The sequence below is a fragment of the Tachypleus tridentatus genome, chromosome 9, assembly GCF_004210375.1.
Source record: "Tachypleus tridentatus isolate NWPU-2018 chromosome 9, ASM421037v1, whole genome shotgun sequence".
NCBI classification, from domain to species: domain Eukaryota; kingdom Metazoa; phylum Arthropoda; class Merostomata; order Xiphosura; family Limulidae; genus Tachypleus; species Tachypleus tridentatus.
The window spans coordinates 132,430,441-132,548,710 of record NC_134833.1 but is presented as its reverse complement, the minus strand read 5'-3'; the positions used below and the strand labels follow the sequence as shown (position 1 = coordinate 132,548,710).

Sequence of the window (118,270 nt, the reverse complement as noted above, 5' to 3'; positions counted from 1 at the left end):
GTATTTGTAAGTTATTCTACTAACTATTATGTCCCCAAGTGGGTCAGCAGTAAGTTTACGGACTTAACAACGCTAAGGTCCGGGGTTCGATTAGCAGCAGCGAACAGAAGACAGATTGTCTATTCTGTAGTTCTGGGCTAAAACAAACAAGGTAACCTACTAAGTAGTCTCTAAACTTGAAGGTTCATTTATTGCTCTTGGAATAATCTTAATTTATGTTAAATAGTGTTTGTAAGTAATTAAACAAAAATATAGTCGTGCTGTTATCTGTTTCGTAAAACATATAAAATGTTTTCCTCATAACAATTATTTATATATAAAGATATAAGTGATGAGCAAGATATCAGTAATTTTTATGTAAAAGGTCAGTTTTTATACAAAGCACGCCATCTACAAAAGCATTCAAAGAACTACTAAAATATAATTTTTTTTGTTTATGTAAAAGGTCAGTTTTTATACAAAGCACGCCACCTACAAAAGCATTCAAAGAACTACTAAAAGACCTATCCCACGTAGCTCAGCGAAAATTCTAAGAACTTATAACACCAAAAATATGGTTTTGATACCTGCAGTGGGCAGAGTACTGATAACCCATTGTGTAGTTTTGCACTTAACAACGAAACAAACTAATAAAACATCTTAAAAACACCTTCTGTGTAGACCCACTACATCAGAAAACAATATTCGTTGAATAAGTCTTAACATTTCGTGAAAAGTGTTAGTTGAAAATACGTGATTTGAATGTTTTGACTAATTATTTATCTGCAATTTACCAAAGTAGTGTAATTGTGAATAACTGAAAAAGACTTGATGGTTGATACGTTCAACCAAAAAAAAATTTTTTTTCACTTTTGTACAAACCTTTAAAATGTGCGTGTGCATGTGTTCGTTTTTACATTTCAAATAGCCAGTTGGATTCATGTTTTAGCTGCGATTGCTCCCCTGTTACAGACACGTTAACATTATTACATAATGTAAAAATTTGAACACATTGTAATGAATGTGCACTCGATGTAACAAGTTCGAGATGAAGAGAAACCCACTTGAAGTAAAAATGTATCTCAAGACGGCTGGCATGGGTATTAAAACTTTTATTAAAATAGAGAACAACGTTTTGAGTGTGTGTGTTTTCTTACAACAAAGCCACATCGGGCTATCTGCTCAATTCACCGCAACGTTTCGACCTTAGATTAACCTGAAGATGACCTAAGACGGTCGAAACGTTGTTCTCTATTTTATTCTGATTTTAATACCCATACTAGTCGAGGTAAGAAGATTCCAGTATGTGGATGTGTTTTGTTATACCAAAGCTACAGCTATCTGCTGTGTCCACCGAGAGGAATCAAACCTCTGATTTTAACATTGTAAATCCAAAGACACACACAAGCGTATAAAGTTGCTGAATAATCCTTCCAAGCTGTCAATTTTATTGCTTTACAATACATGATAAACAAATAATAAGTGTACTACACTTTAATAAATATGATCCTGCTACTTAGGCATACTGAATACAGGAGGCTTTGTACGAACTTATAACTTTAACAGTATTTTTTGTCGTTTGACTTAAGCTTGGAGACAAACCAACTGCATCGTCCAATATTTTTTTCAACAAAACCTTGGTGGGAACAAAAGTCACAGAAGACCAACCTAGAACAAAGGTGGTGGTTGATTATCACTACCCAAATCTTGTTACTCACTGACTTTATGTTCCTTTGATTCTTTCCGCGTTGTTTTTTAATGTCTGAGTTTCCCACACCACCGGTAGGCCCACAATCATGGAGAATCGGGTATCTAACCATGAGCTAAATACCTGTGAACTGTCATTCTTCTAGTCTTTGTCACAGGCTATAAAAGGACACGCTATTCTATCAATTTATACGTATATAGATTTTAGGTTGAAATAATTGTTATCAACTGTCTAAGTTCTGTCATGTGTGTGTTGATTAAAACCAGACTTTGATATCTGTTTACTTTAGAATGAGTTAAGGTTCGTGAATGCATTCATAGCCACATCGCGTAAGCCAAATAACACATTTACCTGAAAGTTACTAATTACACCGCATCATGTGTTGAATTTGAATACGTTGTATTATCACACGGCAATGTCATAATTCTTTACGGCGACTTTCTCTGTGTACTGAAGATCATGAATCACTTGTGTGATCAACACGAAGCATGTGAAATAATGTGTAAAACTTCACACCAGGTGTCAATCCATATTAAAATATCTATCGAAACTACTATTCTTTATATAATAAAGAATAAAGAGAAGGACAAAACTCTTCATCCAGTTAGTATAGGAAAGAGGCAAAAGAAGTGATTACGCGTCCCGTGTATTTAGGATAAAGATGTAAAATTAGTACCAACCCTTTAAAAACAGACGCACAAATTAGCACTAATCTTTCAATTTGTTCGTTAGAGACAGAGGCAAAAAATAAACAACAACGTTTCATTCTGTTCATCAAGGAAAACAGACATAACATCAACCAGTAAATCCGGTTCATCAGGAACAGAAGCAAAAAACAAACAGTAACCCTTCACCTAATTCATTAAGGAAACAAATAAAAAATAAGCAAGAATCATTCATCACCTTTGTGTCTCTGGTCTCTTCGCCGTAGCTGAAAGTTTCGTTAGGTGGTGAAAGAAAACAAAAAAATATTTTCTGTTCGACCATTTTTCCGGTCCTGGCATGGCCAGGTGGTTACGGCAAATCCTCGTCTCTCCAAACATGCTTGCCCTTTCAGCCGCGTGGACATTATATGAGACGTTCAATCCGATTAAACTAAGAGTTGGTGATGGGGTGGTGATTATTAGTTGTCTTTCCTTTAGACTTACGCTGCTAAATTAGGGACGGCTAACATAAAAAGCCTTGTGTAGCTTTGCGCGAAATTAAAATCAAACCAATCAATTTTCTGATTACATAAAAAATGTCATATAGAGTGTAAACACATTCTGTATAGGAAAGAAATATAGATTTATTTTTTCTCCTGAGGCTTCCGTATCCGTATTAACTTCAGGAATTCATCTGTAACCCGCCATTTTATATATATATATATATTTTTTTAGTTAGTCCTAGCCACGGATTACCCAGTCAAACATACAGAGTCACAACATGTTACTTACTTCGACAGACAGACAGTTTGAGAAAGATCTGAAAACATTATATGTATAGACTAAAACTTACAAGGATGCGTTAGTTTTCTGTAACGGTAGTGTGAAAAACAAAGCAATTGTTCTTCACGCGTGTCTATGCGCGTTTGTGAATACTAAGAAAATAATAGTATTCTAGTTTGATATGATTTCAGGACAACACTCCTAGATCTCAGAAAAACACTGGTCAAGTACGGTAGTTTTAGAGCAATATTCTAAGAGGTTATAGCAATCATTCCAAGTTATCGCCCTTTATGTCGCGTAAGGTATTTTTGAACTTCGGATATCTTTGATATATATGTAACTTTGCATGAACTTCGGATCTGTTGCGTATCGCGTGAGTTTGCGAGTTTTTTTCACATTTTAGACACTGTTTAACATTGTTGCGATGCATTCCTTAAATACAATAGAAGTGACAGACGATTACTCCCAGTACATATATATATATATATATATATATATATATCACATTATTATTATTCTTTCAATTATTGGAGTAAAGTATTTTTGTTTCACATTCATATACATTTAAATACAGTATTTTACAGAAAGATAAATAGGTTATATTAAGACGAAACTAAATATGTCAGCTAGTAATTATATGGAAAACATAGCCGGTTTAAAGTAGCAGTGGAACGGAATGTATCATAATTATATTTTAACACTGTTTAGTGTTACTCAGGGAGTGCTTTTGGAGAGGTCATGTTAACATTTTTCCGTTATATAAATATTCTAAAATAATAAAAATGTATTCGGATCGGACATTTAGAAATTCCAAGACGGCGATATTTGTTGTACTTAATAATATTGGGAAGCAATGAGTATGGATCAACCTGGGTGCCAGGATCATCTAAAGAGATCTAAAACAAGTAGTACTCCAGCTTAGAATGGCAGTAGTAAAAGCCGTCGACATATAACAAGTAACATTGAGCAACGTAATCAGGAGAAATCGCTATCTGGAAAAGCAATAAAAATCATGTGCTTTCACGAGATATCTTTTCAACCATTCCATACTTCAAGGTGCAGGAGAACAAAACTGGTAGTCCTGCTATTTCATACGAATACATAAAGGTGAAGTCGTTACACGTAGTGCCTATGGATTTCTGTGCCTTCGGACTACAGGAACGCCTCCTAGAAAGCCATTTTTTCTCGTACACTGGATAGCTTGTGTAACTAACAAGAAGTTATGGTGTTCTTTACACAAAACAACCTTACTATCGATAGAGCCCTTTGCAATGGAAAGTAAACTGCATGGCTATTATCAAGATGCACGGTCGTCAGATAGAAAATGACAAGACGTGGCGACATGGTCTGTAATAACGGGGTGACACTCCAATATCATTTTAATATAACAGATCTTGTATTTTCAAACAAGTGTACGACATGATGCGAGAATTAAAGTAACCAACTAATATGGCTGGTAGTCCTCGCAAGGAACTTATCAGTATATGAAACTTACCAGTACAATTATCAGCTTAGATAGGAACGTGTGTTGGTTTTATATGCTTGAATCAACTGCGCGTGTACATCAATTCTCTTTTAACTCTTAAAATACTTGCCTGTTTTTTAAACCTTCCATTATCACTGGGATGTATATGTGGCATTATACTGGGTAATTTTGTTTGTGCCTGTTACAGCAACACCTAGTGAAACAAGTAACGAAAGTAAAAGCGAGTGACATATCATATAATAACACAAGGGGGCCCCTCCCCCATCAGTAATTAGTTGCGATATTGATGCTACTTTAGTGAGACTCGCATTTGATTTGGAAACCTAGTAACAATGGAGTCATGAACTACAAGCGGTTTGGCGCATAAACAGATTAAAAATAAAAGTTTTTCTTAAACCGATAACCACAAGCCGGATAATATCATGACTTCTTATATCCCATTTGAAGCGGACCGATAACAGTCCAGCTGCTAGCGTGCCGGACTGTGAATCTAAAGTATCCATGATGTCTCAAAATCATTTTCCGCAATTTACACCGTGGGTGTGTTATAGGGGTGATAGTCAAATCCCACAATTCGATTAGAGCACGTCTGAAGTTCACGGTGAATACTGTTGAATAATCTTACAATCCTTCTGTTGTTCTGCGCAAATATCTGAAACAAAGAAACACAACTATAATCTGTTAAACAAGCTGTGAAGTTTGCGATGGTTTCATGTAACATAATCTTAAATGTATATATATATATATATGTACTGCACTTATATCAATTTAAAACTATGACGTGCATGTGAAGAATATACAAGTTTCTGTCGTAACACAAACTTGTCAAACGTTTATAACCCCCCGTTAGTACCACGGTAAATCTCCGAATTTAAAAAGCTAAAATCAGGGGTTCGATTCCCGTCGATGGGCTCAGCAGATAGCCCGATGTGGCTTTGCTTTAAGAAAAACACACAAACACACTCAAACGTTTACATTATTTAGACGAATGATTAAGAATACTGCGTGTATTTTTTAAGAACGAACAGTAAGTTGCTATTTATAAGTTTAATTTCTTCAACTGATTATGAAAACAACTCTCAAGCAACAAATCAAATTTATATCAAAATATCTTGATCTTATTTCTTTCACTGCTTAAACATAATCCTGAGAAAATATTTAAACTGCGCACGTGCTAAACGTAAATGACTTTTTTGACGAATCTTCATCGACTGTAAAGACAAGTTTTTGTGAAAGAAATAAATTATTCCGTCAACTTTGCGCATTAAAAATAACCTCTTTACAATTAAATAAAAGCACACATAAGTCTAGGAAAACTGGCCAGACGATGTTATTATGCGTAGGAAAGAGGATTAATTTTAAAAATGAAAATACTATAATAAATGAGGTTTACACAGAGACAACAAAAACATATTTTATTGAAGCTTTAAAATGTTTATTACCTTAAAATGCATTTCAACATTTTCCCTTTTAATGGCAAAGCTATATTTCGTTACATTCCATCACATTGTTTAATTAGTTTGTTTTGAATTTCGCGCAAAGCTACAAGAGGGCTATCTGTGCTCGCCGTCCCTAATTTAGCAACGTAAGACAAGAGGGAAGGCGGTAAGTCACCTCCACCGCCAACTCTTGGACTACTCTTTAACTTACGTAACAATATAAGGCCCCCACAGCTGAAAGAGCGGGCATGTTTGGTGTGACGGGAATTCGAACCCGCGACCCTTGGATTACGAGCCAAGCGCCTTAACCATGTGGTCATGCAGGGTCCACATTGTTTAAACTGAATAAATAAAATATATTTATTGAAACGAAAAGTTGATATGAACTAGACTGCATCATGTGGTACCTGTTTCTTAAACAAAATCTAAATAACCACATACTGTAACTCCTTAGTAAATTTTTCTTTTAAATATTTCTCTAGATATAAAGTCTTTACTTTGCTTCCGTAAACCAATTTGAATATTTTTCAGATTCCCCACAACACTGAAAATATACCAGCCGCTGAGACCTGATTCTTACTGCTCTAAACGTGCACCAGTCCTTCGAACCTGATCCTCTTCGCTTCTTTGAGACTTCATAATTTTTACAACTTCAAAACCACTTTCATCGCACATATTACTCTATCTTCTACTCTTCAGGGATGTTTTCTTGCCGAGTCATTTACTATATCCCGACATGCAGCTGGCGTTATCATTTCTTGAAGCGCGGTGGCATAAGAAATACGAAGTAAAATGCCTCGAGCAGACTTTGCATCAAATCAACAGACCAGTTATAAACGCCTCAGTGCTGTTTTATTAACGCCGTATTCACAGTCATGGTTGCTACTGAACATAAATGTTGTTGATGGTTGATGTTATTTGCATCTCATAACACGCTGCGCTAAAATTACGTTCCAGGCACCTGTTATGCTAAAATTACAACACCGTCCTAAGTAAAAATGACTTTATATATACATTGACACTTTAAGCTACTTTTTAAAACACTAGCGCAAATGATTACATCTGATGAAGTAATAGTTTTTCTTGTTAAGCTCGAATTCCAGTGACTGGAAAGAAACAAGCTAAATATGGAAAGCGTCACATGTAGTATTCCCGTAAAGTATCATCTTCTGTCAAATACGTATCCTTACATATTCGATACTTAATGATTACATATATATATACATATATACGAGTCCTAATATCCGTGTTTCTTATTTTATATCCTTTAATGTCAAACACTTGAAACTGCCACTTACAAAAGTGTTAAATATCAAAATACTATAAATAGTATTAAATAATAAATCAAATAGATAGTAGAATTAGTATATAAAAGAGAACAGTTAACGTACTCCATTCTCTCCGACCTACTGTTATATACGATGTCGAGCACAGATTTGTGTCCGCGTCCCATTGTCCCAAAGAAAGAAACTAAATCGAACCCTGAATTTCGGGACCGAAAGTAGATTTATCAAAGTGACTGTCAAATTAAATTATTTCGCAAGACAAGGTTAGCACAACAGCTGGTGGAGGGTGATGTAGACTGGTTGCCTTTTCTCTATTATAGTAGAGTAAAATTAGGAACAGCTAACACCGATAACCCTTAAGGCGCTTTGAGCGAAAATCCGAAATCAATTATTAGAAACAAATAATTACAAGAATTCTAAAATAGCTTCCGCTTAAGTGTTGGCTCAGCATGGCCAGGTGGTTGAAGCACTCGACTCGTAATCCGGGGCCGCGGGTTCGAATCCCAGTCACACAAAAAATGCTCGCCCTTTCAGCCATTGGGAAGTTATAGTGTGACAGTCAATCCCACTATTTGTTGGTAAAAGAGTAGCCCAACAGTTGGCGGGTGGGTGGCGATGATTAGCTGCCTTCGTTCTAGTTTTACACTGCCAAATTAGGGGCGGCTAGCGCAGATAACCCTCATGTAGCTTTGCGCGAAATTCAAAACAAATAAACAAGCTTAAGTATTGTTGTTTATTTGTTAGTACGCAACACCACACACACTGGGCTATATCTGTATTGTACCCGCCTCGGGGATCAAATCCCAAATTTTAAAATTATAAGCCCTGAAGCTGACCGCTGAACCACTTGGGGACATAGATGTAATAAACAAAAACTAAAAAGAATTTCTTTTTCAAGCAGTTGGTATATTTTTACACGAGATCAAATATTTGAATAATGTTATAAAATTTGGAAACAAACTCAAGTTTGACTCGTAAAACAAAAACAAATCTTAAATTTCATTATTATAACATTTCACAAAATGATTAAATTTAAAACGCAGCTTTTGAAAATTTCAATGCAGAAATAACTGTATGTATAAAATTAAAAATAACTGTTCGTTAGGTTAATTTTGATTTCTATGTACAGGCTCAACATTACAACACAATGCTCACAACGCGTTTTCCAACAAATATGGAAATTTAGACAGGGTTTATTGCCACAACTTTATATACCCAAAACTGTCTCAATATCTGTCTTTCATGGATTGTCCCCCCCAGTGGCCCAGTAGTATGTCTCCGGACTAACACCACTAGAAACCGGGTTTTGATACCCCTTGAGGGCAGAGCACACAGATAGCTCATTGTGTAGCTTTTTGTTTTCAAAACAAACAAACTTTTATGAATTTGACCTTTTTCTGTGGTTCATATTTTAATCGTTTAGAATCATGTCCATAGCTTATTATATTAGTTTATGAAAAGAAAAAAACGGATCCCGAGGGAAAAACTAGATTCTGTGTGTGTATGTGACAATCTAGCTTGTTGCTGGTTGTACATGTATGGTAAAAATAACAGTGTAACATATTCTAATTTATTAGACTGTGATAATGACAACCGTAAAAATCATTAGTGTATACTTAACTTTATTTCGTTCGTTTAGTTTTAATATGAGGTTTGGTTACATAATTTTTTATTGAATTACAAGTGACGTCTCACATTTCAGTGCAATAGTAAATGTGAAACAAAGTTGTCAACTGTCAGTGCCACTCTCGCGGATACAATACGTAAATTGAACGGTACGAATAACAATAAATAAATACCTCATACCGACTCAGGTAAAGCGAAAGAACTGATGTTGGTTAATGAGTTTAATTTGTAGTTGTTACATATGTAAATATATTTCGAACATGTTAAGAAAAGGGCAATAAACTAGGCCTTATAACAGATCGCGGTAACAGATCATAAAAACTAGTAACAAGCACGTGCACAGAACAACCTTCATCACTAACAATCTTCGCAGTTATATTTCATATTCGAAAAACTAAAATAAAAAATTGCTTTAAAGACTATTAATTTTCTCATAGTTGTCATTTACAATAAATTATCACCCGCGACAGATTTAATAGAATGTTTGAAATGACGCCCCTCTCGAGGCAGGTGTGAATTTACGAATACGAGAGATAAGCTTAGAATGGTAAAAGTCCACACTCTCCATATGGATTCCTTGCTTATAGTCTTAGAGGCTTATACTTTCAAATCTTTGTCACCAAGAAGTATTAATAGTAATAAAAAAGTTACACGTTTTGTTCTTATTGTTTAGGAGATTTGACGTCACTTCCTCGTATCAATTAAACATTTTACTTCATGTCAATTACACGTCTGAATTTATGTGATAAATACCAACCCAAATGTCTTGTCACCTAATTAGTAACACGTGTGTGTGAATTTAAGAGGTTCCCTCCATTTCTATTTATTATCTAGCGGAAATATAAACAAAGGAATGAACGGACTTGTTGGTTTAGCGCAAAGCCAAACAATAAACTGCACTGCGCCCGTTACGGGTATCGAATCTCGAATTTTAGTGTATATGTTCTAACGCTTTTACTACTGAGGCATTAGACTGCCCATGTGTTATTATTCTAATGTCAGTTTTAGTTCCATCAAACAACAGTCACGTGTTACTTGTTAGTTTAACAATACGGCTAACAATCAAAAGCCCATGAAATGACCGGATTTGCAAAATTAGTGCGGTTGTATAAAACGTTCCAGTATTTACACTATTTGAATAATTGAATTGAGTAATAAATACAACTTGAAACAAAAATAATGACAAACTCAAGCTAGTCAATCCCTTTGTTTGTTTTTTAACACTGAGTCTCTGTAGAGCTTAGCTAATTAAAACTTATCGAAACAGAAACCGTTACCATATAAATGAAACTCGCGTGGCTTAACAACAGCATTATTTTCGTCAACAGAATTTTCAGTATCCAACAGTTCAATACGGTTTTAGGTGCTCATAAATATGTAAATAAACGTAACGCAGTTATTTCTTCACTAGAGTATTATTTATTAAAACACGTTCTCTTGGATCAAATAAAACTTACTACACAAAACACATCTGATATGCGTGAAATAATCATATAGCAACTGCACTAAACGTAATACCTACTGCGGCTACTAATTGGCTGTACGAGCTGCACTGCGGGTTTTCAAACAACCAGTAATACTATTCAGTTTACCAAACGTTTAAATCCGACAATCTGATTGGGTAGTGGATCAATCGATTAGAAAGAAGCACACGACGGAAGCAGAATTTTCCTGGAAGTAACTCATTACTGAAACATAAATTAATCTGGCACTCTTCTGGTGAATAAAAGTATCAAACAGACGACGTAAATTAATCGGTCCATCAGAAATTATTGATAAAACTCGATATTAAAGTCAAGATTAGCTTGTATATAATCGTAATGTATATATATGTAAATAATATGTAAGCAAAACGCGTACCTCAATTTATTTTGATATGTTATCTTTCCGTTTTATCTTTATCAGTGAATATTTTTTAAGGAGAATATAAAACGTATTTCCAAACAAACTTTATAATTGTTATATCTTAAAATTATATTAAATTTTGTTACCGCAACGTGCTGGTTTAAGGGGAACCTCTTGTAGAAGACTGTGTTAGCAGAACATCATCAAGTGTTGGGCGTGTCAACATAATACCTGTCTGTATCAGTTAGATACCACATAACATTTGTGAATGGTTTACAGCGCTAACGATTTCTCGCGAAAGGAAACTAAACTGTAATTCAAAGTCATTACAGTAACAACTATGTTCATAATGAGGTTTTCCATCTTTACGCATTGAAGTGACTTTTTCCTAGTATCTCCCCGGAAAAAAAAAATCCTCGAAATATACCAATAATCTTAAAATAATTTGGATAACGCCTACACGATAATCCACACGACTCACTAAAATGACGTATTAGTATTAAATCGATTTGACTGATAATAATAAGTTCTGTCAAAAACCAAACAAGATACTCGTATACTGAGACAACTGTCTTGCTTAAAAAATACATTGGTGTGGGTATCACAAAATCGTCGTCAACAGCCAATGAGAAGTAAGAGTTCAAAGGTTCGATCCTCTACCAGAACTGTATTACCTTATTAATACACGTTGTCTGTGCTTCAGAGGTAAACGCGGTTTGACAAGTGAAACATGTCTAAATGTTAAATAATTAAGACACGTTTAAGTTTGCTAGCCTGCTGTTCCACTGGTGATCGTCAACAGTAAACAGCAACTATAGCTTCACTAAAATATCTTGGACTTTTGGAGAAACAGACTACATCTAGTAGAACTCGGCCCTCTTTGAAGCACGTCTTCCTGTTGTTCTAGAAGCCTTGCTTCTGTAGAAAGTTACATCCCTTAACTTTTGCAAGATTGTGCAAAACGTATATAGGTGGATGTGGAATATGTTTAAGTAACAATTAAAGATAGAAACATATTATAGAAATATTTAATGTAAGTAAGCAAGTCTAAGTGAGGTAAATACTTGTTTGTTTTGGAATTTCGCACAAAGCTACTCGAGGGCTATCTGTGCTAGCCGTCCCTAATTTAGCAGTGTAAGACTAGAGGGAAGGCAGCTAGTCATCACCACCCACCGCCAACTCTTGGGCTACTCTTTTACCAACGAATAGTGGGATTGACCGTCACATTGTAACGCTCCCACGGCTGGGAGGGCGAGCATGTTTTGGCGCGACTCGGGCGCGAACCCGCGACCCTCAGATTACGAAGCGCACGCCTTAACGCGCTAGGCCATGCCAGGCCCATAAATACTTGTATAATTGTTTAATACATTAAGTAATACACGCAATATAGTTCAATTGTTTGCAGTCGCTATAAGTGTTCTATAATACACGCAGTGTGGGTATAATTGTTTGTAGTCGATATAAGTGTTCTATAACACACGCAGTGGTGTTTAACTGCTTGTAGTCGATATAAGTGTTCTGCAATACACGCAGAGTCGTTTAACTGTTTGTAGTCGATATGAGTGTTCTGTAATACATGCAGAGTGGTTTAACTGTTTGTAGTCGATATGAGTGTTCTGTAATACATGCAGTGAGGTTTAATATAAGTGTTCCTTTCGAGTGAAGTAGTAAGCATTCATCCAAGTAGTTCTTCATTAAACACTCGTAGAGAAAGCATGAGGCAATTACATAGAATATATTATATATAATTTGAATATAAACATAAAAAACGGAAAAAATAATAAATTCTAAGGGTTCGAATACCGATAACTATAGCCTTTTTAACTTCAAACTCCAGCACCAAAAAAAACGAATATAAGACAAGAAAACACATCAACGAACCACCGGAATTATCTGCTTTGCCAACATTCACATCCTAAGCTATTTTGTAATAAATCCAAGCCATTCTAGAACACTCTCGAATATCTGATATCTAGTGGAAAAATTAAATATACAAATAAGAATGGCTTAATATAACGAGATTGAATCTCAAACGTATTTCTAAACTTTCCGTTCCAGTTATAACACAGTCAGTATGATAAACTTTCAGAGTGACAAATTTCAATCACTAATATCTGACACACACAACTTGTGAATCATACTGGACAACATTATAATGATGACTAGTTGCCTTCCCTCTAGTCTTATACTGCTAAATTAGGGAAGGCAACTAGTCATCATCACCCGCCACCAACTCTTAGGCTACTCTTTTACCAACGAATAGCGAGATTTACCGTCACTTATAACGCCTCCGTGACTGAAATGACGAGCATGTTTGGTGCGACGGGGACTCGGATCTGCGACCCTCAAATCACAAGTGAGCGCCCTAACCACCTGTCCATGTTAGGTCCCGGTATACAGAGCTAATGAAACGTGTATTAATCTTCAAATTATTGACTTGTTTTTACATTCTTTACTATTGGTGCATGAGATTCTTGGCGCCAATATTACATCATGTTGAGTAAACTTCTTTGTTTTACTTATCCCAACATTCAGTGTAAAGAACTGACCAAACGAAAAATGTTTGGATGAAACCACACACTTTCTATACATAATACATAGGCGCCTGAAGCTGTGGCTTGTGAGATTAATTGGAATATTCCGGAAGGCTTTTACTGTCGTTCATCTGGTCTTGAATATTACGTTATGATGAGGCATTTTTGTTTTAAAATGTACGCATGTATGTGTATAATTCATATGTTATGAGTGACTATGTAACTGACAAAATCAAGGGCCCATAAGTAATATGGTGCTCAGATAATTTTAAAAAACGTGTTTAAAAAGCTCATTCGGTTAACGTTCCATTTGTAATTCTGGAATTAAAAGTTCTTTAAAATAGTTATACAGGTAATTAAAGACTTTTTATGTCTTCTGATAACTCATATAATAAGCCCAGCAGGGTTTTCAGAAAGCAACAACAAATCGTCAGTGTAGGCATATGAGAACGTTTGCTAGTCACGCGCGTGTAGCTTTTCTTATTATTAGATCTTCTCAATCAGTTTTAAAGTTTCAATACGAAAAATCACGGGTTAAACCTTGAACACTTTTTTCAATATACAGCTTGGCTAATTACATGGCCACGCCTGGCCCAGTTGATGTTAACTTTCTGAAGTGTAGAGTATCAAAATAACATAATTTCGACTGTTTTGCTCTTAAAGAGGTTTATAAAATAGTTGATTAAAATTCTGTATTATAATGTTTATTATAGCTCAGTATAATCAAAAGCTTTTCAATATAAAGAATGTTGCATTTCAATTTTTAGCCTTCAACCTGGCCAGGCATGGCAAGGTTGGGTTCAGGCGTTCGACTCGTAATCTGAGGATCGCGGGTTCGAATCCCGGTCGCACCAAACATGCTCGTCCTTTCAGACGTTGGGGCGTTATAATGTTACGGTCAATCCCACTATTCTTTGGTAAAAGAGTAGCCCAAGAGTTGGCAGTGGGTGGTGATTACTAGCTGCCTTCCCTATAATTTTACACTGCTAAATTAAGGACAGCTAGCGCAGACAGCCCTCGGGTAGCTTTGCGCGAAATTAAAACAAACAAAACAATATACAACCTCATTTGTAGTGTCGCTGAAAAACATGTAAAAAGCGACAAAAATAAACGAATTTACCGAATAAAACATTAGTATATTTCTTACCATTAGACAAATGGTAATCTTCTAGGCCATGTATCCATATATTAGACTGTTGTATATATTTAATGACCTCAACTACCACTAGTTCAAGTGAATTTTGTATTTATCTTTTCTCTAGGTAACCACCTATTCATGTTAGCAAAAATAGGAAAACATATAAGTGTTATTTTTTTTTAATTCACCTTTTTCAAGTCAAATTAACAAACTCTTTCATAACAACAAACATATAAAACAGTAGCTGTTTTAAACATTGCGCATTTTTGAGTTTTTCCAAAGTCGGGTAACCTCCTGGGAAAAGTTCACAACATTACATTGACTTTAGGGATTTGTCAAATATCTAAGCCTAATTTATCTTCCAGAGCGGCAGGAAGATAATGGCGTCGAGTAGTGGGAAAACCTGGTGTTACGTGACGAGAGAACGGAAGGGTGTGGCTCCAAAAGCAATGAAAATGAAGCCGACCATGAAGAACAGGAGAATATCACAGAAAACATGGAAAAGTGACGTATCAAGTACATTAACACACACGGGTGTTGGCTTGCGCATGCACAGTTATTAACAATTTATCATCTTTAAAATACTGATCAAAATTATTTTCGGAATTACTGCGAAATGTCTTATGACTCGACCTCGAATTACACCTTGAACGATATAATATATTTTTATTTTCTCATGGAACTAATATGTTTGATATATTATATACTCAGATAATTTATAAAAATATATACAAATTACAAAGCAAAACACATCTGCAAAGCTCATTGTTTTTGTAGCAGTGAAATTCCATATTGGTTATGTTGCTAAGTGTTTTTATTTAAGTTAAACTTACGATGCATGTATAATCTTGGTTGGATTTACATTTTTATATGAACAGCAGAGTAAATCGCATTAAGGTCCATATTACGTGTCTAATATTTATCACAATAATCTCTCTTTAAAACGTTACAAAAACAGCAACAACAAGTTTCGATTAAGGTCACTACGATTAATAATTCAAAGGGCGCAACAGTAACACCCAAATTAGATTTAATGAATTTTGTATTACTTCTCTACGAATATTTACATTTTAATGGCTTTATTTCAAGCATCACACGGGTATACAGATAACATGTTATCACTACAGTGTTTAGAAAGTGTAACTTTCAAAGGTTTCCAAAAACAAAGGTATAATTTATCTTTACTTTTATGGATAAAGCGATAAGGATTAGAGAGGGACTTCGCTATCCCCAGGGTTATCTGGAATATTTGTTTGTTTATTTGTTTTAAATTTCGCACAAAGCTACACCAGGACTATCTGTGCTAGAGACAAGGCAGCTAGTCATCACCACCCACTGCCAACTCTTGGGCTACTCTTTTTGCCAACAAAAAGCAAGATTGACCGTAACATTATAAAGCCCCCACGGCTGAAGGAGCAAGCATATTTGGTGCGAAGGGGATTCGAACCAATGACTCTTAAATTACGAGTCGAGAATGATAAAGTATGCACAGTGATTTTGAATTCACTTAATGGCAGATAAACACAAAACAAAGCAATTTTTATTCACTGATATGAATACGTTAACTTGCTCGGTTCGTGCTTTTAATATTTCTTACGCACATCAATTTCAACTGTTATCAAAAGTTGTAGTTCTTTGTCTTTGTACAGAAAAGGAACTAAAAACCTCCATCTAATTCTTTGTACAGTACAGAGGGCGCAACTCGATTCAGTCTCTTTTTCTTTCTTTTTTTAACAATTAAAGCTGAATGAGTACGATGGCCCCCTCAATTCATTATCACTGTATAAAAGTCAAATGGTGAATAGAATAGCGTTTTTCTCCCTATAGAACATACAGCAATGATGCTTTGTAAAAACGCTGCCAGTAGTTATAAGATATAATAATTAAATACAGCTAAATAATATACTGTATACATAGATTATGATCTTCTTCTGGTCGCCATAGGCTGTTCGACTGTTAACAAGCAACAAATATGATCTGGTTTTATGAGTCATTTTCCCTCAGTGAAACCTGACCAACGATTTAGTGTTCCATCGCAGAATCATAATATGTTTAATAAGCGCTAAAGAGCTACGTGAGAGCTATCTGCGCAAGCAGTCCCTAATTTAGCAGCGTAATACAGTCATCACCATCCTCCGCCAACTCTTGGGCTACTCTTTTACCAACGAATAGTGGGATTAACCGTATTATTATAATGCCCCATGAGTGAATGGGGAAGCATATTTGGTGCGAAGGGGACTGAAAATCGCGACCCTCAAATTACGAGTACGGCACCCTCATCACCTGGTCACGCCAGGCCATAATCTACTGCAATGCATTGTATCAAGGTGAATATTTATATATACGTATTTTAGGTGGTGAAATGCAGGAAGGGACAATGTAGATTTTTCCTCCCATTCCAAATGTTCTCTAGTTTTTAATATTTTTTTCATCCTAATGATTATAGAATAATGTTTTTTCCGTGTTTTTTTTTGTTACTTATAAAATGTAATTTTTAGTGGTAGAATTTTAGTTTATTAAACGTAAATAACAGAATAACAAACAAACAATTTTATTGAGAGCGACATATGAATGAGTAGGCTAATATTTAGTTTCCCTTAAACGCATAGATCGAAGCTTTTACAATCTATTCTTAGAAATAATGCGTTTTCTGTATAAAAATAACGAAAACTGAGAATGTTTTATTTCTTAACATTCCTGTGCACTTGACAAAAAGAACCAAAACTAAAAACGAATACAATAAATACTGTTACCACAAATACCAAAGTAAGGTTGAAAACCGTAGAAACCTTACAGTAATAACTTCATCAGTTAGTTTTATCAGTAAACAAACACTTTAAAACAATAAAATCCAATATGCACACTGAAAACTAGAGGACGTAAGTGCATACTGAAGACTTCTATTGTATATATATGTTGGTAAACGAGTAATGTAATAGCTTTCTATTGTACCTTTTTTACACTCTTAAGGGCTTACAATGTAACGTAATAGGAATTGTAGAAAAATGAGCCCATATGGAAAACTGCAGAGCATGTTCAGTGGCTACATAGCCCGAAACTGGGATATTTCGATTCGCAGCTCAGCCCACTAACTATTAGGACACGCTGAGTCTTAAACATAAAATCTGAAACTGTCATTGCGTACAAAAGGAAGTAGTGTATGCAAATTAACTGACAGTAAAATATTCCAATTATAAAATCTGGATACGCCCATTTGCATCCTCACTTAATGGAAATAAAAAGAAGTAGAAATTCGTCCTTTGTAATGTCTCTGGCGTTTCCAAACAGTAATAAACTGGGCAATCTATCTTACCTATTTCCTTACAGAATTAATAATTGTGTGATAATACGTTAAAAGTTATGTTACTTCCGTCACTAGATGGCGCAATCTAATAGTTTGTTTTTTGGGTTTGTTTTTTTTTTTACTTTCGCGCAAAGCTACACGAAGGCTACCTGCTCTAGCCGTCCCTAATTTTGCAGCGTAATATTAGAGGGAAGGCAGCTGGTCAAAACCACTCACCGCCAACTCTTGGGCTACTCTTTTACCAAAGAATAGTGGGATTGACCATATAATGCCCCATGACTGAAAGGGAAAGCATGTTTGGTGCAACGAGGATTCGAATCCGCGACCCTCAGATTACGAGCCGAATGCCTTATCTACCTGGCCATGTCGGACCGTACATTAATGGGTGTGTGTGTTATTATTCGCAAAACTGCACAATGGGCTACCTAAACTGTGTCCACTATGGGGTATCACGCCGCCTCCGAATTTCAGCGTTACAAGCCTTTAGATTTGCCGTTACGTCACAGTGTGACAAAATTAACGGAATGGGGTCTTAGTACTCAGTAAAACACAGTTAAAAAACAACAGGAAGTAAACTGAATGTAAAAAATTAAAAAAGGCTTTGTATTCTGTAATATACCTAATGTCAGCTAATTGTCTCACTAAGATCTCGAAAAAATGTGCGTTTTTCTTATAGCAAAGCCACATCGGGCTATCTGCTGAGCCCACCGATGGGAATCGAACCCCTGATTTTAGCGTTGTAAATCCATAGACATACCGCCGTACTAGAGGGGGGGGACAAGATCTCGAAGAAACTATATAGCCTGAGGCATATTTAAAGGAATAGATACATATGCATAAATATAATGGTCACAAATATTAAACGAAAAACTAGCTTAGGTCTCACGATATTCTTCAAGTTTATCAATGTGGATACTTTGAAAATACTCGAAATCAGTAAAATACGTGTAAATAACAAGCTCTCGAGACACTGTCAATACAGTGTCTCGTACTCCCTTATTTCCACAGTCCCGTCCTTGTTTTGCAGTCATCCAGTAGAATATTATTTAACAGGTCAGTCTTCATGAATCACTCAAGGTTTCTTTAGTTTCTTTTCCTTTCTCCATTTTGCTTTAAACCTGCGTGATATGTAAATTACTTGCTTTTTGTACACTTGTTCAGCTTCGTCCAGAATTGCAGGCTATTAAATAAAACAATGGGTTGTTTCAAAATATTTCTTGATAGGTAATACAAATTCGGAAGATAGCAAAACTGGTTTTTCATTCACGTGAACATACCAAACTCACAAATCTTTTTTTTTTCCGGAAAAAAATAATTAAACAAAAATATTTTAATAATTTTACATATATATGTGGAAGCCCTCTGCTGGTCAATAGGCACAGCAGCATATCCCAGTAAAAACATTTAAAGTGGAGATTCTATTGACCCGTGAATTTTGCAGACGATTTGAAATAAAAATATACATTTTAAATGTGATTTTTTTTCAACAAGTAATTTAAAAATAACGTAACAAACCGTTTTAATTAACTATTTTTTATACAAATATAATTAAATTCAAACCACTTTTTTATTCGGTTCGAGCGTATTCGAGTGTACACCAAACAATATAAGGAACACACATCGAAACTACATTTTTGAATTTTATACCTACGTGGTCTTTAAATTTAATTTTTGATTAGTTAGTAATTATTCTTTCCTTTACATTAAAAAAAAGGCAAAAAAAATAAAAGGAAAACGCCTGATCCAAAGGTTTATTTGTTATTAAGCCCAAGTTTACAAATGGGTTATTTATGCTTTGCCCACTGTGGATATCGATACCCGATTTTCAGCGTTATAAGCCCTCAGACTTACTTGTTAGCTACCATAAGATTTTATTAGAAAGCAGACCTGTTGAGTCACCAAGAAATATTCAAAACCTGACCATCCGAACTGAAGCAGTTAGTGACTGTTATTTCTTGTTTTGTCACTATTCAACAATATACTATAACGTATTATTTGCTTATATGCTACACAAATAGGTCTTTGCTGATAAAAGACGGTACGGAAGGCAAATAGTCAACAGCACGAATCATAAAATCTTCGGCGACTTTCTTCTAACCGAATAGTGGGATTTGACCGTCAACCTAATAGCACACCCTGGGTTCCAAAATAGGAAGCGTGTGTTTGTAGCAACAAGTCACAAACTATGAACCCTCTGATTCACAAACCGAACATGCTAACCATTAGGTCACACCTGGCTCTAAATGCATATTCACTTACAGAACTTAGAAACGAACGGTCACGTTTTTGTAAGCTGATTTGTTTAAGTGCACGTATACACACTAATTTCATATATTTTTTTATTTAAAATAACCTATATTTCGGATAATAACTTGTATCTATTTCAGTGTATGTTTAATGTAAATTATAAGCCCATTATGATGATCCGGTATTTTATAAACACCACGTGACACTGAAATGTCATAAACAGTTTTAAAACCAATGAGGTTGAAATTAACAAGATGGGTGTTTTAACTCCTATCCATTTCATTTTATTTTTCCGTAACAACCAATTAAAGATAATAGATGTTTTATATTAACTTTATTTAAACCAATAGATCAAAATAAGACAATAACTAACTTTTTTCTAGAAATATTAAGTGAAAAGGTCGGATGCGTCTGGTGAGTAGGCTGCCCAATATGTGAAACGGTCGGATGTGTCTGGTGAGTAGGCTGCCCAATATGTGAAACGGTCGGATGTGTCTGGTGAGTAGGCTGCCCAATATGTGAAAGGGTCGGATGTGTCTGGTGAGTAGGCTGCCCAATATGTGAAACGGTCGGATGAGTCTGGTGAGTAGGCTGCCCAATATGTGAAAGGGTCGGATGTGTCTGGTGAGTAGGCTGCCCAATATGTGAAAGGGTCGGATGTGTCTGGTGAGTAGGGTACCAATATGTGAAAGGGTCGGATGTGTCTGGTGAGTAGGCTGCCCAATATGTGAAAGGGTCGGATATGACTGGTGAGTAGGCTGCCCAACATGTGAAAGGGTCGGATGTGTCTGGTGAGTAGGGTACCGATATGTGAAAGGGTCGGATGTGTTTGGTGAGTAGGGTCCCGATATGTGAAAGGGTCGGATGTGTTTGGTGAGTAGGGTCCCGATATGTGAAAGGGTCGGATATGTCTGATGAGTAGGGTGCCGATTTGTGAAAGGGTGTGATGTGTCTGGTGAGTAGGGGGTGCCCGAACTGTGAATTCAAGAACTGTGTCCCGTTGCCACAGAAACGCATCCCGTACTATGGAGTGACGAGCACAATATAATAGTGATGGTAAACCTCACTATTCAGTCAGACACGAGTAATTCAAGAGTTGTCTCCTTCTATTCCTATCAGTTGAGAATTAGGAACGGCTACACTTCTCTCTAGCTTTAAACGACAACGTTAGAAGAAAAATAGCAAAAAGAGATATTTTAGGGCACTAAAATTTGAAAGACTTAACAGAATACTGTGTAGATTTTGTATACACTTGTGTGTATAAATACAGAGTGATATATAGGTAGTACAATAATCCATCCGATACAGTGTGGTTGTGATAGCATCCAAATCTATAAATTTTCTTAATAACAAAAGAACTGACTTCATTGTGACGAGAAAGACGCGAAACTTCTAAAAGCGCTCACGCTAAACTTATTAAGAGCTGATATTGATTGAAAACTACGGCTTTCATTTGTTCATGGTAGGGGTCTTATAACCTAATGGAACTTCTATATTTCTCGTGTTAGTTCACTCTAAAGTAACGAGCACGGTTTACTTTCACTAAATTTGATTTATCACTTGATGTCATATCAGAACAACTTTCAGTAATACTGAACATTCTAGAGGATCGTCAATACTTCGTTACTTTATATTCCAAAATATATTTTAATAAAATAAAATAATAAAACAATTAGTCCCTCCCATCCGACTGAATTCAAGGACGAATCTGTACATTTTGTTCCTTTTGGTTAACGCTGTTTTTTCACATGAGAAACTGAATACCTCTGGTGATGAAGTTTAATAATAATGGTTGAACATATACCTTCATTCTGAAATAGTGCAAGATATATATATATATGTATATGTGGAACCAGTTATTCTTTCATACATAATGAAAGGCCGGATGTGGTTCCAAAATTCCAACCTAATCTACATGTGCCTTCCTTTCACTAAAAAATATCATATTGTCATAAGAGGGTGGAGAAACCTGTCAAAACGGAAAGCCGTATTTTAACGAAGGATCCGTTTGAAGTCCAATATCCACGTACAAAAACAACCATGTAAAGGCGCTTTTGTGCAGAAACGCATTTACCAGTTTTACAACTCAGGTTCAGAGTGGGTTAAACACGACCTGTGACAAAAAGATAATGATGTCGGGTGATGTGGTGACTTCAGACTCCAACTCAATGGAATATGTCTTTTAAACAGAATAAACCTGCAAGTAGTGTAAAAAAAAAGTTAAAAAACAAACAAACAGGATAGCTTTACCCATCCATGCTGAATTGAATGATAGATAGCATTGGGTTGTCTAATATGTAAATGTTTGGTTGTATGAGGGCAGTGTTTGTTTAATTATTCACCATCGCGTACGACCCTATATTAGGGAGGGTGCATAACGAATAATTACTACTTGTAGTAGGCCATGCTTTATTGTTGGTGTAGTTGTTTTTTTAATTACAACCACGTGTAACGAATCATTACTACTTGTAGTAAAGTCCATGCTTCATTGTTGGTGTAGTTGTTTTTTTAATTACAACCACGTGTAACGAATCATTACTACTTGTAGTAAAGTCCATGCTCCATTGTTGGTGGCCCACCATTAATACAGCGGGATGTTTACGAACTCACATTGCTAAAAACCGGGTTTCGATACCTGTGGTGGGCAGAACACAGAGAGTCCAATTTGTAACTTTGTGCTTAATTTAAAAAAAAAAAAAACAATCATTGTTGTTGATTCATTTTATTACAACAACGTGTAAAGAACAATTACTACTTGCAGCAAAGGCAGAGTCCGAGTTTTATTGGTTGATTTCTCTCGTTTTATTCGAACCACGTGTAATGAGCCACTACTACTTGTAGTGCAGTCCATATTTCGTGGCCTGGCATGGCCAGGTGTGTTAAGGCGTTCGACTCGTACTTTGAGGGTCGCAGGTTCGAATTCCCGTAGCACCAAACATGCTCGCCCTTTCAGCCATGGGGGCGTTATAATGTGACGGTCAATCTCACTATTCGTTGGTAAAAGAGTAGCCCAAGAGTCGGCGGTAGGTGGTGATGACTAGCTGTCGGCCCTCTTGTCTTACACTACTAAATTAGAGACGGCTAGCGCAGATAGTCCTCGTGTAACTTTGAGCGAAATTCAAGAAGCAAACAAACAAATAAACAAACAATACTTCGTTCTTGGCTTTTTTTATTACAATCACGTGTAACGAGCAACGAGCAATTACAACTTGTAGCAAAGTCCGAGCTTCATTGGTTGTTTTCTATTGTTTTATTAGAATTACGTTTAACCAATCATTACTATTTTAAGCAGAGTGAATATTTGATTGGTTGAGACATAGTGTTAACATCATTTCCAAGTCTAAAAGCTGTAATATTTAGGAGAGTCAAAACAGGGATTTGTAACTCAAACCGTAAATTTGTTTGTTTGCCTTTTTTGTGATTGGTATTTTTATTTTGCGTTTGGTGTCTTGTTTCTGTAATTTTTTGAAGATCCCTAATAAACTAACAATTTGTAACCATCTTGTTTTTATATCCATCATGGAGATCATTCTGTATAATGACAGTAATGTCCTACTTGAAACAGTTTAATGAAATACGTAATTAGTATATAATGCATTCTCGGAAACAATGACAACCTTTGGATTGGCTTCATGCAGATTGGATGACTATTGTTCCTGATGTAATTGTCACAATGTTATCATTAACAGCAGTACTGCATGTATGATCACCATGATGCATAGTAGTCAATACAGCACGTGTTAAGTATGTGCTTGTAAAATATATATACCTACTATATTTATACCTTGTGTATGAGGAGTCTGTAAACACTGGATTGGAAGGACTAATGAACTCTACTAGAATGGTGCATGGACTGGATTTTGTAACCGCATGAGTTTTAAACATGTATGAACAGGCAGTGTGTGTGTGTGTGTATTATAAACAAAAAAAAAACCGCTGCGTTAATCGAAAGAATCCCTAGGATACAGACTATAATGTGGGATATAAAATGTACCGTAGGTTTAGGAGGTAACTGGAAAAGTAGGACCCACATCGCGGTGGGAATACACTGTCTATTAGATGGTCGTCAGTCTCACATGAAAAATAATCATATAATAAAATAATCAAAGGAATAGAAATATTTAAGCCTTATACGTTTTATAAAGTTGTAAAGCCATATATATATATGTGCATGTTAATTTTTTAAGTTGTATAGATGCATGCATACATATGAAATGCAAATATGAGACTATGTAATAATATAATGGTATATATGTACAAACAAGCACTTATAGAACTTCTTACAGTTGTTATATTCCCCCCCCTTCTCTCCGCTGGTCACAGCAGGACCAGTCATGGTTTTGCTATAGTTGACCAGATTTACTCTTAAGAGTAATAATTATGAAATTATGTTAAAATAACCCCCCCTCTTCATTTCTGATGGAATATGGGTCGTGACACTTATACAACCCTAAATTCTAATGGGTCATCGCTGCTGTATACATTATCTGAAACTAATTATTTTCTAAATGAAATATGTAAGTACAAAAGTTTTGCCTTCTCTTCGCCATCTCCTGCTTGCACGATTCTTACCACTCTTCACAGTCAGCTTCTAGGATGGCTACTATATCTGTAGTATCTATAACATTAGACACTTACCATCAGGTACTACTGTGACTGCCGATTCGATGCTTGAAGCTGAGTTTGGTAGTATCTTTTAAACTACGGCTTACATATTTCTGTTGCGGAGGACAGTACGGATGTTTGTATAAACGCTTAGAGGTTTGTGTAACGTGACTGAAGTCAATCACGCAGTGGTAAAACAACTGTGATCCTGTTAGCAGCATCGTTGATCAAAAATGCAGAAACTTTATGCAAACACAAATGTTGTGCAACATTAATTCAGTTACAACAGTAAGGTAATGATCGCTACAGTACGTGTATAATATCTGCTACATAAACATTAAAATATATCCACGGCTTGCACACAGCTATATACGTATGTATATAGTATATTGTGAGACTCCACATAAATCACAGACTACATTAAAACAATTGAGCGTCAACGATTATACAACAGCTGTTATTTACTAGGTAATCAAATAAACTAAAAAAAGTAACCTACAGAACGCTCAATGATGCATCAAATAATACTGTTAAGGTTTTATTACAATACTCAAAGCCGTGTTTGCTGTAGGCTGGCGCAATAATATTAAATACTAATGAAGAACGAATGGACGATCCGTATTATGAACCACTGCCTTGTTCTATGATTAAGCAGAATCTACACTTGACATCTTTGTAACGAATCATTACAGCTTGAAGCATTGTTCGTGTTCAGATGTCTTCTTTTTTTTTAATTAGGGCTATTTTTGATCAATAATTATCACTTGAAGCAGTGTCCTATGTTTCATTGGATGTTTTCTCATGTTTAATACAAACGGTATTTAACGATTAATTACTACTTGAAGTATAGTCCTTGATTTTTAGTGGCTTTCATACTTTCATAGGACAGTTTCATTGTTGATTTTAATAATATGTTGAATAATCATATATAAATTAAAGAATGGCTAACCCTAAAGTCACCCACAGGCTCGAAGTGCGAAGCACTTTGTTACGACAAAATGTCGTAAACAATAAACCTTTGAATCATAGTCTGAGCATGTTAAACAATATCACGTCCTTGCCGTTTAGATATATTCTGATTAAGACTTTTGCTTCGTAAAGAAAGTAACAGAGAATATAAGCATTAAAATGAATAAAGAAAAATAAAAAAACTTTACTGATATGTTCCTTTTTTTTTACTTCAGTTGGTCATTTAGACACAAAATTGAAAGGCAGCATGAAGAACTATTCGAATCTCACAAAATAATTATCGTAAACGGTAAATTTCCACATAAAAGTGGCATTCAAATTTACGTTGTAGTTATAAGTAGCTAAAACATTTTCAAAATTATTAATTGCATAATAACAATAAACTTTCACGATAATGTGAAAGTATTGTTTAAATAACACAACAATGTTGCTTTTCTTCATTCACAACCTAGATATTAATACATTTATACTAAATGCATTAGCTTTTGTGAACGTTAATTGCTCCTAGTTATTTTGAGGTATTACTCCTCACTGATACCACTCGCCAAGGTTAGTTTTATGTTATTTTTAAAATATGGATGAATTTGTTTGTTTCTGTGAAAAGCTACACCAGAGCTATCTACGCTTGCCATTTCAAAATTGGAAGTAACAGAGAAATGTTGAGTGCAGCTGGTCAACAGCACCTACCATTTACTCTTGGTTTGCTCGTGTCTGATCATGTAGTGGGATTTGACTGTCACTTTTATAACGCATTGTCGACTCCAAACTGCATAGCTCGAATCTACCGCAACGGAACTCCAACCATGGACCCTCATATTCACAGAACAGGTACGTTACTTACTAAATTACGTCTGGTCCTTCTGAGTGGAACAGATTCATAGTACAGGTATGCTACTCACTAAACTACGTCCGATCCTTCTGAGTGGAACATAAATATTGAGCTAAGTCTTCCTGATGTTGTATTGTACGTATTGGCGATGTTTGATCATATACGGATACCCTAGCGGGAAGTGCTATTACTAATCAGTTATTGTAATAGATATCAGATTGGTGCCTTTCATTAAATTTCAAACAGTTCTAAAGCATGATTACAATTTTAATGTAAGTTATTAAATTTAGAGGGAATTTATTAATATCGTTTTGGATATGTTATTTTTTACCTTTAACAGTCTCAAGCATGTAAAAAATTAACATACACTTTAAATAAAGAATTTTAAAAGGTTGATGACAGTTAGTAATTTATTTAAAATATCCTTAATATATAAAAATTCATAAAAATCTCTATTTTCAGTATTTTATTGTTTATACTTTAAAGTCTCAAAAGTATTTAAATTACCGTATATGAGCTTACTCCCAGAAAAAGTTTTGTCTTGCGTGAAACTTATGCTGGCGATGAGTTTCTTTTCAATCGCAGCGATTCTTGTACCAAACGACCTTTCTTGACTAATGATGAAATTGTTATGAAAGATACACTCGCTAATATCGCTGTTTCTCGTCGTCCTCGGAATATTTCATGAGATATAGAAACTGCGTTTGCGCCTTTCAACTATCATGTGACTATCGCACGAAAAGGACAGAATGCTCGTTACATCTGTATAGTTATATATTAGCCATTTTGTATGAATTTCGCGCAAAGTTACACGAGGGCTATCTGCGCTTATATTAACCATTTGCTTGGTGGACTTTGAATTTTTTTTTAGCGTCATTAAAACTGTAGTAAAATTGATTAATGATAACAGAATTATAAGTAAGAACAATGGTCGCTAACAATCTTGTAGTTGTATTTATTCCTTTTTGTCCTACAAATTAATAGTTTGCAGTATAGCAATCAATTTGTTTTTAAAACGAAGGAACGAAGAATCTCTTGCGTCACCTATCTGCCATTTTTACTGTATGGAGTATGGATAATAAACATTCAAACGTTAAGTTTAGGACGCCATTCACTGTATTCGAATGAAATAACAACAAACAAAATGCATAACACAAATCTGAAGAAAAAAATGTCAAGGCTGTATAACTTACTTACAGTATATTGAAATACATGTTCAGAGTACTTTTGATGCAGTTGTCTGTTGACATTCTCGTGCCTGCTTGTGATTGGTGTTAGTTTTTCATTATCGATCCACACTGACCATCGAGAGGCGGAGTCTTTAGTACCCATGGCAACCTATAGACAGAGATTTTTAACTGATATATTTTTGAAGGTCACGAATATAGACGTTAAAATCACGTGCCAACAATGGTACAATTTCATCCGTGGCAGCTATTAGTTCATACATATATAAATAACTTTTTAATACTGGGAATAAGTTTTGTGAACTATATTCATACACTTATATAAAGCCTTTAAAACGTTCAACCAAAATTGTTTCAAACAACATTTTAAATTACACTAGCACAGAATGAAGAACATCACTTCTTTCAAACTTAAACACACACAATGTGTAATAATTTAATGTAAAGTTGGATTGTAAAACTCAGAGCTACAGGGTTCAAATCCACAGAAAATACTGGTAGAAACCATACATAAAACATTATATTACAGATCATTATTCGCATTTGCTCTGGAGTTTTTATTAGCAATTACAAAATCATCTTTCCCATTGACTCTGTGAAAGCTTGGCCCATCTCGAGGTCAAGAAGACTAATTTGATGGTTAGCCTATTCTGAAGTATGACAAACAGGTTAACTTAATAATATGATAATTAATATTAAATGTTAGAAAAATATATAATAACATTTTGATACTCCTTGCCCCAATTCTAACTCTTTGTGACGTACGTAATAATGATGAAATTTATTATTCGTCAACTTAATCTAGTTGAGAAAACAGTTGTTTCCAGGCTCTTTGCTTATAAGGATAACGCATCAACACTACTATAACTGACATTTCCAGTTGGCCTCAAGTACTCTAGCATTAGCAGAACTCGACGTAGCAAATACAGCGAGATTGGCATATCATAACACTTTTCTTTTTTTTTACTTTCGCTTAAGAGCTATTATTGACAATTTAGCGGTAGTACACTCGAAGCATTGTTCTAAGTGTTTTATTAAGAAAATTTGATACAGCATGAATCCAGACAAATTAAAAAGCAAATGATGAAAGATTTTCCTTTAAAATAGGCCCGGCATGGCCAGGTGGGTTAAGGCGTTTGACTCGTAATCTGGGGGTCGCGGGTTCGAATCCCGGTCGCACTAGACATGCTCGCCCTTTCAGCCGTAGGGGCATTATAAAGTTACGGTCAATCCCACTATTCGTTGGTAAAAGAGTAGCTCAAGAGTTGACGGCGGGTGGTGATGACTAGCTGCCTTCTCTTTAGTCTTACACTGCTAAATTAGGGACGGCTAGCACAGATAGCCCTCGAGTAGTTTTGTGCTAAATTAAAAACACAAAAACAAACAAACCTTTAAAATAGAAACAATAATTTGGTTTAGCAATGTGAATAGGTCCGGTATGGCCATGTAGTTAGGGCACTCGACTTGTAATCTGAGGGTCGTGGGTTCGAATCCTTTGCACACCAAACATAGTCACCCTTTCAGCCGTGGTGAGCATTATAATGTGACAGTCTCACTATTCGTTGGTAAAAGAGTACCCCAAGAGTTGGCGGTGGGTAGTGATGACTAGCTGCCTTCCCTCTAGTCTTACACTGCTAAATTAGGGATGGCTAGCGCATATAGCCCTCTTGTAGCTTTGCATGAAATTCTAAAAAGGAACAAACAAGCAAGCAAGCAATGCGGATACTTCGAGAAATGTTTTATCAGTACAACGTTCTTTGTTAGAAAGGGTTTGTTTACCTGTACTGTTCGGTATAAAGCACAAAGCTACACAAAGGGCTATCTGCACTCTTCCCACCACGAGTATCGAAACCCAGTTTTTATACAGTAAAAGTCCTCAAACATTCCACTGCGCAATTGAGGGGGGGTTACTAGTATGTTGTTAAGCGCAAAACGGCATATTGAACTAGCTGTGATGTGGCCACCACAGATATTAAAACCCGGATGATTCATATGACAACGTAACCGCTTGCCCTAAAAATTAAGGTTTAATAGAGAGAAAAAAAAAAGTTTCAATATTGTAAGTAAAACCAACCCTTGATTTGTTCAGTCAATAATGTGCAACCCAAAGCAACAATAAATAATATAACGATAAAAGTGCTATTCAATTTTGTTTCCTATGTTTGCTGAATATGTCAGATACTTTCTGTTTTGCCTTGTCAACACAGCCTATCAAGGTAATTAAAATCATCATGAGAAGACATTATAACATAATCACGTAAAAGTGAATAAAAATTCAGTAGTTCAGATTAATATAAACTTAAAAGATATATATATATATATATAATGGTTCATTATATTTGGCTTTTCCGTAAACTTTCTCTCTCTCAAACACAACATTCTTCTCCATACCCAGAAATGGGAGTGATTAATACCCGTTCATCTTCAAGCTTTCAATGTGCTTATGTTAGTAGTACCTTTCGTAAATTAAGGACAGTTTGACGTAAAATAAAATTTGTGTAGGTGATCACTCATTTAAATGTAATGCATATATATTGTCAGGCTCCCTTTGGATGGTTTGTTTCTTTTCTTTATAGTAAAGCTATATTAGGATATCTGTTGTGTCTACCGCGAGAATCAAATCCCGGATTTTAGAGCTATAAAGTCCGTAGACTTCCCGCTATCCTATTGTACGATAGATGACTTATATTGAAGTATATTAATTATATAGAAATGAATAAAATAAGATATTTTGTTGAAGCTTCCATGCTCATTCTTGTTGAACTTTGATGTTCATTTGTTACCACTATTGTAATGCTTGCGTCTGATAAATATTCAAGTGATTTAGAATAGAACATTTTATTGCGTTTTCCCATATTCCTTTTTTGCATTTACTGTAATACTTACGCAAATAAGCAAGCGTTAGTAATTCAAAATGGGTGTGTGTTTTCTTTAGCAAAGTCACATCAGGTTATCTGTTGAGCCCACCGAGGGGAATCGAACCCCTGATTTTAGCGTTGTAAATCCGTAGACTTACCGCTATACTAGCGGGGGGCTAAAATATAGGATAGTGAGAGGATATTGTTGTTTTGAATTAATCACAAAGCTACTCAATGGGCTATCTGTGCTCTGCTCACCACGGGTATCGAAACCCGGTTTTTAGCGTTGTAAGTCCGCAGACATAACGCTGATCCACTGGGGGGCAGTATTCAAAATGGAATACGTTACTGGATTTTCCATTATCTTTTCTACATCTACTGCGATAGTTACATCAGATAACAAATAAAGGTTATTTAAAATAGATCGTGTTGGTGGATTTTCCATGTCTCTTTTCTACATCTACTGCGATAGTTACATCAGATAACAAATAAAAGTTATTTAAAATAAATCGTGTTGGTGGATTTTCAATGTCTCTTTTCTACATCTACTGCGATAGGTACATCAGATAAGGACAGAATTAAAAATTTTTCTTATGTGTTTGAGAATACCAAAATAAAATTTACTTTAGTACAATTAATTATAATTATGTGACGTTCTTTCATGATGATTCAAAAGTGTGAAGTGAAGGTGGTGCTCTGTCTATCATCAATCTTTTGGTAAACCAAGGCTTGAAGAAAGGTAACAACGGCTTGTGATTCTAACTCATAATTTTGACATCACATTCACGAAAACCATCAGTTAAATACTTTTAATCTTGATTGTTAAATGACTAAGAAGTAATTGTTTCACTAAATCTTAATGATTTACTAATGCCCTTAGTAACTCAGCGGTAACTTTGAAAACTTCTAAAGCTAAAAACCAGGGTTTGATACCCGTGGTAGACACAGAATAGATAGCCCACTGTCTGGCTTTGCGCTTGACTTGAAGCAAACAAAATGAAGTAAGAAGAAATATACAAGAAATATCGAAGTTGTGAAAATGTATTTCGTGTTTAGCACATTAAAAGATTTTTGCAACACAATTCGTTAAATTTACTTCCAAGTTACATTGTTTGGTAAAGCAATGAAAAAAAAACCAGAGAACACAATATGTAAATGACAACGTAAACATTAAAATGCAGTGTGTCAATATTGATATTTGAAATATAATACGATGTCAGTAGAACTACAAAAATAAAAGAGTGCCAATAGGAATGTAAAATTATGGAGTACAATATCGATAATGTAAAAATTAATAGAGTATGAATGACAATGTAAAAAAAGGAGAATACAATACCAATAGCAACCTAAAAATAAAAGAAACGTGAATCCTAAAACTGATCAACTCAACCCGAAAATATTTTAAAACACATATAACATCGATGATTCATTACATAAAAAACTTACATTCACTTTTATTTCTATAATTCATCAAGCAGTGTTTCTACAAAGTAGGTAAGATCAGGGTTTATCTTCCAGAATTAGTGCTTGGGTGGATGAGGTTATTTGATGACTGGTGTGGTGTGGGCATTACAGTGTCAAAGATACAGCGTTCCTATAAAATGGATAAGTCTAGTTGTATCCCTCAAAGACACCCTTACAAATATGTTTAAAATGGTAGAGTTTTAAAGGTGCCTAGCCCCTTTATCCCAAAGGATAAATCACTTAAATTTACAAAACATCTAGTGGAGAGATTTAGTTTATGAGTGAAAGCGTTCTACCCACCCATACAGACATATACTGCACTATGAAAAAATTTTAAAAAATAAAACGTCCTTGGATTTTTCTGTAATACGTTGTATAAAGGTAATTAAGACTTTTGTTTCATCAGGCATTTTATCTTGCATCCCAAAGTTCGTCAACTGGCAATCACTTGCCAGGTTTTAGTACGCAGGCGCAGATGGTTTCTGAAACCTATCGCTTTATATTGGCTATTTAATACACCGATTACATTGAAATATTGATTTCTGCCATTTCTAGAGGTCGCCACAGTGTAAATTAAATATAAACATCAAGCTGCGGTTAATTTATGAGAGTAATGATTTCCGATGACAGGTTTAATATCATTTAAATGTTGTAATGGAAAATGAAATTACTAATAACAGTTAGAGATATCATAATTACACGTCTCCCGGTGCAAAAAGTTTTGCTTAAAAGTTAGTTTGATTTCTCGTCATATCTTTCCAATTAATCGTAGAAGAGATGTTGAAAGAGACAGCTCATTACGCTAACAATCAGACAACGTCTGAGTTTCTTTTGGAACGTTTTACACAGAAAGCACTCCTAATAGCCAAAGTTGACATAATTAAACATTTCACTGTAATGTAGATCTTTAAGGGAGGGATTCTACCTACTAATAAGTGAGCGATGTTATCGTGGACGTAGGACTGTAAATCAAATGAGTAGATTGTTAACATGATTTTCACAATGAGAAAATGGTGGTTATGTTGTATTCAGCTATATCAAAACAAAACCCTAACCTAACCTTTACTAAAAAACGCTGTATTTTCTTGGTGTTTGTAAATGTTAGAGAACATAAGGATCCGAGAAAAAACAACAACAACAAAAACGTGTGGATTATAGTACGTTATTATTACCACACAAAACTTATTAGTGGATATAAAATAATAAAACTTTTTTCAGATACAGGATTTAGATTTTGAACTATGTCAGTTCTCATAAATTCAGCAAAATCATTGGTTAGAAATGCCACCCAATAAGACTCTATGCTCTGTTAAAGAGTTAATCCTGTAAGTTAGAGGACCAGGCATGGTTTAGTTTATAGTGTACTCGAGCTGTTAATATGAGAGTTCGGGCCGGCATGGCCAGATGGTTAAGGCACTCGATTCGTAATCCGAGGCTCACGAGTTCGAATCCTCGTCACACCAAACATGTTCGCCCTTTCAGTTGTGGGGCGTTGTATTGTTTCGGTCAAGCCGACTATTCGTTGGTAAAAGAGTAACCCAAGAGTTGGTGGTGGGTGGTGATGACTAGCTGCCTTCCCTCTAGTCTTACACTGCTAAATTAGGGATGGCTCTTGTAGCTTTGCGCGAAATTCAAAAATAAACTAATCAGCCAAGGAGACGATTTATATCAGATGGCCACCACCTTAATGTAACAGTCTAAACACTCAGAAACGAATTATCTATATTCTGCTTATTGCTTGTATCGAAAAATGATTTTTAGAGTTATAGTCCCTCTAACCTACCACTGAGCCCACTTGTAAAAACAAACGAAAGAAAACAGTGGATTTTCAAACGTAAACGGGTTTTGCGTTGTTTTAAATTTAGCACAAAGCCCCATGAGAGCTATCTGCGCTAGCTGTCCCTAATTTAGCAGTGAAAGACACGTAGTCGTCACCACCCACCGCCAATTCTTGGGCTACCCTGCTAGTAACGAATAGCTGAATTGACCGTGGCATTATAACACCGTATGGCTGTAAGGAGTAAGCATGTTTGGTGACAAAGGATTATAACTCGCAGATTGCGAGTCAGCACCATAAAACACCTGGCCAAATGTAATCGTATTAACGCAATAATATAAGCTATTAGGTATGTTACTGTCATTAAACACTACAATTTGTATTTACGTAGCCTAAGTACATTCATACTACAAACTGTATGGGCTTCGCCTACGTAATATGATCTTACATCAATTCCCTTGTAACAGTTACACCTCATACATCAACAACTTTCTTAGAAAAATACGTCCAAATCAGTTATTAATATGCAATTAAAATTTTATTGGGAAGTGATTGTAACAAACTTCATAACATGGTTGTCACTCTTCAGATACACACAAGTTTAACAGAAACTTAAAAACACTAGCTTTCTTCGCTATGGTCTACAATTTTTGAAAACTATATATATCTATACATATAAAACTATGCGCGCAGGTAATTAATTTAATGATAATTCTAGAATCGACACACAAACAGCGGAAGTTAAGTTAAAATAGTGCAACAGAGAGGAATTAACCGGTAACCATATGAGAACATTACAGGTTAGGCTTAACTGGGTAAAAGTAACAGAAATTTGTTATGTAGTTGGAACAAAAGAATAACATTGTTGAAAGTATATACGAAATGTCACTTATTCTTCGACGTGTTTCTTTTTTTTTTATGAATTTTACACCTCTGGTAATATAATTAGATATTACGTGATTTGTCGTTATACACGATGGCCCGCAAGTCCCTACCCATCCATATGTTATTATGTTATGTTTAATTACACATGTATTATAAATGTGTTTCTTTTTTTTCAGATAAATATGGCCGATGTAAGCCCATTTACACTTGAAGAGCGTAGTTTGACAAGTACGTAGGTATATTATGCAGCGAGAATGAGGGATAGCACACAGATACACTGGATACATAAGATATATGGATGGGTAGGGTCTTACGGGCTACCCTGTATAACCGATGTGGCAAAATATTGGTTAAATAGTGAATAAAATAATAACAGTAATAACTGGAATATGTGCTATTCTCACATCTGATGGAAATGAATTATGTCGCGCCAAGTGCAAGGGCGAATTTAAGCCTAAATACCCGGTCAGCTAAAAACAAAAGAGGGGGGGGGGGAAGAGGTTGGCGGGCTCTATTCATACCAGTATTATGTATGAAGTGAAAGTAAATAGGGGCTCCACCTAAAGGGGTCCATTTACCTTTAGATGGCCGTTAGATACGCCCCTGGCCGAGTGCATCATTACGACTGTAATGAAAAACATGTTTTCCGTACAATTCCACGAATGAAATTTGCTTTATTGTAATAAGAAACATAACTATGCCTTGCACGAGCATACACGGCATGTTTTACAAAAATAATCACTAGAAATGAATGATATGTAGAGCACTACAAGAGGATATTTTATTATTATAGGTGGGGTTGGGTTTTTATTATCAGTTCTAACAACAAGTCGTAAGAATATCAATTTGTTTGTCGGATTCAAAATTTCGTGCTAAGGCAGAACATATGTATACCTATTCGTACCTAATTCTTAACTGAAAACCTAGAGAGTACATAAATTGGCAACAGTTTTTTATCCAATCATTTTCTTTTATCTGGGACTGGCCCATAAATGTGTGGTTTTGTGAATGATAAAAATAGATGTTTTAATACCCCACAGGTGTACCGCTGACTATCGACAGTGTTTTTGGCAATGGTGATATTTTCCACTTTACTTGTGTTTTTTAAGTTTATTAAGGGCTATAAGGCTTTTTAATTCTATTTAAGGTTTTACCAGCTTTTTAAAGTTTCTTTAGTTTTAATGTTCACATTTTACAACGAATTTTACTTTTCTTTAACCGTTTGTTTGGTGCAATACACCAATACACCAATAAACGGTAAACGAAACCAAAACAACTAGGCAACAGCACCCACTTGTCTGACTGAATAGCCTGGCACGGCCAGGTGGGTTAAGGCATTCGACTCGTAATCTAAGGATCGCGGGTTCGAATCCTCGTCGCACCTACTCGCCCTTTCAGCCATAGGGGCGTTATAAAGTGACGGTCAGTCCCACTATTCGCTGATAAAAGAGTAGCCCAAGAGTTGGCGGTGGATGGTGATGACTAGCTGCCTTCTCTCTCGTCTTACATTGCTAAATTAGCGACTGCTAGCGCAGATAGCCCTCGTGTATCTTTGCGCAAATTCAAAAACAAAACAAACAAACTAATCGAATAAGGGTTTATGATTGCTACTCTTATATCGCACCCACGACACGGAAAGTGTAGAGCGGAAGTAGGCAATAATTTTTCACAGGGGGCAGCACTCCACGAATTTTGGTAAGTCATCGCGAGCAGCACATTTCTACTTCATTAATTAAATAACCTGACACCGATTGTATAAAGGCCCCATTATGTTCTTTCTGCAATTATCTGGAGTCATGGACTGGTTTTAATGGAACAGTTAGGTTGACAATACAGAACCAGCGTTCGTAATGGTGAGAATGAACGAGTTAAATTTATTGTTAAGTCGTAAACACAGCTTTACACGTGGTTGGTTATGCTAATCAAATCTGGGAAAATTAGACTTTATTATGTTATGTTAGGGCACAAGGCGTTTCAGCAAAAATCTCACCCTGTTATTGAAAAACAAATAAATCTATGATAAGCCTGTACGCAGAATGTTTTAAAGGGTAGTTCTAATTTGTGAGATTAAGAGCCAACACACATATTTTGCTGAGCACAGTCAGTATTCAACACGTGTTAATGTTACCGTGGACTGGGGACATGCCCTCTCAGAAAATTTGTAAAAATCAGATGCTATGAGATTAAATCTCAAAGCAATTTTGCATGAAATATAAGTTATACAATTGCACGGATGTTCACATATAATCCACAAACATTTAACACATGAAATACCATAAGCATCAGCGCTATAATTCACCTATAACTACAACTTGTTACATCACACGTACGTGTGTGATGATGACGTTGTGGTTGTTAAACAGCTATCATAGTAGCAGAAACACTATAAAAGAAACAAACGAAAGACACAAGTGTTATTTTAGAATGAAAAAAATCATAAAAAAATTAAATTATGACACAGCAATGAGATAAAACAACGGCAAAACATAGCTACATTACTTTGTTACTTGTGCACATGTATACTTTTTAACGGTCCTTTATTCGGACCTGTACGCTTTACAACAAAAAATGATGATTAGTAAGTTCTTCTTCTCCGTATCCGATAATCAAATTATAGGGGGCACCACTGACTAATTTTTTCAAAACTTAAGCGTCATCTATCATTTAACTTATCTCACACGTGATGCCGTATCCATGATTAGAACACTCTGGCACCCAATTATCATTATAATTATTCGCAGTCACTGTTTGGTTGTTATGATTAATGTTTATTTTCCTTTTCTTTTGTTGGATTTCGAGGCTTACGTATTTAGTTTACCATACTGACAACAAAATACACATGAGCCGCCATCCCAACATTGGTATTCTTGCAACTTAATAAGCACTACTGACGTACCTTCAATTTGAAAGTACGTTAATCTGCAATCATCAAATACACACCGAGACACGTGCTGGATTAGTCATCTTATCTGCTACTTCGTGCTAACCAGTATAGTAAATGATGCACTTTGTGTTTCTACAAGGTTTCATTCTATCACAGTTAGGCTTAACTGCTGATCCGCATCACGACAGAATTGAATGCAGTTTGCTGCCAGCGGCTAAACGTGCCATTCTTTTCTCTTTTGATGGTTTGAGTAACTTTGTATAAAAGTCTTTGTTCATAGCGTATAATAATCACAAGAGCTAAAAGACATTAAGCCCAAAAAATGTTAAAATAAAATTAGTTACCTGACTAAAATCTCTTATACTTTCTAGGCAAAAAGGACTAAGCAATTTGGCATCTGTCTTTGCGTGTGTTGACCACGTTATAAATTATGCGTAGTCGTTTTGTAATTTTAAACTAGATAAAAGTCTTAATTTATGTATATTTTGACCTACGTAAAGAGATTATCTTCATTTCGATACTTCAGCATTCTCTGCTCGGAGGAAGCAGTCTCAGATAAACACACATTTTTTTCTCTAAATACTGCGTAAAGAATGTTATTTAAATAATTTGGCTTATAAGTACATAATAATAGACAAACTATCTGAAACAAACCATTCATCTCACAAACATGTCTAATTATACACTGCACAACAAAGTTTTTGCTTCTTGAACACTGTTGGGTGTTCTTTATAGATTTTTGGCTGCTGATCACGAAAATCACATCCAAATTTGCCCATCACGTACCGTTTCATCGAAATCTTCAGTTTTACCAGGACATTGTTACAATGGAAAAACGATATCAGGGCAACTGAAATCCGTCAATGCTTGCTGAATACTGTTAGAAACTGCAACATGATGCACCGGACATTGAATACAAACGAAAATCAGGAGCAAAACACGTTTAATTATGTTGAACTTAATAGCGTATTAGAAACATAAACGCAATTAAATACGTTATTGCCGGTAAACAGTTAACTGTCTATTTCTCAGAGTTCCTACGTGATGAAGCAAAACCAAAACTATATTTGTGCATACCCACCAAGTCCCTGTCACAATCAGCAAAAACTTTTCAAAACAATTGTTGTGCAGTGTTATCACTTGAAGCAGCGTCCTATGCTTCACTGGATGTCTTCTCATGCTCAATAAAAACAGTATTTAACGATTAATTACTACTTGAAGTATAGTCCTTGACAGGGGCGTAGAATTTTTACACCCGATGGGGGGGGGGATAATTTTTGCAACCACTTATGTAAACTGTTCAATTTGCAAATTGGTAATCTCTGATTACATGAGCCTGAAAGCTGTAAACATGCAGTCACAGAGTAATCTTGTTGCCATAATACTTGGATGTATACTTAGGCCTACTGACTGATACTTACGAACTATCGCTTAGACCGAAAAGCTTAGAAGCACGCCTATATTAAAGATGTACATTACCAAACTGTAGTGGGAAATGATTGTATGCACCATACCCCCCAACTAAAATGAAGGGGGGATGTATACCCCCATCCCTCCAGGATCTACACCCCTGCTCCTTGATTTTTAGTGGCTTTCATACTTTCATAGGAGAGTTTCATTGTTGATTTTAATAAGATGTTGAATAATCATATATAAATTAAAGAATGGCTAACCCTAAAGTCACCCACAGGCTCGAAGTGCGAAGCACTTTGTTACGACAAAATGTCGTAAACCATAAACCTTTGAATCATAGTCTGGGCATGTTAAACAATATCACGTCCTTGGCGTTTAGATATATTCTGATTAAGACTTTTGCTTCGTAAAGAAATACAAAAAGAATATAAGCATTAAAATGAATAAAGAAAATTAGAAAAACTCTACTGATATGTTCCTTTTTTACTATTTTTTTATTTGGTCATTTAGACACGAAATTAGCAGATTTGATGGTTTAATTAGTCTCGACTAAAAACAGTTTGTTTTTTAATTTCGCGCAAAGCTACTCGGGGGCTATCTGCGCCAGCCGTCCCTAATTTAGCAGTGTAAGACTAGAAGGAAAGCAGCTAGTCAACACCACCCACTGCCAACTCTTGGGCTACTCTTTTACTAACGAATAGTGGGATTGACCGTCACATTATAGCGTCCCTACGGTTGAAGGAGCGAGCATGTGACGGGGATTTGAACCTGCGACCTTCAGATTACGAGTCGAGTGCCTTAACCACCTGGCCATGCCGAGCCTCCTTGTACATGCAGTAGATATAATGGGTGAAACATCTTTTCGTATAATCTCGACTCGGGATCAAGTAGTCCAACTAACACAGAAATAAATGTATTCAAGTACCTTTGCGAAAAAAAATGTTGTATTTGGTAAAGTTCGTAAGTTCAACACCGTCAACAATAAGAAAAGGTTTGAGCAAAACTGAACCAGTTTTTTTCAGAGATATGACACTGGTTAAGTCCACGCAAAAACAAAGTTTAAAATGCCTTAAAAGAATAACGAAGACAACTCTATTAGCAGTTTAACACAATAACAAACACGCGATGTTTCAACAAGGATCTGTGACCGTTAGAAACGAATAGCAAACATCAGTATATCGTCGTAAAGAAGCACAAGCAGGAATCAAGACTTGTCAATATCGTGGTAACAAAGACACACACACATACAAACAGAAATCGACGTTTTTGCCATACACTATTATGACTGATTCGCTTAAATAAGTTGTTACAGTTGCAAGTAACTTACCGTACCGCATACAAGCACCGCCTATACGTGATATGTGTAAACAAATTAAAGGAATACAAGTCCAGTATATATAGTATTGACGTTAAACACGTATAGATATCATTGCACAGAATCTATTTGTTTGTTTGTTTTTTTAAGTTCGCACAAAGCTACACGAGGGCTATCTACGCTAGCCGTCCCTAATTTAACAGTGACTAGACTAGAGAATAGAGAGAAAGCGGTTAGTCGTTACCATCGACCGCCGATTCTTGGGCTACTCTTTTAAACAACGAATAGTGGGATTGAACGCACATTACAACGCCCCCCCCGGGTGAAAGGGCAAACATGTTAGGTGGGACAGAGATTCGAATCCACAACCCTCAGATTGTAAGTCAAGCTCCTAACTATCTAGCCATGACAGACTTTATTGGTAGTCACAGTAGTTTCGTATTAATTTCCCTTGTTTTTCAATACCAAAATTACTCATGCAAATATTTACAGAGAAAATCTACAAAAAGTAAAATGTGCAACTTAATTAAAGAAGCCAACATTTGCGGGCGAATGAAACATGTCTCCGCCATGCAATCCCAACATGTCCAATTTTGACAAGAGAAAAATCGAAAACTTTCTATATGTTTTCTTAGGAGTTGCAAGAAGGTATCTTTATACCAAATCCCCAGTAAGTTGATTGTCATAGTTTACAGAAACCGTAAACTGCATTTTCCTTCCTAAACAATAGGGAATATTCAATAGCCGCAGTTATAGTTAGGTTAGTTTTTAAACCGGCCGAGCGCTGCAGCAATAAGCTGAAGGTTTGTACTTAAATAGACTCAAAGCCATTCTATGAGCCGCTACGTCGAAACTAAAATTCCCGAGCCATTCTTCTAGCTTCTATCCCGTGGCTAAAAATTGAGAAAAAGACACAAATTCTAATTTTTTTTTAAATATTTCTCTGTTTGGGACCTGCAAAGAGTATCTCTGTAGCAAATTCCATGTAAAGCAAAGTGATCGAAATAAGACTAAATAATTGACCAAATTTATACAAATGTAGGTTTATTCAACCTTTTGGCCTCCCAAAAAATGACCAAAAATGGGCATATCCCAAATTTTTGTACTATATGTACTGACGTATAAACATTATCTTTGTACAAATTCTATATAAATGGCTGAAATGCGGCGGAGCAATTGTCAGAAAATCCTAAAATGCTTTTTTGTTTTGCATCTTGATCCCTATATAATTAATAAAAATGGGCAAGTCAACAATTTTCGTTTGTAAATGTGTGGAACCTGTAGACAAGTATCTTTATACAAAATCCCATGCAAGTTGGTCAAATTATGGCTGAGTTATTGAACAAAAACGTCAAAATTACGTTGCTGTTTTTTTGTGAACTTTGAACCCCCTAAAGTTATTATAAATGGGCAAATCAAGTTGTTTTTTTTTTTAAAGTCAATGTGTTAGGCGCACGAAAAGTTATATTTGTACCACTTTTCAATTCGATTGCTATAAATATAATTGCACAGGAGCCCAAAATATATATTTTTGCATTGTTTGATTTTGGACTCCATATAACCCTGAGAAAGGCTTAAATCAATGGAATGAAAAACAGTCTGAACGTATTGGACCAACGTATTATAAGACAATCCGTCGAAAAATGACGGAATGGCGATCGATTGAAAAGTGTTTGAAAGAATAAAAAGAAATAATACAAAAACAGCATGTTTCTCTGGAGACATATTGAGTGAAGTCACAGTATTTTCGAATTAATCTTCCTTATTTTTGAATACGAAGATTACTTCCTTTTCTTCAACAATGTAAGCATTTCAGAGTCATTAGGCTTCGTATTTACCTTATGTTAGTTTCCTTGTTTTTTTAGTTATAGTTCTGAAATTTGTGAGTATTTAAAGAACAAAGAGCAGCAAAACAACGAAGTTCAACGGTAGCAAGGCCCAGCATGGTCAAATGGTTAGGACACTAGACTTGTAAGCTGAAGGCTGCGGGTTCGAATCCCCGTCATATTAAACATGTTCGTCCTTTCAGCCGCGGGAACGTTATGTGTGTCGGTCAGTTCCACTATTAGTTGGTAAAAGAGTAGCCAAAAAGTTGGCGGTGGGTAGTGATGACTAGTTGTCTTACACTGCTAAATTAAGGAGGGCTAGCACAGTTATCCCTCGTGTAGTTTTGCCTGAAAATTCAAAAAACAACCAAATACTACTTACAAAATAATTAAAACATTAAGAAACTAACAGTCCAACGTGTCCTAGCACTGTGCTAGTGTTTGGACAAAGTTGAAACAACGCATAGTGTTCTTACACCATGTTAGTATTTTGACCATTAAAATGACACAATGTGCTCTTCCTCTATATAGATGTTGTTATGACTTTGGTAAAATATCACATATAGAAGTTAAATTAATCTGTATGACACTAATGTTCCTTTTTCTTTGTGAGTACTGTTTAAAACTAACCACAAGTGTCTTAGGTTTCCTGGTCTCAGTACCTTCTTCGTATACAAGAAGGAGAGGATTAAGAAATAAAAAAAACAACATTTTATCAGCGTTTACCCGGTAAAGGGATACTATGTGATAAAAGCCAATAAAACATTACTCGTTTAAATCGTTGGCATTATAAAAAATATCCTATTCTTAGCAGTATACACAAAAATAAGGCTTACCTTGAAGGTAGCCGCTTATAACAATGTTCAAATGTTCCATGTTACAGAACCTTACAAATTTAAGAGAAGATGCTCGTCCTTAAGCCTACAACGTCTCGCATCTTCACAACCTCTTCACTTTCTGCGCATGCTTTTTTTTATAACCGAACCTACGCATTTTATATGGTTTGAACTTAATCCGAATGAATTACGTTAACAGCTTTCTTATTGACGTACAATAAAATCTTCAGTAAATTCATACGGTTTGTTTGTTATACAATATTTTTTGTGCAAAGCTACAAAACGATTATCCAAGCATAATTTGGAAGTGAAAGATAAGAGGTGATAAATTTAAGCAACAACGTCCATTGCCACTTTATGTCTAATCAGTAATAATTTGACTGTCACTTTTATAACACAGCCAAGGCTCCAAAGTGCATAGAGCGTGTTTTTTTTTTTTGTGACAACGAGACGTGAACATCGAACCCTAGACTATGCAGTCTGGCCATGCTAGCCTCTTAGCTACATCCAGCCCCTTTTTTTCTTGACGGGCTTAACAACAAAACCAATAAACAATAATTCTTTTTTGTAAGTAGAGAACTAAACATAATTCAAAATGCTATCAGTTTCCTTTATCCAGTGAATTTAATAGTATTTTTAAGTAAATAAAGGTACAACTTACTCGAAAATATTACCTATTTTACCGATCTATATAACTACTCACAATCTTTATTAACTATGGAAACAAAGTATTGAAAATATCGCCCGTTCTAACTTCCAATGTAATTAATCCTGAATTATGAGTTAGGAATTATAGAAACAAAGTAATGAAAATATTACTCTAATTGTTTATCTATATAGCGAATCCTTGATGACGAGAAACCCTCTTGAATTAAAAATGTATATCATAGCGGCTGATATGGGTATTAACACTTTTACTAATAAAGCAGAGAACAACGTTTCGACCTTCCTAGGTCATCCTAAGTTCTCTGCCTTATTAGTAAAAGTGTTAATACCCATACCAGCCGTTATGAAATACATTTTTATATAGCGAATCGTTAATCGTGTTTAATTACGTTGTTTATCAAACATAGGAACAAAGTAGTCGACAACATTTCTTGTATCAGTTGAAGTTGATATACTGTTGGTAATTCCTGATACATTCAAATTATATGTAAATCTTTTAACTCGTTCCACACAATTTAACTATAAATTATCCATGGAAAAAATGTTTAATGGTTCTTTAGTCCCCACAGTAGGTTATCAGTGAATGAAAGGTCGTGTGAATAACAACTCTTCTATAGAAGCAGAAAGGTTTATAAAGTAAACCTAATTCTGAAAATTTATAAAACCTTTCTTTTCAAACTTAGTAGCACATTTCAGATTCTATTGACAAATATGCTGTTGCAAGACATTGGTTATTATTGAATATTTTGAGTTACAAACTATTATTTTAGCAAAGTAATATATACAGAGGGTTGAGTACGTTATAATGAAATTATTTTGAATATATAGATCAGCATGGCATGTGAAAACCTCAGCCTCGATGAGGTAACAGTGGTACGGCATACAACAGAAGTACATTTTGATATGATGTGGCGTTTCGTAATCGGTGATGTGATGCCACCATGAATTGGTTGCTTTGGGAAGGATTTAAGATAACAACCCTTTCCAACACAAAGTAGTCATACACTCAGATCATAAAAACGTCTTCCACGTCGGAGGATTTAAACTTCCAAGATGAGAATATTTCTTTTACTTGATGATATTGGAAAACAATGGAATATTAGTTACCTTGAGGCACCAGGACCATCCATAAAATGACTTGCAACAAGTCATACCCCAGCTGGGGTAAGCCAAGTGGAACATTTTGAAACAGGTGAGCATTAAAGTACACAAAAGTTAATGGCAAAAACCATCAACATAACCCAGGGACTGTACGTCACATAATCAAGAGACGAGGGCAACATGGTATGGACTCATCAAGATAAGGCTTTCAGTAATACCTCCAATTAAATCAGATGTATACTTCAAGCAACAGGAAAATGAAATAGGTATTCACACTATTCCATACAAAACCAAAACGGCAAATTCGCTGGATTTCTCCACGACGAACTGCTTAAATGGGTGCTGGGAAACTATTATCCTCGTACACTAGATGAATTATTGAAAGCTAACAAGGCGTAATGGTGTGCTTTGGTCACGACAATTTTACTACGGAACCTTTTGCAATATAAACCATACAGCGGGAATATTATCAAATACTCAGTCGTTAGTGAGCATAGCCGGATCCAGACACGGTGAGCTGTGTTGTTATAAGTGTAACGTGTGTTATCAAGGAAAAACTTATTCAATTCTTGTTCAGAAATAGATTTTAAAAAACTTTCAACAAATTGTAAATAACATTTAAAAAAAAATTCTGATTTAGTACGAATAAGCTTGAAAGAAGGGATCTCCACCATCGAAACAATCAGCACGTAAATTTAGTGGTTGGTCCCTCGACGAATCGATCAATAGTGATTTTTGAGAGTAACTAACTACCTCTGGCAAAAGTTAGAAACAGTCCTGGCAGTTCCAGACAGGTGCACGCGTACACGTAGCACGCTATCTGGCCATCGCCATCGTAAATTTATATTTCCATCCAATATCATTAGAGCACTATCAAAGATGAGACCCGCCCAAACGACGCGACAGTTTAAATAGTATGACTGCGCCTGCAAGTTGGCGGTCAATAAGGTTGTAACAAGCCCTGGTCTGTCGCTTCCACCGCAAATACATTAGTACATTGTATGCAGATCCAATCCTACAAGAGCTGTGCGACACCTTAGACTGTTCTAATGGTGACTGAGCCTACTGCATTATAATACAAAATATTGCGAATGTATTAATTGTACAAGAATTTTAGCGTGCTATTCACAACTCCTCCATTGAAAATAATACAGTTAACACTCAAATTTATATTTTTAAAAAACTTTATATATAATTATAATCGGTTACACGTGAACAGGTTTTATTTTGTTCTTACAATAGAAAAAAAAAAACGTATTTTAATGATGACTAGACGAACCTGAAATAATCAGGGCACGTATCCTACGTTTCTGTCGAGTTCTCGTAATATTGTGTGATTGATACAGCACAAATGTTCGTCATTATAACCATAGAAAAGTATTTTTTCTTCTTTGTTTAATTAAACACAGTACAAAAGATAATACGATACGGAACGTGGAAAAAACTTGGTTTATAATATTTTACTATAATGAATTTTATCGTGTGTATAGTTGAGTAGCGTATCCCAACACTTACACAACCTTTCACGTTACGAGTGAAATTTGAATTATTAAAAAACAACAACCTTAATTATACTGAAAATCCCTGTTAATAACGTTACAGAAACGCACAGATCTTTAATGGCAATGACTAATAGTCGTTTTCGATCTTTCGTAATGTAATTGCCTTCACGATTCGAGTTAATCTACATATTAATACTATTAATAAAATCTATCAGTTTGTTTTCTAACAATGGAGTAATTTTTGACCTACACGCACCGTGACTCCATGTACGTGTTATTTGAATACAGAAGCTCTTGAAGAACTAGGTACTGCAGTACATACATCATAAATAAATACAAAACGTGGACTTATCTTGGATATTAACGAAAAAATGTTCTATAATAGACCAACTTCTGAAAACATTTAATCGATGAGGCAACACTTTAAAGTTGACTGTTCGATAACTACATAATCCAAATTCTCAAAAACAGAAAAAATATCTGTTCAGTAAGGCAACTCTTAAATTATATTGGTTGTTCCTTCCGGGCTACGTTCACTGTAGGAGACCAATTTCTATAAAAGGAAGATAAGTTATCAGTTTACTCAGAAGTCAGTACTGAGACAACGCCACCTAGTTCCTCCAGATACAATGTACTATAATAGACTAACATCTGAAAACAAAAAAAAACTTTCAAAGTCCACTGTAAAGACGGTTGTTACCCAAGACCACCTTCGCTGTAATAGCTTAATCACCTAAAATCGGAACAACTAATATATATATATAACTATATTCACTCACTCAACTAATACCTGTCGTTCACATTAGATTGACTCCACTGAAAATAGAAAACTTCTCCATAAAAGATATGCGATCTGTTCTCTTAGCACGTAAAACAATGTTGGCTGTTCCTTGAAAACTAGGTTTACTCTAATATTGAACAACTTATGAAAGTCAAAATAGTCATTTTAACAGTCAGCGATTGTCTCCCGTTCCTAACATACCAAATTCATTGTGATAAAAAACAACTTATGAAATCCAAAATAGTTGGTTACTAAGATAATACCTAGTCATTGTTCTTTGTTTTTACCAGACCTAGCCCAGCATGGTCAGGTGGTTAAAGTACCCGACTCGTAATCTGAGGGTCGCGGGTTCAAATCCCCGTCATTACACTAAACATACTCGCCTTTTCAGCCCTGGAAAGTTATAAGCGACGGTCAATCCTCCTATTCGTTGGTAAAAGAGCAACCCACCAGTTGGCGGTGATGACTAGCTGCCTTCCTTCTAGTCTTACATTGCTAAATCAGGGACGGCTAGCGCAGATAACCCTCGTGTAGCTTTGCGCAATATTCAACATAAACCAAATCTACCAGATCAAATTCATTGTAATAAGGAACAACTTACAAAAGTCAAAACAGTTATTTGTTTTCTAAGATAATAACTAGTCATTGTCCTTTGTTTTTACCAAACCAAATTCATTATAACAAATCAAGCTCTGAAAAATTAGAGTGATATATGTAATTTACGTCACAATTCCAGCTTTTTTTCATGCATTATATCCATTACAATAATAGAGCAACTTCTGAAATACTAAAGAAATTACTTGCTACATTCAAACAATGTTGGATGTTCCCTTTCACAATCTGTCGACTGTAGCAGATCAACTGATGAACGATACTGGCATGGTTCGCTTAGTTACACCATTTTATGAAAATCGTATCAGTATATTGTCGTAAAGTGTCTTAAGAATGCTGACTGTTCCTCAATAACTGAGTTCGCTGTAATAGCCTGTTTTCTGAGAACCAAAACAGCTGCTATGTTATTTATATTGCTAAAAGTTGACAACTAGTCTTAATATAAAAGGCCTCAGTCCGTTCTAAATGTCCAGCTTCTGAATACAAGGAGCAGCTACGTAAAGTCAGCTGACTTTGACGAAATATTATGACATTATGCAAAATAATTATGATAATATATATAATACTACATAATACTACTATAGTATTTTTAGTCTAAAATACCAGGAAGATGGATTAAAGATATACTATTTGCGGAAAGCGGCAGGTGTTGAAATAATTAGGCATATAACTGTAGTTTAAATAATAATTTATTCTTAATATCTAAATGAATAAAAGAACGAGAAGAGGCCTGGGCGGTGTTTTAAGTCCTACAAGTACAAGAACAAAGAACACGATTACAGGGACGAATTTTCCTTGAAGATAAATCTAACCTTATGTTAACCCTAGAATTACCGATCACTATTGATTCTGTAGGATTTTTAAACGGTTTTTTTTTCTAAATTATTTATTTGACAAATTGCTGAGGCCCGAGACTTGGTTGGTTACAAAATCCCTAATACATACGAATCACACAAAAGTATGTAAATAAAAATTCCATCAGTACTTCAGTTAATCCCAGTAATTACTGCTGGGATTCTCTGTATTTCATACATGAATGAATTCACCCAGTTGGTCTGTTCACTTGTTTACACTAAGTGACAGATGAAAATAAAAAATATTCAGTGAGATTAAACAAGTCAGTAAATCGAAGGTCAAACTAAAAATTATACACTTTCAATTTATACAAGATCAAGCAGTGTTTTTGTATTTTTTTTTTTAGGAAATTGAGTTAGAGAACAGAACGAATAAAGTAAAATGTTTGAGCTTGGGAAGTTTAGGAACTAAATGTATTTTAACTGAAACAAATCACTCATAAAAAGCTTGAAACTGAGATTGAGAGAGTCTAAATTACTTACCTATGGAGTTATCCGAAATTAACGTCTTCCTTGATGTTCGAATACAAAAAGCGTATTTCTAGGTATTTAAGCAATACTAAAGAGATTTCGAACCATAAAGTAACCAAACTGTGAACAATGGGACGTTATTCGAAAGAATATAAACATTGTGGTGTCTAATCAACCAAATCAAGTGACTTTTGGTAAAGCTGAGATGGCTACACTACATGATCTATGAACGCACATTTTTTTTTCAACGTTGGCTAGTACAAAGGACTCCCCTTCGAAGTTCGTTTCAGACAAATATTCACTCACGACTTATCAAAGGTGAGCGTGTGACACACAATCTACACCCCTCTACGATAATGTTTGATAAACAGACATTTCAGTGTACTGAGCTAACTAGTACCAACATGTTCAAAAAGGTATAATTAGATAAAAAAAAGAGAGAGCTGTATAAAACGATCTTTATACATTTCATCTTTACTACGAAGAACATTTAGATAAGATTAAAATCATTGCTGAGATACGTCTTGGTTATAAACGTAAAATAAATTAATCCCCGGCTAATATTTCGATGTAACCTGTGAAATTAAGACAATAACTGCATGTACGTATCAGTCGAAAGACGATGCTTTAAACAGCTATTTGAATCTACCTGGGTATACTCGAGTATCTTTAATGGTTCTCTCAGTTCTGTGTGTGTGTGTTTTCTTTCTAGCAAAGCCACATTGGGCTATCTGCTGTGTCCACCGAGGAGAATCGAGCCCCTGATTTTAGCGTTGTAAATCCGTGAGCGTACTTCTGTACCAGAAGAGACAATCGTTGAGGGCTAAAGACAAAACGTAACAAAGTAAAATATTTTTGGGGATATTTCTTGTGTGGAGTTGATTTTTTTTTCCGTTTGAAGTGACGTTTAAGATGTTTATTGTCTGTACATACACGATTCCTTTGTTTTTGAAACAATACGAAACACACGTGTTTCATGGTTAGCGGGAGCGCGGAAAAGTAAAGACAATTAATTTGTTATTTAATGCTCAGTTAAGATTCTTCTTAATTTCTTATAAATTTTTCAATTGATTTTGCGTTATTTTAATAACACTATGTCAAAATGGCTCAGTTTGCTTAGACTGTGCAATTTTGTAGTAAATTAGGGTTTCAGTTTTGTTTGTCCGAAATTCATATGGTGGTCCGGCATGGCCAAGTGCTTAGGTCGCTCGCTTCGTAATATGAGGATCGCGTGTTTGAATCTCCCTTACATCAAACATGACCACCCTTTCCGTCGTGAGGGAGTTATTTTGTGAGGGTCAATCCCACTATTTGTTGGTAAAAGATAGCCCAAAAGTTGACGGTGGGTGGCCTTACCTCTACGTGTTACACTGCTAAATTAGGGACGGCTAGCGGAGATAGCACTCGTATAGTCTTGCGTGAAAATTCATATAGTATATTACACCTATTCTCTAGTGTCGAACGAATACATAACATATAGGCGTTAAGATGTGAGAAGACGGCAAAATGAAATAACTCAGTTATTGTTAAGCAAAATACTTTTAATAATTAAATAAAGTAACATTATACGAAAAGAGAAAAAGCATCTAGCTCATTTAGTTAATTCTTTACAGCTTTAATTATCGTTTACTTAAATTAAAATATTAATTTTCTTATAAATATTTTATTAGCTTCGAGTTATTTTGAGAATACAATAGTTAATTTGAATTAACTTGATTAGTTTGTGCAATTATATAAAGTATATACCATGTTGTGTGATTGAAGGCTGAACTTGAGTTCGTTTACCCTATTTGTATAATGCAATTAACAGCCTTAACCCCGTCTTCTTTAGTTTGTATTAAAAATGCAATCCCCTCACGTTTACTTGGAAACGTATGGCAAAAAATGATACATAATAACAATAAATAATTAAATACAATAAAAAGGGATATTAATTAATTAATTAATAACATGTAATTAAACAGCAGTGGGTTCCTGTTGACCGGTTACCTTTCCGTGGTTAGTGGTCCGAAATTAGGAACGGCGCCACGCTACCTCGTCTGCACACTGTCAAACATTATATTACTGGACGGAGGAAACATTGTGCTATGGCAAGTACTGTAAAGGTCTGTGATGTATAACCACAACATTTTTTTTTCTAACTTGAAGGTTAACTTAATCTTTAAGGATGATTTGTTGTGTGTATTTCTATATTTTCGGTGTATTTTAGGACAAGCGAAATAACCTGGAAAACCATGAATAAAATCTCAACAAAATACAACTGAAACTGAAAGGTACAGCTAGAATACATCGTAACATCTTCCTTCTTTGGAAATTAATAAGCTTTTATTAATTCATTATTACACCAGAAATGTGTATGATCTTAATTTATAGTTCAGATGGAATTCATTATTCTTGACTCAGAAGCGTCTGGAATCTTCATCCAAAAGTCAAAGCAAATTGTCTGTTTCAAATTGGTTCTGACTAGATTAAGCCTTTCTTTGATATATATATGTGTGTTTATGTGTTGCATGTACTGAAAATATAAAAATAAGTGTACTAGACTTTGTGTATATGACTTTTAGCGCAAAACCACACTGGGTTTTATTATGAGTCCACCTCAATGTTCGTGTGACTTCTTTGTATTCATGGTTCCGTTAACCCACATCCTACAAAGTCATGGACCCATAAATAATATATTGCATAAAACGTTTAGAAAAATGGTGCATTCCAAGGTTAGGAATTTATATTAACGTAGTGCAGTTCCTCAAGATTATATAACAATCAGGATCCCAAAAAGATGTATGAAACTGTATTTCAGATCATTCCCTATAATACCTCACATAAACAATTACAATATTTATGTTTAGCTATATGCCTGTCTCTTGAAGCTTTCATCAGGGGTTGACACTTTCAGTGTAATGTTCAGAACAAGCATTATGTAGAAAATAATACAGTTATAATTAGATCAGTTCTTTCAATATGTTAAAATTATTTCCAATGTCGTTTTTATGTATTAATAAACCTCCAAACAAAATACCACGCGAGAGCTGTATCATATGCAAAGTTATCTTTGTTTCTATTGCTTAAATTCTCCAGTGGCTCAGTGTGTGTGTTTTCTTCAAGCAAAGCCACATCACGCTATCTGCTGAGCCCACCGAGAGGAATCGAACCCCTGGTTTTAGTCTTGTGAATCCGTAGATTTACAGCTGTACCAGCGGGAGACCCAGTGGCTCAGCGGTAAGCTTCAGAGCTTGTAACGCTAAAATTCGTATTTCAGTTCCCGCTTTGGACATCATGGTGTAGTTCTGTACTAAAACTAATAAACAAAAGTCTTTTGTTTATTTTCACAGCACTCAATTCGCTAACGACTAAGTGGACAGTTGGAAGAAATTCAAGTAAAATACGCTGTATATCGAGAGTTTCCTTGTAGAAATGCGTATTTTTACGCAGACTGATTCATGTAAAGCACACTAAAAAAAACAAAGACAAAAATTTCTTTGACATCTGTGGTAATGAAAATTATAAAGATAGAACTTAATATATGCTGTACGCGTGCCGGCCTTGTATCCAGTTTATTACAGAATGTTCAGATTACGTCTTTAAGATGATTAAGCTGTCAACCTATTCAGTTTGAAGCGATAACCTAAACAAGCAGCTGTTTAGTTTGTCTCCCATAACATCTGCCGTGTAGTTGTTAGCGCTCGTCGCGAGGAGGCCTGTCCAGAATACATCTCATAAAACGTTAACAAATTCTGTGCTACCATTGGCCTACTGTTTCTTTTGTGACATCTTTAAGACAAGAAAATAATCATGCAGCGCTAATTATTTATTTCAATAGATTTAGACAGTTATTGAAAATCAAATATACTTTGTACACACCGTTATCCCATGACCAGTTTCAGGTTTCTCAAATAACATTCTTTTGTGAGTACTTTACCTATCGCAAGATATTAAGAAGACATTTTCAGCCTAATCAGTTTTGAAAATGTAGTAGTTGAAATAATATTGTTGTATTCTTGTAAACGTATGAGCTTATTTTATTAAATGTTGTAAAACAGATTTGCTTTTAGGCGATTTATACGAGTGCGAGCCCGGCATGGCCAGGTGGGTAAAGGCATTTAACTCGTAATCCGAGGGTCGCGGGTTTGAATCCCTGTCGCACCAAACATGATCGCCCTTTCAGCCGTGGGGGCGTTATATTGTGACGGTCAATCCTACTATTCCTTGGTAAAAGAGTAGCTCAAGAGTTGGCGTTGGGTGGTGATGACAAGTTGCCTTCCCTCTAGTGTTACACTGCTAAATTAGAGACGGCTAGCGCAGATAGCCATCGTGTAGCTTTGTGCGAAATTCAAAACAAACCAATCATTAAGCTTCTTAAAATCACACATCGGTTAGCACAGAAATTTAACTAATCCGACTGTAGCAATGGTTTACAGACAGGCACGATCGTGATAAAAACTTATGGTTGTGTTTCTAAAACTATGATTGAGACATGAAATTTCCCTTCTTATGGTAGCCCCACGCTAGTACAGCAGTATGTCTCCGAATTTACAACGCTAATATCAGGGGTTTAATTCCCCTCGGTGGGCTCAGCAGATAGCCCGATGTGGTTTTGATATAAGAAAACACACACACTCTTATGCCAATTTGTTCTTAACAAAATCTAACATAATGAAATTAACTTTGAGCTATTTCCGTGCCTAGTAAAGATACTGTAAGAGAAACCGTTGCGAAGGCACCGCATTCTGTTGTTAGAGCAGAGTAAGTGCCCGTGGTGATACACGTAAGCACTTTTAAGCACACACATATAAAGCGTTTCGAGGACGTATCACTTGACTGTTCGTGTATAATGGTAGTTTTAAGGCAAAAGAAATTAAGCTAAGAAAATCAGTGTCAATAATAACCTCGGAAGCTGAAGCCAAACGAAACATAATTGGCATTATCTAAATAGGCCTAGCTTCAAGCGACGAGCGTTAAGCAAAGCTCAACTTTTTACTTACCTATGGACAAAGAACTTGCTGATTCACGAGTAAATTGACAGAAAAGAAAAATTAAAGTGTTGGAATATTAAGCTGCTAGAGTTCTCCACTGAATTGATAAGATTCAATACGGTTTTGTTTGTTGTATACCCTGCAAACCTATACGAAGGCTATTTGCTCCAGAAGCCCCTAATTTCGAAATGATGAAATAGAGGGGAAGCAGCTGGTCGACATTACACAGCACCAACTCCTGGGCGACTCTTGTCAGACAGAAAGGTTGGATTTAACCGTCATTTCTACAATCCACCCCCAGCTCCAAAGAACAGAGAGATTTTGTTTTCGCATGTTAACGGTAACGAGATGCAAACCACAGCTGTACAATTCAGCATGATACTCACTGGACTGCGTTCTCTAATAGGAAACCAGTCAATTATGAATGATTTAGTCTTAATTTGAATACCTTTCAACAAAATTTTATATGCAAATATATTATCAAAACATTCAAATGAAGCACTAAATTCAGTTATTATACGTTTTTACAAGATATTCAGTTTATACCTCTCTTAAGAAAGATGGATAAGACATGATCTTACTGAAGCTTACAAAGGTCATAGGGAACGGGAATAATACGATAAAGGCCTCTAATTTATTTGTGTTATACCCTGAAGGTAATAGAACGATAGAACACAAAGTTAAATTTGCCAAAGCTACAGTTGATTACCCGTATTTCTCTAACAAAATATATGACACACAAAACGAGTTGCCGTCGGAAGTTGCGAAGACCAGCACTTTCCAGACGTTTAAGAGGATAATCGATGATTTCTCTAAAAACACAGTGTAGGTTTCATTTTTAATGTTTCTCGAGGGCGAGTGAGGAAAGGACAGCCTTGACGGACTAACGGACCCTTTGGCCTGGCATGGCCAAGCGCATAAGGTGTGTGACTCGTAATCCGAGGGTCGCGGGTTCGTGCCCGCGTCGCGCTAAACATGCTCGCCCTCCCAGCCGTGGGGGCGTATAATTTGACGGTCAATCCTACTATTCGTTGGTAAAAGAGTAGCTCAAGAGTTGGCGGTGGGTGGTGATGACTAGCTGCCTTCCCTCTGGTCTTACACTGCTAAATTAGGGACGGCTAGCACAGATAGCCCTCGAGTAGCTTTGTGCGAAATTCCAAAACAAGCAAACTAACAGACCCTTGATGTCCTTAGGTTATGCTTTACTTTAAGTTACCTCCTCCCATATATTACAGTTGAATATAAAAAAGTGAATGTCCCTTAGTTGAAAGAAACAACAACCAGTAAATTGATCGTATTAGTTGCTGAAAGTGTTTGACAACTCAAATTTATGTACATAGATTTGAATTTGAACAATTTCTTTGAATTAAAATGGGAGAGCAGGAGAACAGATAACGTAATTTTCAGGTTATAGTGACAAAGGAACATTAAATATAATCATTAGCCGAACTTATGGTTTCCCCATAAATAGGGCGGTGTCGCCAGTGCTAGTTTATTAAAGCGGCCACTTTGTAAAAACAGACACGTGCTGCCACATGGCAGGAAGTCAGTCAGCATGGACTTGTATATAAATGAAGTAGATGATGAATGTTCACGTTATAGGGGGTTGGGGGTGGCTCAGAAAGTAGACGTCTATTACCGATATCGAGAGAATTAATAGTAACTGGTAGGTCTTTAATAGCGAGTTAAATTTAATAAGCTATTATATACCTTCTAACAGTACGATGTCAGGAGAAACAGAGAAGCAAAAGAAAAAATCGTGCATATAAGTTTTAATTTGGGGAGGGAAGAAAGAAAGTATTCCATTTCATCTAGAATAAATAACAGAAAACATAAACTATTTAATGGACGCACTTTAAAAAAAAGTATTGTTTATATAAAAGGTAGTTTTTAAAACATTACGTGTAATCACTGGTCAAGAAAAACAACAATAGAAAAGAATGTTGGTCATAAATAATACGTATGTTTAACTGTTGTAGTTACTATATGATCCTCTGGTAGAGAAGAAAGTGTTTGTTCCAAATATTGTTTAACTGTTGTAGTCACTATATGATCTTCTGGTAGAGAAGAAAGTATTTGTTCGAAATATTGTTTAACTGTTGTAGTCACTATATGATCCTCTGGTAGAGAAGAAAGTGTTTGTTCGAAATATTGTTTAACTGTTGTAGTTACTATATGATCTTATGGTAGAGAAAAAAGTGTTTGTTCGAAATATTGTTTAACTGTTGTAGTTACTATATGATCTTCTGGTAGAGAAGAAAGTATTTATTCCAAATATTGTTTTAGTTACATTACGATCTTCTGACACAGTAAAACTGTTTGTTCCAAACAATGTGTAATAGCCTTAGTGTTAAAATGATCATTTGACAGAGGCAAAATGTTTGATCTAAAAGTTCATATTAGTGTTATACTGATTGCCTGGCGAATGATTGGGTTTTTTTATAAAGAACAAGTAGTTCAGAGTCATTTAAAACAGTGTTTGTTCTTTATAGCACTCTAAGGGTTCTTTCTATCATGACGATATCTTGAGGCTATTGATTAAATGTTCAGTTTCCGTCCTGCATGTTTTCTTCTATTTTCAAGTGCTGTTTCTTATAGTCACAGTCATAACACGTGACATGAACTTTCCCACTGCAGGCATGATGGCAAAACTTGTTTATTAAGTAAACAACTAGTTATATTTTTAGCTACGTTGAGTTATTGGTAGTGCAATTTTTTAATGTAAAGACATTGTAATATATTGGGTTTTAAGTGAAGTACCAGTACCCATCTCGCACTTTGAATAGATTAATATATGATTTTACGTTTAATTGTTTTAATTTAACAACTAGTCTTTATCTTAATAAATGCCCAAGCAAATTTCAACGTGAGCTGAGTGTTGGATTAAATGGACAATATCTCGAATCGGCATCCTTATGATTTGTAATTTTTTTATATTTCTGCATATGTGAGAGTACAGGTGTTAAAATATATTTTAAAGTCTGTTCTAAATCATTTTCTTTGTTCCTGTACAAGTAAGTATACTATACAGATCAACGGGTCCCTTGTTTTCCCTAAACATTATGTTCTTACAAAACTCTATACTTACGCATTGTCATTGTCTCAGGTTCTTTGGCGTTTGGTGCAAAGGTCAGTTTTGTGAGTATTTGTAAGGAACAGGAACGATGACCCGATTAAAACACAATATACATAGAACTTGAGGAAACGAATATGCAACGTCACAAACAAATAAAATGAGAGGTTGTAAACTATCCCCTCATTTCACAGATAGTTAAAACAGTTACAATGCCAATTCGCATTGACTATCGAGACAACGCCCTCTATCTTATTGCTTTGTCACTTCGAAATTACCAAAAAAGGCAAAGCAATAGATACGACTTATCATGATGAATATAGTGACAAAATAGTTTTAAACGCCGTTTTCTGCTGAAATGTTTACACTACTCAATTATGTAAAACTTCAGAAACTATTAATAAGGAAAAGGGGTTCTTAGTTTTGGAGCATATTGATAGAGAACGTAAATACGTTTTTTATATGTTGCTGTACACTCTATATTAAAGACGTACTTAATGTGCAACACTGCTTAATAAACTGTAATAAGTTGTATTTAACAGATCACATCAGGATGTCAGTGTTGAAAACACTGTCTTAACAAGTTATAAGTGTGTGTAACTTACGAATAGTATGAATGAATATGCCACATAACCGTGGCAGGAAATAGGTAATAGAGAAAGCTATTCCGAATTTAGCGAATTCAATGCGTAAACACAGGCTAACTTGTTACCTGTGTTTGTTAAATTAAGCACGTGACTTGTTCAAAGGTCTATTCATTATTTGCGTGATATCAAAAAGACATCACAATCGTGTCTTTCATATACTTTATCTTGTACGTGCTACACGAAATTAAATAGCAAAATAGTTTTCTTGTGTGTTGCCAACCAATACTATTAAAACCACAACCAACATTTATTAAGTACTATAGTAATTTAGTATTTACAAACTGTATTCTTATATCCAATTTCTCAATATATCATTAATAGATACTTGTGAACACAAATGCGACATCTGACCCATAAAGCTTACATAACAGGCTACGTACATTGTATGCTTAGAGTGTTACGCTTACGAAATATTTTAGTGAAATCAACTTAAAACTATACGGGAAGAGCCAGTACCATGGTGTACGTATAAAGTTGGGTTTATCGTACAACAGAAGACTTCCGTTGGTTAGTTGTTTGTTTGTTTATTTTTGGATTTCGCGCAAAGCTACACGAGGGTTATCTGCGCTAGCTGTTTCTAATTTAGCAGTGTAAGACTAGAGGGAAGGCGTTAGTCATCACCACCCACCGCCAACTCTTGAGCTACTCTTCTGCCAACGAATAATGGGAATGACGGTCAAATTATAACGCCCATACGGCTGAAAGGGCGATCATGTTTGGTGTAACGGGGATTCGAACCCGCGACCCTTGGATTACGAGTAAAACGCCTTAACCACCTGGCCATGCCGGACCTCCATTAGTCAATACTGTTGGCAGATTTGTTACCTTCATAAAATTGGTAATACAAAATGTTATATTTGTTCCACATTCTTTTGTGAAATGTTGGTCTATTTATCACCTCCCCTCCCCCAATGGCTTAGCAGTAACTTTGAAGGCTTTTAGGGCTAAATTTTAGAGTTATTCCCTTGCAGAGGTGTACACAAGTACTTCATTGTGCAGCCAGACATGCGCTTAGGAACAAGCTCAAATAATTTTTTTTTCTTCTGTGTATCAGTTTTTACATATAGTAGTTTCATGAATGTTTTAATGTACCTCATATTTAATTAAAGAGTAACAGTAACGTTGATTGGTTTATTTTAAAGTACAAAGCTGTGCTCTGCCAACTACGAGCATCGAAACCAGATGTTTTAGTGCTTTAGACACACAGACTTACTGCTGATCCACTGGTGAAAGATGGAGTCGAGGAGATAGAACATTAACAGTTGTTTGTGTTTTTTTTAATATCATGTTGGATACACGTGGATATAGGTTTAAAATATGAACCTAATGGTATTTTCGTCGCCAAAGATTCTGAGTAGAATAATAACAAGTAAAAACTCATCTTTGCATATTTCAACAAAATAAGGCTTAACTCACATTTACTACTTCGTTTGTGGCTTGTGTGAATCTGCGTACCATCCCACGCGCAAAGTTTCACGAATTTTTGCGGCGGGTCATTCAAAATGTTGCACGCAAAATACCTGCATTGCTTGATGCCAACTACAATTGAAGAGTTAGAGAAATCTGATGACCCGAGTACTTTTAAAAGGCAGTCCTATAAAAATACGATAATTCGAACACTTTCGAAAAGCAACTCTAAGGAAAAACAATAAACAGAGCACTTTCGAAGGGCAGCTCTAGCAAAACACAATAAACAGTGCACCTTAGAAAGAAAGATCTAAATAAACATGACAATCCAAACACTTGCGAAAGGGAACTATTAGGTTGTCCAGAAATAAACGTCGGAATTCTCACGATGATATTTAGAAGCTGAATATTGAGTAACTTATCGTTGGTTGGTTTAATCCAACGTTTGTCGCTTACAAGGTGACTTAATTGTCTGTTGTTCCAACTATACTCAGAGTAAGTTTCACAACCCCCAAGGCAGCATGGACAAGGAATTTCGTCTAATTTTCCTCTACGACTTCAAACTTGGACGAAAAGATTCCGAAACTACACGAAACATCAACTTGGCATTCGGCCATGGATCTTTTACTAAACGCACAGTTCAGCGTTGGCTATATAGGTTTCGACATGGAAATGAAAATCTTGAAGGCCATGAAGGTTGTGGAAGGAAGCCATCTTTAGTTGAAAACACATTAAGGGAAGCAGTTGAGACAGACCCTTGTACAACAGTACGTGAGCTTGCAGAAAAGCTAGGCACAAACAAATCAAGCATTGCCAACCACCTGAATGCGATTGGAAAAAACTAAAAAGTTGGATAAGTGGTTCCGCATGAACTGACTGAAGATCAACAAAATCAGCGTTATGAGACCTGTCAAGGATGACGCTTCAAAAATTGAACGAATTGGGAATCGATATTCCACTTCATCCACCTTATTCCCCTATAGATTTTCAATTTTTTTCAAGCACTTTGACAACTTTTTGAACAATAAATGCTTTCAAAACCAGGCTGGTGCAGAAGAAGCTTTCAGATAATTCACTGACCATAGAAACTCTGATTTCTACAGCAGGGTTATAAATGGCATCGTTATACGTTGGCAAAAGTGTATTGAAGGCAACGGTGCTTACTTTGTTTAAAGCATGCTTTACCATACTGGTTAATACTTTTCAAAACTTCGCAGTTCAAAAACGACGTTTATTTCTAGACAACCTAATATAAAGAACCCAATAATCAGAGCATTGTTGAAAAGCAGTTTTAAAGAAACACCATAAACCGTGCACTTTTAAAAGCCACGTTTAATGAAACACGACAAACAGGATGCTTTCACAAACAACACCGTCCTTCCTCGCAATTAAAGAATAGTTTATTTCGAAGTTTCTTGAGTTACCGGATTTATACAATTGTGTTTTTTTTTTCTACTTTTTTCATGATAGGTGTTTTCTGGTTATAGTGACTTTTAGGTACACTCCTTTAGTTAATCAGACCAGGGCATACATAATATTATCGTAAGCAATATAACTTGTACAAGTTACCTTTCACATATTCAAGGTGCTCTGCCACCAAAATAGTTTTCACAGCTAAAAGTCTTTGTTCGGCTATTCCAATGAAAATAGCAGTAAGAGAGTTCTTAGTATACAAGTCGATAATTGTAGCTTACAAATCCCGCCATTCACAAGTGAGATCGAGAGTTATGGTGTTCGTAAAACCAGTAGTTTAATAGGTTAAAGCATCTCGGTAATAACCAAAGTCCTAGGCTCAAATCCCGTCTATTTCCAGTTTGCACTTCAGAAAATTCCCAACATTCTAATGTTGATGTGCAATTTTTCAGCGTTCCACTGATCGAAAATGGTAAAAGGCGTCATCGGTAGTTCCGTTGTAAAAGGCATACAATAATTTTGCAGACGTAAAAGTAGTGGCTGTATTTATATATAGAAAAGAGGATGACATAGTGATGCACAAGGTATCAGGAAATTAGGCTAAGAAACTCGGTTACTCTTGTTAATATGACTTCCAGAAAGCTTACATATCATTAGCTCTAATACTTTTAATAATTTTGCAAAATAATAAATCTTTATGTGACAAGAATTGTTCAGAAGAAATAATATAACGAATGTAGTTTTATTGGATATACAATTTAATTTTCTCTTCCATTCCTTTCTATAGAAAAATATATGTATGATAATTATTTTCTTTTATTCTTATGCACACACGAACACATTCATACATATATTTAAATATAACTTCAGTTTTAAAGCGCGTTCGACACTTTTACACGGGGCACAGTATCGCAATAATAAAGTGAAACTACTTGCAGTGCGCGGAAATGTATTGTTGAGAAGACTGCGAAAAGTCAGGTTAAATTCATCTTAGAGTTTCTGACATGAGTATTTAGAGAAGGTTTAGCTAAGATAACGTTTATTTATTTGTAATTAAGAACAGAGCTACACAATGTGCTGTCTGTGCTCGGTGGGCCGAGAATACTGAAACTTGGTTTCCAGTGTTGCAAGAACTAAGACATGCCGCTGTGCTATTGAAGCGGGGATGATAACGTCTAGCCTGAACACAATATGATAATTCAGTTTGCGATTAGCTGGCTGTTACTAATTTAGAATGCAAGAATTTATGTACAAATACAATAAATAGTTTAAGTTGAATCGTTTTTAACTTACTGGATGATTTAGATCACACACTAATTTTCTTTTGTCAGCAAACTGTGAAAAAAGTCATAATAACATAATGTTCATAAATATAGAAAGTCGAAACGTTCTTCGCTCCTCTACATACAAAATTTTCTTAACCCAAACGAGCCGTTTTTACATATATATTTTACTCTATAAGTGGGTTTTCTCGTCATCACTGATAATGTAGACAAAATAAAATCTAACTTCTCCATCAAAAAGGATGACTTAAGCAAAAAATCCCTACATCTGTAAAGAAATGTGTCATATTTTTAACTTCAAAATCATGGTGACCGTTAATAAAATATTTGTTTCCCTATTGTTACTACTAATATAAGCGTAATTTCTACTTCTTTTGTTTGATATTTTACGTATTTCGAAAATAATATACAGTATTTAACAAATAGCCTTCTGAAATGAATAATTAATTAAAAAATAGAGTAACAATAATTTTTACACCAGGTCAGATCTGATTCTAATGATTACAATGCTTCGACCAACACTATCGGGCTTTCACCTTATCGTGGGTTGAAATATTGCAATAATTAAACTCACAACTTGCCTACTGTAAAAGTTGCTATTGTATTTGGAATGAATACAGAATGAAAATTAAAAATAAACATTTAATGTTGTTATAACTACTCACCCCCATACTAACGGTATATTAAGAATTATAAATTTTTAAAGGAAATTTTGGACATGGTACATGACGTTTCGAAAACCAAATTATGCTGTACAACAAAATCGAGCTAGTCGTAAACTAACAACGAATCTTTCTTTACCCATACCAGATGTTCTTTACATATATAATTTTCTCTACAAGTGGGTTTTCTCATCATCAGGGATTACTACCTTGATACTTCCTCAGGACACGAGAATGTTGATTTCAATAAATGACGTGTAACTATGCAGGATATTGCAAGGACTACTGTCCGGGTGGGGTATATTCATTGACAAGAAAGGAAAGCGCATTTGACATCAGATACATTATTGAAGAAATCTTAAGCCTCTGTTGAAAATGAGTTCCCATATAACAAGTATTTTTTTTAATATATAACTATTTTAAATGTGGAATTTTCTCTATAATCTTTAGTCCTAGCAACAGGTTGAAACTACACGTACAGCCGATATAATGCAATATACTGCCCCGGGTAGATGGCGTGGTCAACCCTTGGCACTGGTAACCTAAGCACAGGTTGCTAAACAGTTAAACGATTAGTGTGTGGGCACGTTCTTTCACTAAAGTGTTGTATAAAATACATTTTCGTGTATATGGTAACATTAACTAAATAAAGAAATATTTTTTTCATGAAACAAAATATGAAGCACTCTTAAAAATACTGACATTTGCTACATATTGAAAATCTATTGTAAAAGCAGAATCCTTTGTTTATAACTGTTCTATATTTTGTTAATCATTCATTTCTAATAGCCCTGATGCTATTACTTCATTCGCGTGTGTACCAATCATTCTGTATTAATATATTGGTTTTTGTCGTCAGGTTACATTACAACAGAAATATCTTCATTAAACATTGGTAAAGTGCTACGCTACTTTTGTAATAAATTACCTGTTCCTTTAGTATATGATGTGTATATTATACACCACCAAGGGTAACACTATATACAAACATGAACATACGGAATTCACTTAGGCATGAGAACAAGTTTGAAGGTTACAGATCTGATGTAACACTACCACAGTGTTAGCATGTACCCATGTACAGGTATTGTATTGTTTGACGTAGGGATTTTGCAGAAATAGCCTTACAAAGCATTTTCTTTGCCGTTTGTTTATACTAATAGCAAGCTATATCATTATTATTTTTAAAAAAATCAGTTGAACGTTAAAAACTTCGAGGTTTTGCACTCGTAAACAATTTTCCAAAAACAACTCGTCAGGAAAGAATCAGTTCTATTTAATACCAGTTTGTTTGTTTCTTTGCTTTGAATTTCGCGCAAAGCTACTCAAGGGCTATCTGCGCTAACCGTCCCTAATTTAGCACTGTAACACTAGAAGAAAAGCAGCTAGTCATCACCACCCACCGCCAACTCTTGGGCTACTCTTCTACCAACAAACAGTGGGATTGACCGAAACTTTATAACGCCCCCACGGCTGAAAGGACGAGCATTTTTGGTGCAACGTGGATTCAAACCCGCGACCCTCAGATTACGAGTCGAACACCTTAACCCACCTGGCCCATTTAATACCAGTAATTTAGATTTCTATAATATGTAAAGAACGAATGCCGATAACAAACAAAACATGATAGGAGAAAAGTGTTCGTCAGATATATCTTTCTTTTATCATTTGACCTTGACATCCAAAATATATCAGATGTTACGGTTATAATTATGTGTAATGGACTCAATCGCTCCACAACGTCTCGCTAATCCTCGCTTCCAAACTGATCTCTTGTTTTTAAGAGAAACTTCTTCTGTGTACAGTTTAAGAAAAGTTTGAATAAAACATTATATGACTATTAGATAGCACTGTATATTAATGAATACTATTTGCATGGGGTGATTGTTTGTTTGTTTTTAATTTCGTGCAAAGCTACACGAGGGCTATCTGCTCTAGCCGTCTCTAATTTAGCAGTGTAAGGCTAGAATGAAGGCAGCTAGTCATCCCATCCAATTGCGTTATTTTTTTACCAATGAATAGTGGGATTGAATGTCACATTATAACACCCCCTCGGCTGATAGGGTGAACACGCTCGATGTGACGGGGATTCGAACCTGTGACCCTCAGATTACGAGTCAAGTGCCTTAATCACCTGGCCGTTCCGAGCCTGCTCATGGTGAAGAACACGCCTAAACACTTGCCATATGCAAATTAAGCAAGCCTGGATTTTCAGAAATGCAAGAGAAATTGTTAAAATATTAAAGTAAATGTCGAAACATCCGAGTATGTTTGTAGTTCAGGCCTGTATTGAGAGATAGGAAAGACTAGTTTCTAAAAACCCTTTAATGACTACAATTTGAAGAAAAAAAGATGTACGGTAATAATCTAAAGGTTACTTCGATATGTAACTTTATCTAGTGCAGGAAAGTAACCTTACCGCAGTGACCTTTCGCCAGAACGAACTCTCGTTGTGTATATTTTATAAATTTTCTCCCAAAGGAGGGACAATTATTTTAATCACTCCGTTAAGTCACACCTACAGGGCGATCAGGGCCTCACCACCTTCAGAAATACCACCACATTGAACTGTTCGGGTTGGGAAGAAAGTATTCTAATAACAAACGATATTGATTAAGAGTTCGAATATTTTAATTTCCTTTTCGAATAGGCTGCTATATATTTGTTTATTTTGGAATTTCGCCCAAAGCTACTCGAGGACTATCTGCGCTAGCCGTCCCTAATTTAGCAGTATAAGACTAGAGGGAAAGCAGCTAGTCATCACCAACCACCGCCACCTCTGTTACCAACGAATAGTGGGATTGACCGTCACAGTATAACGCTCCAACGACTGAAAGGGCGAGCATGCTTGGTGCAACGGGGATTCGAACCTGCGACCCTCAGATTACGCCTTAACCCACTTGGCCATGCCGGGCCGGGCTGCTATATACATATATACAAGTATTTTCTAATCCTGTGTAAGACACATGAATGTCAACCGTTTTTTTTTTATGTTGTTAAATTAACTATAGATGCATGAATTTTCTTACGATACTAAAGAATTTCAAACGTTTTCTACCGTTAACCAAAGCAATGGCAGAACTGCTGGTGTAGCTTTTGTGCTGAATACAAGACATTGTAAACAGATTCAAAACGCTGACCTTTACAACACATCAAACTTCCGTGTTTCCCGTCATGCATAATTAAAATACGATATAGTCAAGGGAGGTAAAAGCACGCACCGTGTATTATACCAAGCCGTAGGAAATACGGAAATCTAACTTCTCTGTATTTTATTCATCCTTATCGTATTTTATATATATGATATGATCCTTGCATCTTAGCGCCATTTTATAAATGCTAGTTGTTTGTACGTCTGTGAAACACTGAGTGTCCAATACTAGGCATTGAAAATTGTTCTCTTGGTGAGTGAAACACTGACTGTGCGACACTCTAGGTACTGATGACTGTTCTCTTTATGAGTACGCAACTGTATCATAAAGAACGAAAGATAAGTTCATACAACTAATAATTCATACAATATTAATCTGTGAGTAAAGTGTATGAAAAAGTTTCTGCTAATTTGGTGGCAACCCTTAAACTGATAGCAATTTTTAAGTGTGCAGTTATAACCGAGTGGTAATTTTTCTAGTAAAATTGAAAAAAAGAAAACCAATAACAAAAAACGTTTCGAAAGTTTTAATTTGCTACTACGTAACTCCAGAATTATATTGAATAACTGATATAGATTTGTGTAGAACTTTCAAGGCAATCAATACATAGCTATCTCTACTTTTGAATAGATAAATTAGAAGGAAGGTAGCTAGCCAACAGCACCCGCCACCAACTGTTGGACTACGCTAGTCTAGCCGAACAGTGAGATTTAACCGCTACTCCAAATAGGGCACCTGTAATTCCAAAATGAAGACCGCATTTTTGCGGCAATGGAAACCCCAAACTCTAGGATGCACAGTTCGAGTACACTAACCATTAACCACGCTCGCTACTACCCGAGAAAGAAACAAAAACGTGGGTATCGTGTTCATCTGATAAACGAAAATTTTGCTATTCCACTTGTGAAGGACGTTCACGGAATTGGAGCGCGAAAAAGGAGAACAAAAGACTACGAATCACTCGTGAAATAATAGTTGTGAGAGAAGTCAGCCTGGAGCAATAAAGGGGAGAAAGGTCGAGCACTTCCCCTCTCAGTCAGGTATTCAAAAAATTGCATTATGAGGGAATTGAAAAAATGAAGTAAACTACGGTGTTTTGGATTAAAATAATGTAAGAAACAGAATTTTCGCTTGTATGAAAGCTGACTTAACGTGTTAAAATTCATGATACTGATAGAGTTAAAAGTCGAAAATAACTTATATTTGAGAACATGCTGGTAGTAACAAGTATACTAAAACACTGCAAGCTAACAGCCAGAACTAAACCGTTTTATGCACTCAACTGTTAAATATCACACCAGCCGTTTGTACACACACATTCATACGCACATGTAATACGTTTTACGGTTAGTATTTTTATTATTTGCCTACAAGTAACTAACAGTGAATCTTCAGCATGCCACACCCCCTCATTTATGGAACTTAAAGCCGCTAGTTGAAAAACATCACGGAAAAAAACAACGTTTGTGAGCTAAACTTTGACGACAGTAAAAAAAAGTTTCCAAATTCAAATCTTTCTCTAACGTTGTTCACGTATCTCCAACGTTAAGACTGTTCCTACGTACAAGCGTACTCGATTGTTGTATTATGCTCTATGCGAGTGTAAGCAAATAAAATTTATAAATCATGCAAAATATGTATTCCGTATTTGTCTTACGTTATCAAATGTTTCAAATGTCGAAAACAAGGAACAAAAATAAACCTGGCAAGAGGTGCAGCAGGTGTATGTATCCGAAGATGCGGTGACGGAATCCGGATGAAATGGTATTGGTAACAATGGCTCCGGCCATAATGATACAGTCAAAAGAAGTACCTCCAACAATGTAAAGTGAGATAATATTGCACTAAAGATGGTACCTTTTTTTATACACCTACACATTATATACACTTAACACTTTACGTTACTAATGGTACCATTGATACCTGAGACCACACTGCCGGTGCCATTTTTCTCACTTTACATTATTACTGGTACTATTATTACCAGAGACAATATTACAACTACCATTTCGACCGAACGCACCAGTGAGGAAGGAAATTCGAGCCGCTTTAGTTGACGAGAAATGGAGATGACGAAGCTAGTTTTACGGATCACTAGTTCGGTGACTGCGTTGCGAGAGCACTTTCGTTCCTCGGTCATTCTGACGTAAAAAGTTTCAAAAGCACAATTTTAAGAGAACGTAGCAATACCTCAATTATAACAACATGCAGTTAAGGGCAAGACAAACGAATTACTTTTAATGATATTAAAATAAAGAAATTTATGACAACAGTGCTCTTGAAAAACTACAGCGAATAACAAAGTGCACCTACACGCTTATAATTCTAAACGAAAAAGTTAGTTTTCCTCGTGCACAAACTGTCCAATGGGCTCTTGCTCTGCACTCAACGCAAGAAGTTAATCCTGAATTTTAGCGTTATAACCCTTCAGTGTTACAGATGTGCCACTGGGAGATCTAACTGAAAAGAAGGAAGGTCACACTCAAGCCATTATACCCTGCTACAGAAATGCCATCACGAAGCGCCACTTAGCATCAAGCCTAAGTAAACATACGTTATGAATATATAAGCATCTTCCCAGATTCTTATGAGATAAAGTCTCTTGTTTCTTGCTATCACAAACGAAAGCGTTAGTGAGTGTGTCACCTACAAACGGAATGCTAACGAGATAGTTACCAGGGTCTAAGTTTGTTCCATTCTAATACGAAACTATGAAGTAATATTATAAAATAAAAACAGGATTGAAGGAAATGAAAAGGCGCAACGTTCTACTGATCACATAGCGGAAAGCGAGTTCTAATTGAAACGTTGCAGTATTTCATTTTTTATAAACCTGTTTCAGTGGTTTCTTCATCAATTGCTTAGAACATCTCTTATAGTCTTAAACCTGTCATCAAGCCATATAGAAAACTCGTTTTAAAAATATACAAGGAAGAAGTATACAAGTTACCGTTGAGAGGATTTTTCCCATATCTTGAAACTACTTGTAAAAATTGATTTTATCTTTCGAAGTGTCAAAAAAAGAGTGCATTTGTAATAATTAGAATGTGTAAACACACATAAACGATACAACCGAAAGTTTGAATAAAGGGGTCACAGCCTAAATGGCATTTAACGTTTCCTAATATTAAAATTTTTATCTCCAACTGAAATACAAAACATTGTTAATAGGTCTTTAGTGTATGATTTATGTCCTGTAAACCCAATCCGTTCTCGTACAATTCGATTAAATGTTCTTAGATATATCCTTAAGTAAATGTACAAAACGATTTACAAATGTTTAACTGTTAATCAGGTAAACTGTAAAAACAAATTTAAACATTGCAGCTCTACGTTGCGGGATATATCGTTAGTGGTTCTTCAGCGACTATGACGTCTGTCCCCATAGCAACCACAGCAAACACTGTCTCCCTTTTGGCGCCATGAGGACTGATACGATGACTAATCCCCGCCACGATTTTTGGTTTCAGCAGGTGGGCGTATATATTTGTCGAATATAACGGTTTGTAGTTACAGTGCTAGTGCTGTATTCAAAATCACAAGCTTATATTAAAATGGGATTTTGTGCCAACAACAATAAAAAGAAACACTACAAGTCCATATTATATACATGTTTTCAGTGTTACTGGTGATGAAAGGATTAGTGCTACAATATTACACCAGTCACTAACTTCTGGGTTTGATTAGATTTTTTCTCTTGATTTTATTATTTAATAATACCGCACTTTAAGGTGAATACATGTTCAAAAGACATTACTGTTATACATATATATATATAAATTCGTTATAAATACATATACTGTAATTCATACTAGTCGTAGTACTATACAGATTTAAACATCATTCCATAAGAACAGTAATATTTAAACGTAAACTGTTAAAGTAAGAATTGTTTGTAGAAAATTGTAATGTTATTAGGTCTTGCAAGACAAGTCAAAAATTATATATTTTTAAATATTCTTTATAAAAAAAATGAATTCAGTCCTAAAATATGCTAACGATAAGAGATACCAATTTTGTTTATGATATAAATGTTTAGTACAGTTAAAAACTATATTTAATATTACATTACCTGGTGTTACGACAACTGGGTTGCAGCCACAACTAAAAGTAACCCCACTTTGGCTTAACGATGTTTGTTGAAGCTAACTTTTCTTCAAGTACATAATACTATTTAAAACGTACAAGGCTAACGGTTGTGCTACTATTCGTTACCAGTAAACACGTGTGTGAAATCAACTAACTGGCCTCCTATGCTGGCTTTTGGCCCACCTGTTTCGTTCTACCTGGGACGTTCTGACCCACGAGCTAGAGGCCTGCTAATGCAGCTCCCGGCCCGATCGGCGACTTGATAGTTTAAGGCCCAAAGCACTGTATGCTGATTGGTTGGAGAAATTGTTATGAGTCACGCGAACGCGAGGCCTACAAATCCATGTGAATTTGTCCTTAGGGTTTGGATCCAACACATAACTGGTTGCTTGTACGTACTATGCACAAATTACAGCTAGTGTTTCCAGCTTGACAATGTACACTGATAGCAAGCACAACCGGTCCGCCAACACCGTAGTGTCCCTCACACAGTACAATTATATCTTAGAAGCACAAGTCCCTAAATTGGCTTATAAAGAACACTATCGTTTAAAAGTCGCAGATAACTAATGGCTATGAACGAAAAGGTACTTCCTAAAAACTGATTTAAAAAACAAAACAAAAACAGGTCTTTATTATGATTCAAAGCTCTGATTCTTGATGGGGGGAATAATGATATATAAAAAATATGTAGAAAAGTTTTGTGCTTCTCAGTTTGCACATGACAAATTACTTGTTACTTGACCTGTATAACAATAAGTATTCCTCTTTCACGTGATTTTTTTTTACTATGTAATACTGCTTGTGAAGTTTATAACGGGTATGTCATAGATTTATTTATAATTCAAAACCAAGCGGGTTCCTTCATTTTTCCTTTGAAGTACGATTTGAAAATAGTAGCTTAACTTGTCGTTAAAACTCACTGTTAGAAGTACGATTTGAAAATAGTAGCTTAACTTGTCGTTAAAACTCACTGTTAGAAGTACGATTTGAAAATAGTAGCTTAACTTGTCGTTAAAACTCACTGTTAGAAGTACGATTTGAAAATAGTAGCTTAACTTGTCGTTAAAACTCACTGTTAGAAGTACGATTTGAAAATAGTAGCTTAACTTGTCGTTAAAACTCACTGTTAGAAGTACGATTTGAAAATAGTAGCTTAAAAACTTGTCGTTAAAACTCACTGTTAGAAGTACGATTTGAAAATAGTAGCTTAACTTGTCGTTAAAACTCACTGTTAGAAGTACGATTTGAAAATAGTAGCTTAACTTGTCGTTAAAACTCACTGTTAGAAGTACGATTTGAAAATAGTAGCTTAACTTATCGTTAAAACTCACTGTCAGAAGTACGATTTGAAAATAGTAGCTTAACTTGTCGTTAAAACTCACTGTCAGAAGTACAATTTGAAAATAGTAGCTTAACTTATCGTTAAAACTCACTGTCAGAAGTACGATTTGAAAATAGTAGCTTAACTTGTCGTTAAAAACTCACTGTTAGAAGTACGATTTGAAAATAGTAGCTTAACTTGTCGTTAAAACTCACTGCTAGAAGTACGATTTGAAAATAGTAGCTTAACTTGTCGTTAAAAACTCACTGTTAGAAGTACGATTTGAAAATAGTAGCTTAACTTGTCGTTAAAACTCACTGTTAGAAGTACGATTTGAAAATAGTAGCTTAACTTGTCGTTAAAACTCACTGTTAGAAGTACGATTTGAAAATAGTAGCTTAACTTGTCGTTAAAACTCACTGTTAGAAGTACGATTTGAAAATAGTAGCTTAACTTATCGTTAAAACTCACTGTTAGAAGTACGATTTGAAAATAGTAGCTTAACTTGTCGTTAAAACTCACTGTTAGAAGTACGATTTGAAAATAGTAGCTTAACTTGTCGTTAAAACTCACTGTTAGAAGTACGATTTGAAAATAGTAGCTTAACTTATCGTTAAAACTCACTGTTAGAAGTACGATTTGAAAATAGTAGCTTAACTTATCGTTAAAACTCACTGTTAGAAGTACGATTTGAAAATAGTAGCTTAACTTGTCGTTAAAACTCACTGTTAGAAGTACGATTTGAAAATAGTAGCTTAACTTGTCGTTAAAACTCACTGTTAGAAGTACGATTTGAAAATAGTAGCTTAACTTGTCGTTAAAACTCACTGTTAGAAGTACGATTTGAAAATAGTAGCTTAACTTGTCGTTAAAACACACTGTTAGAAGTACGATTTGAAAATAGTAGCTTAACTTGTCGTTAAAAACTCACTGTTAGAAGTACGATTTTAAAATAGTAGCTTAACTTATCGTTAAAACTCACTGTTAGAAGTACGATTTGAAAATAGTAGCTAAACTTGTCATTAGAAACTCAATGTTAGAAGTTTTATTTGAAAATAGTAGCTTAACTTGTCGTTAAAACTCACTGTTAGAAGTAGGATTTGAAAATAGTAGCTTAACTTGTCGTTAAAACTCACTGTTAGAAGTACGATTTGAAAATAGTAGCTTAACTTGTCGTTAAAAACTCACTGTTAGAAGTACGATTTGAAAATAGTTGCTTAACTTGTCGTTAAAAACTCACTGTTAGAAGTACGATTTGAAAATAGTAGCTTAACTTGTCGTTAAAACACACTGTCAGAAGTACGATTTGAAAATAGTAGCTTAACTTATCGTTAAAACTCAATGTTAGAAGTTTTATTTGAAAATAGTAGCTAAACTTGTCGTTAAAAACTCACTGTTAGAAGTACGATTTGAAAATAGTAGCTTAACTTGTCGTTAAAACTCACTGTTAGAAGTACGATTTGAAAATAGTAGCTTAACTTGTCGTTAAAACTCACTCTTAGAAGTACGATTTGAAAATAGTAGCTTAACTTGTCGTTAAAACTCACTGTTAGAAGTACGATTTGAAAATAGTAGCTTAACTTGTCGTTAAAACACACTGTTAGAAGTACGATTTGAAAATAGTAGCTAAACTTGTCGTTAAAAACTCACTGTTAGAAGTACGATTTGAAAATAGTAGCTTAACTTGTCGTTAAAACTCACTGTTAGAAGTACGATTTGAAAATAGTAGCTTAACTTATCGTTAAAACTCAATGTTAGAAGTACGATTTGAAAATAGTAGCTTAACTTGTTGTTAAAACTCACTGTTAGAAGTACGATTTGAAAATAGTAGCTTAACTTGTCGTTAAAACACACTGTCAGAAGTACGATTTGAAAATAGTAGCTTAACTTGTCGTTAAAACTCACTCTTAGAAGTACGATTTGAAAATAGTAGCTAAACTTGTCATTAGAAACTCAATGTTAGAAGTTTTATTTGAAAATAGTAGCTTAACTTGTTGTTAAAACTCACTGTTAGAAGTACGATTTGAAAATAGTAGCTTAACTTGTAGTTAAAACTCACTGTTAGAAGTACGATTTGAAAATAGTAGCTTAACTTGTCGTTAAAACTCACTGTTAGAAGTACGATTTGAAAATAGTAGCTTAACTTGTCGTTAAAACTCACTGTTAGAAGTACGATTTGAAAATAGTAGCTTAACTTATCGTTAAAACTCAATGTTAGAAGTACGATTTGAAAATAGTAGCTTAACTTGTTGTTAAAACTCACTGTTAGAAGTACGATTTGAAAATAGTAGCTTAACTTGTCGTTAAAACACACTGTTAGAAGTACGATTTGAAAATAGTAGCTTAACTTGTCGTTAAAACTCACTGTCAGAAGTACGGTTTGAAAATAGTAGCTTAACTTATCGTTAAAACTCAATGTTAGAAGTACGATTTGAAAATAGTAGCTTAACTTGTCGTTAAAACACACTGTCAGAAGTACGATTTGAAAATAGTAGCTTAACTTATCGTTAAAACTCAATGTTAGAAGTACGATTTGAAAATAGTAGCTTAACTTGTCGTTAAAAACTCACTGTTAGAAGTACGATTTGAAAATAGTAGCTAAACTTGTCATTAGAAACTCAATGTTAGAAGTTTTATTTGAAAATAGTAGCTTAACTTATCGTTAAAACTCACTGTTAGAAGTACGGTTTGAAAATAGTAGCTTAACTTGTCGTTAAAAACTCACTGTTAGAAGTACGATTTGAAAATAGTAGCTTAACTTGTCGTAAAAAACTCACTGTCAGAAGTATGATTTGAAAACAGTAGCTTAACTTGTCATTAGAAACTCAATGTTAGAAGTTTTATTTGAAAATAGTAGCTTAACTTATCGTTAAAACTCACTGTTAGAAGTACGATTTGAAAATAGTAGCTTAACTTGTCGTAAAAAACTCACTGTCAGAAGTATGATTTGAAAACAGTAGCTTAACTTGTCATTAGAAACTCAATGTTAGAAGTTTTATTTGAAAATAGTAGCTTAACTTGTCGTTAAAAGCTCACTGTCAGAAGTACGGTTTGAAAATAGTAGCTTAACTTGTCATTAAAAACTCACTGTCAGAAGTAAGATTTGAAAATAGTAGCTTAACTTGTCGTTAAAACTCACTGTCAGAAATACGATTTGAAATCGAACAGTAAACGATGTAATTTTTCAACTGATCAACAGATGGCTCGGTTAATTAGTTTGGGTCTTCAATTTTCGCGCAAAGTCATAAGAGGGTCACCTGCGTTATCTGTTTCTAATCTTCAAGTGATTGACTAGAGAGGGAAAAGCGTTAGTTAATACCAGCCATTGCCAACTCTTGGGCTACTCTTTACAAACGATTGTCATTTTACGGCTGAAAAGACGAACCTGTACAGCGACGCGTTTCGACAGACGACTTGGTAACGATCAGCTACGTATTAGACAGCTTCCTAGATGGAGGGCCCGGCATGGCCAGGTGGTTAAGGCGCTCGACTCGTAATCTCAGGGTCGTGGGTTCAAATCCCTGTCACATCAAACATGCTCGCTCTTTCAGCCGTGAGGGCGTTATCATGTTACGGCCAATCCACTATTCGTTGGTAAAAGAGTAGCCCAAGAGTTGGCTGTGGGTTGTGATGACTAGCTGCCTTCCCTCTAGTCTTACACTGCAAAAGTAGAAACGTCTAGCGCACGTAGCCCTCGTGTAGCTTCGCGCGAAATTCAAAAAGCAAACAAACAATCTTAAATAAAATTTTAAGGATGGGATGTTGGATGTGTTCGAAAATTGAACCTACCAACTAATGTTAACATTCCGTTAAATTAAATACCTCAATGCCATTTTATCAAACAAAAAGTTAAAACTTTAAGCCTGCTGTGTTGTTATTGTTTCACGTAAGACTGTAGCACTAAAGTAGGCCTGTCTCTCACATTTAGTTAATTTCTTTCGGATCACTAACGCTACTATTTTTTTTTCAAAATTAATTTTTTATATTTATATTAAATAATCATATATACTTAAAACATTAACCAGAAGGAAAAGTAATGTTATATATGTGTTAATACATGTAATTATACAAGAAGGTAATATAAATATTGCACAATAGTTACTGTGTGTTTTCTTATAGCGAAGCCACATTGGGCTATCTGCTGAGTCCACCGAGGGGAATCGAACTCCTGATTTTAGGGTTATAAGTCCGTAGACCAACAGTCACTGAAAGTTGTTGTTTCAGTGGAATAGAATAATCAAGCACATGGGTAGTTTTTAATCGATCCAATGTTGCGTATAAAGAAACCGTTTTCATGGTCAATTTTGACGTAATTAGTACAATATGTTTCTTTATTAACCCTCCTTCAGGGGTATAAAGAAAAGTATATCAGTCTTTCAAGAATTTTCATGATAACGACTGTGCTTATCTGGATTAAGATAAAGTGATAATGAAAGACAATTACTTGCGATACTTACACAGAAAATTAATAGTGACAAAGAAAACAAAATTTACAAACATTATAAACTATAAAATGAACTATAATAAACTGGAAATCATTAAAAACCAAACAAAATTATCATTTTAAACCTCTGTATAGTTAATAACCTCGTAAACCCTCACTTAACAAATGTTCAAAGTAGCGATAAATGTTTATTTCTACGAATACTGTAACTGTTTTGACGAAATACTCTAATAATTAAATATTTGATTAATTGATTTTGGTGGAATATCTGAGCGCTAAGACTTTGATCTTTGGTGAAAAAGTAAAAACACTTTAAACATTCTACATGGAAAATAACATGTTTCTGTGATTTGATCAACTTTTTACTCTTTCAGATTGAACACACTCGAGTGCCTATTTCTCAGAAGAACCAAATAAGGCCACGCCAGTTGGGTTTTAAAAGCCATCGTTCGAGTATACATGTAGAAATATTTTAATATTGAAATGTTACCTTAACGATACCATTAAATACTGCATTTTTCTTATTGAGTCTGGACAAAAGCAGTGAATCTATTGAGACAGAAGTATAATGTGGGACATAACATTAATGTGTTTTTTTTCCAAAAAAATAATAATTGGTTGATTTAGAACTGTGCACAAAGCCACACAAAGGGCTGGCTATCTGTGCTCTGCCCATCACGGGTATCGAGACCCAGTTTCTAGCAGTGTGAATCCACAGACATACCGCTGTGATATGGGGTTGGGTGGGGGTGAGGCACAGAGTAAGAAAACGCTTCACCTACAAACAGGTAGCTTTGTTATTATATACATTTTTAACACATGTGATTTGTAAAACGAATAAACATTTCACAATATTTTATGTTCTCTGCAATTCGCTGAACCGCATTAATTAAATGTTTGATTTTCAAAACTTTACTTTTCACTGTTATTCACCTCCCCAGTTAGGATTATTATATCTTTAAAGTCTTACATCACCACTAAATTTTTGAAAGTTTGTGTCGTAAACTAGCTGTTCTCACAGAGGTAAAGGCCCGGCACGGCCAAGCGTGTTAAGGCGTGCGACTCGTAATCTGAGGGTCGCGGCATTCCCGTCACGCCAAACATGCTCGCCCTTTCAGCCGTGGGGGCGTTATAATGTGACGGTCAATCCCACTATTCTTTGGTAAAATAGTTGGCGGTGGGTGGTGATGGCTAGCTGCCTTCCCTCTAGTCTTATACTGCTAAATTAGGGACGGATAGCACATATAGCCCTAGAGTAGCTTTGTGCGAAATTCAAAAACAAACACACAAACAAACACAGAGGTAAGTCTACGGATTTAGAACGCTAAAATCAGGAGGTTCGATTCCCCTCGGTGGATTCAGCAGGTAGCCTGATGTGGCTTTGCTATACAAAAGCACACACACGCACAGCTATTCTCATGGTTTTGCTGTGTCTGTTGTCAGAAGTAATTTCAAGGTATTTAACGATGCACATGGAGTTATTGAATAATCTGTTTATCTTTAAATCAAACTATTTCATCGTCTAATTTACCTTTAGATGCATCCTTAAAAAATGTATGAGGATTGTGAACGTTTTTGCGCTTTTAATTGTTAAACGTATTTGCTTGTATTACATAACAAGTCCACATCATTATCAGCTTAATACTGCAGTTTTAAGCCTTATAAGTTCTCTTCGGTTCACTTAACGTGACCGTTTTATTTCGTTCTTTGCTCAGAGCTCGATCACCTGAACACACCCATATATTAAGATTGTTAAGATATATTTCAACAGCTCTTCAGGTACAATGTTTATTGTTTCTCTTAATGTATCAGCATTTGAGTTGTATTAAATCCTTTACAGAAAATGATTACGTCAGACTGTTTTAACAACATTATCGACACAAATGAACCCAAGCACAATAACTAACAATTTGTTTGTTTTTGAATTTCGCACAAAGCTACAAGAGGGCTATCTGTGCTAGCCGTCCCTAATTTTGCAATGTAAGACTAGAGGAAAGGCAGCTAGTCATCACCACCCACCGCCAACTCTTGGGCTACTCTTTTACCAACGAATAGTGGGATTGGCCGTAACATTATGACGCCTCCACGGTTGAAAGGGCGCGACGGGGATGCAAACCCGCGACCCTCAGATTATAAGTCGCACGCCTTAACGCGCTTTGCCGGGTCAATAACTAACAGTAACACGATGTATTAAAATAGACGCGCTGTTGCAGACTGGGTGCTCTTTTATTCGAATATTTGTATCAGTTGTTACCAAAATGCAACGTTTATACAAACCTCTCTATCATGATATATTCCAATATCAATTCTAGATGAGGACAAGGGTTTATATAACGCGAACCTACAAACCTCAGCTAATCAAATTATTCATAATGGCCGAATGATTAACATGACAGACTATGGATATAAGAGTCATGGTCTAGCTTTCGTGTACCGTTACCATGAAAAAGTGCACTTTACACCGTGAGCGTGTTACAAGAGTGACATTCAAATTCCAATATTCAGTTAGGGTATCTCACGAACTGGTGGTGGTTTGTACCTTCCTTCTTGATTGTCAATTCAAAATTAGGTATATATGTCAGAGATAGCCCCCGAGTAGCTTTGCGCGAAATTCAAGAAATAAACAGACTAACTGGCCTTTGTTACCGTTAATTTTTTTAAAATCGCAAACATTTTCATCTGGGTTTTACTATTTTTCAAATACCCTTTATCCTGTGTCATTTTTTCAGCCAATAGAGCGCTGTCTATTTGGTCATGAGGTAAATTTTCAGATAATAATGGCTATGAACAATGGAAGCAGGTGAATGTTCTATAGTACTGAAAAGTAATCCGAAACAGAACTGAATAATATGATACGATGCTCATGAGACGATCATAACTTTATTGAATCAGTGAAGAACTTAAGTGAGGTATGATAAAAGAAAACGATATTGAGCTAGAAGGAGGTTCTTGATAGGACTGGCAACGTATTCAAGATTACCCTCAGAAAAAAACAACATTCGTTTATGTTGAGAAACATTTCAGCTGGAGGAAACAGTTTTCGTAGTGGATGAACAAGTTGGCAAAGATGACGTTGTGTGTCAGGATGTAGTGTGTTATAATTTACACAACACTTCTGGAGAAGATGAAGAATATTGTGAAATCTGATGCGATCATACAACTCATGAGTTGGGCTGGATAGATTGATTTTGAAGACTAAGCAGAGAGTATGTCCTCTTATAATGATAAATATTTCATAAATAGAAGGGACAAATATTCATGAGGTAATTCAAGGATAAGTGAGTGTCTTATAGGATAAGTACCAGATACCGCGAAATGTTGAGTCGTTGAACTTTTTGTTGTAAGTTGAACTTTCCATATCAAACGATTGTCAAAAGAAACACCTAAATGTTTATTTGTATTAGATCATTATAGAGAAACATGATCTAGTTGAACGTTAAAGAAAACCAGAATTTTCTCGAGTTGATATTTACTTTCACTTAGATCAAACAGAGTAGTTTTAGTTTAATGTGTATTGAGAGTAAACCATCAGTGTTTGCACAAGATATATATACGACAGACTGCTGCTTATATAACATTGTTTCAGATGGCCGTGATAGATTAGTATTATTTAAAGAGGACGTAGAGACTGGAGAATCAGAAACATATAGGATATTGGGAAGAGATGAGAGAATTGAAAATTGTGGAACATCTGCATGGAGGAGCAGAGGACTTAGAGAAGGTGCCTTCTATAGGAATGGCTGCCTGACCCTCCATAAAAAATGACTTAAACATAAAAAGTGATAAAGACGCAGAAGGTAGCTCGAAATCAACACACGATGGTACACCGAATCAATGGTTCCTTCAAAATAGGAGAGTATCGTACAAGATGGCCAGTTTGTATTAAAATAATGAGTAATGATGTCTGAGAAGTGAAATTGGCTCTGTATAGAAACCAAATACATGGGCTAGATTTGTACTTTGTAACACCTGTGAAGCTGGTAGGATAATAACAGCTTGCACTTGAAGGAGGCTTATTGAGTTGCAAGAAAAGTAGGAATACGGAGATATGTAAAGGTGGTTTCGTCCAGACTCATGTAAACTGATACTTATTCCTCATATATATCGGCCACAGTAATTAAAAATTCTAGATAACTGTACTGCACGGTAAAGCTAAAACTGAGGGATAGATTCAGGTGAGGGGACATCACATAACGTGAAGACATTCTGTACTATCAAAGCCCAGATGTTGTTGTGAAATTTGAAAGTTTGAATCATGAAAAGTTCCAAAGAGATTGGCTTTGTCGAGGGACGTTGTTGGAGCTGCGTTACCATATATTATTAGGTAAATGGGACATCATAACTGGACAATCTGTTATTTGAATCGACGCCGGTATTGTGAAAAACTAGAAATATTCTGAAGTAGATAAAAACATATTCCCACTCTCAACTGTCAGAGGTGATGTAGTGACGCTGTTCGACGGGTAATGGATATTTGTATGGATTTTACGGAATAGTTTAGATATTCAGATAAGTGGTTGAAGTAGTTACAACTCCAAGAGAGGAGATTCACGACCGTTTCCTACAGGACATTCTTGGTGAGCTCTAATATAAAACAAAATATCTCATCGACAGCAATGTACAACGCGCAAAGGGTGCAACTGTTGCACCATTACACACTTGTTACCGAAAACACGTACAGTGCCAGTAAAGAAATATGTTATTAAAATAATATTCAGTTTTATCGTGATGCGATATCAGATTAACTGCCAATTGATATATTTGACTTCGAGAGGCTGTTAGCAGAGAATATCTGTCCGATCGTTTTCGGCGATGTTTCGAGTTGCTACAATGATCTTTACCGGTCCTGACGAAGATTTACGTTAGCAGTTCGAACTTTTCTCTATAAATCTACCCAGACAAATGCAGTCCCGTCGCATCAAATATGGCCAGGTGGTTGAGGCACTCAACTTGTAATCCGAGAGTCGCGGGTTCGAATCTCCATTACACCAAACATGCTCGCTCTTTCAGCCTTGGGGGTGTTGTAATGTGACGGCTAATCCCACTATTCGTTTGTAAAAGAGTAGCCCAAGAGTTGGCGGTGGGTGGTGATAACTAGCTGCCTTCCTTCTAGTCTTACACTGCTAAATTAGGGACGGCTGGCGCAGATAGCCCTCGTGTAGCTTTGCGCGAAATTTACAAACAAACAAACAGATGCAATCCATTAACAATACCTTTCATGTAAACTCGTCTCTGTTTAAACCTGTCAAGTAAGAATATTTTATCTTGTCCAATCAAGTTTTGATCTTGATCTTTAAATAAAGATAATGAATACGTTTATCTGTGACTATCTTTGCATAGCTTTTAATCATCACCTTCGCAATGGTTCATGTATTCATCTTCATACCTGTTGACACTCGTGTTCATCTTGGCTTTTAAAGAACTATAGCATATTTCTCATTACGTAAAGTTCAATTTACTTTTTACGTCGTTTTACATTAATATACCATATATTATTGAAGAAAATCGCATTAACTCACCAACATATTAACTTTATTTTATTTAGTATAAGTTATTGTCGTTTGAGGTGAACCACGAAGCTGCATAAGGGACTATTTATGTTCTGCCCACCACGTTGTAAGTCCGCAAATATACCTCTAGGGGGCTTCCAGGAAAAGGCAAATACTTATTGTTGCCTTCAGATCAACATTTATTTACGGAATTTATTTATTTTTTTCTACTGGAATGCCTTAATTAAAGTAACTTAAACTCCTTTTGAATTGTGAAATTCATCATAACTAGTAAACAAAAAAAACACCTTCATTGCCAATGTTTTTCTTTTGCTTAAAATATTCGAAATATTTTTAAAAATATGTTTATCATACATATTAATTACATTTATAATCGCGAGTAATTAATATGTAAAATATACTTTAGTTTTTAAGATGAATGAAAAATGCATGTTTACAGGGAATATTGACATGTACCAGTCTGTTTAGTATTCCTTTCACCACTTTTCAGCTGGTTTTAATTAAACCTGTTGAAGATGGTAGGCCCGGCATGGCCAAGCGTGTTAAGGCGTGCGACTCGTAATCTGAGGGTCGCGGGTTCGCATCCCCGTCGCGCCAAATATGCTCGCCCTTTCAGACGTGGGGACGTTATAATGTGACGGTCAATCCCACTATTCGATGGTAAAAGAGTAGCCCAAGAGTTGGCGGTGGGTGGTGATGACTAGCTGCCTTCCCTCTAGTCTTACACTGCTAAATTAGGGACGGCTAGCACAGATAGCCCTCGAGTAGCTTTGTGCAAGATTCAAAAACAAACAAACAAACAAGTAGAAGATGCCCAAGTCAGCCAAAAAAGGTTCAATGTCTCAGTTTGGCAGGGGATAAAAAATCAAGGATACTTGTAAATCAAGTTGAAAGTCATGATTTCAATCCATACAAGTAGTTTCACATGAGTGATTTATCGAAGTTATTTATTTTTGAGGAATGTCTGCTTCTGAGTAACCAAAACTTAAGGATGGGTTAATTAAAAGCAAAGTTGCTGGGTAATATTCAAGTTGATTTAAGATACTTTGCAGAAATCAAAGTCTTTTCATAGACTGATTGGATTGTGTCTCCCTTTCACCTAAAATGAGGCATCCCAACATCAAAATACCCAGTCCTTTAGCCTCTCTTGAATGTTAATGGCTGAAATTATGCCTTAAACAAATGGCGTAAATCAAGTTAATTTTTACACCAATTAAAACATGAGACAGGTTAGCTGAGCTACTTTTAACACGGACATGCATATAACAAAGCCATTTTTATATTTTTGGTTTAGCTTGTTACATCTGGAAGTAAATGGCTACACTTAAAGCAGGAACTTAACAAATAATGTGTGAATGTCATACGTGCCTTTTTTTATATTGTGGCAAGTGAATTAGAATGTCAGTGATGATTTTAGAAATACAATTTCGAAATTGAAATGATCATAAATATTTACTATCCACAACAGGTATTGGTTTATTGCTTTCCTCGCCTGTTCAACTTTAGGTTAAGAACGATTTGTTATTACGATTTGTCAAAGGTTTTCAAGTTTGTTACGAAATCAAATTGAAATTTAATTTAAGCAATGCGAGTAGAGACTCTTGCACATTGCCACCTGTCGCAGTAGGTGAACAAAAGTTGAATGTTATAGGATACATAGTCAGTAATATTACTGACTTATAGCACTAAAATTTGGGGTTCAATTCCCCGTGGTGGGCACAGCAGACAGCTCAATGCGACTTTGTGCTACAACAAACAAAGCTCCAGAATACCATATATTTATTTTTTAAATTATTTCTTGTTACAGCTTCAAAAAGGTATTACATTGTTTCGTAGTTTGGAAAAAAAATGTTGACTTATCTTTGACATCGTGTTTTAGAAAATATTACAAGTTTGATAACTAAAACAATAGACTTTTTATTGCAATATTAGGCTACGATTTCAAAAGAACGCTAAATTAGTCGAGATTGTTCTAGAAAGTAATTACTAAATTATATATATGTTCGTGATTGTGACTTCACCTAAGGAAGTTCGGGAAAAGATTCCAGGAGTCGTTTAGTGAGTCAAGGAAGTTCGTTTTTGTAAATCTGTTACTGTACAGCATTAGAATAAATAGAATTTAGGCTTAGTGAATTTGACGTTCAAATGTAATTTAACTTCGTTTTACAGCCAGTAGTAACGAATATCATAAACTTCCCTGCAAACGAACAAATATTGCTTGTCCAGGTGTTATTAACTACAATTGGAGTTGTGATTATTTCGAGTTAAATAACATGTTTCATATCTTAGGAGGGCAGTGACATTCTGCGGATTATGGAACGTTAAACAACTGGATTGTTTTTCGTTTATTTATTTGTGTAGTTTCAGGAAATTATCGAATTATTATGTTTTAACAGAACTACTGTTCATCTACAAACCCTAAAATCCCAATATAGAGCTCGTATCGCACTTATGTATATAAGAATAATTGTATACATTTACATATATATACATATACATACCAGGAGTGATAAGTGATGTAATGGGAACATATAGCTTTTCCTTTAAATAATTTAAACGACTTTAATTCCGAAATGTGTAAATTGTAGCAAGTTATTGGTTATTCAATTGTCATTATTGATCATTAGATTTAATTAATTGCTGTTTTTGGTGTTATTTTTCCGAACAGTTTATTTTATTTTACAGTTTATTTATTTATCATCAGTATAAAGTCACATTTTCTCTTACTCGAAGCCGAGCATGTTAGGACGTTCTACTTCTAATCTGTGGGTCGCGAGTTCAAATCCCGTCACAGAACATTCTCGCTCTTTCGGTCGTGGGAGAATTATAACGTGACGGTCAATCCACTCTTCTTTGGTAAAGAATAACCCAAGAGTTAGCAATGTGTCGTGATAAATGGCTGCGTTATGTCATTTCTAAATTAGGGACCGTTTGTGCAGATAGCTTTCGAGTAGCTTTGGGGAAAATTCAACACACTAACTCTTATTTGTGAACGATGATTATCATTAATCGTAAGAAACTTTTTTTCCTGTTGTTGAGAACTGCAATAACATTTACGCGACAACAAACTGTATATTTGCACAACGTAAAACAATACAAGTTAGGTTATTCTGTTCACTCCCGTCTTTTCGTGCGTTTGTGTGTGTAAAACAAAATCCATCATTTTACGTGCCTGTACCTTCTGGCAACTAAGAGATAAAATTCTGTTTATTCGTTACCAGGTGATGCTTATTAATTAATCATACTTTTGAACGCTTGGTGATCGAGCTAGTTTTAATTTTGTTTTTTCCTTACATTGGTTAAACATACAAATACGAAACACAAGAATACTCCGCGTGTTAAAAAGTAAATAAACGTTCCAGTTGATATTAGCGTTGTAATACAACTTTAGAGCTGGATCAGTTGTTCACGAACCTTAATATTTTCGATATACCCGAAACTGTATGAGTGTAGAAATACTCTAAGAAAATATAATTTCTATATCATTTTATTGTTTAATGTGAAATATGAAAATCAATAAAGTAAAACATTACAAACGAACTAAATAATTTTCGTTTGCATACGTTGTTAGTTACAAATATTAGATGAGGTACTTGTGTTGCTTGAGTTTACAGCTTTTCCCCTTTGAATGTCAAACATGCAAAGATCATTTGTTTACTTTGAAAGCAGAGTTCGCTCCAGTGAAACTGACCAATAATTGATGTTCAGGCATATAGCTTGCATAAACGTAGGTCCTCACACAGGCCTTTTAAGGCCTAGAGAAGACAAACGCAAATATGTAGAAACGACGACCGTTTAACCTACTAGAGCATGTTCTCCGTTAAAAGCAAACAATGAATCAACCGTTGACTTGCAATACTTTAAACAGGAGGAAATGTTCCCTTTGAACATTGGTTTATACCTGTTTATGTGCTGTTTTTTTTTTTTAGACCTCAAAGATCGCAGGGAATTTGTCAGGTAAGTGAGGATTCTCATGTGTGAATTCTTTAGTTTTCGTCAGTATAATAATCACTAAGTGTTACCAGGTGTGCTTTTGCTAGGAGGAAAGAAACTCACAAACAGGTGTGTGTGTCTAATACCCATGGTGCAATTTTATATATATAATAGAAAACTATTGAGAATCCGTCAGAGAGCATCCCAGACTCTCAAAACTAACTCCTGTATAATTCTGCATCTTCCCTTATGAAAATATCAATCATATATACAAGAATCTAATCTTACTTTTTAATTAAAATTTGTTATTTCTCATTTCATCACGACATTTCGTAAAGCTAAGACACTTCTTTTTTTATGTGTACATTAATAGACTGGAGTTAAACGCAGTTTGTTTTTTTGTAACTTTTGAAGATACCTAAAATCACTGAACATAGTTTCTGGAATTCTTCTAGGAATAGTTCAAGGTATATGAAATATTGGTGAACCTGTAGGAAGATTTTTGTAATTGGCAGGCGTACGTGCATAACATATTACACTTAGAACTTCCAACTGCACGACATGCAATTGTTTTATATTGCACTTGTATAATCTTAGTCGTCAAACCGACATACGGAAGAATAGCATACGCCAATCTGATTAATTTACAATGTTTTACACAATATCAAGCTATTTGATACAAACACCTCATGATAAATAATAAGGTCTTGGCCAACTGTCTGTTAAACATTGAAGAAACAATCTTTATATTACGCATGCGCAAAACGTATATAATAACAATAATAAAAACCTTTGATATTGATCATAAGGAGTTGTTTTTTTTGAGCCCATACTTTTATACTAATTCTCATGGGATTTGTTCTTTTAAGTTATATGTACAAGTAATCCACGAAATGCGATAAAAATACGAAATAAAAATTATAGAACTTTTAATTGTAAAAAAACAACAAAAACAACAGATATGAACTGTAGAAAAATAAGTTAACCGGATAACTAACTGAATGTTTTTTATCTTTTCAAGTATACTTCATAATTTAATTACTTTATTAAATCTATTGTTAACGGTCCCTAAACATACATATCCCAACTTAAAAAAATATTTAAAATTTAGTAAATAATTATTTAAAGCTGGAACTTGTAAGTAATATAAAAGACTTAACATACTCACAAAAGGTAAGTGTATATTACTATAAGAAAATGTTACTATTGCTCTTTTAGTGCTTAGCTAGACAATAGGCTATCTACGCTCTGTCCGTCGCGAGAGATCGAATCCCCAATTTTAGGGTTGTATTGTTTTTTGAATTTCACGCAAAGCTACACGAGGGCTATCTGCTCTAGTCATCCCTAATTTAGCAGTGTAAGACTAGAAGGAAAGTAGCTAATCACAACCATCCACCACCAACTCTTGGGCTACTCTTTTACCAACGAATAGTGGGATTGACCGTCACATTATAACGCCCCCGCGGCTGAAATGGCGAGCATGTTTGATGCGATAGGGTTTAGGGTTGTAAGTCGTAAAATTACCTCTGACGCACGGGGGGGTTATCAGCAAATAAATAATGAGTTCATTTATTAATATGTGTCTAAAAAACGTAATTACAAAATAAATATTTAATATGTAGTTCGATATCGTACTTTCAGACTACAGACAAAAAAACAACAGCATTGAAGTACGAATTGATTATCCGTAGAAAGATCGTATTTCACGTTTAAAAAGATACACTTGAAATAAATATATAATAACATACTTCATTCTTCTATTTAAACTTTCTTATTCTAAACAGCTCAGTTATACCACTCTCGTAGGTGTCACTAGCATCAGCCTGAATCTCAAAACCGTCGACTTGACTAACTCGTTACATGTGGTTTAATTATTTTTAATAAGCAGCTTCTGTATTAGTTACGCTGTTGAGGGCTCAAATCATTCGAAAAACAACTGTAGAAACATAATGTCTGGATAATTAAACGTAAGAACGTTCACTAAATCAAACACATAAGGTTTTTTTTCATATTCTCTATCCCACCATAAGTTTTAGAATAACACACCCTAGCTTGTAGTAAAACAGTCCTCATTTGATTTACATGTCAATTCCCAGTTGCATTGCTGATGAAAGTTTATGAAAGCACATATCTATAAAGTTACGTATGGAGAAAACGCTGTACCTTAAACCGAAATATACTTATAAATGGATAATCAATCAAAGTAAAAGTTTTACGATGAAAGGAATTCATGTAGCATCCATTAGGAAGGTATTTAGATACAAGATTAAGTAGAATATATTAATATGTACTGTGGATAACGTGTTAAAGAAAATGAAGACTGCTGGCTAACGTGGAATATCCAGTTATTTATTTTTCATTTTACAGATCTGGTATTAAATCCAGTTCCTAGAAAGGACGCCAGACTAACATGTCTGTTGTGAAGACTGTAGGCTGTATTTCACGGATGAGCTGTAGACTGGAACTCGTTCACCACAGCAAGGTTTTGCACTTATGGTTCCTGAGGTGAAGAACCATACAAAATAACCTTAAGGAGTGATGACTCCCACTACTTGTTGTATGTTGCTATAGACACCCTTGAAAATGTTTTGGATATGACTGTGTTGTCCGAACCGTGGAGAAATGCTGTGGTGTTAATATCCTGGTGTGAATGGTTTTTCTTTGATTGTTTGCTCTTGATGTACTTATAACAGTTAAGGGACTGAAGAACGTATGGTTGAATTAAAGGATATTAGGGCTGTGTGTATTATTGAAATTCTGTGTACATCTTTAGCATTAAGATTTCAGTTTTATTTTATAACATAATGCTAATTATGCATTATGCCATACCATGCTACGTGTTTGGCAAGGCTTTGGAACGAATAACATCCAGAACCTACTTTAGCCAGACTAAATGCCCAGGCCCGAAATATTTTTTAAAGTTTAAGAATGCCAACTGAGAGACGGACTTGAAGCAATCTTTCAAAAAACATGTCAGTTTGTTTCAGTAGATTAGGCCAATAGTTCGCACAGAATTTAGTCAGGTGTTAAACCTAAATGGTCGCTTACTTTTCATTTTCAGTAAAACATGAGAACCTTATTCTCAAGTTTTACATGGCTAGTCTTCTCCTCTACGAAACACGCACGTGCATGACTTACAATTTTAAGATCGGAGGTTCGATTCTCCATCCACCAAACATGCTCGCCGTTTAAACCGTGGGGCGTTATAATGTTACGGCCAATCCCACTGTTCATTGGTAAACAAGTAGCCCAAGAGTTGGCGGTGGGTGGTGATGACAAGCTGCCTTCACTCTAGTTTTACACTGCTAAATTAGGGAGGATTAGCGTGAATAGCCCTCGTGTAGCTTTGTGTGAAATTCAAAACAAACAATCCGTGAAACACCATATGAAAAATTAGTCTATAGGATTATAAGCGATAAATATATTCCAGTTTTCAAATAAGTGTAATATATAATTGTTGTTACAAAAAACACTTAAGGAAAGTATCCTGAGCACAAAATTAGAAAGAATGTCATTCTTGTATGGATAGGTGTCTTTCTTTGCTAAATTAGACAATTTTATGTTGTAGCAAACAATATAAGACCTATCTTTTTTTTTTTAATATACGTAAGAAAATTTCACCGTAACTTCTCTTCATTCCATGCAATTGAAAATGATTTAAAATGTTTATTAGTAAATCCCTTTGAAACGACATTATACTGAAGTAGAAAGATTGAATCGTTACGTTGTGTTGTGAGGTGATCGGAAATAAGTTTTATTTAGTGTAAACAGAAGTAGCTGAAGACGCGTATGTAATAACATCTTGTTTTTATTAACAGTTATTAGGCCTAGCTACATACTATTCTTAATTACCATACTCAACTGTTTTAATGGGCAATTTTAAAATGCTGTTTCGTGTAGATAAATTTTGGTAATTAGTAGGGAGTGAAAGAACTTGTCTGTAGCAGCTAGAAACCTGGTTTCGATGCTCGTGATAGACAAAGAACAGATAGCCCATTGCGTGGGTTTGTGCTTAAACTACAAACATCTGTAGCGGGTAACAACAAGCAGTTTAGTTGGATGTTATCAGCGTACCTTTGTTATTGAAAACGTGGTTATACCAGTCAACATTTTGTAAATGTCAACCTTCTAACATCATTATTACCGTGTTTTATTCAAAAATAAATTATGGTTCGACGACTTCAACACTCTTGCTTGTGATAACAGCTTATAAAATGTTCGTCTTCGATGTGCACTGATCTCGCAACGTGAGCATCACCCCAACAACCTTTCTCAGTTTTCATATCTGTACTTATTTACTAACTTTCATCTATACAGTACTGGAAGTGTTGGGATTATATGTCATATCTGTTAAAATAAAAAAATATTTCAACTTCAAGTATTTACATGATGGTAAATTCTAAAAAATATAATGTTTTTCGTCAGTTGTAATATAGTTATGAGGTTTGTATGTAGAAAAGAGCACGTTTACGTATTGCAGTAACGTATTTATATATATAAGTGCTAAAAACGTTTTTCCACAGTAGTTATTTTCATCTATACCTGTGCTTATTAAGATGTTGCTTTCCAAGCATGTTCATGGAATACTTCATGTTTCTACATGAGGTATGTTGTTTCTGGATTTTGGCCCGAGGTGAGAGGACAAACCCTCCTGATATTGGGCCCATTTCCACTTTTTGTTTGTAAGCGTTTGGCCTGCATCACCCAGAGTTGGCTGAATTTATTACCGTAATTTTTTGTGTGGTAACCAGAAACTGTTAAAGATTTTTTGTCGTAGAAGAGAGATAAAAATCACAAAAAAATACAATAACATAAGATACATTTTTATTGGTCAGTCAAACAAGTCGATTATTTTTTCCACAAAGCAGGGCACGCAATTAGCGTCTAATGAGGTAATTAAGGATTTAATAACAAAAAAAAAAAAGAAGAACATTATGTTACATTGTGATTTTGCTTCTTTAACCACTACCTCAGATAGTAATAACAATGTGATATAATTTGTAATATTGTTAGAAATATGCTGTCTACTGATATTCTGAATGACGCCATGAATACTGGAAGCAGGCAAGGGCTGTGTTTTATGTGCTGCCCTCTGGTAGCGACTATGTCAATAGGTTCTATTTGAGGTGTCTTACTGACAATTACATTCTGTTCACAATTATTAAGATATAAGTAGTTTTTATTTTCTAACTATGACTATAGAGACTTACTTTTATTATATAATATCAATCGCACCACTGAGTTCTATCTTATGAAAACACAAATAGAGTGTCATGTGATTTGACATGCGCATTTCAGTTATATAGGTAACTGAATAAAATGTGTGTTTTTAGTTAGTAACTTCAACAGCAACATGTACAAACAGATTTAAACTAACAGCAAAACATGTCAATACTCAAACAAAGACATTCAACCAGAAGTTAGCCAAACAGAAATAGTCGTTCCAGAAAGGTGTGAATTTGCTTTTAGACCACCACTATAATTAGACAGAGACTTGAATAGAACTGACATTGGACGACCATCCTACAAAACAACGTCTATCTGACAATGTTGGATAATAGCAAGCAGTTGGTTTCAGACTCTCAACTGAAATAGCAACAGGGCGAACAGCTAAAAATATGTTTTATAAAGATTGTGTTTATGGTAGATAATTACTGGCATCGTCCATTTAACTCATCACCACAGATACGCCTGTCTTCAACAATGTCAAAAGACATACGGATTGGCAAGCGACATGTCCTGCGTACAGATGAATTATGCGTCACATTGCAACTAGATGCGAGAAGTGTACACATCTGGTGGTTATCTGGGACTACATCCAAAGTCGTTTCCACGGAAGAAAGGCGAGTGTGTGGTGATGTGGTCATAATAGTTTAGTTAGTGGTATCCACAATGTTCTTCATGTGCTAAGACATAGCACAATGAATACCATATGATATATGCTTGCAAGTCTTAAAATAATATGTAGGGGGACAGAATGCTGTTTTTTTATGGACAGTAGAATGTATCCCCACAATTGTTTAGCAACTTTCTAGAAGAAGAGGGTACAATGGAATGGAATGGCCAACATACTCACCGAATGATCGAACACGCATGAGGTACAGACACTTAGAGACAGTGATTCACCTCCAAGCAGTGCTGATAAAATTGAAGTAGTCCTGACAGAGGAGTAAGCCATATTACACCAGTTGTTAATTGACTCATTTATTTTAAGTTTACCACATAGATATGACACTTACACTAGTACCCTAGGTGATCATACTTTTTATGAACAATTTTTTGGGGTAGGGGGCTACAAGTCTGCAGTGCCAAATGAGCATTTGTGGACACAGACCAGAATAATTTGAATGTCCATATTTTCTAAAACAAATACGCTTATGAGTGGTAATAGCATCGTTTAATAATAGTAGCTATGCCTTATCACAGTTAGAATGTATATAACTTTAATTATCCCATAACAGTTTCGATCAGTGAATGTACTTCGCACATCTCACAGTATACACGTTTGTGCAACTTATTAAGAAACAGATAAATTGTGAGTGTTATAATTTATAAAATAATAATTTGTTAGGATTTATAAGGCAGTACAAACAATTTCCAGTTGCTCAAGATTACACGCTAGAGAAATTCGATGTAATTAGTGAATACAAAACCAGGTTGTTCAAAATCTTGATGTACACGCGAATTTCCTTTGTGGTAATAATAGAATTTGGAGGTAAAGGAAATAGAAGTTCAGTCTCGTACAGTTTGAAAAGTCTTCAAGAATAAAATCTCTGAAAGACGTGACTTCACGATACATACGTGACCACACTGAGTCCCTTAGAATTAAGCACTGAAGCGACAAACTTTGAACTTTGCGGATGGCTAATCAAGTAAAAACAATTTTTTTAAAAAAAATCCCCGATTTTTAAATAAGTATATAAATAACGCTAAAATAAAAGGAAAATTATTTTAATATTAGTTAGTTTCGCGCAAAGCTACGCGAGGGTTATTTGTGCTATCCGTCCCTAATTTAACAGTGTAAGATTAGACAGAAGGCAGAAAGTCATCAGCTGCCAATACGTAGGATGAAACTAGTTAATAAAAAGTATCTGGTAATTAAAAAGCTACTAATATTAGACTTAGGTAATCGTATAGGTTAAGAACCATGACATCAATTTGTAATTTTATTTAAACTAATTTAATTGTAATTGAGTTGAGTGATGCAGAGGATTCATCAAGCATTGGACACATCAGTGTTTGTCTCGGAATTGTTGAAGATTCATCAAGCATTGGATACAGCGGTGTTTGTCTCGGAATTGTTGAAGATTCATCAAGCATTGGATACACCGGTGTTTGTCTCGGAATTGTTGAAGATTCATTAAGCATTGGACACACCGGTGTTTGTCTCGGAATTGTTGAAGATTCATCAAGCATTGGATTTATTACCCTTTGTCAGGAAATTGTCAAAGATTCATGAAACATTGGATATACACTGCCATTTTTGATGGATTGTCGATTTATTACAGAATATTCAGACTTAAAGTATTTTTATGCTAATATGGATACTACTACAGATGGTTAGATCTAAAGAAATGTCAAATGGTAAACAATTCAGGCAAACCCTTCATCTAGACAGCCAGACAGACCTCAAAACATGTAAAGTAATGGATTTGAATTCTACACTTTTGAACTTCAAAATACCTCAAAGCAAGAAGATAAATGAAACTCTAAACACCTCAAACAATGCAAAAAGATAAATGAAACTTTAATTACCTCAAACAATGCAAAAAGATAAATGAAATTCTAAATACCTTAAACAATGCAAAAAGATAAATGAAACTTTAAATACCTCAAACAATGCAAAAAGATAAATGAAATTCTAAATACCTTAAACAATGCAAAAAGATAAATGAAACTTTAAATACCTCAAACAATGCAAAAAGATAAATGAAATTCTAAATACCTCAAACAATGCAAAAAGATAAATGAAACTCTAAATACCTCAAACAATGCAAAAAGATAAATGAAACTCTAAATACCTCAAATAATGCCCATTAATTTATACAGAGGAAGTTCAGGGAATCTAAAGTTGTGTAGAAAATTTACCACAGTTAAAGTCCGAAAAATCTCGTACCATAACACACATATTAAAAGTCACAAGCAATTATCATCCATTTAAGCAACATGCGTGTTTTTTTTTTCTTATAGAAAAGCCACATGAGGCTGTCTTCTGTGTCTACCGAGGGGAAAGCGAATCCCTGATTTTAACGTTTTGAATCCGATGACTTACCACTGTCCCAGCGGGGGACTCTTAAGCAATTAAACCTTAAAGAACCTCAGAACTTGATCATAAAGCTCGAGGAGTTTCAGATAATAATAAAAAAAAAGGTTCGCTACAGTTGAAATTACAAAAATACATCAAACCATATTTATGAACATGAAAACAGTAAAGCGCGAACAAATCTTAAGCGTTAAACTTAAATCCGAGAAATCTGATAATTCTAATGTTACAGCCGTGAATTCTAGAGAGCTGATAAGCCTAAAGTTATAGACTTGATTTCTAGTTGATAAGCTTGCTTCAGGCGCGTGCTTTAAATATTTGACAACGCTTTAGCTGTAGATATTAATTCCAGAAAGCTGATAAAGCTAATATAGCAGTTGAGATTTCTAAAGCTGTGATATGAGTTTTATAAGCTGATCTAAATTTACAGACGCTTGTTTCAAGTAATTGAGAAATCTTAGAAAAAGAAAAGGGATTTCTACAGCTTTTAAGACTACTGATGCTGAATTCTAGGCAGCCAATGGCGAGGTGACTTCATGTATTCGACGTGATCAAAATAAAAGTTAAATGTTATTCAAGCTTTAAAGCATCCCAATGACGAAAAACTCAGAACATTATTAATCGTTCTGCAGTGGAGGAAACTGTGACCATTTGTTACATTGTTTTCGATATTGTTTAAATAAAAGCTGAAAAATAATTATTTAACTCATGTTCAACAGTGCCATGTTTATATAGAAATGAAATCACTGGATCTTCTGTAGTTTATAATTTATATAGATTAAGTTTAAAAAAAACATTCTGTTGTCACAAAGAATCACATTAATATAGCATGTTGTTATACCCAGTAATATACATTGTTACATCCAAAAGAACCGCTGTGAACAACTAAGATATCAAGGCATATAAGTAGACACATCAGTAGAAGATCATACAAGACAGCTTTTTAATTTGAATAAATCTGAATATTACGGAAAGAATATAATTGTAGTGTGATTTCAGTCCATAGAATCCTCACAGAGGTGTTGCCCTTAGGACGGAGTTCCCTCTGTTCCTTCAAGATAGTATTATTTTTACCATTCATATAACGCAAACATCTTTCTCCAGGAGTGAGATGGGTCTATTCTTTACAATTCATAAAGTGCACCCATCTTTCTCCGGGAGTGAGATGGGTCTATTCTTTACAATTCATAAAGTGCGCTAATGTTTCTCCGGGAGTGAGATGGGTCTATTCTTTACAATTCATAAAGTGCACCCATCTTTCTCCGGGAGTGAGATGGGTCTATTCTTTACAATTCATAAAGTGTACCCATCTTTCTCCGGGAGTGAGATAGGTCTATTCTTTACAATTTGTATAGAGCACCAATGTTTCTCCAGGAGTGAGATGAAAATAGTTTTTAGAACTGATACACTGTATCCACGTTTCTTAAGAAACAGAAGAAAAACATTGAAAAAAAAAGCTGTTGTTTGAATGTTTTATTTTTACGTACAATCCACTTCCATAAAATAAGCTAGTTTTTCATAACATTCTTCTGAGCAGTTTCTCGGACAATAGCCGTTACGTTTTAGGTATTTCTGTTAATATAGCGGTGTGGTATTTTCTTCTATAATTTAGAAAGGTTTATTTAATACTAGCTTTTATAAAAAACAAAATAACCTCAGAATTTATGACAACTTCACTAGATCTAACTTGTTATCATATCAAATAACTAACCCAAGATTACGTCAACCATGTTTATTAACGTGAACAAAGAAAAGAACCAAAAGAAGAGGCAACATTGCCACATTTCACATAAGAAACAGTATTTATACTCACATAAGAAACAGCATTTATACTCACATAAGAAACAGTATTTATACATACTTTGCTATGACAACATGCGTGCTCTGAGTAGTATTAGATAATATTAAACAAGTTTTGTGCACCAAATCGTTATTCGGAGTATCAAAAAATTGGTTTTTGTTCTTACTTTTCTGAAGCCCAGCGGGATTTCAATCTTTACTTTCTGTTAAGTGGCTCTTTGAAGTCCTGATCAGGTACCAGTATACATAACTTCATGAACACAGGATTATTGGAACTATGAACTAGTTAACAAATAGCTCCAAACATTTTAAAAGTGATGCAAATTATTTTGTTGTTTTTCCTCGAAATATAGATTGTTTTGAATTTCGCGCAAAGCTACACAAGGGCTGTCTGTGCCAGCCGTCCCTAATTAAGCAGTGTAAAACTAGAGAGAAGGCAGCTAGTCATCACCATCCACCACCAACCCTTGGGCCACTTTTTTACCAACGAATAGTGGGATTGATCGTAACTTTATAACGCCCCACGGCTGAAAGGGCAAGCTTGTTTGGTGTAATGGGGACTCGAACCCTAAATCCTCGGATTACGAGTCGAACGTCTTAACACGCTTGGCCATGGCGGACCCAAAACAGAAGAAATTAGATAGTTATTATATTTTAGTTTGTGTACAAAATTAAAAAAAAATAATTAATCGTAGTTGGACCAAATTCACTGAAGAGGAGTTAATCTTTTATTGTTTTATGATTCTAGTTCAAAGGTTACTGTCATAGCAATAATTACCTTCATCATAGAAACTAGAAACGGAAATGAGATAAAAAGTTAGAACAAATATTTATGACAAGGAAATGTTTGTTTATCACAATATCTTGGTTGTGAAATATCGTTACTGAAGATCCTCTATAATTTACTGTCGCTTTTGAAATAATAACTGACTTACAGTCTAAATTAAGACTTACAGTCTTTCACCAACTTAATTGTTTGTGGCCATTATTTAAATTGACGTTTACAAACCTAGCAAGTTATTAACATTTTCTGTCAAGTGACAAATGCTTGCATAATTATAAAAATAATTGCTTCCAAAATGATTAACAATTTAATATATTATAAACGTACTTATATCCAATAATGTTTTCTTCTTTAATTGATTTTATAAGCATAATTCTATCCAAGATTATTGTATGTAGTAAATATAAATATTATTGTATTAAACAGAAATATTATGGTGAACATCGTCGGTTGATTTCAGGTTGTCGTGAAAACTCTGATTCCGTTTATTTGTTTCAGATATTCACATAAAGCTTAGTTTTGAATTGATATATCAAGGGAAGAGCAGTCATAGCTCTTGAGCTAATCGAATGAAATAGTCATTCTTATATCACGATCCTAAGAATAATGGAACAAAAATCTTTATTCCTTGCATAAACACTTTGACACACTAAGTATATGACAACGTTCGACCCATCTTATTGTGAATAAGAAAAAAAAAAGAGACCCCAGTGTCTGAACTATTATTGTAAAAAAAAAAAAAAAAACTAGGAACGGAAACTAGTACTTTAATTTTGATATAAAAACATTTGAAACCGAATAAAAACTCATAACTCATGTGATTAATGAAAACACACTTGTTCTACACAAATGAAAATGTTATGGCCATGATCAAAACACTACTTCATCAACGGATAGTGAAACTGGTATTCAACATAATTCCGAAACCTTGTCGAGTGACTTTTGAAAGCAATTCGGAAATGCCATAAAAATGTTAGTTTTCTGTGATATCTTTCGACATTTTGGGGCCCGGCATGACCAAGCGCGTTAAGGCGTGCGACTCGTAAGCTGAGGGTCGCGGGTTCGCATCCTCGTCGCGCCAAACATGCTCGCCCTCCCAGCCGTGGGGGCGTTATAATGTGACAGTCAATCCCAATATTCGTTGGTAAAAGAGTAGCCCAAGAGTCGGCGGTGGGTGGTGATGACTAGCTGCCTTCCCTCTGCTAAATTAGGGACGGCTAGCACAGATAGCCCTCGAGTAGCTTTGTGCGAAATTCCAAAACAAACAAACAAACAAATCGACATTTTGGATTTATAGTCAGATAAGAGATTTCATTCTACGCTATTTGTTCAATATAGCATACGCGTTTGTTAGAAGAACTATACAATGAAGGCCGTCTCTCGCTGGGACAGCGGTAAGTCTAACAACTTACAACGCTAAAAATCAGAGGTTCGATTCTCCTCGGTGGACACAGCAGATAGTCTGATGTAGCTTTGCTATAAGAAAAACGCATAAACATACCAAAAACACAAAAACATACGAAAAGCCAAAATCATTAATTTTCGTATTGATCTTATATGTATCCTTGTAATCATTTAGTTAACTGACAAAAAACAACAACAAAAAAGACATTAGCATTGGCTTCCGTACATAGCAAAGAAAAGTTGTATTCTTGAAATGATTGTTGGAAGACATAATTACATATCGTGTTCCTTTCGTATATGAACATATAAAGGATGTTAGGAATATATCAGTTGTAAATCAGTTGAAAACAGATTAGTTTGATAAGTAGTTATAAAATCTGAATACGTCCAATACCTTCAAATGTATTCTGGGATTACACTTTTGAGTAAGAACTGACAAGTGTATTCCGCCATATTGACTTATTTCCTGGTGAATCCAGATGACTCACAGTTGGACTGTAAACACGTCATTTCTTCAGCACATTGTTACTTTTACTTATTATTCCATTACTCTACATATTGTTTATATTTGTAAATATGACTAAATATTAAGATTTCTTTGTTGTAGTTTATTTTAACATTCAAAGTCACATAATGGACTATCTGCGCTCTGCTCAGTATGGGGATAAAACCCTAGATTTTAGCATTGTAAGTCCGAAACTTACCAGTGTTCTATAGTGGAACAAACTTCTTACCAAAGAACAAATACATTAATACTTAACGTAGTACAAAAGATAATTATGATACCACATGAAAACTTTCTTCTGTTAATTTTCTTTCTTATCTGTCGATTTGTCAAAAACCTGATGTTTTATAAAAATTAAACCTAAATTAGGGTTCCTAAATGTAGATTCAACTGGCACTCAAACCGTAATTTTCGTTTCAGTGTCTTGTGGTCCTGTATACGTTTGAGAACCATTTTCGTACATGAAGGTAGGTCATTCAAGTAATTCTATTTACAAATGACACTCGGGGACAAAAATGTTTTTTCCCCGTACATTTCGTAAAACTATTTTTCAGTTCGTATAGTTACGTAACACAGTAGACTTGGAGTGATGGTTCATTGGAATTCAGCACAAAGCTACACAGTTGGCCATCTGTGCTCTGCCAATCACGGGTTTCGAAACCCAAATTCTACCGGCTTGAGTCTGCAATATGTATCAGTGTACTACTGAAGAGGGCATGATCTAGTGCTTAGGGCGCCCTGATACCTGTATGATGCTGGATTAATTCCTGACGCCCGATGTACGTCTTTTTAGTCGTACGGATATCAATCCTATTATAGTTAGGTACAGAGTAACGCAAAAATTTGGGGATGATGGTGTTGACTATTACAGATAGGTCTCGGGTACGTTTTAGTATTACAATTCAAAAATCGAGGTTTAATCCATAAAATAATCAAAGCTCAAATAGCCTATTATGCGCATCTGCACTAAAACACAAACACGTAAACAACAGAGCCATGCATAAATTATAGTATTTGTGTGTGCTTGCCAATAATGCTAAAGGTTTCCGTCCTTTCTAGATATTTCTAAGTAACATAAGTTATATTGAATTCGATAATGTTGTAAAAAATTTGCGATACAAACATTTTTAATCAACCCAGACAGAAAGTTAATAAATCAACTGTATAGGTTTCATTTTCTGTTATTTGTTTCTGGAAAATATCCATTTACTTTCGCCGTGTAGACATTTGATTGACAGTAATTGTGTCGAAATATATTTACATGTAAATTACCTCAAATTATTCACGAAACGAACGCAGATTTCGAATACAAAACATTCAGCTTGCGAATTATTAGAAGTTGTATCTTAATATGAAGTTACAGTTGTAAGTTACTGATCTTTCGAATACATCTAGAACTTTTAGAAAAAACTGTGAACAACTTTTGGCTTTAATCAGAACTTTTTTAGTTCATGATTTATTTCACAGATGGTGTTAAAGGTGATCAATAATAAGCAAAAATTGAGTGACTGCGTGAATTGACGTGGTAAACATGCCATTTTTTTTTAATCAGAACGCTTACCAATATATCAGGTTCCGGATTTAATTTACAATGGGACTTCGACTTTTTCAGATTTTCAAAGAGTTAGCGGCAAGTGTGATTATTTATAAAGAAAATACAATTAAGAAAAAAATCTCCACTCGAATGAAATTTAAATACGATATTTCTAGAGCAAAGTTGAATACTGTACACGGTGCCTGTTTGAGAATGCTACCATATCTTTCAAGTCCCTAATTTTAACTACCATGGAATTCATTTTTTTTTCGAATATTTAAAGAGCTCGCCACAAACATGATTAGTCATGAATAACAACAATAACGAATCAATTGGATTTGAACTCTAAACATATTCCATAAAATATTTTACATTTGTTACTCGATAAATGAAAGGTAATTCATGACATTTCTTATCGAGACGTCGCACATTTATAACAAAGCTTTTCAATACCCAGTCTGGGCGTCTCCAAACTTTTAAAACATTGGTAACGGTCGTGTGATTTCCGCTTGAGACTGACCATTGAACCAATTCGAACGTTAGCAATAGATGGTTTTTTTTTTGGTTTTTTTTTTCAATTTCGCGCAAACCTACTTGATGGCTATCTGCGCGAGCCGTCCCTAATTTAGCAGTGTAAGAGTAGAGGGAAGACAGCTAGTCATCACCACCTACCGCCAACTCTTGGGCTACTCTTTTACCTACGAATAGCGGACTGACCGTCACATTGTAACGCACCCACGGCTGAAAGGGCGAGCATGTTTGGTGCGACCAGGATTCGAACCCGCGATCCTCAGATAACGAGTCGCACGCCTTAACCCACCTGACCATGCCGGGCCGTGAGCAACAGATGGAGCATTACGAACAGAGAACGGCTTTTATATATGCTTACCATCTACCAAAATCATATACTGTATAAAACATGAATTTTACGAAGTTCTTTGTACGGTGTATATCTAGAATAAAATTTAGAAGTGTACTGTATGAACATTTCACGTTCTTTTCACACCAAACATGCTCGCCCTTTTAATCGTGGGGGCGTTATGATGTTTCGGTCAATCCCACTATTCGTTGGTAGAAGAGTAGCCCAAGATTTGGCGGTGGGTGGTGATGTCTAGTTGCCTTCCTTTTAGTCTTACACTGATAAATTAGGGATGGCTAGTGCAGATAACCCTCCAGTATCTTTGCGCGAAATTCGAAACAAACAAACAAATCCTTTTTTGTTTAACACTAAGCCTCGCCTAATTAGAAGAGCCTTATGGTTCTCACGCTCAGTAATTTAACTCACATTCTTTTTTAATCAATGGATATTGAGTACAACGTGTTTAGGTAAACTGATAAAAAGAAATTATCTATCGGTTCTCATTCTACACAGTAAATCAAACTTCTACCCATAAATTTAATTGTTTACTTTTAGTTTCACAAAACAGGGATAATACATATGCGCACGTGGACTAAACGCTCAGGTCAGATACTTTCGGGATTATCTATAGTGATCCATAATTTCGAAATTTACGCCAAAAGGATTGTTTGTTTCTGAATTTCGCACAAAGCTACTCGAGGGCTATCTGTGCTAGCCGTCCCTAATTTAGCAGTGTAAGACTAGAGAGAAGGCAGCTAGGCATCACCACCCACCGCCAACGCTTGGGCTACTCTTTTACCAACGAATAGTGTGATTGATTGTAACATTACAACGCCCCCACGGCTGAAAGGGCGAGCATGTTTGGCGCGACGGGGATGCGAACCCGCAACTCTCAGATTACGAAAATAAGGCAGCAGCCATCAACTAATCGCCACAAAGTCTTTGTTTGGTCTTTAATCAACAATAACAAGTTCACAATTGAAAGCGCGAAATGTGTTGACTAAAATGGAGTCTCGGACTCTAAACCTTTTGATCTGCGTCCCAATATATTGGATACAAAAGCACTCCGATCCAAAACAGTTGTTTGTTTGCAGTTAAGCAAAAAACCTTCACAATCGGCTCTCAGTGCTATGCCCACGGTTATTGAAATCCGGTTTTTAGCGTTAGAGTTTCGCAGACATACCTCTGTGCTACTGAGGGACTAGTAGTGACTTAAAAAATGTCTTGTTTCTAGAATCTCACATAGTTTTCAACTTCGTTAGAAAACTAAAACCTTTAATGACTTACTTATTAAACTTGTGTAGTTTCTAATTTTTTTAATATATTGATTTTAAAATACTTCAGTAATTTTAAAGTTAAGTATGTGTTAGATTAACTCATTATTTCAAAGATTTTGAGTTATAATTATGATGTTTTAGTGTCACTTCTTAATGTTTTTGCTTATCATGACACAAAATTCAAAATAAATGTTTTACATTAGCATTTTAAGTAAAGTGTTTCTTGTTACAACTTTTAAACGATATTGTGGTGCTCTGTAAAATATAAACGTGTCTAGTGTTTTATAATTATTTGTTATAAAATTGGCCGATAGAGTGCAGTGATTAATACAAGGTTTATTTTGTTTTTAAACACCAAAACACAAAACGGGTACCCATAACCTGCTCACCGCTGGTATTAAAACTTGACTTTATGTGTTATAAACCCTCAAATTTATTGTGAACCACCAACAGGTGTATTTGATCGAAAAGCTTGGATTTATCTGGAACGAAAAAAAACAAACTCTTTCGATTCAGTTGTGCTTTAACTTAATATATATGGGAGCAAAAATGTTTGCAAAAAATTAGCATACGTGCAAAAAATATCAAATCCGTTATGGAATGAAAGTAGAATAACGAAAACAGACTAGCTGATCAAATGTTACTTGTCAGTTATGGACCTATAAAGTAAATACTTACATATTACTTGAAAAACAACAATTTCAGTAGTGAAAGGTCATAAACATACAATCGCGTTATGATAATAAAGTTTTAACATGAAAATTACATTAACGAAATAGCGTATGTTATAGTAAAGACAGGTAATAACTTGCAGACAAGAGTTAAACTGTTTTCCTTGATATAACGAGGATCAGTTTATGCGGCTTAAGTACTTTCAATACGAGATGACTTATCATCTCCTGAAATTTTTCAGGGCGTTTATTTTGTTATCATTGATAATTCTATTCTTTTGTTGTTGTTAGCATATCTGCAAACACCAACCAATTGCTGCACTCAATAACTTCTAAAATCATTCACGAAGTCGCGTCCTTAACAAAGTAAAAAAAAACAAAAAACAACTCAAATCATCCTGCCCGTGGAAGACACACAACAACAGATCATCCATTTCGTCTGTTTATGTGTATTAACACCATAATTTAAGGTAGCTAAGCACGTGTTTCAGGACTGTATTTTTATAGTGATAAGTCTTTATTAAGTTGTTTTTTCTATCAGAAAAGTAGGTTATAAGTTATTTGAAATGTACTTTATACGTGTACATGCAGACTAAACTGTTTTTACTGTACTTCGAAGTTTGTCTGAAATATTTATTAATCGGTAAAACCCCAAATAATTATTCACCTTTTAAAATTAAGCTAAAAAATGAATGAATGAGACAAGCTTTCAACCCAAGAGACAAACGACATTAGGGTTCAACAGCGGATGTTGTTATGAGCTCTACAAATGCTACATTATGATAAATGTAAAGTCATAACAAAACCGAATATTTATATATTTCAAAGACGTGTTGTATTGAATAAGGAGAGTTTATAGTACACTCTACAAGCGTTCAACTAAAGTTGTTTTATATACTCTACAAGTGTAGACTACCGAGAGTTGTATTATGTTTTTATAGCTTTATAAACATCAAATAACAAGGGTTGTATTATAACACCCAAATGTTCAATAGCAAGGATAGTGTCATACTTTACAGGATGCTCAAAAATTCGCGATTTAGAGTTACTGAAAGTGTTGAAAACAAAGCGTTTAATATGCTTTAGAAGTGGTTTAAAATACGCCTTAACAGTGAATGAGGTAGATAATTTTGTCATTACCACGTTATGGGCAAATTGTGAATGGTATCAAACCGAAGGCCTTTTCATGGACGTTGTAAAAATATATGCTGGCATTATCAATCTGACAGCTTTTACTGTGAATTTAACCATGTATGGTAAAAATCAGGGTTAATGCTCTTAACAGTGCTAGCGTACTGCTAAAAATCAATATACGTTTAACGTTATGTAATTAGCTAATTAATTATTCATAAGCCCCAGTAGTTACTCCAATTGGTAAAATACTGAGAAACAACTTGTGAACTTTACGTAATCTCCTTACAATATATAAGGTTAAGGCACTCGATTCATAATCCAAGGTCGCGAATTCGAATCCCCCTCACACCAAACATGCTCGCCATTGCAGTCGTGGGGGCGTTATAACTTGACGGTCAATCCCACTATTCGTTGGTAAAAGAGTAGCCCAAAAGTTGGCGGTGGGTGGTGATGACTAGTTGTCTTCCCTCTAGTCTTACAATGCTAAATTAGTGACGGCTAGCGCATATAGCTCTCGTGGCTTTGCGCGAAATTCAAACAAACCTAACCTTATTATATGAATTAGAATCATTTGTGAAGTAATCACAGCCTGAATTGAAAATGTATTACTTCAAAGTTGGTTTTATTGTAAATGTATAAAAGGTCTTCATTTGTTAATGGAACAAAGTCATTACTATAACAATTGAGCATCCATATAAATTCTGAAGTTCATTTTGCAGACAAACAAAGTCAACAAGAGTGTCGTGTTCTCCACTCCAATAAATGAATAAATGCAATGATATAAAAGTAAGAAAAAAAATTCAGAAAATGATGGCATTCATGTTTCTCGGTTTTCTTCAGTAAAGAAAAAAACATATAATACTTGCATTATTCGTTCCTCAGATGTAAATAACATATCTCATCTTCAGTTTAAGGATACTTCATCGAGAGGAGAACCTGATGCAAACTTCAAAGGTCAGAGATCATGTCACGTTTCTTCAAAATACTGAAAGCATTCTGCAGGACTAACTTTTGAACGTCTTCTACCACAGTGTCTGCAGAAGCAGATTTACACTGAAGAGAAACGTAAAAGTTATCCATAAGAATGTGCAAGAACAAAGTACAGTAGAACAATCTGAGACCCAGAGTGAGAGTTCAGATGGATAAACATTAAATTCTGCAAGAGTATATAATAAAATATGTGTATTTTTGTGAAAGAAAAATACCTAAAATTACAAAATACCAAAGAACCACTGGCCTTTTGTACAAACATAGGGTCTAACAACACAGTCTGGCGATCTGCCATAAAAAAAAAAAAGAGACACCCAAATTCTCTGTTATGTTGCAGGATATACCGTTGCTTTGCAGGCGTATTAGCATCTTGCTGTCACAACTACACAAAATTACAAGAAACGAAAAACAACAGTACCACAACTGCAGATCCTGACGATGCCACGTGCCAAGTAGCTGAAAAGAAAGCATGCGAATGTTTGTTTAAATTCATCAGAAATGAAGACATCCGAAACAAAAGATTAAACTGATCAGCATGTCGGCAGTCAGACTTACAGAATGCATCAAAGTAGGAGGTGGGTAAACCACTAATCGGCCTATCAAAGCGCATGTACGCAGCAATTTGGGGAATAAATTTAGTGCACTACCGATCAGAAAGTTGGTTTTACTGAAGCGTTATTTGTTGACGAAAACACAAACCTTGACGATACAGTGAGATAGCTATAAATAAATATTAAATAAGGGTGTGGTAATTAATAATGGCTTATTCAGCCAGCATAATCTTAACATCTTCAGAAACCAATCTGTCTTTGAATAGGTTTCTATTCTACCTACTTGAAATGTTTCAAAAATTTATTCCACTTATTGAATCTTTCTCACAAGATGTAACATAAGATGTCCAAGCATGTCCAACCTATCAATGCCATGAGGTCATTTGCTGGTAACACGAGCTTATTCAGTCTTTCAACAGACTTGAACACGGGATTTCCTGTTCACAACCTAAATAAAAGGAAGCATTTTTGTGCATTCAGAAAACATTTAGTGTATTGAGTGGACCAGTTCTTCTTTCTCGTGCCTTAAATCTTTGTATCTTCACAAACATGCAAGATTGGTCATGATAACGGTGACTCAGATTAAAGTGATTTATTAATGACTTTGAAATCTATAGAACACTTTACTGTCACTATGTACCGTTTCCGAGTTGCAAAAAATATGGACTTCACCATAACTAGTATATTTTTATGCAACATTGGATGTAGTGACTTGCATTACTGCATTACTTCATGTTTGGGTGTTCCTCATTTATGATGCTCGTTACAAACCAAGTGTAACTAAATAATAGATGAACATCTAAATGTCTCACTGGATGTTTTGAACTGTGCATATTAAGAGTATTTATTCTAGGCTAAACAATACAGAAAGAAACGGTAACTTCACGAAACACAAAAGTCTTAAGCAATGAGCATAATAAATGATGCTTGATACGGCTGTACGGATTTCATGGAAGTGATGACAAGAAACTGTTAATGTAATTCTAATTAAAAACATTTTGGGTGTGAGAAAAAAAAGGCACGGCCAAAAAAGGATTGAGGACTTAAAGGACTGAAATCAAAACTGATGGTCAAACTTGTAGTCACACTTTTAACACTGATAGTTATTTTGAGCAAATATTCATTCTGTAATTAACTAAACCGCGTACTTTGTTTTACTCATCATCATTCCCCATGCGATTTAGGCAGCTATATAAGTACCATAAGCTTTAGTTTTACTCAGCTAATTACTGTGAACTAGTCATTGTTAATATTAAGATATTTTAAAGGTGGTTCTTAAATGGGCGATTTTTATGGCCGCCATTTTGTTTCATCACGATCCCTTCAATAAGGTTCTACTGTATTTAATAATACGTGCGCGCGTGTGTTACAGCCAGCTGCCATGTCTGACATAAAGCTGACGTAAACACACTAAAGACTTTTTTTTTATCTTTTTCTAAAACTTACCTTTAGAAACAGATTTCAGGAAAACCTTACGTTACTGTGAAACATTTGGTGTTTTTTGGGTGTTGTGGAGTTGCTTCGAAATGTCGCGATCATTTTACAATCGGAGTGAAGTACTGCTTTTATGGTAGGTGTTTTTATAAACGTCTCGTGTCTGAAGACTGGTTAATATGTTTGATGGTTACGAATCATTGATCTCGGTTTAAAGTCCTTTTATGTGTGTGTGTTTTTGTTTTTACAGGTACTGGTGTAAGGTTTGTTGGTTAGCTGTGATTGTCCAGCCACACCCAACTTCGTTTTTAGTGCTTCTTTCTTTTTCGTTACTGAAGAAGAAAACGATGACAAAACCAGCTCTTAGCAACGGAAAACTTTAAGACTAAATAGATGGCGTGGCTGTAGAAATCTACTCGATTGTGACAACAATAAAATACTAGAATAAAAGAGTATATACATATATAAACAACAACGACGAAATATGATTATTATCGATCTTGTTTGTGTAATATTTTATTTGCTACTTCATGTTTTGCGTAATAAAGATGTTCCAGCATTCATTTTAGGAATCTAGTTACATTTAGATTATCACAATTTATAAATAAAAAAGCTTAACAGTTTGATACATCAAATGTCCTTCTGTTCTCAGCCAGATAATGAATCTTTTAGCATCCAGATAGAAAATCTCAGCCAGATAATGAAGCATCTGAACCAGACTATCAGACTTCTCAGACAGAAGCCAGATCATGAAAAAGTCTCAATCAACAATAACAAATCTCAGTCAGATGATGAAATATCTGAACCAGATTATCGGGCCTCTCAGACAGAAGGTATAATTCTCAGCCAGATCATGAAAAAAGTCTCAATCAACAATAACAAATCTCAGCCAGATGATTAAAGCTTCCAGCCAGACTTTCTAAAATCTCTACTACTGTTACCAACTTTCACGTAAAGCTGCAGGACAGCTATTTGTGTAAAAGTTCCTAATTCCGACGTAACAGACTAAAGGAAGTGCAACTATCTAGCATTACCCTTCTCCAACTCGTGGGCTACTATAATCGATCATAGTGGGATTTGACCGTCTCTCTTATAACGCATCCACGACTTCAAAGAGCGGAGCGTGATTTCTTTTTGTATATGCTTTTGCTGTTGTTAACAGAATGCGAATCCACATCCGGCATGCTAACGATTGGACCTTGTTTGACCCCTTTATTACAGAGTGACCTATTTTGATCATATTGCTGACCGTAGAAATTTAGATTATGTTATTAAACCATGTTCACAAATATATAATATTCAATGTTATTACTTAGTGTATTTATTATTTGACGTATAACCAATTCAAGAGAAAAGATAACATTCCAATTGCATTTAAAACAAGCGTTATATTCATAAATATATCTAGTTAAAGAATATTAATAATTTCCATATTGTCATAACACTAATTCTCTTCTGTGTTTTTCTTGTACATCTTTGGCGCGACGGGGATGCGAACCTGCGACCCTCAGATTACGAGTCGCACACCTTAACACGCTCGCCATTTCAGCAGTGGGGGCGTTATTATGTGATGGTCAATCCCACTATTCGTTGGTAAAATAGTAGCCTAAGAGTTGGCAGTGGGTGGTGATGACTAGCTGTCTTCCCTCTAGTCTTACACTGCTAAATTAGGGACGGCTAGCACAGATAGCCCTCGAGTAGCTTTGTGCAAAATTCAAAAACAAATAAACAAACAAAACATTTTGAAAATAACAGCATTTATGTTCAGAACTTTTATTGCCTAGTCAGAAAAGTATGTAGTATTTCCAGTACAGCTTTCGAAACGTTGTCCTCTACATTTGTGTCTCCACAACAGGCAGTTGCCGTCCATTCTACAAAGTTTCATTACGAATACTCTGCGAAAACAATCTATCAAAGAAGGACCGGTACAGTTATTAGCGTGTTCAAGACTAGCTCATGGTAATTTGTCACTTTACTGTCTTCGTGTGAAAATATCTTTATGCCGCTTCGTCAATTCATAGCAACTTCACCCTAATACAAAATATGTTACATATGGTATTTCATTTGTAGAAATGATCCTCAGAAATATCTTTCCTTACGCTTCGGAATAACAGATCACGAAATGAATTTGATATCAAAACAGCATCCGTTACTACTAGACGTTCTTCTGCCATTAAACTGAGAAGAGGAAATGGACAATCCTTCCTCATCCTTCATGAATTATTATTTTAACCAACAACTTCCACCTTTTCTGGTGCTCTCAAAGTTGATTTTGCACAAACAACGTTTTGAAAACAACGTAACACATCTGGATTCTTAACACCATACCCGCCTTTCGCCATGATAAAATTCATGTAACGTAACACATCTGGATTCTTAACACCATACCCGCCTTTCGCCATGATAAAATTCATGTAACGTAACACATCTGGATTCTTAACACCATACCTGCCTTTCGCCATGATAAAATTCATGTAACGTAACACATCTGGATTCTTAACACCATACCCGCCTTTCGCCATGATAAAATTCATGTAACGTTGGAGGAAACGCGTGGAACTACTCAGAGATTATGTTGGAAATGGGTGTTCGTATACCGGTTTCCTCGTCACAATTGTTATGTATTTAGATTTGTCGTACGTTATATTGTTGATTTCTGCCTTAGTTTTATGTTCAGGTTTTATTAATGGAACGTGTTTCTACTAACGGTTGTCATTGTCTGATCAATATATTTATAATGATTTTATCACTGAAGAGCAACCAATGAAGTAACAAAACTGGTTTTGTGTTGAATATTAAGTGAATGTTAGTAAAATATAGAATGAAGTTTTTATTTTTAATTGGTTTTATTGAAGTAACTTATTTTATTAATAATTATAAGCTCTACAGTAATTCTTAACTACTTGTTTTATACAAAAAAGAAACAACAACAAATTAAATTAGTATCAGCAAAAGTAAATATATATATATATAACGATGCATGCCCCAGTGGCACAACAGCATTTCTGCGAACTTACAACATCATAAACTGGGTTTCGATACCCATCGTGGGCAGAGCACCTATAGCCTATTGTGCAGCTTTGTACTTAAGTAAGTGAAGTCAACTAGCCCTAGTCCGCGATCTGGATACTAAACACACGACAATATTTATTCTTTTACACGTACCCCCCGCTAGTACAACGGTAAGTAGACGGACTTACAACGCTAAAATCAGAGGTTCGATTCCCATCGGTGGGCTCAGTAGATAGCCCGATGTGGCTTTGCTATAAAAAAACACGCAATTTTGCACGAAACGTCTTAAAGAGTGAATTTTCTTTGCCATGGACCAAATGTGACCTCATGGTAAACCTACTCGGTCTGTGAATTCGAGAGTTCATGTTCTCTCCCTGTTGCTTCAAAAACGCTGGGCCCAGGCATGGCCAGGTAGGTTAAGGCGTTCCACTCGCAATCCGAGGATCGCGGGTTCGAATCCCGGTTGCGCCAAACATGCTCGCCCTTTCAGCCGTGGGGGCGTTATAACGTGACGGTCAATCTCACTATTCGTTGGTAAAAGAGTAGCCCAAGAGTTAGCGGTGGGTGGTGATGACTAGCTGCCTTTCATCTAGTCTTATACTGCTAAATTAGGGACGGCTAGCGCAGATTGAAATAGATTAGTTTTGCGCAAAATTCAAAACAAACCAAACCTTAGGCTTACGATTTTCCAAACTTGATTGAGTTTTGGATCTACAATAACAATTTAAAAAAAAAAGAACTTAGTGAGTAAAGACAAAGTGCGTAAAATATAAGATAAAGAGATTAAGTTGAATAATGAAAGGTCTTGGAAGTTGACCACTAAACTGTTATTTTCAGTTCATACTGCTTCTCTCTTTCGTGTTTCCTTAACGTCTAGGCTTTCACAATATTAATATAAGCCTAAGCTGACCTCAACCCACTTTAATTTCTGCCTGCATTCAAGATCTGCAGGCACACTTCCTAAAGTGTATTTAGCTTTTTGCTTGGTTTGGACTTCGCGCAAAGCTACACGAGAGGTATCTGCGTTAGCCATCCCTAAAGCTACGTGAGGATTACCTGCATTAGCCATCCCTAATTTTGTATTTGACGTTTAAGGTAAATGTATATCATTTAAACTGTTTTGGAAACATACAAATAAACTCCTTATTTATTCTCTGTTTTCATCTCTTTCCTGGTCAGGTGTAGCCTGATGATCAGAATATCGGATTGTGACAAACTGAGACTCCGTGTTCCTCATGAAGTGTCTCGAAATAACGGACCACGCTTTGAGACAGTGCACTGTAAAAGTGACCTCCAAACTGCGTTATATGGTTAGACAAAATTACCTGAAGTGTTGGCTGTGAGTGCTGTTGACTAATTACCTTTCCATTTAGTTTATAAGTTCAGGATTATGGTCGAAAGTGTAGTTAACCACTGTGTAACTTTACGTAAACACTCGAAAAAAACAACAACAAATGTGCGTGATGACCAGAAACTCACTTGAAATAAAAATGTATCTCAGAACGTCTGATATGGGTATTAACACTTTTTCTGATAAAGAAACCTAAAGAAACTCCCTTGGTGTTACATTGGTGATGACGAAAAGTCTTCCCAAAAAAATTTTCTTTTGCAGTCTGATGAAAAAAATAGCAATATCATTTTCACACGAAGGTTTCTCTGTAAGAGGTCAGCCAATAGGAACCAAAGTTGTAAGAGGTCAGCCAATAGGCATCAAAGTTGTATTCCTTAAAGGAGCCGCTAATGAATTATCATTCAAAGGCAGATTTAGAGTTCTGTTGTATCGTTTGCTAAATATTGTGATGCCTAAAATAGCCACTAATTGCTGTGCATTCAACTCACGATCTCAGGGCGTATAATTCAAACAAGACTAAGGTTTTCTTCTACAGGGTGACCCATAAGTCCCTACCCATCCATATATCTTATGTATCCAGTGTATCTGTGTGCTGTCCCTCATTCTCGCTGCATAATATTATGCGACGCCATGTTCTGTGAGACATTTTACTCAACATAGCAATGCCGCGGTAATAGCTGCCTTCAACTCATCATTAGTGTTATTGAATATAACATAATAACATATGGATGGATAGGGACTTACGGGCCACCCTGTATTAGATATTTATATCGCCATTAGATATACTCAAATCATGGCTGGAAAAGTATTAAATAAAAATTTAAGGGTTTGTTTAGGCAACAGTGTTTACAATAGAATGTATCGAAGAACTATCAAAATTTCTCCGTTTTTCACCTAATGTCCTTTCAGTTTTGTATATAGTGATAGGAAAGTGTGATTAATATTTTGTACTTACTCTAAGGATCTAGGGATAAGTAAAAAATATCTAGAGTTGATTTATGTTCGTGTTTGTCTTTTATTCTTAAAACTTAACGCACGATGTGACTTCAATCAGGCACAAAAAGTGATGTATGATCGTATTTGAAACAACATAAACTACGACAGCATATGTGATAGCTCAGTAAAGCTCTCGGCTGTTAAGGTATTTGTTATTACAGTAAATGAAGACCACGTTCAGGTTTCGGTTTGGAATTCTTACAAAGAAGAGTCATTTGTCACGCACAAATAAACTTGTAATAAATTGATCTACTATTTCATTCTTTTCATTTTTAACCCAGTGATTTTCTTAGTAAACAAAAACCAGTCGGCGTGACTGCAATTCATTTATGAGAAAATTAAAGGAAGCGAAAAAAAAAAGTTTTTCCAAAGGAAAAGGAAAAATAAAACACGAAATTATGAAAACGCGTTGGATTTCTTGAAAAGAACGTGAAAGGTTGCTGTAGAGAGTTGACCTCCTGTGCAGAGGGTTAAATAAATTATTTTAAAATGTTTTGGAATAAGAAATTCGGCAAGTTACGAGATGACCGCGGCTGATACGAAATCGCGGTGGGTCGGATTGTATAAGAACTACATTTTGACGTTCCTTTTTGGTTTTCTAATCTCGTTTGAGAAGAATGTGCAACAGTATTTCCTAACACAAAATGTTCATACATTCAGATTATAATGATCTGTTCAAATCACGGATGTAGATTTTCAAGATGATGATATCCGTTGTATTTAATGACGTTGGAAAACAAAGAATGTGAATCATCTTGATGGTTCAAAACAATCTAGAAATGAGTCTACAAAAAAATCTTTGCAAAGCCATGGTAAGTAAAGTATAGTGACTTGTATTAAACGAGAATCCATAAACACAAAAGTTAATGATAAGAGCCATTCACGTGCTCTAAACAACAATACGCAATATAACCAATTATGATATTCTTCTGGAAATGCAACGCAAGACACATGTGCAGAAGTTGTTCACATGACATACCCGTTCAATCAACTATTTCACATGAAGACAAACGTTAGGATTTTTGTGCGATCAGATTGTTGAAACAGGCACTGGAAAACTTTCGTCCTCGTACATTAAATGGATAATGGAAAGCAGTAACGGGGGATTGACGTGCTTTGTAAAAAAACCTTTAAAATGGAAAGTACGCTCAGGGCTATTGCCGAGATGCCTGGTCGTCAGAAAGTACATGAAGCGCAACAACGTGGTGTGTCTCCAAAATCGTCTCCAAATAACGAACTAAGCTTTTTAGTCAGTATTAAATGAAAAGTTAAACCATCGGTAAAATTTAGTAAGTTAATATATCACAATGTGTATAGTTTATGTGATATAGTTTTAAAGTATGTAGTTCACTCACGTCCCTTCCTTCTGTACTTTCTGGCAGATTCATCTATCATTCCTTCGTTTAAGGTCCCCCAGTAGCATAGCGGTATGTCTACAGACTTATACTTTTAGAAACCAGTTTTCGATACCCATGGTGGGCTGAGCACAAATAACCCTTTGCATAGTTTCATACTTAACTAGAAACAAAAAAAGAAATTATATTCAATGTTCTCTAGATCAAAGTCTCAGGTTTAAAAACCTCTGGTTTCTTATAGTTTTCAGCATACTTTTTTTTTTTTCCTTCACTAAATGCTTTCTGAGTCCGAAACCTAGACTTGAGGATCTCCCTCCTTTCTCCGACTTGATTTGTAGTTTCAACCCTTAGTAAACCCTTCCTTAAGTAAATGTCATTCTTCACGCTAAGTAGCCCCTCTCAACCTATCACTAGGTACTGTTTAGGTACTTAAGTTTTGTAGTTCCCCCCATCAATGAGTCTGCTCGCATACGAATCTTGGGCTTCACTCAACTTTTATGTTAAAGAACTTAGTAACACTTCGTTTGACTGTCCTCTTATGTTATGCATTCTACAAGTTACGGAATTTTAACTTAAGGTTTTAACATTATTTATTTAACAGTAATTAAATAAGCTGTGAATTATTAGACGTAAGACGAACTATCTGTCATATTCAGTGAAAACGAGTTCAAAACATTGCTAAAAATATTTTTTTCTGTTTTTCTCTACAAAAGGTTGTGTACGTTTGAGCAGAAATTGTTTGGAAAAAGTTTGATGAAATTAATTACAATTTTTACAGAAATGTAAGAATCAAAGTTTGAATGGTTGTTAAACACTTTTTACGCTGAAGATGTAACATATAGTTTACAAACAGTTATATTTTTCAGAGATTTATTAAATATAGATTAAATGTACAAATCGTGACATAACGAAACGATAGACTGAAGTAAAATTGCTGCAATTACTGTTAATGTTTGCGTTTAGAACAAACAGAGCAATCAATTTATTGTTTGTTTTATATGTATTTCACCATCTAATAGTGTAGTACCTGCCATCTAGTGATTTTGAAATATACTAAAATCACTCATAACTTTTGTTGTGTTTTTTTAAATCCATTAAACAACAGGTTTTGCATTATTATATTAACGCATTGCAAGACGTACGGTGAGAAAAACTATATGTGAAAATATTACTGATAATTAATAGCTAAATTATCAATATGTGTTATATGATATACTATTTTATTTATGAAATTAAGTTAAATATCAGTGAAGTAATGTTATTTGCACTTAGTTATTCAGGTAGAGAACTGTACAGAACGCGTGAAACTGTGGATAAACAAACTGTGACATTCCTGTTATTTTAACTGCAATATATTAAAGTTACAAAAGGGGTCATTCATATATTATATTAAACGCAATTTGTTCAAAATATCACAGGCATAGCCCTGAAAGCAGTTCTATACTTATTTTATAACAATATATTGTACATCCATACGTTTTCACGACCCGGCATGGCCAAGCGTGTTAAGGCGTTCGACTCATAATCCCAGGGTCGCGGGTTCGAATCCCAGTCGCACCAAACATGATCCCCCTTTCAGCCGTCTCGGCGATATAATGTGATAGTCAATCTCACCATTCGTAAGAGTAGCCTGAGAGTTGGCGGTGGGTGGTGATGACTAGCTGCCTTCTATCTAGTCTTACACTGCTAAATTAGGAACGGCTAACGCAGATAGCCCTCGAGCAGCTTTGCGCGAAATTCAAACAAACATACCTTTTTTAATATTTGTTTATAGTTAAATCCACACCACAGGTATCGAAACCAGATTTTAGCGTTATAGCCCTTCAGACTTGCCTTAAATTTTATGATAATTGTTTATATAATTATTCTATGTCAAATAAGTAATAACTAAACAAATATAAAAGAAAGATCACAGGTTTGTGAAAAGGTAAGTAATTGTAACTGCTACTTGTTAAAAATTGTTATGAAATTTATTACATTTGATACTACATGGCAGTGCTATAAATTATCTATTGATAAATGAACACATTTTTTGCTTTTTTTTTTTTTTTTGCCGAGCGTACCACAGTCGATCTGTGATTCCAGTATTCGCGTCCCGTTACAAAAACGATTCGCACAAGAATTTTTATAGTGCAATTGTAAACCAAGAGATAGCGCTATTAACCAGTTACTCTTCCACTACCTTCTGAGCTCAAAATTAGCGGCGAAGAGAGCTCTGAAAACATGCCTTCCCCATATCTGAAATATTAAGATTTAGTATTAAAATAAAATAGTTATAAACTATCCGTAAATGTTGATTCACTGATATGAAAGTGAACATGTTATTGTTCTTTTTTAGGACAGAAGATTATACTCATAACACGTAATTTCACTATAAAAAATTTGCCTATAATCAGGTGAGATCTTGGGGTCGAGTTTAACGGTAAATGCAAAAAACAACTTTTTTTTCCTTCCCACATAAGAGGTTAACATTAACAACGATGTTAAAGTTAAATCTTTAATTTAAAATAATTTGTTTCATCTTTTCAAGTGACAATAATCTGTTGATAACTTAACTGGTTTCAGGTTTGGAAAATGAATATTTATTTAAAATTATGATATATTCACTGTGTACTTTCTTGACGAAATATTAAAGGCAGTTTTGAAAAACAAACTTCTCGAAGGTGTTTTTAGCTTTCTTTATTGTTAGAAACCTTTTCAAGGAGATAAATAACTAAGGTGCGCGTTGTCGATTATCAGCAATGACAAACTATTTCCTTGTTTCTGATAGAGAAATAATGTGTTGTTGTTTTTTAATTTCACATCATTTTATATGCTATTTCTGATAACAGATGGCGCGAAAATCAATAACTACGAGAGTCTCGAAAGTTTTTTATTTTATTTGGCGACAATCACACATGATGGGTAGGACCCACTTCAGAGGGACGACAACTGTGGTTCTTCATTGTTATCTGTTACTCGAATGTCATCACCAACTCTCCTAAGTCAAACTTCTCATTTCCATTTTGTTTCATTTTCTAAAATAACTGACCACGTGAATCTGCTGCATATCGCTTTTCATCCTTTCATTTTATTCATCGGAATTTCTGGTAACCTACTCTCCTATTTAATTAAATGCCAAAATTAGCGCGAATTTTTCCATTTCTTATGTATGTCCGACAGTTGCCTTTTGTCTTTAGACGTTTCAATACTTCATTATTAGTTGTTGTTTCCTTTCAACTCTCAGCTGCACAATTACATGTCTTCGGACTCTTGTTTATTTTTGAATTTCGCGCAAAGCTGCACGAGGGCTATCTGTGCTAGCCGTTCCTAATTTAGCAGTGTAAGACTAGAGGAAAGGCAGCTAGTCATCGTCATCCAACGCCAACACTTCAACTACTCTATTACCATCAAACTGTGGGAATGATCGCCACATTATAACGCTCCCACGGCTGAAAGGGCGGGCATGGCCAGGTGTTTAAGGCGTTCGACTCGTAATCTGAGGATCACGGGTTCGAATCCCCGTTGCACCAAACATGTTCGCCCTTTCAGCCGTCGGGGCTTTATAATGTGACGGTCATTTCCACAGTTCGCTGGTAAAAGAGTAGCCCAAGAGTTGGCGGTGGGTGGTGATGACTGGCTGCCTTCCCTCTAGTCTTACACTGCTAAATGAGGGACGGCTAGCACAGATAACCCTCGAGTAGCTTTGTGCGAAATTCCAAAAAACAAAAAAACAAACCCTCTAGTCTTACACTGCTAAATTAGGAACGGCTAACGCAGGTATCCCTCGTGCAGCTTTGCGCGAAATTCAAAACAAGACAAACGAAATTCTATTTCCGTTAACCTCGATTTTTTTCTGTAGCAGTAATTATCTCTCTCTCATTAACATGTGAATTATACAACGTCTGTGACCAACACACATCCTCGTAGTTGTTCGGCAACAACATTTAGTAAAATATAAACAAAAGCATCTGATAGAAAAAGCAATAAAACATTTGCAGTTTAATAAAGGAAAGCGACCTGATTTTGATTTTAGTAACTGGAGAAGGAGCTTCAGCAAGTTCCCGATTTTAATATAGGAGACAACATTTCTTGTTCTGTTATTCATCTTCCAGGTGTTAAGGTACTAACACCCACCAGCATAGCCATCATTTAAAGAACACCCACTATGATGCTTGCTGTCCTTGTCTGGAAGAACGGCCGTGTTCTTTTTGTGTTATAACTAAGATATAAAGTAATTAGTCCAGTAAATGGCAGAAGACATAAAGAAAGACACATAATAAAACAATCCCAAAATTTGGCCCTCAGTATATGGTAAAACTGGTCTGACGTAGAAAGACGTACAAATTCTATAATAGAAGACTTATCTCAGAACAGCTGGTATGGGTATTAACACTTTTGCTGGTTAGTAAATACATTTTTATATCGAGTGGGTTTCTAGACATTAAGAATAGAAGACTATTTTTAATGTTCAGGATTTGTTATGATCAGAACTATAACCAAGTCCGAACCGTTTTAAAAAGAATCGAATTATGGAAACGCTATTATATTTAGTTGAAACTAACGAATTTTGTACTTTAATAATAGAAACTGGATAGCTTCACATATCAAAAAATATGGGAGTTAATTTTATGTGGTTTTTCTCATCATTGAAGTAACTATTATACGGCTATTATATTTTAATGATGTAAACTTTAAATAGTTATCAAACAAATGGAGTTGTATTTGTAACATTGTTTGCCATTACAGTTTTACTGAAATAAGTGTTATATCTTTATTTATTTCAAAGTAAGAATCAAATTACTTGTATATTTTCTTTGCCAATCTTAGTGTTATACGACAAACACAAAAGCAAGTTTCAGTAATTACTGAACGTTTCACTATAATAAGCCATAGGAAGATGTATTTCACTTCACATACACAGAGGTACGTTATGTTAAACAGTGGTGTGTTTATGTTCGTAACAGGCATTATACCTTGTAATGTGTTTAGATATTTCAACCAGAGCTATGTTTTGTTGTTACGTCTTTTAGCGACACGACGATATGAAATATCTTTTCAACCGTCTCTCCAACAGTGGCTTTTTTGTGTTTGAAGGTCTTTTGCGCAGAGATGAATTGATGTTTTCATAAAAATCACGATAATGAGAAATCTGTGTCCAGTTCAGTAATGTTTAAAATGGCGGTTTATTTATGGGATGTTTGCGTTTCGTAACATATCAAGCAACCTGGTATATATTTAAATTATTACGCTATGAAAAACAACTGCGATTATTCTGGGGCTGAAGTATTTATTTTACAGTTAGTTCTGGAAACATAAGTGGTTAGAACGTTCAACCTTTGAAATCACTGACAACTCGGGTAGGAACGTTTTTACAAATTAGGCTTAAAACAGGTTTCTCTTGATTAGTAAGTAACGGTGTATACATCTACTTCGGGAAAGGGAGGCGTTGGAAACTTTGTTGTTGAAAGAAAATACGAATGAAACCTTACATACTTTGACACGACCCCTCCACTAAATTAAGTTTGTTTTATCTTCACACTCCATTAAAGTTTCAAATCATATCTAGACTTTATTAATTTTAACAAAAAGCGCTTTTTGGTTCAT

At 35.2% G+C, this 118,270-nt stretch overlaps 2 long non-coding RNA genes across 4 annotated transcripts; one reads left to right on the top strand and one right to left on the bottom strand.

Moving 5' to 3' along the window:
* Window positions 1-16,251: 16,251 nt before the first annotated feature.
* Window positions 16,252-69,814, bottom strand: LOC143227255 (uncharacterized). Of its 3 annotated transcripts, none has more exons than XR_013014965.1 (4): window positions 69,537-69,814; window positions 36,893-36,976; window positions 27,620-27,760; window positions 16,252-18,952 (listed from the first exon to the last, which is right to left on the bottom strand). It is a non-coding gene; the product is annotated as an uncharacterized LOC143227255 (long non-coding RNA). The 3 variants fall into 3 exon arrangements; XR_013014967.1 differs by lacking the exon at window positions 69,537-69,814 and adding an exon at window positions 48,867-49,128; XR_013014966.1 differs by lacking the exon at window positions 36,893-36,976.
* Window positions 69,815-86,927: 17,113 nt separating this feature from the next.
* On the top strand, window positions 86,928-87,510 carry LOC143227254 (uncharacterized). The gene is made up of 2 exons (XR_013014964.1): window positions 86,928-87,014; window positions 87,132-87,510. It is a non-coding gene; the product is annotated as an uncharacterized LOC143227254 (long non-coding RNA).
* Window positions 87,511-118,270: the final 30,760 nt, after the last annotated feature.